Here is a 133,165-nt window from a genome sequence, read left to right as displayed (position 1 = left end):
GACACATTGCACACAGCAATGCGTCTTATTGTATCAAGTTAGCCCTAATGCGCAAAAAGCAGATTTACAGACAGACAAACCATTTCGACAGTTCTCCACCAGTTCTCATCTATGAAGATACAGTTTAATAGCTAGTGCCGAAGTGTAGCTTAGACCCCACTAGAGTCATCGTTAGATTAGGAGGCCTCTGGGGCCTGCACAGTTGGTCACGGGCCGCTACTTGAAGCCTCTGATAAGTAGTCGTAGTTTGAAGCATTGGCAAAAGGAAAGAAGAGAAACGACTCGCGCGATAGGGCGTTCCGAGCAAGCGTGCCAACCTTTGGGGTATGATTCCTCAGCGTGGGGGGTAGGCTATACTTATCCACGGGTAGAGTGAGAGGCATGCCAAATACATTGTCACTGGAGCAGCATTTTGAGGGCGTTATGATTTGAAAAACCCTTGGAGTTCCTTAGAGGACTACACTCTAGGGGGCTGCATGCAGTAGCGGCTGAGGCACAAACAACCTTCAGACACGTTGCCGCAACACCAGGAGGGAGACATCTGCAAACCCCGTATTTTCTAGTCTTTCGGATATCCTGCACACCTTTGTGGGTGGAACTGGTCGTCCTGTTCCGCAGGCCCGTCGTAATCCGTAGAGCCCCCCAGAGTTGTTCAAGAACGCTTGTTATTCTGCCAAATATATGCTGGTTTTGCATTCTTTTTGTTGATACCTGTGCTGTGAGGATGGCATCTGTGGGAATAGGCTCGGCTGCTGCAGTACAGCAAGTTGCAGCGGCGACAGTGAAGGAAGCAGCACGGAGTTTTCGGTGGCAGAAGGCGCTTTCAGCGGCAGTAGCAAGGGGTGGCGCTAGCCCCACACAGCCTCAGGGTCAGGCTACGCTAATTCCCACGGTACCATCAGAAGACAACGCGAGTCATACGAAGGTGGTGTTCAAGGGCAGATACACAAACTTTCCTCTGGGACACATATGGGAAAAGTACGACTTCGTGCAGACACACCTGCTGCTTCAGGAGGCTCTCATCCTACAGCAGGGGCAGCAGCCGGAGTTGCTGGGGCCAGAGCAGGAGTTGCAGCAAAGATTCATCGTGAACCTTCGTCTGGAGCAGGCCCACTCTAAGCCCCTGGACCAGCCCAAGGAGTAGGTGCAGAAACGGCGTCAACAGCATCACCGTGTATCTGCCGCTGACGCGCAGCGCACTGGGTATATGAAATTCTGCTTTCTCTTGCTGGTTAAGCAGCAGCAGCAGTTGGTACTGCATTAGGTCGGCGGATGTCTACCGGTTCTTTCGGCCCTCACGGTGGGCATCATCTACACCAGCGACTATGTAGACGAAGCAGTACCAGATGTTGCTGTAATAGTTTTGCGTAAGATTAAAAGCTATCTCAAGGCGTCTGTTATTTTTCAGGGCCCATAAGAGCCGCTGTATGAACTTCGTTTAACAAAAAAACTTGAATACCATAGGGGTTTATAAAAGTATTACGAGACGATGGACAATGCAACACGGTACACTGACAGTAACAATAGATATGGACAGATGGAAGGAGGTATCAGAAAGAAACACAGAGCACTCGGGACTGCTGTGGTGCAAGTATACTGGGTCATCATGCCAAAAAAAACTAAGTACACACCTGCGCAGATAGCTGAAATCTGTAGAGCTTCTGCGCCATGAAATGCAAGGGAAGAATGTTCTTTCATGCAGTAGCAGAGGCAGCGGCAACAGTCTAGGGGTGCTTAGCACTGCCCCAGCAAAGCCTGCCAAGTTTCAGCGTCGACAGAAGTCTCGTTTCGCCGTACTAGCATGTAAAAAAAAGGATCACATGACCTATACCCAGGACTGCGTAGCCAAAACAGTCTCCCTCCGGTGGTGTAGTATTGGTACCGGCAATGATGCGCCTGCCGTTGCACCACTTGCTAACAATGCAATAGGCATCATGCACACCTGGGGAGTGCAGTCAGCAACGTATCCCCTACCTGCTCTTCTCCCTAAAGGCTGAGCTGCCTTTGCGCGGCTCGCAGCTACTTCCCTTGACCTAGTATAGAAGACGTCCCTGGCTGCGCTCCAGCAGAGATAGAGTGCGGTGTCGGCGTCACTGCTGGTGACGGCGAAGAAGCTGCCCCATGCGTCTTGTTGTTGTAGTGTTCGTACAGCTGGAGCAGCGACTGTGGGGTGCGGGGCTTCACGCGCTGCAACGCCGCCTGTATATGTCGTAGTTGGAGTGTCAGTAGTTCTTCCTCCAGTTGCTGCTGCTGCTGCGATGTCTCTTTACAGCGAGTAATGTGTTCTCTAATGGAATCTAATGCTCCTTCTTTACAAATCATAGTAATCTCTGCCCCGCTATATCCCTCCGTACGTGCGCTGAGCCAGCACGCAAGCGCCAGGGTTGCTGTAACAGGGACACCTTGCTGCTCTTCCTGCGGCTTTTCTGGCTCCTGTGTCAGCCCGTCCCCTCGCTTATGGGTTGCACCAGCGCATTCATCTGATCTGTATCGGTCTTGCGCCAGTGCTGCTATGCGTGCGGCTACCTCCGGATCCTCCATAGCAGCAGCAAGACAAGTAGGGTGTACAGGCACATGCCGAAGTACGTTCAGTGCTATCTGCAGTCTCGCGTCTTCATCAGGCAGCTGGACATATACCAGCCTGTCCAGCCTTCCGGGGCGCATCAGTGCGGCGTCCAGCAGGTCGGGTCGGTTTGTTGCTGCTAATACCACTATTGAAGCGTGAGGGCCGATTCCATCCATTTCAGTTAAAAGCTGCGACAATACACGAGTCTCTACCTGGAGTAGCAACAGACGCACCACAGCCACTAGGAGCACCGAGCGCGATGCCAACCAAAATCACACCAGCTACACAGGAAGCGAGCAAGCAAAAATCACTGCTCTGCCCAGGTCCCACAGAAGCGAAAGCAGGCGTCTACAGAGCAGCGCAGAGAGCAGCACCAGATGGACCAGCAAGGTGCACGTACACCGGAGGCATCGCCCTTCTCCCTATCCACCCCCAATGCATCGATCTCGTCGAAAAAAATTATGCACGGAGCATTTTGTCGTGCCCTCCTGCAATCGTACAAAGCCCAAGTACCTAAGCAAGATGCTGGCAACAGGGCGAATGCCTCCCCGCGGAAGAAGACGGAGAGGGGCAACTTCTGCATCAAAACACAATCCCCTAGCAGAAGCAGCATCACCGCGCATGATACATGCTGCCCCCGCCACCACGAAGAAGAGAGGCACTACAGCCTCCAACAAGTCTCACCTAAACAAATCACGAACAGCCTTCTCGGACTCCCCAACCCACTTTGAAAATAGCTCAGGACCCTGCAGGAAGGGCGCAGCATGCGGAAAAAAAGTCTGTCCCCTAGGCCGGAGGTGCAGCCACCAACTCCAAGCCTTCGCCAACTAATACATTTCTGACACTACAATCAGCCCCAAAACAACCACATTCGACTAATTTTGAATCCTTAAGTGCCATCACGCAGAAAAGCCGTACGCAAGGCATTCGGCCCTTACTTTAACTGAGACGAAATTCATCTTGCTTTCAGTCGCTACTGCTTTGGCCAGCATAGTTTTGCTGCAGCCTGGCGGTCCGTACAGCAGGATGCCCTTCGGAGGCTGCAGTCTGAGTCTGGAGAACATCTCCCCATAAGCTAGCGGCCACTCCACGCACTCAGAGAGCTGCCGCTTCGCCGCCTCGTATCCCCCGATATCCCCCCAGCGGACGCGAGGCACCTCACAAGCCACCCCTTTCAGACCAGAGGGACGTACTAGTCGCAACGCCGCCTTGAAATGTGCCGGGGAAAGCAGCAAGATTTTCTGCCTCTGCTCCTGTTGCTCTTGCTCCTGCCCCGTTTGTTGCAGCTGCTGCATATGGATGAGGCTCTGCCTCAAAGCAGAGGTGGTAGCCGTTCGCATCAGCAAGGCCATGTCTGCAGCCACGAAGGCTTGGCAATTGTCGGCGACCTACGGCAGCCGCCACACCAACACTCAGCAATGGCTGGATCAAGCGAAAGCCTGTTGGATTACTAGAGCCGTACAGCATGCCAATCAGGAATATTCGAGAGGTAGGACCGCATTTTGAGACAGCGTGCTAAGACTGCGGGAAAGCCCTTGTAGGGGGGCAGCGCCGACCTCCTTTATGTCGGGCTCCGAGAGGCAATGAGGCCTTTGGCTCAGCATCTTGCGCAGCATTGAGAGCCTCTCCCCTGCCGAAGGAACGCTTAGCTGCGGTAACAAACACAGAATTCAGCGAGAAGCGAAAAAAATGTCTTTCGAGTGACCGAAGCCGTCCGCCTCTGCCACGGCACAGCATGCACCGTCCCAAACCAAGCACAAGCGCAACACTTATACGTTGAAGAGAAGAAGTACATGCAGCACCGTAGACATCAGAAGTAGTGTCGCACCTCTATCTCAAGCTCCAGCCTGCCCGCCCTTCGCACGGCCTCGTCAATTGCCTCTCGGTGATTTGTGGCTCCAACTACAAAAATGGAGGGGTCACTGTTCAAGCCGTCCATGCAAGACAGAAGAGCTGCTACCTGGCGGCGTCCTGCCTACAGCAACAACAGTGACAACTGAAACTCAGAAACTGGTACTGAGCCCAGTTGACAGAATGGGCATGATGTGCTAAGCACAGTTTGTGTGGGGAAGGCACACATCTAGCCGAATACCAGGCAGAACAGAGATATGATGGAAGGAGAGAAGCACTGAGGGAATGCCACAGAGGCTGAAATATCACAGAAAAAACAGGAAGGGGTAGATTAGGGGCCATACGAGACACATCTACGCGTTGTCAAGACATTCGGGGGAGCTTTACCTCGCTGGCTGAGACACGGTGTGGACAAATAGAGTCGATTTCATCAATGAACAAAAGCGTCCTACCCCCCACAAGGCGAAAATCGTCTGCCTTTTGCTGCTCCCCAGCAGTGGCAGCAGCTAATGCTGCTCGTTGCATGCGTTCAGCCCGCCTTCTGGAGCACTCTTCAAAAAGGCGGTGAATATTTTCCTCTGTATCCCCCAAAGCGGACCCAACAAGCTCTGTTGCATGCGTCAAATGGACTTCTGAAGGCACAAAAATCACCCTTTTATGGGGCTGTTGCTGGTGCGTGCGATTCGCTGTCTCGGAATCACTTCCGAAGCCGCTGGCATTCGACAGCCAGCTACCAGAAACGACAGAAAACAGCAGCTCAGAGTATGCTCCTGCTGCATCACCATCTGAAGTGGTGCTTTCCAGTCCTGCAGCTGCGGCAGAGGCGGCAGCTGTCGCTGCCGTCTTGCCGCAGTCCGGATCAGCCGCAGCTGCCTGCAAGCGCCCCTGTAGGAGCTCCATTTCCTCTGCAATAGCCTTCATCAAGAATGTTTTCCCCGTGCCAGGAGGTCCCCACAGTAGCAGTCCATTCGGCTGTTGCAGGCCATACAATGCGAAGGCGTCTGGACGAACCAGCGGTAGCAGCAGCCTCCAGAAAACTTGCTGCAGAAGGGCAGCGCTCCCCGCAAGCCTGCAATACGAATGGTGAAACCGACAGAAATCAAGCACAGAAGGAAAATGCCGAACACGCAGACACTCGAGCTGCCCTGAAAGAGCTATCATTTCCAGCCTTGACGCGGCAGCTCACTACCCCTGGAACCAAAGACTCATATTATCAGCACTGAAGGCTTGTCGAATGGGCTCTCTACTGCACCGGACTAACCGTCGAAGGCCAGTAGGATTTTCTTCATGCTGATGCAAGTCTTCCTGATGGCTGTACTGTTGCCTCTGCTGCGCATACAGTTCGGCTTCCGGGTGCAGAGACAGCCTGATCTTCGTTTCTGGGGTCACTCTGTACAGCTGCTGTTGCTGGCGAGACAGGAGCTCCTGGTGATGGCTAGCTTCCAGTTCTTTTTGGAGCAGTAGCAGCTGCGGATCTTGCGGGTGCTGCAGTTGCTGAGGTTGCGGAGCTGGTGTGGAGCACGTCAGGTATGGCGGGGGGCCTTCCCTGGTACGAACTCTCGCTGTCCATATACAGCAGAAGCCTCCAAGGGAAAACTGCAGGGGCTGATGATCGTAGAAGAAGCGGCAAAGGAGAGACAGCCGAGCGACACGCCTGAGGCTTTCGCGTAGCACGCACGCCTTGCTGCGTTTGTTACCACGGTCTATGCTGCTAGTGCCGCTGGGGGTCCTGTTACAGGGGATACTGCTGTCAAGAAGTTCAGCCCACCAAGCAGCGGGAGGCTGCTGCCCGTCCCTAGAACTCGGAAGCGCTGTCAGTGCTGCTTCTGCTGCTTTTTCCTTCTTCGTTTGCGGCTGCTGTGGAGGCTGCGCCTTCGGGGAAGCAGGTCCAGCACAGACATGCAGCAATAGCAGCTCCAAGTCTGTGCAGGTGATGGGAGCATGCAGCAACGGTAACAAAGAGGCTAGCACTTCCAGCTTCACTGGCTGACCTTGCTGCTGCTGTTGCAGCGGGGTCAAACCGAGCGCCCACCAAACGTCTCCACTGGTTACGAAATGCATAAGTGGCAAAGCCTTGGATGTGCCTAACGCTGCTGCATTCCTAATTGTTACAAGCGCTTCTCTCCGCTTGCTGCAGCTGCCGCCAGCGTCCTGCTGTTGCTTCTGCTGCTGCAAGTCACCCTCTGGGATTTCGAGGCGGAGAAGTCGCTGCGCCCCCTCTGTGATGCGCAGCTGCTGCAACGTCTTGGTTGACGCATAGAGCATGCCCCCTGCTGCAGCTGCTGTTGGATGCTGCAGCGACAGCGTCATAACCAAGGATTCTGCAAGAGGAGATCCCGCCTGCGCTTTCTGGCGGGCAGCTTGAAGGTCTGTGCTGTGCATTTTTGTAGCCGCGGTACAACTCGCGCTGCAGGGTTGCTGTTGCTACTGCACTACCTTGACAGCAAATGCAGACCCTGCTGCTGCAGCTGCTGCAGCTGAGTGGCTGGCTCTCCGATATTACTGCGGTGCTGTAGTCCTGCCGCTGTTACGCAACTGCTGGTGGAGCCGCAGTGCTGCAGTAAACGCCTTCCCTGCGCATAATACGGGAAACGATGCGGGATAGAAGTAGCACTAGGCAACATCAGCTCTCTACGGTGTACCTGCAGCACAAAGGGAAGTTCGCTTGTGAAAACTACGAAAAAATCAAAGTCTTGAGGCCTAGCTGTGCAGCTAGTGTGCGCCGAGTGATATCAGCGCCATGATACTTTGAAGCCTCAGTGGATAAGGATCTGTGTTATTTTCACCAGTGTACGAAGGTATCAGCTTTTCAATGATGAAACCCATATATTCCGTGGATCGTTGAAATACAGCATGGGGGTTAAGGATGGGCCACAACGGCTACTGCTCGTACGACTGTCTGTTGCTTCTGGGGCCAGCTCCAACATGCGCATGCGCTACGCTCCACCCGGGAAGATCTACGATATTTTCGCTCACAGATGTGGTACCTGTTTTTTTCTGTTTCTTAAATGCCCGCTATTTTGGGGGCGTTTGACCCCCGCTTGTGTCAATAGCTGGGATAGTTCTGCGCTCAGTTGGAACGGTCCCTCCTGCCCCCACAGTCAAGATGTCACAAGGGCAAAAGTCTTCAGATGCTATTGGTGAGGAAGGCTTCTCTTCCGCCGCGCTTCCTCTCCATTCAGGGGCGAATGAGAGTGCGAGAACGGCCACAAGCCACGATGTTTCGGAGGACCCTCAGACAGTCTATGGGAAAACGTACACTACGCCATCGAGCTTTCCCGCAGCAGCAACTGCGGCTGTTCTGCAGCCTTCAGTCCCTCTACCGGTGGACACGCTGCATGTAAAGGGGGTAACGTGGTCTGCCACTCCGTCCCTAGAGGGGCTGGCGACTAGTTTGTTAACTACAGGTTTCCAGGCGACGCATTTAGGACGTGCAATTGAAGTGGTAAATGCTATGCTGGACTGGCAGCCGCCTACAAAAGAGGAGCGAAGGAGGCAGAAGGAATCGAGAAAAGCAGAGAAGGACAGGAGGAAGCAAGTGAGGGAAATCTTGAGGGAACACGGGCTCCCTACTGAGATCGATGGCAGCGGAGGCAGTGAAGACTCCTGCAGCAGTGAAGACTCCTACAGCAGTGAAGAGGAAGAGGATATGCCATCAGAGCAGCATGGCAATCAACAGCAGAGCGAGCAGCAGCTGGTGCTTCGGCCGAAGAAGCAGGACCGGTGTTCCATATGGCTTAGTTTCACATCCAACATGATTAGCTCTGGGCTGCGTGAGGCGTTCGTATTCCTTGCGAAGCACAAGATGATTGTGGCGGCCGTTACATCTGCCGGTGGAGTAGAAGAGGATATCATCAAGTGTCTAGGCCCCACAGTAGTCGGAGACTTCGCCCTAAAGGGTAGCGTGCTCAGGAGGAAGGGCTGGAATCGCATTGGCAATTTGATAGTTCCAAATGAGAATTATTGCAAATTCGAGGATTGGTTACAGCCACACCTGGACAGGCTGCTGCAGCGACAGCAGGAGCGGCTCGCGCGAGCCATGGAGAGGGCACAGCTGCAGAAGGAGCCTGTGAATCTGAGTGAAGTGGTTTTAACTCCCTCTGATATTACTAGATACTTAGGGGAAGCTATAGAGACGCATCCGAGACATGAAGAGAGCTTCTTGTACTGGTGCTGGAAAAATGACATCCCTGTCTTTTGCCCAGGGCTCACCGACGGGAGTCTCGGAGACAATATTTTCTTCCACACGTACCGCAACCCCGGTTTAGTGGTTGATGTTGCAAAAGATGTGCGAAGGGCTAACGACTTAGCTGCTGGGAGCCGGTGCAGTGGCCTTCTCATCCTTGGCGGGGGGTTGCCCAAGCATCACACATGTAACGCACATTTAATGAAGAACGGCGCAGAGTTCGCTGTCTATCTAAATTCAGCATCCGACTTTGACGGCAGTGATTCTGGGGCCAGACCTGATGAGGCTGTTAGCTGGGGCAAGATTAAAGTCAATGGAAATCATGTGAAGGTCACTGCAGACGCAACACTGACCTTCCCATTGCTTGTTGCTGCCACCTTTGCCAGGAGACACTTCCAGAAGCAACAGCAGCAAGCGCAGCTGCAGGAACAGCAGTGACACCTAGGAAGCGAATTTTTGCAGGGTCAGGCGAGAGTTCCAAGAGAACACTTATTTCCTGCGGCTGACGAAAGCCACCATACTAAGCAAAGAAGTGTCAGGGGTGGGAGCACTGCTCCCCAGAAACCATAAATGTAATCTGTTGCAGGTGACAGCAAACCCGTACATTCGGGTGTTTTAGCTGTTTGTGCATCAGCTAAATTTTTATCCTGCAGCTATTTGTCTTGCTGTAGCAGCTACTGTTTACTACGTAATCAGAATTATCTATGTTGCTGTTCTCCGTCGTGGCGGGGGGGCCATAGAAAAGCCAGGAGACAACAAAGTGTACAAATTCCAAGGCGCGAGCAATCGTCCTCGCTTTGTTCGCACACGAATCTCCTGAAGACGCGTTTTCGCTTTAGTGCATAAGTAATTCTGAAAACAATCGTATATGGTTTGGGGTTTACATTCAATTGCGGGGAGGTAGGGTTTCAACAGATGTTGCACTAGGGGCGGCAGACACATCACATACTCGCTTACTTCACTGTATCCTGTTCCCAGACCATCAATTAACACATTCAGTACTATTAATCTCTTCGCAGTGCTTACTCGATATCGCATACGATTTTTGCCTGATTTTGTGCTCAAGCGAAGCAGCAAGGCGGTGTTGTCTATTGTGAACAAAGAAGTTGCCAGTGCAGGATTACGGGATGCGCAAGCGACCCTGTGTGGAGTTGGTTGACTAAAGCGCTACAAGGTCAAGCATGAACGGTAGCACTTTTTCGGTATTCTCTGCGAAACCCATGAGCTCGAGTGTCTCAGCAATTGCAGGCTTACGCATTTTTCATCTACATATCACTTAGAATGCACAACCACACTTGGATTTGTGGTGAATATCCATGCAGGACACTGATGTCGCCAAAGCCCATAGGCGAAAATCCGTGCTTCACGTAGAACAACGTGACCACCACATAATAAACCAACATCTCTTGCCTAGCTTTAGCGTACCTCATCGCCCATATCAGTGGTCGATTTGCAGAACAAAACGTTTACGCAGGCAGCTCCAGAATTCTTGAGGACACCCGAAATGCCGACATGGAGTGCGTTCTCTGCCAGTCACCAATGCCCTTTTAAAATTTTGGCGAATGTGCTTACTTTTCTATTTGCCCGACAAAAATTCATCATCCTCAGTCTGCCGCCCTGCCCTGATGCCATGATACTCAAAAAGACAGGTTGCACTTGCTACGCCAAGAACACTGACATATTCGGCTTCCAGTGAGTGGTTAATGGCACTTCTGACCGATGCACGACACAACCGTCCTACAGCTAATGTGCCCGCCGAATTAACATAAGGGGTAATTTATGGAATATCTATCTCAAGGAACCTTTAGAAAATATATCACCGCACAAAATTGCCGCTTGTTTACCCACTTAGCGGATCTTCAGGCACCAGTGCCCTTTTAGAGCTTTACTACCATTTTGCCTACATGTAATTTAAGCCATATTTGGTTGTGAGCAGTAGATGCAAGAAATCTTTCTTAGTGTCTTCTACGCCCTTTGCCTTTCTGGGCTTTCCTAGAGGGCCAGCATGAGCATCTACCACAAATCAACCCAAAACTGTGTCAATAGCTTGACCCTGTTTCAGCAGCAGCACCTCGAAATGCAGATGTAGATGATCATCCAATTTGCCTCATCAACTAGCAGCTTCCGAGTGGTGCTAGTGCTCATGTACCTTGAATTTTGTGCCGCAACAAGACCGCATAGAAAGGTGCAAGATACCAAATCAGCTTTTATGGTAAATACACTACACCGATTGCCAGGTTGACGCTCTGCAGCATTAATGATGGATCTTTGCAGGAGTAGTAAAGCATGTGGTCTACAGCACATACCGAGAGGCAGGAGGATGCTAAGGATCAATTGGGGTGTGACTAAATATGCTTGGTGTAAAGCGAACAATTAATACTGTAGCTTCGTTTGCCTAGTGTGCACTTGCCTCACTTAACACTATGAAAGCGCAAGCGTCCTCAGTGTATTTGCCATCAAGCTTTTAGTTCAGAAGCAAGGGCACAGTTTCAAGTCGTTAGATGTTTCAAACTAATAGTCGTTGTGGCTAGTTCGTGAGGTATTCTCTGCAGGTGCACAGATTACGACCTGCCTTTATCTCAGTCTTCTGCCGCGAGACGCATCCCATGCAACAGGAGGACTGAGGACTGCTCCATTGTGATGTAACTATTTTCACGATCCGAAAAGCCTCGCTCATGAGCTTGTGCACAAACCAGCACTTCGGAGTGCTTGAATCACAACAGGTCCTACCCAAGGTGGCAATGCTTCACTCTTCTGATAGTCATTGTGGATTTTGGCAATGGTAGCGAACAAGTGGATGTAAACGTTATGACAAGCAAACAATTTTCATGGATAGCAGCAAAACATCGGAGACAACAGCTGCTCAAGTTCACGATAGCGAACCACTGGAGCGCTGCTAGAGAGCGTTGGCGACCACGTTGGTAATGCCGTAATATACTTTACAGCCAAAGCAAAAGGCGCCCAAGCTAGCAAACAAATACAGTATTATCAATGCCCGGTGATGATTCCAAAGGCTCCTTAGAGACTGAAGGTCTGTTTGGAGAATAATCAGTTTTTTTGCATGTCACACAACACCCCACCGATTCTCTTCTCCCGCGTTGGATAGCGCTGCTCATACTGGTTGAACGATGAGAACGAAAAGCAATGCTTAATGCTTTGAAGAGCTCACAGCCCGTAGAAAGAAGAGAGCGTCCGAAACAACGTCACTTGGATTTGTTGTGAAGAAGAAATGCCAGCTATACTCGAGCAGAACGAGGAACCGAGAAGTTGTAAGCCTCAATGCGTCCTTACTGCGGCATCAGCCCTTTGTGTCGAGGTTCCAGACTGCGTTCTCTTAAGTAGATATATCAAAAAAGCAAATATCCTCAAATATCCCACAATGAAAATTTGGTAGAGCCCATAGAACTTTTCAGCATCCCTGTGGGTGGGCAAAACTAAGGCACTCCTTGATTGTTTTATTTGTTGGCGATCTGCTTCGATTCCTGCAGCCAGCACGTGATCTCCCAAATATGTAAGAGTTGTGATAATACCAACACGCTGCATGCCTCCAGATTTCATAGTTCACCCCTCTACCTCTGAGGTGCACGCCTTGGATGCGGTATACGCTCGTGAACGTTTTGGATCTGCAATTTATGACATTGCTCATTCAGACAAGCATCCACTCTACCACGCCTGCACCATCGTCGATTTCTCGCAAATTCGATTACAATAGCTGTTGTGGTACAGCTGGAGAATAGAAATGAGCGGTAGACAGGTTTACTCGGGTTCGCAAATGTGAGCATGATGCGGGGTTGTGTGCTTATCACCAGGGTGAACGGGAATCTGTATAAGAAGTATTTCAGGACAGATGCCAATTAGACTAATTCCCCGTCTAGTTTGTTGAATACTTCATTTCAAGGCATCAGGTCAGGACCCTCTACTTCACAAGGATCTTATTTAGGGGCTTACATTGTATGCTACACTCATTCCTTCTTCTGCACCAATACCAGTGCACAAAGGCGGTGGTCGATTGCTGCACCTTAAATTAAAAGAACCTCACTCGCCTTCTACTTAATCTCTTCTTTATGGTGTGGGTAGTTCCATACCCTGAAACATTTGGGGCTAAGCCGTAAATTAGCTTAATACGGTGCGCTGGACGACCAGCGTTTGGCCAGCCAGCTGTGTATTACTTAGAACGTTGGCGTACTGCTATTGTATGTTCGCTGATTCCTGCTGGCACCCGACTGCAATTTGAGTGAACATCTCGAATAAATGAGGACCTTCAGGCCACTATGACGGAAGGTCTGCTCAGAACTGTCACCTCTAGCTGCACTCCTGAGCAACCTGCATGAAGACCTTGCCTCACCCTATTGAGGCACCGCCTCTACCTCGCTGGCCATCTATGATACGACCATTGGCGAAAAAATCGAGCGCTGCTTCTTCCTAGAGCTTCCCGCTACACTAACCTCCATAGCGCGCAGCTGTGGCCGCATGTGCTCCCTGGATCGGATCATCAATCACATGCTTAGGATTAAATGGTGCAACACCGGTTCAACATGAAAAGTCACGGATCATTCTGATATAATCTGATTTCGATATAGAGTAGCAATGAATAGCGCTAGCCTTGCTAGTGATTGCGTTCTGCCGTCTGTCAGCTAGCTTGAGTTTCAAGGACTGCGCTCGCGAGTAAGCTGGCAGATTGCACTTCTATGCTATTTCCTCGAATAGCAGGCTCACATCGCAAATTTTGTTTAGTAAGGTTAGCAATTCTCGACCGGTGCCGTGAAGTTGTGTAGATGGGGAATTGATCCATGCTGTGTCTCCAACTCCGGTCTAATTCTGTGCACCCCGCTTCATGATGCCATTGTCTATGTGTGAGCTCTTCCGTTTCCCTGATGTGCTCTCCTTGCTCATCAAAGAGCCTACTTTCGCTGCGTCAAATTCCTTTTTGCTATATGCTTTAGCTTTCAGCGTGGGGTCGAATTTCCGGATAAGTTGACTCAATCTCCCAAAGTGCAAGCAGGTGCGGTGACAAGGGGCTGTCTGGAGCTGCTGAGAGGCTCACCTTTTCCCTGGCCTTCTTTTCCACTTACCTCAGACTTTATACTAGCACCGGGTGGCATCGCCTCGATCTCCATACGTTTTCTTTCCCGACGTGGCCCTTCTAATTCAGCCAGAGGCAGGCAGTGCGTTTTTTTGCCCCTGAGATTTCATGAAATCCATTCTTTGCAGAAGCTTAAAGGGTTCCTTGCTCAATCGCTGAGACGCTGCTCATCCTGAGACCATTTAAACATGCCAATCCGGATGAACCCTTCGCAGACCACTAAGATGGCAAGCGTTAGTCTGCGTCCTAGAGTCTGCGAACCAGAGTATCACGTCTCTTGATATGCCGTGATATTGATAGAATACCTTGGTTCTGCTTCCTCAGCCTTTCCAAGGCTTGCGGTTGCAGCGATCTCGCCGTAATACCGATGAGGAGAGCCGCGTAGATAGGCTTGCACTATAAATACCCATCACGCAGAGGAGTTCCTCTGCATGCATAGAGCCATCTTTAAAGTGCTTCTTCCTGCAGTAGACATGGCCCAAGGATCACTTGCTTCTGTACATTTGTGAGGTACAACGCATGCTACATCTCCAGCCGGTTGATGAAACCGTTGGGTGCCTGCTCATACATACTGATGTTGTATACTTTTTGCCGGTATAACTTCATCGGTGCATCCATTTTTTTTTCTGGCTGACGTAATGTGCCCTTCTATCAGCTGCGCTTCATGCCGCCCCAAACGGTGTTGTACTACCCTCAACGTCCATCGATATGTGTCTTCTTAACAGAGTGCTGCCACACGTTCAAATTGTTGCATTATCGAATACCTTGTGGAATTAAGACAGCTATTACATAAAAAAATTCGACATTCCACTGCATCCACAGCCAGTGGATGAGTGCGAGACAGCTGCATCGACTCGCCCGGCACTGCCAACTGCAGCGCCTCGTATTAGGTCTTTGTCGGGAGGCACTCAGCTGTTTGACCAGAATTAGCTCAAACGAGTGATTGAGTGCTGTCGAAAAGGCTACCATCCTTGCCCTGTTCCCGCCCCTCATAGTTCCTGACAAAAAGGAGCCATGACCGCTAAGTTGCACATTGATGCACACTCTGAGTACCCGAGCATTCACGGCTAGTACCAGATTACATCTAGCGCACATGCACATAGCACTGCGTCTTCTTGCATCGAGCTAATAAATCTGTGCAATAAATATGACACACCAGCAGAACAGTAATCATCTGATTGCCTGCTAATCCTTATAACAATCTAACTAGGGACTCCTAGACCGTTTAAGTGCAGCCTAGCCTGCTGAAGAATCCGATGTTATGCCTCTAAACGAAGGCCTTGATAGAGCGCTCAAATGATGCTGCCCTGGAATGTAGAAAGTATACGGTGTGGTAGAAAGTGCCTAATTTTAGCTTAGCGTGCTATCAATTGCAGCTGGCGAAGACACACAGCATTGATTCTTGTTTTACGCTGGCTCTACTGCGAGACAAACCAGGTACATGAACAGCCCAACCATGTAGACAGTTTTGGAGAAAGTCTCACTTGATAACAACGAATGTTGCGAAGAGGGCACAACTGCAGCATAGCCTGCAAAGGAGAGGCCACCGCTAAACCAGCCTCAAAAGTGAAATTGACGCGGTGCAAGGCCAAATGAGGAGAGTAAAACGATTCAGCGGACGTAAATAGAACAACCAGCCGATGCTGTTTGCTGCAATTACAAGCAGAGTTAGGCGACCCCCCAGAGGGTGTTACTGTTGGGGCTACTGTTCGTGCTACTGTAATGGGTGCAGACAGGCTCTAGGAGCACTGCAATGCATGCATGCGGGGCTTGCAGCGACGCTTCTTATTGACAATTCTCCGCTGTACCAGTGAATGTATACATCAATCCTGTCTTTATGCATGCTGCATAGCCTTGCTGCGGCACTGCCAGCAGCGACGGCTTCGGCAGCCACCCAAGCAACGGCCTAGGCGGCAACACCGACAGGTCATGCAGCCTTACCTGTGCCACTTCAGGTGGTATTTTAACATAGATTAGTAAGGATTTTGGCAGACTGCACTATTTCCACTGCGACTGCTGCTCGTACTGCCGCTGCTGGCAGCAGCAGCAGCAGCAGCAGTCTCTTCGGCGCCAGTACCAACGAGTCACCTTCCTCACTGGGGTTGCAGCATACACTCGCCATACGTCATGGCCGCTTTGGCCGTGCCGCATCCCCAGCCAGGAGCTGGAGGGGGTCTCTTTGGAGCAACTCCAGGCGGCACTAGTGGCGATATTGCTGCCGCGGGGCCTACCCAGGGGGCACCTCCCACAGTAGCGAATACAGCGCAGGGGAGCAGTGCCACGCCCAAACGCGAATCTGGTGTCTCCGTGTCTTCCGCTGAGGCTACAACGAGGGATGCAGGGGCCAATGGCAGCCGAAGTAGCAGGCTGGGGCGTTGCTGGGGAGGAAGGCGTTATGAGCGTTTGTACGAAGATGTTGTGGTGCCTCTTGCTTCGACTCTCGAGGCTTCTCGGAGCTTGCAGCTGCACCAGCCGGACGAAAGAACCCTAGATGTGAGTGTGGGGTGTTGTTCGGGTACAAAGCCGCCGGCCTGGCGTGCCGCTGCCGTCGCACTTCTCTGGCTTTCGTTCTGCCCGCTTGGCTCCGCCATCCTAGTCTTGCTGCGGGTGCCGGTGTATATGCAAGTTGCCTCCTTGCGCGACTCTTTTCTTGCTGTTGCGGCTGCAGGGTGGCTCCCCACTTGGTGATGGTGGCTGCGACGAGGAGCAGCACGACGAATCAGCTCGCCTTGCAGAGACACACAGTACACGTGCGCAGGAGGCTTCAGCCCTTGCTGCTCTGCTCGAGCAGGTGGAAGCTTTCGCAGCTCCTCTTCAGGTGGCAGAGAGGCTGGGTCCGGCAACTCCTGAAACGCAGCAGCAACTTTTGTTGTTGCTCCGGGAGGAGCTTCCCGGATGGCAGGCTCTAGCTGCTGCCCTCGACGAGGTGTCTGTACACCTCAACATTGACGCGTCAGAGTGCGCTGCTTTGGCGTATGACGCCGTTGCAGCAGCAGAAGCCACTACGTCTGGCGAAGTCCGATGGCATCCGCTGCTCCCCCTGCATGCGCTACAGCAGGAGCAGCGATATCAGCTGCAGTGCCTTCGCACGTTGGCAAGCCTTCTGCATCCCTTAGGATGTGCTACGCTGCAAGCCTCTGGGGTAGAGTCGGCGACTTCGGAGAGCTTTCCCAACGTTGTGCTTGCCTTCTTCTGCGAGCTGCTGCAAAGGGGACTGTTGGATGCCCTCTTGGAGAAGCTGGAAGCTCTGATGCGCTCCGCAGCATGCGCTACCACGGACACGTTGCCTCTCCAGCAGCAACACCTGCAGCAGCAGCAGCAGAGGCAGCAGCACAAGAAGGAGATCTTGCAGAGCGCTGGTGCTGCAGCGGATGGGAACGCTGCTGCTGTGGCTTCGGCAGCGGCTGCAGCTGCCGTAGCAGCCGCTGGTGTGGAGGCAGAAGCAGCGGCTCTGCTTGCGCAACACAATAGAGACTGCATTTTCGCAGTAACAGATTTGCTCATGCTGCTGCTGAGTCGCTTTCACGCTTCTCACAATCAGCTGCAGCGGCTGCTCCTGTTGTTGCCGCACGTGGTCTCCCCTGCTGCACTTCCTTCAGGACGCCGTGCAGCGTCTGCGCAAGACTTTGACTCGCGTTTGCATCAGCTGCAGCAAGAGCAGCATCGGCAACAGAATGTCTCGTCTTCAGAGCTGCAGCAGGAGCACGACTCTTCGCAGCAGCCACAGCAGCAGCCTGCTCTGCTGCATCGGCACTTGTCCACACGCGTCTGCGAGCTTATTCTGCTTGTGCTGCAGCCAAAGCTGCTGCGTTGGGTAGTGCCCCCCAGCTCCGTTTGCTTCACTCGGCAGCAGCAGGTGAGGATGCTGGAGCAACTAGAAGACTTCAAAGCTCCCCTCCTCACAGACTTTGGCCTTATGTCGCCTCCAGAGGAGCTGGAGGGGCTCACGTCTGCAGAGAAACAGCAACTGCAGTATCTTGAAGGCGAAGCCCAACAAACTCGAGAGCTTATTCGAGATCTACACCAACAGGCAAGTGACGTGTTCTCGCTTTCTTCCTCCCCCCACGTTGCACCTTGATTAGCTACAGCGGCTCTTCCTTTCACGTGTCTGTGGCAGCGCACTGTTGGCCTCTATGAGCTCCTCTGTTTGCTGCCTTTTTCACTTGCTCGCTTATTTACGACATCGCCGCGTGCACTGTGTTCGGCTGTACCAGGGGAGGAGCCTATGGCGGACTGGCGACGGTCTGGAGTGTATTATGGATTTCGCCATATGCGGCGTCTTCTACGGCGATACGAGGCGTGCTGCTGCTGCTCTTCTGCAGCGTCCTGTGCTGTATTTGTTGCGTTGCTGCTTCTTGCAGCCACTGGCCGCTGCTGCGGATGATGAGGTTTCTCGGGTGTCTCTACAGCTGCAGCACGAATTGCTGAGCCTCGCATTTGGAGGCCCTCAGGGGCCATCCGATTTGTGGTCTTTATTGATTCAGCATCAGTTGGGAGCTCGCAGCAGTAGCGGCAGCAGCCGAAACAGCACTGGCAACGGGGCAGCTGAAGCAGTGACAGATCCTGGCACAACAACTGGCGGAGATGCGCCCCTTGTGAGAGAAGCTCTCGGGATCATTTCCTTGCTCTGCCGCCTGCACCCCGCTGCTGCGGGGGTGTATGTGGATCCCCTGGTGCTGCTGATGGAGGTGTACGGTGTGCAGCAGCAGCAGCAGCAGCAGCAGCAGCAGCAACAGCATGGTTTGCTGCAGGCAGCGGCGAACGCAGTCGGGGTGCTTCTAGACACCCATCCCCCTCTAGAAGTGGCAATTTTGCTGTGCTGTGGCACGCTCTGCTGTTGGGGAGGAGCCCTTGTTGCCCAGCGTCTCAGCAGCAGTCTGCAGTCCCTTCCTGCCCTCCAACTGAGCCGTCTCCTGCTGCTGCTGCTGCATCAGCTGGAAGCAGCCGTGCGGGGGCAGTACAACGCCTTGCCGCAACAGCAGCAGGCGCTGTATGATGAGAGTGTCTTTCTGACGGGAGCGCGATCTGCAGGATCGCTGCAGCCGAGTGGCAGCCTGCTGCATGGCGGGGGGGGGGTCGTGTTGACTGCAGCAGGGGGTTCGCCATCAGTGCTGGAAGCCGGTGGGGCTTACCCTCGAGGCCTTCTTGTGGCGTTTGATGCTGCCCTCTCAGCCCTTGCTGGGTGCTGCAGCTCGTGGCTTTTTGTCTCTCTGCCTCTCTCGCCTCCCCTTCTGTCGGAAACGCTGTCGTGGAGTTTCAGCAACAGAACAAGCAGCAGTCCGCCGCATCGCTGCCGCCACGTTCTGGACCTGGTGTATGCGGTGCTGCATGCGGGTTCGTCTACTAACCGCATCCAGCTGGCTGGAGTAAAAGCCGCCTGCTTCGAGCTGCTGTCGCAGGGCCTTGTGAGAAATGCCGCCAATGCCATGGCGGTGCTGCTGCAACTCGGGGGATTAATTGATCCCTTGCGTGTCGACTTCGCTGCTGCTGCGGCTGCAAAGGACGGTGCTCGGCTGCTCATGGCCTTTTTCTCCTGCGTAGCTCTGCTACTCCAGCGTGTCGGAATTCGCCGCCGTTTTGATGCCTCGCTGCTGCGCTTTTGCCTCGCTCTAGACGCTCAGCAGCAGCGGCAGCAGCAGCAGCAGCAAGTGCTCCAGCGCCTGGGGGAGGCCGCCGCTGCTGCTGCTGCTGCACCTGGAGGTTCCGGAGCGGCGGAGGCAGAGGCTGCAATGACAGAGATGAATGCAGCAGCAGCACCCGTGGGAGCAGCTCACGCTGCAATGCTGAAGCTGTGCGAGTTTACCTTCGAGGTGTACATCCAGGTCTTCTCCCCGGCAGCCACGGCGATGGAGAAAAAACAAAAAAGCCCGCAACAAAAGCAACAACAGCAACAGTTCATCGAGCGCGATCTGCCGCGATCACGGTACTGGCGCTTCGGGCTGTTGCTTACTCGCATTTTGAGAACGTTTCTCCGGGGGCCTCTACCTGCAGTTTCCGGTTGGAATGCAGCCTTAGGAGCTGGCGCAGCGGCAGCAGCACCACCGATGGAGGACGGCAATTCATCAGAGTCTCTGGAAACAGTGGAAGTTGCCGCAGCAGACGTTGCAGCAGCAGCTGCAGAGCCATTCGCAGATCCCTGTACACTGGATTGGCGGCCATGCGCCTATGCTTTCCTCCAATTTCTCCGCCTTGATTCTCAGGCGTTCGCCGCGCTGTTGCGGCTCACCTGCTCGAACGTAGTTGAGGCTGTGTCTGCAGCACCGAGATCCCCAATAAGCTGCAGCAGTCCCAGCGAGGAGGATGTGCCTGAGGAAACGCCTGCTGCATGCCACTTCCGCGGACGTTGCTGCATTATGGGTGTCAGCCTGTTGCGCCTTCTGCTGCAGCGCGATTTGTTATTTCTTGAGACATACAGATGGCGGACAGGTGCTACAGTGGCAGCAGGTGCAAGCACTGCGGGATCTGTGGCAGGCGGCAAAAAGGATCTCCTCGCACTTGCTGGCTCTCTGCCCGGCCTTGCGAACCGCTGCAGCAGCAGCGGCATAGTGGATGCATTCGAGCTGCAACCGCTGCATGCACAGCTGTGCCTCCCTGCTGTCGCTCTCGCTGCTCCTCGCAGCGATCCGACGAGAGCAGCGCCTGCTGCAGCCGCAGATCGAGGGGTCTTGCCCCCTTATTGTTGGTATCTTTGCTTGCTGCTGCACCCTAGCCAGTGTCTCGCGGTCCAGAAGGCCGTGGTGTATGTTCTGCTGCAGCTGCAGCAGCGCATTCCTGACGATCTCTCTGCAGCGCTGGCAGCGAATCCTCTTCCACTAGCGCACATGCGAGCCGCTATTAGGGCTGCATTGCAGGACGAGGCGGCAGCAGAACCTCGTTGCGCACTCGTCCCTCCGGCAGATTGGAGGCAGCAGGCAGCGGCGGCAGCAGCAGCGGGAGGAGACGAGGCCCTTGCGGATCCCCTCTTCGCCAAGAGCCTCAGTTCCTTCTTCGTTTCTGAGCCTTCGGATCAGCTGCGATCCAAGGGAGCGCACCTCGTAGAGACACTCCGCGAGCAGCAGCAGGAGCAGCAGCAGCAGTGGGTGTTGCTGCAGCAGCAGCACATGCGGCAGCAGCCCCAAAGGGCACTGCCTTCTCCCAGAAGGGGTCTTGTGTCTGGTCCGGCCTCTGTTTGTGCTGGCAGCGGCGGCTGCACCAACTACAGGGACGTACAGGACCACATTGCCGCAGAAGCAGAAACAGCAGCTGCTGCAGGCGATGCACAAGAAGAGACACGCAGCAGCTGGGAGGAGGGAGCCGCACAGGCACGGGCTTTCTTCGAGTCGGAGCAGCGCCTTCTTTTTTATCAAGAAGTTCGGGAGATCGACGATGGCAGCTGCAGCCAAATCGGCTGTTGCAGCAGTTCGTGTTGCAATTGCGCAGAGTGCAGCAGCAGCAGAGACAGTAAGCGGAGCCAGCTGCCCGCTTGCTCCTCTGCTACAGCGCTGCCCCTCTCGGCTGCTCTCGATGAGAGGTGGCAGTACGTAGAAGACACCATCATCGAAGCTGCAGACGCGGCAACGTGGACGGCCTTCGCTCGCTTTGTTGCACTGCAGCACCGGCAGAAGCATGCCCTCCACTACTGCTACCAGCAGCAGCAGCATCCAGGAGATCCGCGACAGCGTGTGAGAGGACAGACGGAGTTGCCGCTTTCTGGATATTATGGCTCCCAGGAGTCAAGACAGCAGCGGGGGGCCTGCAGTGCGCAGCTGCAGTACGGCATGGCAGCAGCAGCCGCTGAAGCGACGGCAGCAGCGGCTCCCCTCTTGTCCGCTGCCTCCATCGAGATGGCGCTGCTCCTTCCTCTGCAGCCACAAGCCGCGTGGCTGCTGCCTCCCTGGGACCCCCCAAAGGACTTGTTTGTGGGGGTGTCTCGCCGTCTCTCTGCCTCAGCGGCGAGTTCTCGGTACCACAGCGCCGCTTTGCGCGAGCTCGTGTTGCTGTTGCTCTTGCAAGGGGCCCAGCAAGCCTGCGGGAAGGGCATGCCGCTCACGTCCCTCCCCCTGCCCCTCCTGTTGCTCGGCATGGCTTTTAGAAGCAGCAGCAGCAGCATTGGCGACGGCGGCGCGAAGCAGGAGGCTGCATCGGCAGGCTTGCAGCCCTTTGGAGTCATTCCGTGGTGCAGTGAGGGGCTGTTGCTCCCTTCAGTGGCTGCAGCAGCCGCCTCCCAACTGGAGCCGCTCCAGCAGCTGCACTGGATGTCGCTGCTTGCCTTGGAGAGGGATACGAGTCTTGCAGCAGCGCTCGTAGCTGTAGCTCAGCAGCCGCAGCAGATCCCGCTGCTGCCACAGGACGTTCCCGACATGCCCCCGCATGCAGTTGCTGCAGACGGCACATTTCTGGGCGATGCGGAGAGGCTGCCGGCTCTCGCTGGGGTGTATGCGCAGGTGTGCTGCAGCGTCATGTCCTTGCAGCTGCTGCAGGTGCTCGCTGCTCACCCCCAGACAGCGCGGGCGACTCTGCATGCGATAGGCGTCCTATGGCCGGAGCGCTACCGCTTCCTAGAGCAGCAGCTCCTGCTGCGATTTGCAGCAGTTCCGCTGCTGCTCCGCCCCCCGCTGCTCCTGCTGCTGTCCGCTTGCACGCATCTGTGCCGCTTGGACGTTCAGCATGCAGCAGCCCGCGCAGCCGCAGCGAACAGCGACTCCAGCAGCAGTGATGGCGCTACTGCCCTGTGGCAACAACAGCAGAAGCTGAACGAGCGGCAGCGGGCTCAACAACTGTCTCGCGTTTGCTGCTTGCTGATTAGCTCCACCCGTCAAGGTCAAAGAGACATCCTTTCCGGCCTGCAGCGGCTGCTCTTCTTCTTCGTCGAGGCTGTTGACGCGAACGTCGAAGATCCGCAGCTCGCACTCCTGTTGCAACAGCAGCGCCAGCGTCAGCTGCACGCTTATGCTGAACAGTGCTGGGAAGGTCTTGAGGGCTTGGCAGAACTGCCGTCTGCACAACTGGCCAGGAGGGAGATGCGCAGGCAAGCCGTTTTTACGGAACGTTCTGCTGCTGCATGATATCTTTAAGATCCCGCCTTGCCGGAGGGGGAAACCCGACAAACTCCCCGTAACAGGGCCGATTCCGAGCGTGCTAACTCCTGCGTTCTCCTGGTGCTGTGTGTGTGTGTGTGTGTGCAGACTTTGCGGGTTGCTCCAGCGAGCTCCCAGAGGCCGAGGAGGCAGCAACGTGTGGCTGCTGTTGAGCCCGCAACTTTTTTTGTCGCACATTCAGCGCATTCTGCGAGCAGCAGGTGTTTTCCCAGGAGGAGCGTCGCAGCGTCAGCAAGAGCAGCAACAGCAAGTGTTCGCTGCAGCAGCAACTCTGCTCTGGGTCGAGCTTTTCCGCTCAAGTTATCAGTCGTCCTTGAGGGCTGCGTTGCACTGTGCAGTGGGCGCGTTGCCTGAGCTCGCTGCTGCCTGCTTTGAACTACAGCAGCAGCAAGGGAGCCTCTCCTCTTTGCCTCAGCAAATGCCTCCACGGGCAGCAGCTGCAGTGGCAGGGGCTATCGGCAGCACCAATAGCAGCGCATTGGCTCAGCGCGCAGCGGAGTCTCTTGAAGGCTGCTTCACCAGTGAGCAGGCTCACACGTATAGCTCCCGCCAAATCTACGGCCTGGCTGTGATGCAGCACCTGCTGCTGCTGGCCTGGGGTGTACAGGCAGCAGAAATGAGCCACTTGCATGCACGGGCTTTCCCGCTGCAGCAGACGCAGCGACTCGTCCTCCTACTCACGGAGGCCCCTTACCTGATGCCTCCTGCAGCACGCGCGCTGCTCTACGGCAGCCTGCACCTGCTGCTGACGCTTCCTGCTGCCACTCACCAGCAACAGCAGCCAGAGAGGGGAGAAGCAGCCACCGCTGCCGCTTCAAGTGCTGCAGCCAGCTCCATATGCACCGCCCTCGTGCAGGAGCTTCAGGACGACGAAGAACGCTACATGACTTTGCTACTTTTGCTCTTGTTCGACGCCACCCAACACCAGCAGCAGCACGGCAACGACAGGAAGAGCAGCACCTGCAGCCACACGCCGCAGTGGTGGGCTAGGCAGCAGCAACAGCGGCCTCACCTCTGCGGCATACAGACTTTTGATGATCCTGCATGCGTTGAGCTTTTCGGCCTGCGGTGCTGCCTGCCTCTTGCTGCGCTGCGGCTGCTGCTGTTGCTCCTGCAGTCTGTGCTGCAGCAGCAGCAGAGCTGCAGCGGCGCTGGGCGGGTGCAGCCTCTGCTTCCCAGGGAGCTGCTCGTACAGCCCCTCAGCAGCACCAACAGCAGTGGCAGGGACGAGGCAGCGGCCTCCCCTGCCGTTGCAGCAGTCGCACAGCTCTTTCAGGTTCACCTTTCAGGAGCTCAAACGAAAGAGGGGCAGCTGCAAGAGTGGGCCCTTGAGGCGAGCAGCCTCGCTCGTGCGTCGTGTCAACTCGCGTCTCTTCTTTCTTTGGTACGTCTGAACTTGCTGGTGCACTTGCTGGTTCACTTGCTGCAACAGCCCCCACTGGGATCGCCTCCGCTGCAGCAGCCACTGTTTCGACTCGGGTGGCCAGTGCTCTCCCCGTTCAGGGGGCACGCGTGAAACGCAGTAGGCATACATAGGCACAGTCCCTTCATGCGTTTTTTTTCTGGCGGTGCTGCTGCAGGACGCTCACTTCGCTTGGGGACTGCAAACGCAGCGACTGGGGCAGCAGAAAACAGCCCTAGAATTGCTGCTGAGTTCTCCGCTGCTGCAGCAACAGGCGCGTGTTCAGCCCATCGTACCGCTGCTGCAGCGGCGAACCTGGGCAGCAGCAATTCCCCGTAGTCTAGGACGCTTGGCAGTGCAGCTTCCACCGTTGGGACTGCTCGCCGACATCTTGCGAGTTATAGAGGTATGAAGGTGTGCTGCTGTTGGCTGTCTGCTCCTCGAGATGTAAGTGTCTTCTGGACTTTTCGTAGGTCTGCTTGCATGGGAACGGCAATGTGCCCCTGTGTGCCGATGCGGCTGCAGAGGCTGCTGATTTGCTTCGCGGAGGGCCCTTCGAAGGCACTCTTGCAGCAGCTGTTCTCATGGGTGGAACGGCAGGGAGATTTACTGCACGCCCCTCTGCAGGTATGCATGCATCTGGCGTCCATGTGGGAGCAGCGGCATGTACTGCTGCAGAGTGGCATGGCCGCAGATGCGGAGGGAGGAGGTTCCGCAGCGCCAGCGCTGGTAGGACTGCACCAGAAGGATTCGCAGCAGCAGGGAGCAGACGGCCAGCTGCTGGCAGCAGCAGCAGCCCCCCTGGAGGGACAGCCTCTCTTGGTCGGACCGTTGAATCCTTTGGCAGACACCGCCGAGGCGTGCGGAGCAGCGAACGATCTGCTGTACAGGGTGCTCCTGAAGGTGCTCCGGGTGTACAGACACCTGCTGCATGCAGTCATAGAGCAGGCTGGCACGCGGGCCCAGGCCGACCCGCTGCTGCAGCAACAGCAACAGCAGCCACTGCTCTGCTTCCACAGCACCAGGCACATGCTGCTGAAGGCACTGCTGCTGCTCACAGCCTCGCCTACGGAGTCAGGAATGGGGCCTGACACTGCACTGGTGCGGCGAATCCAGCGTTGGCAGCAGTTTCAGGGACAAAGCGCAGCGCAAGGCGGCCTTAGTCCGTACATGCATCACCAACAACAGCAGCAGCGGCAGCAGCAAAGGCAAGGGGCAGCTGCAGGTGCTGCCGCGGCTCGAGACAGCGCAGCCCTCGTGCTGCTGGAGCTCCTGCCGAGACCTTCTGTAAAGTGGCCGTTGCTGCTAATGGCTACCCACGTTGTCGGTAAGGCTGCAACACGCGATGGTGGTGCATGCACGGAGCAGAGAGTGGGCATGGATGGAGCAGTTTGCAGCCATCGTACACTTTTCCGAGCTAGGCAAGGGTCCATGCTGCTTCCTGGCGGCGCAGAGCGATGTATCTAGCCGCTACAACTGCTGCGGTCTGTTCCTAGCGTGTGTACATGCGGGTTTTTTTCTGTGCGGTACCGTAGAAATGCCGCTAAAGCCATTTCTAGGCACCCCTTTTCTGGCGATGTGTTGTCTGCCGGTCTGCAGGTAGCAGTATTGAAGCCTTTGCGCAGTGCTGCTCCGGCGAAGAGCGATGCAGCAAAGAAGCGGTAAGGTGGCTGTCTTCAGGCTTCTTCATTGTGTTGCCTCCAGAAGCTCCACGAAGGCGTTCTGTAGGGGTGGGTGCCACAACAGCGTTGCTAGCCTCCGGGATGGACGTGTCTTCGAGGGGTTCAGCACTGCCCTCCCTCAACCGACCTGTTGCGACTGCTGCTGCCTCTTTCCTCAGCTCGTGGCTGCTGCGACTGAGGCCATACATCCAGTCGTATCCACCGTGCTGCACAGTGCTGCAACACTGCGGCTTCTGCTTGAAAGTCCCCCCGTTGTAGCAGCAGCTGCAGTAGCAGCAGAGCCACAGGTACGCCTGCATGCAGGGGGCCCTCTTTGCAAGCACACTCACCCAGGCAGGGGATGCGCTTCTGTTGCGGCCACTTTTGCATGCTACTGCCGTCTTGCGGCTGCTGCTTTTTCTGCGGTGCTGCAGGTGGGAGCTCTGGTCGTGGCGGTGCTTCAATGCAGTCTGCACCTGCTACGCGAGCTGCTTCTGCGGGCTTTGGGACTGTATCCCAGAGAACACGAGCAGCAACACGAGCAGCAGCAGTTGCAGCTCCTGCTGCAACGCAATCATTGCCTTGAGGGAAGACCGCGTTTGCCGCATGCAAACGGGGCCGAGGGATTTGCTGCTGCAGCCGCGGGATGCAACGTTCACGCCGAGTTGGTGCCCTCGTGTGGGTGGCCTACAGTAACAAGCAGCAAACTAATGGCCCTTTCTCCGCTGCTCCCACTGCTGCTGCAGCAACTTCCTGGCTTGCGGCTCCTCTGCCTCCTCGCAAGCCGCAGTAGGGTTTGCGACGCTCCTCAGGAGCAGCGCAGAGACGGCGATCCCCCACATCTGAGCAGCTGTAGCAGCAGTGGGTTGTACATACAGCAGCACGAACTTAGCAGCATTGCTTTCTTTGCTGCCCGCCTGGAGGCAGTGACGGGTGGCGGGGGGTCTTAGTTGCTTGCATGCAGCAACAGCTATGAAGCAGAGCAGAACTCTTATCGCCGCTGCTGCACGCACCATGCGCAGCTGCAAGCCGTGCTTCTCCCAACTCGCAGATCCAAATCAGTTGTCACTTTGCAATCATCCCCTGGACTAGCTTTAGCGACCCTACCCCGCAATCTTACATCTCGGATCTAAAACCGCTTCTGCGTAGGCAAGTTTGCAGAAACTAAACAAACAACCGTTACGTCTCCCCCACTCCCAGAGGAGTGTTGTACATGGAAAAGCCTGCCATTACATAGCAAGTGACTGGTTAATAACTGGTATTTCCCCTCGCTGCTGCCGAGTCGCTGGAGGGCGTGGCTTCGCCTGCTGCAGCTGCTGGAGCGGAGCAGCAACGCTACCTAGAAGCCGACTCAACAAATGCAGTGTCAAGCAGCTGCGGGCCCCACAGAACACTGCGCAGAAGGCCGAGAAGCGTCTCGATGCCTGTTAGCAGCCCCTCATTTGCCCTCATAACACAACAACTGGCATTTTTTCGAGGTTTCCAAGCTGCCGTAGCCGCTGGATACACTGCAGTCGGCGGCGCTGCAGCAGGCGGCTGTTCTGCACTGGTCGTTGCTGCCACTGCACCACACCTGCAGCAACTCCTGCAACACGGCTCTGAGCCCCCTTCTTTTCCCGAAGGGGAGGGAAGTGCATACTTGAAATCAAGCCAACGGCAGTCCGCGCGGCTCTCTTGGGTAGTCCCGTTGGTGGTGGTGGTACTGCTGCTGCTGCTGGCTGACCACAGAAAAAGCAGAGATGTTCGGTAAAAGCGGAAGCTACGCTGTCGCTGAAGCCATTCTCTGAGGGCCAGCAGTCGAGTCATGGAAAGATTGGCTAAAACAGAGTTCCCCCTGAATGCCCTGCAGCGAGCCACAACCAGCAGTGCCAAGTCAAATTACCGCCTCTAGTACTTTTGAGCTCCTCTCTCTACTAGCTGGTGTAGCTCTCTGTGGCTAGCTAGATGCTGCTGGCCAGGAATTACCACTAAAGTGGTCTTTTGAAGCACAAACATCTCACCCCTCCACCAGTTTCGTAGCCTCGTCACTGCTGATGCCGTGCAGAGCCCGCCTCGAGAAGGTAAGCCGCTGAGAAGCACAGCAGTTTCATAGTCCCTTCAGTAGCTCTTTAGAGGCGGGTGGCGCATAAGAAGCAGTTGCGCACGTGGCTGCAGAGAGTTGAGAACGCGGGGAACTCGCTAGATAGCGTCAAGTATGTGGGATATACGCGCACCTGTCCATCATAATCAAAGCTCGCAAACACCGGGTAGTATCCCAGAGGCTTTAAAGGTGCACCGGCGCCTTTCTGAAAACATTCACGCAGGATGCAGCGAAGACACTGCCTAAGCAGGAGACTGCCAGCAGTTACACCGTCCTGGATAGCTGGAGACCGGCTAGCTGGCTAGAAGACCGCTGGCACGCCCAGCTTGGCTCCCGGTGCAGACAGATCGTAACTGCCTTCCTTTGAAAAATGTGTGTCAAATGGGTAAGAGACCAGCGCTCTCTGCCGCTGAATCTCAGCTGGCAAGGATGCTAGGTAGGCGTCCAGCGACGTGAGGCTATGAGAAGCTAGCCAGCTACAATGCAGTCCAGGCACCCCTTTGGCGAAGGCGCTCACCTCGCGTTGACTCCAAGCCCTGAGTACGGCTGCAAGCTCATCCGGGCCCAGAACTCCCTTGAGAGAAGGCAGTCCGACATCTGCAGCAGCAATGTTCTGAAGAATGGCACGCATTGCAAATGGCGGACCAGAACGTGCAAGAGGCTCAGCAAAAGGGGCCAGCAGGCTAATGAGCTCGCTGGTGCTGTCGTTGCTGCTCCGTGGCTGTATAAATGCCGTAGGACGTTCCAGACGGCGCACCTGCACGACCTTCTTAGCCGCAACAGAAGAGCAGTGAGCAGTCGCATGCATTTTGCAACTCCACCACGCAGCAACAGCCTGGCGCTGCTGCTGAAGAGGCACCTCCCGTTCCGCCATGGCCAACATTGGGAACAAGGCATCCTTCTCACACTGGCCATAGAACCCATTTCCCAGTCGCAGCAGCAGCAGGGAGCACCGAGTGGCTTTGCTGGAGAGAGAGCGAAGCAGAGGGGGCCCGCGCAGCTGCAGCACCAGAAACAGCGCAACACACTGCACACATGGACAGCTGGAGATTTCGGCAGAAATTTCACCGCCGGCAAATCATCGATAAAGACCGACGCGCAAAAACTGTTGCGGTGCCATCGAGCTCGCAGTATTTCTCAAGGTTACACACATGCAGTAAAAGGAAAGGAACCCAGCAATATACAGTACAAACCGACGTTGACGGATCAAGCGATCTAGGGGAAGACACGGGTGTGCGGGCAGAGTACGCAGAAAGAGGGCCGAAGCCCCACCTTCAAGAAAAGCTCGCTGTCTCTGGCAAAGTGCATGCCCTCCTTTAACGGCTCCTCGCATTGCCACACGACCCTCCCGGAGATTTTCCCTTCATCAAGCAACGCGTCTGTAAACAGCAATGCATTAGACGCTCTTCAGCATACGCCCATTGCTCGTCTTCTTAGCACCAAACGCCCTAAAATGCCTTTGGCTGACACACGTTGTGCTCACCATAGTGAGCAGACAAAAGCTGCTCTGCGTAGCCGTCAGTACAAAGTGTTCTCGGTGCCAAAGCGCCTTGCTTTCTTATTGCTAGGCCTTTAGCTCGCTCGTGAATCAGCTGAAGCTGCTGCTGTTGTGCTCTTGGAGAAGCAGGGTAGGCGATCGTCACGCATTCCAACTGCAGGAGCAGCTGCTGCTGTTGCAGGTACCCTAGCGACGACATTGTGCCTTCCTCGAGCATTTCCTCCTGTTGATAGTGCTGCTGCCGTGATTGCGGACAAAAAGAGACTCCCGTTGTCGTTTGTTGAGGGGCAGTAGTATCAGCAGCAACAGAGACAGCAGAATCGAGCCGTGGGTCCTTTTGCATGTCGCCCCCAGACATAGAGCTGTGTGCTCGGCTGTCACTGCTGCTGCTACAGCTGGTGCGGTGACTCGCATCTCCAATATTTTCGTTACAGGAACTGCCTGCTCTGTTGATTTTGCTCTCGCCTATCGCAGTGACAGGCTTGCTGTCCTTTAAGACGTGCGACTGGGGGCCTTCTCCAAGCGGTAAGCTCAAACTCCGCGCTTGCGCAACCGACGCCACATCTGCATCGTCTGCTGCAGCATCTGACACATGCTGTCGGCCATGCCGCAGGACCTTGTCGATTGAGTCTTCCGTGTGCTTCGAATACTCCTCCTGATGCTTGCTCACTACATGGCACTGCTGAACGCCGGCGCTGCTGCTTCTCCTTGGTCCGGAAGCGTGCGCTGGATGCATCGGTGGCTTCACAAGGTGGTGTCCAGTAGCCTGATACAGTACAATACGCAGTCCAAAGGCAGTTCGCGTCTTCAGAAATTAGTGTCCACGCCCTATCAAGATGTGCAAACAAAAACCCCTTTGATCTAGTGGGGATGTCTTTGGCTTCTCCATCTGTTGCTCTGCAGTAAAACTGCAGCAATCAGGTGCACGGCTTAGGTGATTGTGCGAGGCCCTAAAGCATCAACGGTCAGTGTAGTGTTTAGCTCTGAGCGTTAGACTGGCGTTATGTGTAAGCTCCGCTGGAAACGCCCCTGCAGCGCAGGGGAGCGGTAGTCTATCTACTGCCTACGGGCGTTATTGGTTGCCGTTGCAGTGACACTGCGCGGCCGCTATGCGCCGTAGTTTCTCTCTCCCGAAAGCCCCTGCAGCTGACCGTCTGGCCGCCACGGCGGCAATCGCACGTTGCCACAGCTCCTGCTGCGCCCTCTGCTGACTGTGCATGTTCAATGAGATGATGCGGCTTTGGCTGCGGACGGTCCTGAGGTCCCTGGGATCCTATGCTGATAGCAGCAGCGCCAGCAGCACTAGCGGCAGCCACTCGCCGATAAAACTCTGCTTCTTTACAAAAGTGCCACCGCAACGGTCTGTAGAGACAGCCGGCCTCGTCAACGAGGAATCTGCAGCCTGACAGAGCACCGGGGCCGGAGCTAAAGACGTTAGGGTCCAAGACAGCGCCCAAGGGAAGCAGGAAGGATGATCGCTGCTGCACCAAAGGAGGAAGAAAAAGAGAGTAGAGCAAATTTTCGGACAAATTATAGCAGCTAGCAAGTCATCGCAGCGAGCACAACGGAGCACCAGCAAGCATCCGGAGTCGTCAGCACACACTCACGTACGTCTGCACGCAACTAAAGTCCAAAATACAGCAACAGGCAACAGAACGGTACCTGGTGTGAAAAGACGCGCCGGAACTGCTGCAAGGGCGGACAACCCAGGAAAGCAAGGGTCCTTCCTACTTCCCCCGGCAGCGACGCCACTGAGACTGCTGCTGCCGAAGCCAGTACTGCTGCAGCCTTTGCTGTCGCCGCAGCGGCTGCTGCGGCAGCTGACACTGTGGCTGCTGCTGCTGATGCTGCTGATGCGTGTACAGCATCCCTGGAGCGATGCTGGTACTGCTCCCGCGTAAAGCATGGCAGAAAATATGCAGTCACTGCGGATGCGAACCCATCAGACCTGCACCCATTGCTGGTATCGCGAGAGCCCGCGCTGCTTGTGCTGTTGCTGCTGCTGCTGCTGACACTACTGCTCCTAATACTGCCAAAGGTTCGATCCACCTCAGACCACACTGTTACCGCTCCGTCCTGGGTCTCGCCAGAGCGATAACTCAGGCTGCTGTTTTTCTTCAGCATGCCGATATCATCGCTGCTGCTTCTTCGGCGCCTGCAACTGCCGCCACTTTGGCTTCCGTTGCTGCTGCTCGCATCTCTTTCTCCACTGGAGCAGGCTGCCACAAGTGACCCTTCTTCTTCGGGCATTACTGCAGGCGTGTTTTCTGCATGCAGTCGTACTGCAGCGACTCTTCCGCCAGTGGAACCGGAATTGGCAGAGGGAGTGCTACGGTCTGAGGTGTGACCCCTGTTGACCACCGTGCCTTGGATTGGTCTCTGTTGTGCTGAAGCTGCTGCACTCCGGGGAGCACGCGCGCGATGCTGAGAGTCTGAACCAGGACTAGACTCTGGAGAGCTTTGGGGGGCCCCACGATTTCGCAGGTGAGTTTCGGAAACCGTCCTGTAAATGGGTAGAGGAAGAGAGCCTGCTGCACAATAGGCATTGGTCTTGCGAGGGTGCGTCTTCGGGCTGCCAGCTGTGAAAGCCGTCATCGCTGCTGCTGCGGTGCCTGCTGTTGGCGCTGATGAATAGCTTCTGAAGCCCACACGTGTTCCCACTGGTGAAAATTTGCAGCTAGGACATGAAGGGGGCCCCGAAGAGGTAGGGCCTTTCATGCCACTGCTGCTGCTGCTGATGCTCCTTGGGCTACTGCCGGAAATGCTCAGTGTACGGTGAATCTGCAATTGGTGGCTAACGGGTCTAGCAGAACCAGAAATTGGGCTCCCTTTGCTGCTTTTGCGATTGCTGCCATTATATTGGTTGCAGTGGTTGCTAATCTTACTGTGCGTCCTGCTGATCTTCGTGATGTTGCTACTCCCGTGAGTGCTCCTGATGTGGCCGCAAATGTGGCTCAGGGGATGGATGATGAGTGCATCGTCAGTTGCATCGCCTTCGTGCACGCACTCCCCCGATTGCCTCCATGGAGGGATGCTGCTGCCGCCGCTCCTGCGACTGCAGTGAGTGCCGCCAAAATTTTGGTCCTTTTCTTTGATGCCGGCAACGCAGCTGTTGCCAAAGCGACTGCTTCTATCGCTTCCCCAGTTACCTCGGTTGTTAGCCCTGTCCCTGAAGTTGTATTTTCGATTGTCGCTACTGTGCTTGCTGCTGCTATTAGTGTCTGTCTGCCGCAGGGGAGCACCGGCGGCGGAGGTGACAGTTGCTTCCCCGATAGTTCTACTGCTGGTGCTTTCATTGTCTGCCGCTTCGTTGTGGCTTGAGCTTCCGTTCGGGCCCTGTCGCCCTGATGCCTTGGGAGCTCCCCCCGTCTCCGAGCCGATCATGCTGGCCCTGTAGCCACTTCACGAAAAAGCCGAGGCAGGAGCATCAAGAGCTGCTGTTTTCCCTGCTGCGGAGGGGTTCAAGCGGTGCGTCTAGGATTGCGGTGCTCGAGGCGCTGCTGCCGGTGCACCGTAGCAACTAGCAGCTCCACCCTCCAGTGCCCTACAGTTAATTAGAGCTTCTCCAGCGGGGACGACAAAAGCCAAGATGTGTTAGCGAAGACGGCGCACCGGCTGTTGCACACGTTGCAAGCCATCGCTGCACCAGTGGCCAGGTCACCGGAAGGCCAGGGCCTCCTCTGCACAGGCGGAAACAAAAAGCAGGAGCCTGCCCCCTTCCTGGCGGAATAATCTGTTTATTAAACAATGCGGCACTGATCTAGCAAAAACAGCATAATAGGGAACCCTGCGGTCATCGCAGGCTGTGCTCGTTACGTCCTAAAAACCAGCGGCTGCTGGTGTAGCTGTCTGTGTGGTGTATCATGCTCTAGAGGAATTCGCCGCTTGACTACATTATGGCCTAGGTATTTTCGGTGTGTGATCGAAGTGGTCTAAGGATCTTTCGAAGAGGCGGCGGCCGGCTGCTCGACGGGCTGTTCGAGGCGGCCTGGGGCAGCGCCTTTCAAAAGCCTAGGCAAGCGCTCTGTATTTGATCGTCTCAGCAGTACAAACTGCAGTTTTTGAGTAGCAACGGCGACCCCATCATAATGGTAGCTCCCGACAATGGTCTAGGCTACAGCCGCCTCCCGTAGTTCACTGTACGTCGCCACAGGCTGCCTGAAGCCATAGGGCCTTCAAAGGGGCTCGGGAAACCGACAAACAGCCCGCTCAACGGTGCATCGGCAGGAAAGCCTTGCAGCAGCGCACAGACGTCGTGTCACCCGCCTAGGCTCCTTTTTAACGGGGAGCGTCGTCTACTCCCACAATAAGGCCGGCTGCTACAATCCGCGTGCCGTCTCTTAGAATGATGCGGCTCAGAATGGAGGGCGGTGCCTCACTCCCCATGCCATTTCCCCTTTGCCCCTGTGCAGCAACCGGGAGCGCTGTAAGGCTCTGTGCTGTTTCTATAAGGACGCAGCCACGAGACCCTCGGGGGATTAACCGTGGAGCTGCTGCGTTAGACAAACCAGTGGCACCTGTCGTGCCAGCAGGGACAGGCATCTTGCTGCTGCCGCTGCTGTTAATGCTTGTAGCATCAGCGGGAGGAAGCATGCGCAGCAGAACTCCAGGGGAGCGCGCTGTGTGTACAAACACTTCAACCTTGCGTCCAGGAATCAGCGGCACTTCGGTGTCTAGACACAGCAGGGAAGTACGCAGCAGCTGTGTCGTTGGTAGCAGTTCCTTGCTGCTGCAGAGGACGCAGCCTGCCGCGGCTACTGCGGCTGCCTCTTCTGTGGAACCGCACGAAAAAAGTGCTTGAGACACGAACTGCCCGCTGCAGCAACTGCCCCCCGAGTCGCTGCTGCTGTTGTTGGCGCCGCTTTCGCACTGCAGCTGCTGACATCGCAACTGCTGGCGATGCGGCAGCAAGACCACAGAGTCACCTGTTTTGAGGGCCCCCCGAACCACCCGGAACGACAATACTAAAGAGTCTCCGTTGCGCCATGCGTCGGAGATAAGCCCGACAAAGCCATTCCCTGCGCAGCAGCCGCTGCGGAAGGCTTCTGCCTGCAGTAGCAACAACAGCAGCACAGTCCGAGGACATAAGAATTGCGACTTACGTGTATTTCCAACACGCTGCAGCACCTACACCACCAGCGACCTTTAGTGGCAGAAGGGGCCTACCGGGAGACGCTCGATAACTTCAATCAGAGAGCCCCCTTTCCACCACTGCTGCAACAACTCCTGCTGCTCCCGCTGCTGCTGCCCCATCTGCTGCAGCCGCTCAACGCTGTCTTGTGTGTGTTTGCTGCATCGGGCAGTAGCTAGCTTCAGGAGTAGCTCTTGCTGTTGCTGCTGCTGCAGCGGCGGCACAAGGTTAACACCCGGTAAAGCTGCAACGGGAACGACGATAATATTTGCCCTTGAGAAGCCAGCTACTTGCACACAGAGCTGAACAAGCAGCTTCTCCGCTGTGGCAAAGTGGCTGCTGCTCCAGCCTGTTTCATCCTGCTTCGTCACTGCCACCACAATATGGCTTATTCCAAAGGCCCGCAGAAGCAGCAAATGCTCTGCTGATGCTGCTGCTGCCGCTGCTGCTGCTATTTCTGCAGGGGCAGTCTCGCTGCTCCGTTGTGGCACTGGCAGCCTGTGGCCGTCCACAACCCACAAACCAACAGATGCGACTGCCACCGCTGCAGCAACAACCAAACAAACTTCCAGCCCCCAATTAAAGAAGAAGCCTTAATTCCTCACATAGCCCTTTTTCAGTTGAAAATATGCAGCACAGAGCCTCTACCTTGGGAAGGAGGCCAAAGATCACGCATGACACCTGAGTTCTTGATTTGCGACGACGACGGGATCTAGGGTTTGAAATTCGCGACTATCAGCTGTGGCACTGCAACTCTCTACGGCAGAAAGTGCGCATAGTCCATTAAAAAAAGGGGTTTAGGGAAAAGGCGGTCAAGAGGTGCAGCGAGTTCTCTCTCTCTATCTCTCTGTCTCTCTATCTCTATCTCTCTCTATCTCTCTGTCTCTCTCTAGGCAAAGAGCTACAAGGCAGCAGCGCTTTCCTTACTGCGCAAAAATGCCATACCTCCTATAAGGCTGGGGACGAAATCTCCGTGCCCTGGAGCGTCGAAGAAGACGACATCTGCAGATTTAGTGCGGAGGCACTTGACTGTCACATCCACGGTGACACCCCGGTCTCTTTCCTCTTCGCCCTCGTCCAGAAGCCACGCAAATGCTGGGTAGCGACTGTTTCTGCTGCTGCTTGTGCCGCTGCGGCAGCGCTGGTGCTCGCTTTGCTGCTGCATCAGACGCCATAGCGCTGCGGCATCAACGGCGGCCCCCTGCCACAAGAGCTGCCCGATCAGGGTACTTTTCCCTGCATCCACGTGGCCAACCGTGACGACAGTGATTTGGTGCCTACCCACAGAGCAAGGAGCCGCAGGTGAGGCGGCTGTTGCCTCAGGAAGGTGGGTGTTGCCTGCAGTGGCGGATGCCTTCCTCATCGCCAGCGGTGCTGCTGCTTCTAGAGCTTTCGGCTTCGACGTCTGCGTGGAGGACCCCTTTGCTGGCTGCTGCTTAGCGCTTGGAAACCTTTGCTGCCCTTGGAGCCGCTCGGAGGGCTTGCCATTCGCTGGATGGTGTTGCCGTTGCTGCTGTCTGGCTGCGGCCTTCCGCGCTGCTGGTGCTGCGTCTTCCTCGTATTCACTCTCCTCGTCATCGTACTCATACGCGTCATAGAGGTCGTCTTCGTCATATGCAACGGTCTTGACGCGGCGACGAGAGCTCATTTTCTAGGGTCTGGGAAAAGAGGACTAGCGAGTCAACGCCTCCGCACGGTTCCTCAAGTGTCTTCCGCGCGGCAGCCGTAGCAGCAGCCAGTAGCTGGAAGGAGCCTCTGAGCAGCCTCGCATGGCGCTTAAATCCAATAAAACTGAAGGCTAAACCAAAAAATCAAGCAGTCAGGGAGCAGGGCCTGGGAATGCGGCTGCGGCGGCTCGGTGTGCCTCGGCATGCAGGGTTCCCATGGGGGGACAGTGGTATTCGCTGTGTTCTGTCTGCGGGAGAAAAGCAGTTCTCCAGTCCGTAAAAGGTGGGCATCCAACGCGAAAACTCGGATTACCGTGTTCTGTAGACGAAGCCGAGGGCGGGTGGGAGAGGAAGGGCAGCAGCATCTTTAGAAGGAACTAAGAAAAACGCCTTCTGGTCCAAACACAGACGCACAGAAGTCTGTGCGGGCGGATATCGACGCTGCCTGCCTCCATTTATGAAAGCTGGGTAGAGTGGGCATAAAGCGTAATCGGTGAGTGCCTGCCTTCGAGGTTCCGGTTGCATATACTTGTCTGCGAGACCTGCAAAGGTTCCGAGAAAAAGCATCGAAGATTATTCCAAGGCGATTACGCTGCTGCATCATGAAGCAAGGCATGACAGCTAGTTTGGGATTCTAGTAAATAAATGCATAGGAGTGGATAGAAGAAGATAAAAGTGTCGAATGCGATTTCCCTGCACGCCAGTTGTGCAAAGGTGGCCCACAATTGGTTTCTTCCTTAGTATCATTGCTCAAGACCGTAGCTTATCACTCAGTGCTTCAGCCTTGTCTTCCTGGTCTTACTGCCTCGCTTGGAATGTTCAGCCATTTGCAGCTAGTCCCCTAGGGGTGCAGCTTGCAGAAGGTCTGTTACACATCTGATGAGTTTCCAATGCTCTGCCAAGTGCCGTTGTTAGTGGGAGGCCTATTGCTGGGAAAGTTTCCTTAAGTAGGCAATTTAGCCTCTAACGCGCTCATAGAGGGTTGAACTGGGTTGTCCTCACCTCCAGAGGCTTGTTCGTTCTCTAGCATGTGCTTCTGCAGAAGCAATTTCAAATGCTTTGCGAGGCATTACACCCAGCAAGCATTAAAGCACCGCTGATCCACAATGTGCGCTGCATGTTCGTCTAGCGAATACAAATAAGCACACGACGCAGGCGGGACAGGGGGACTTCGAAAATGGACAGCATGGGCGCTGTGCCTATATGGAACACTGCAATCCAACCTCCAGACCCAGTCTAACTGCGAAGGGAAATATTCGTGCCGCTCTCTTTGTTCTCCTGGGTACGAGAGACACCATTCGCTCACCGATACTTGATCCACCGGTGTAGCCGGCTGAGCTATGCGTGTGTACTGTTGACTTCACTGGGTATACTCATTTAAGAATTAGTAAAAGTTAACCATATGACTTGGCTGCTCGTATGTCATATTCATTGCAGATGAGTGCTAGTTCAATTCAAGATGTGTGTATATGTGTGTGTGTGTGTGTAGATTAAATGCTGTGTGCAAGTAGGTGTGAATGCTCGGCGCGCTTTGATGGTGCAGCTGCGCGCTTCCGAGCTGCCCCTCTCTATGTGGGAAGCCTTAGGGGTGCATACATGGAAGCAAGAAACATTTTTGAACAAACACCCTATAACTCTTTACTTGGTTTGTATCAAGTCTGAAGTCAAGTGTTTCACTACGGGGGGCCTTGGAGGGAGCATTGAAATGTCTGGCACACCCGCAGTACCCAGTTGTCGCCAGGGTGGAAGGAAGAGTGACGCGTATATCCCCTTTCACCATGCAAGCGCTGTAGACGGCTGCAGCCAACACTGATTGTAGGCTCCATCCAGGCATTGCTGCACAACCCTTTCCTCTTAGGGCACTACCCCTTGCCCCCTTCCACCCTCTAAGACCAGACCCCAAACCCCCATTGCCGTAGCTCTTTGTAGCTCCATGCGTCACCTCGTGCTTATATTTTTGTCTCTTTTGCCGTTAAATGCTTGTATGCGCTTCTACATGCACACGCCTCTTGCTGTTCCCCTTCCCTCACCCCTCATTACTCATCTCCTGTGGTCCCCGCCTTAGCTTCCCATCTGCGTTGCACGCCCACTTTTCCACAATTGTACTCCTATATCTCTCCCTCTCTACATGACATTCCCGTCCTGCCTGTGCCTCTGCGTGTCTCTCTCTGCGTTGGCCTCTATCCAGCTGCCTTGTGCTCTTGTATGCCTCTGAGCCCTATGTCCACGGCCTCGCTACTTACCGGAGGCTTCAACACGCCTCCTCTCTGGATTCAAGTCGTTAGAGGGGAAAAGCTATTGTGCATATAGGAATCACACTGCACGGAGCTATCAACTAAGTCTTTTCAAGGCGCAGTGGATGGCACCAGCAAACCAGAAGTCTGTTCCTTTGCGGCTTTAAGCCGCCTTACCCTTCCGTTCGCCCGCACAAGCCAGGCCTGTTCGTCCTACGGCAACCCTCCCTCAAGCAGCCAACAGTAAAGTGATCCACTTACTTGGCAGAGGCCTGCATTTCTTCCTGTTGAGTTGGCAAACGTCCAAGAAGCTGCTCCCGCAGAGCCAGAGAGGCAGCTTCTCGTCGTCTCCGCCTCTCCCGCAAGATTGCATGAGGCCTGTGCCGCCGCCTCGGTCCCCATGGCCTTGATGCCTCAGGCCCGGAGGGCAGCGCCTTCCACCCCTCTTCTTGGCTCACTGCATATGCAGCTCCTGCAGCAACAGCAGCCCGAGACACTTCACAACGTACCTGTCTGTGCGTCGACAAAGGAAAAGTCTGCGACTTTATACTTACGCATGGAAGGAAGAACGCTAGGAAGGGTCTGCTATGGGCCTTCCCTACCCTCCCCCACCCCCTCTTCCCACGGGCTGCTTCACGTGCACGTGAGAACCAAACGCGCTGCTACTTTCTTCCTTTGCCACTTACCCTTGTAGCGGAAGAAACCACCCCGCACGCCCCATGGGCTACGCCACCACGGCCTTTCTCTCGGAGGGTCGTCTGATTCTGCTTTTGCTGCGGCTGCTGTGTCAGAAGTAACCAGAGAGGTTCTCTGCTGCCGCGGAGCAACAACCGGCACTCGCTGCATCGCGAACGGATCTGTCTCCACTATCCCTTCGGTTTCCCACTCACCCCCTTCCGCGTCCTCCAGCTGCACATCCTGCAGGAGTTGCTGCTCGTGCTGCTCCTGTTGCGTAGAGCCGCTGCTATGGCCCTTCTCAAGCAGCTCCGTGTAGTCGACACCCATGTGCTCGGCTGCGAGAATAAGGTCGTAAACGGGGGGACGGGGGACCTCCTCTTCCCGCCTTCTGCCTCTCCTGGCGCTCTGGACTGTTCTGTTGTTGTCATCAATGATGCCGCTGCTGCTCCGCTGCTGTGAGATCATCTTCTCGGCAGCTGTAAATTCAGACGGCAGCAGACCCGCGCTCTCGGCCGGCTCGGGGGACAGTACCAACTGCGGCTCTTGTTGCAGCTGCTTGACGTGTAGTTCTTGCTGCTGCAGTAGCTGCTGCGGCGGCAACACTCCGTGTCTCTTGAGGTGTGTGTAGAGATACTTCTTAACAGAACACTCCCCTAACAGCTGCACGTAAGAGGAAAGGCGATACGGATGCCGCACAATAGCCGGCAGGGGCCGCAACCCTGAGATATACACACACGCACACACAAAAGTGCACAGACATACACGTACACACACATATACATGTACACATACACATTCACATACATACACATACATACACACACACATTCACCTACATACACATGTATACACATACATACACACACACACATTCACCTACATACACATGTATACACATACACATTCACATGCATACATACACACATACATACACACACACATACATACACATACACATACACACATCCCCCGAACAGGTGTCGTCCCCAACACCCGTGTCGAAGCCGTCGCTGCTCGTTAACGCTCCCCGCCACAGTCCGCCTTGCCAACGCAGCCATGTAGCAGCGCAGTTGTAGGAATAAGCTTCCCTCCCTCCCCCACATGATAGCAGCCTGCTCCTAATCAGGCGACTTTTAGGTGGCCCCACTGCATCCACCATCAGCTTTCCGGAGACACCCCAGATGTGTCGGCAGGAGCCACAGCCACAGCAACAGGAGCAGTGGAAGCGCAAGCCTTTTTCTAGAAAACAGGGACCCAGCGCCTTACCGCCGTGTTGCTGATATCGGACGAAGTCAAAGAACCTAGGATTGGTGACTCTCTCAATGTGCCGCGCGAGGAAGGCCTTCGAGAAAGCCCCAAAGCGCCGCACGTAATCGACCGCCCACGGAAGGGGCAGTGTCTGTATACTTCGTGTGAGCAGCGCTGCTGCCGTTGCTGCAGCTGCTGCTGCACCTGCTGCAGGGGTTCGCTGCTGCTCCAGGCAACGAGATACCACCTGTGAAAAATCGCGAGAGAGCGCCTCGTATGCTTTCTGGCAGGGGCGGTCCCTGTACAGTCCGATCCTTGTCAGGAGCTGCAGGACCACCTCAGCAGGCAGTTGCTGCACCAATAAAAGCATGAAGCCTCGGTTCAAGTCAGCGGCCCTTAGACTGTCTATGTCGCATATCTTCGTGACAGCCATGCCGTGAAGGGGCCCCCTACGCTGCGACGGCACAAAAAGAGAACATGCAAGAAGAGCAGCCCCCATAGCCCGCGCATCAGAGAGAGCTGCACAGGCAACAGCAGTCTCGTCAAGGTACACGTCTGCATCACGTTCAGCAGCAGTCTGCCCGTGCATTGACAGTCGGCGCAGCAGGCAGAACATATTGACAACGCCTGGCGATCGTCCAAGGCGAAGCAGAGAAGAGAACCTCCGCAACAAAACGGCCAGGGCAGCAAAGACGAACAAGTGCGCTACGTACCAAGGGCCTCCTGCCCCTTTGCTGCCGTCCCGCCTCTCGAGCGACTAATTGCAAGCGCTTGTCTCTAGGCAACAAGGCCTCTCCACGCCCGTAGCCGCTGCGGGGTGCCTCCGCTGCAATCTTTTCAGCGAGTGCAAGGCGCTGTAGCAAAGAAGCGTGTCTCTGCTGCTTTTGAAAAAGGCCTTCGGGAGCTCTGTAGGCTGCCAGTGGGGTGGCTTTGAGGCCCCGTCTCTGCAGAGGGACTGGCAAGGAGCTGTCTCCCTCCAGTTCCCTCTCCAGGAGCTCGGAGACGACAGAATTTTCTGAGGCTTCCTCAGCAAGGGAGGCAGCTGCCGCCCTCTTTAGACCACCTCCAAGCCAGAGGGCTGCATGTTCGGGCCTTGGAGCTTCAGACAAAGTCACAAGAGCATCTTGCAGACGCTCCTCCTCAACGGCATCTCGCGAGGCGCCGGTCCAATCCTCGCTTGCGGCATCCCAGTCGTGCGCCTCTTTAGGCTCTGCTGTTGTTGCTGCTGCGGTTGCTGCGCAGCAGCAGAACCCCCTGACGGCTGAGCGAACTGGCGGGCCTCTCCCAAATGGCTCAAGTGCACCAGGACTGAGTCGCCTCAGGGGGTTCGGGAGCTCAAAGAAGCAGCAGCAGGAACGATTGCTGGCGGTCTGAATGCTTCTGCGCAGAATGCTGCCGCTAGCGCTACTCGATCTGCTGCTGCCCCATCGCGGCGGCATCCGGGAGAGGCCCCTATGCAGCATTGAACTGAGCAGCAGACGAGGGGTAAGAGGAGGCGAAGGGAAGTGCAGGATCTCGAGGGGTTTCGTGCGCAGGGGCCCCACAGCTGCCTTGGAAGCAGTACAGGCCCTCAGCACACGAAGGGGGATGAGGGCCCCTCAGAAGGAAGTTCAGGACGCTTATTGAGACGGCGTCTCGATATTTCGTCCGTCTGCTAGTTCCGCACGAGCTGCTCCCTTCGAAGCGTTCCAAAGTGGACACCACATACCGCCTTCCCAGCCGACACTTCTGCAGGCTCTATCAAATTAAGACGGAGTTCGGTTGGCGCAAGGGGGGCAGAAAGCGCTACAGGGCTGCCTTCGAGGGCCTTTCATGCCGGCTGGAGCGAAGGGCCCCTTGCAAGCTGGCCCTAAGGAGGCGTCCCATGCACAATTTCGTGCAGAATATATTGCCATTTAGAGGCATTTGGTGTTGAAAAAAGAGCAGGGAGGTGGATAGCGCACCCAAACTAAGGGCCCGCCTCTAAGTGACCCACGGCAGAGGGGCCCCCCACTCGACTATCGGCGGCCCCTTTGGCGGGGGTCCCTCAAGGGCTCCAATTGCGCGCAGGGGTCCCACTCTACTGTCTCCATACCATCTTGAGGATTTTGCGTAGAAAATTGCTACGAATATCCATGAGATACTGTCCAGGGCAAGCAAGCTTCATGATCACAGAACTACTTTGCTGCTTCTAAAGACCACCCTCCTAACAAGCGTCTCTTCGCCAGCTTCTCCGTTTTGCTTGCCGATTTTCCCAGGATGCTTTCCCCTAGGAGTCTGCTTTGACGTGCTCCTCGTTTTTAGGCTCTCTTCAGGTCCTGGTCAAGAACCTATAAGGGCCCAAACTACTCGCACACTTCCTACTACATTGCGTAATTAAGCATGCCCAAATTGAATGATGCGTCTAGTTATTCGCACATTCTCTTGATTGCACAAGGAGCGATGAGTACCCTCGCTATGTCGTCGTGTGCCCCCGGTTGCGAACTCTCAGCCTGCTTAGCGCAAGGCATCTATTTGACACCCCAAACAGTCCTGTCTTCCCTCATGCCGTAACCCTCTCGAGGGGTGATGATAGGGAGGGGAGGAGGCTTTTATGAGAGGACACTTGTTAGATTTCTTGAAAGCAGTCGAATCGAGTTTGGGTAAAGTGCCTCCTATAAAAGCAGCCACAGCACACGGCACGGCATTGCTCCACAATCTGTACTCTAGTATCATTGATTCCTAGCAAGTAACTGGACTCCCAGCAAACTATGCTAAGAAGAGGGCCAATGTGGGTTGTGCGTCCTGTGCACTTTGAGAAACTTGCACAGAAACTCGAATTTTGCTACACGGCAAACGCATTCCACATTGCTGGTGAACAACATCTTTTTAACCTGGGGTTTTGCCAATAGCGAAAACCCGACCGTCCAACACACCTTTTGCCTAGGTAATCTGCTACCTCCCCAAAAAACTCCTTTTCAAATTGGTCCCCTTATTCGACATAAGCCAAAGGCATTTTCTGGTGTGCTCATCCAATATGGATCAGCAAGCACGGGAAAAAAGAAGTCAGAAGCTCCTCGAAATACGAGAAAGCTCACTGCGCAGAACACACCGCTTCTTTGGAATTATGGAACACTCAATAGTATTGGATCTTACACCTCGTCTGTGAAGCATTGCTCATCCATCTATTGAGTCGCGATAACAGTGAGCCCTTCCGTCTCTTCCAATCACTGTGCATCATCCCCTGACTGCTGCTGAGTGTGTTGATCGGGATTTTTTTGTGACAAGCCAGAAAGTATGCCTCCAATAGCGTCGAATCCCCTCTTGAAGCCCTCGGTGACCTTGTCAAGAAAACCACGAGGCTTCACCTCCGGCTCTTTCTCCTGTTGCTCCTCCTGCTCTCTCCACACATCCTCGCTGCTCCCGCTTTCATGCTCATTCACAACTTCCTTAGGGTCTTCCGTTGGAAACTGTTTTATATCTGTGGGAGGGCTAACCATGTGCCCCACTGGATCACGCCCGCTCACATGCTCTGCTCCATGGGAGCTCTCCTCCATGTTGTCCTCTAGATCCTCCTTTGTCAACTGCAGGTCCTCATAATTCATTTCATAGCCGTCAAAATTTGAAGAAAGCGGATCGTATGGTTCCTGTTCGATGCAAGCCGCACGAAGTGAGGGAGCTGCGACGCAGGATATCGCCACGATCAGCGAAACTGTCTTGGGGTTCACCATTTTCGGAAGAAGAAAGAGGAGATCCGAGAACGAAAAGGGGCGAAAATAGCACACAAATAGTACAGAAGGCTGAATTTGAGAGATAATTAGTTGGATATGCGTGGTAAAGCAGATTCAGCCGCACTAAGCAGCAGTGACTTCTCTAGACTGCGCGACGAGCCGGTCGTGTGGTGCCAGCACCCACGGGCATGATCTTAGTGCTGTCGCATTGCGTGGCTCGTATTAGGTGTGCAGTCACTCAAAGTGTTCATAATCATCTTGGAGTAGTTTTATTTAGCCTTCCTGCATGGGAATAATTTTTTCCTGAGGAACTTGTCGTGCTGGGAATGTTTCAAGACGGGCAGACACTGCCTACTCTACTGCCAGATTACCACAATATCTGCGCGTATATGGAGAAATTGTTTAGCTTATTTTTTTGCTTTGCTGACTTCGTCCGGATTATTGAGAATTTAATCGTCATGGAGCTTATCAAATCCAGGAGTTTTACCGGTCTCTACCAGACAGCATTCTTGTGGAATGTTGTGTTGGGAGTTTAGAAATACGAACAGCTGCATTATTCTTGATACAAGTCCATACCGCTAAGGGCGAAGGCTTTACTTGCAACTTGTGTTCGGTAGCGCCTGTCGCGAATTTGTTTCCCAAGTTCGCAGGCCAACATCCTGCACCAAGTGACTTCAATTGTTGGGGCCTATGCTAGATTTGAACACTCTCTGCTAAACCAGCAATGGCAAGAGTACGCCATGTTGTTTGATTGTTCATATATCTGAATTACTGCAAATAACTGTGAAATCTGAACAAAAAGATGTAATTTTACGGGCGCGTGTGGTAGATTCGGTATCGAGCTAGCTGTGAATGCTTGACGAGGTACGGGGGGCAGCAAACGTCGTTTCAGCTGCTCCCCACCCCTCATGCCGAAATCTGATGGATAAGGACAGAAACATGAAGAGAGAGCACTTTGATATGGCATCGATAACTCCCTATTAAGTTTGTCGTGTGTTTGGGGGTGTAGATATCTCCCTGGAAAGAACCCATGTAGAGCTCCAAAGCTCTGAACAGTTGAGATGGGTTTTTAGACTAACACTTTTAGATTTAATCGACGCAGAGTCATCTAAATGCTAAAGTCTTATTTATTGCTGGCTGTTCTGCGCACTAGTTTGTTTGGTCAATTGGGTGGCTGCAGTGCCTTAACGGCAAAAGCCTTTCGTGCACAGCTGCGAAGTACATGCTGGTGTATTCGCATTGAATGAGGCTACGTTGAAGAAAAACCATCTCCCAAAATGCGGGCAAACTGAATTGCGAGGCTAAGCAGTTGTTTATATTGCTGCTTATTGCTTTAAATTGTTGGTGCTGTACTTGTAAGTCGATGGTTGACACATATGCAGGCCCTCTGTTGCACACTTCTTGCTTTCGCCTTCTTCAAGTACCTTGAAACAGTTTCTCCGCCAGTTGGAGTCCTCGCACCCTGTGCTCTTACATACACCTTCCCTTGCAAGTGCAAGTTCTCATGGTACACCCTAGTTTTGCGTTCATTGAAGTTGAATGGCCGTGCAAATACTTCTGTAGCACAAGCCAAAATACGTTTGAGAGCAAACAGTCAAATGAGTCTTGAAAAGATTCACTGTGCTTGACGCTAGATTTGGAAGCGAATATTTTTGGCAAGTATGGAGCTCTTTACTCCATTTATCCGGGGTGTGTGTCTTTATCTTGATTTGATGGTATGGATGTGATTACGTGGATTGTTAAAAGATAGCTGCTGCCTGTATCTTGGCTTGCCTTTCTACCCGTTTGGCCAATGTCATGTCGCCGTAAGGAAAATGGGGTTAGGATCACGCGGAACAGATCATTCAAAGTGTATGTCCCTCGCCAGGCAAAACGAGATGCGTTCACCCCTCCCTCCCCCACCTATTATACTTCCTCACTCTTATCGTTCTCATTCATTACCACATTGCAAACGTTGCTACTGAAGACTGCATGCCTGAATTTCACTCGAAGGCAACTCTCTGTGTTCAATTTATTGGAGTATCGTTTTCCTCCGTTGCCAGTCTCTGACCTCGGCTCCATCTGAAGGGCACAGTGCAAAGCACTCATGTGTGAGCGAGATATTACCGTTTTGGGGATGGCCTGTACCTTTAGACGGAGCGTGGATTGTATCAACTGTACGTTCACAATTCACTTTGCAGGAAATTTCTGCGTTAAGTTCCTGGCCATGCCCTTCGAGAGCCTGGTCCCACCCACGTCGAGCTGGGAAGAATCTTACACCTAGGCTGCTTGGACTTACAATCACTTGCTCGGCTTGAAAGAGAGGCCTCTGTGCTGTGTCCACAAAGCTTTAAATGGTTCGCTTTCGTATGTCTGTGGCTGTATGCTGATGCTTCTTTACAGTGGCATTTAGTTCTCAAGTACCATCGCCGGAGCATCAATGGCTTCCTAAAATTCTACGAGAGTGACAGCACATATGAACTGCGCCTTGGACCTCTTTGGTATCGGTCATCCTTAAGGTCCAGATAGAGCCGTGACCGTTCCTCTCACGGGTTCTGGGGCGCATTTCTTCTTCACCAGATACATTTCTCTTTAAGGGCGTCTCACCTTGCTGCTTAGGCCATCCTTTTTATGCTGTACGTACGGTGCTTCCGGGGCTTGCCTCAAACATATGCGGGAGATGGTCCCTTCTCAGAAGATATGGGGTTTGTTGCTGCTACAGCACTCACATCACTTTGCCGTATCGAAAGCTAATCATCGAGAAAGATACCGCAAGACACTACTTCTGCATTGAAGAGAAAAGCGCTGCCATTGTAGACCCCATGGGCTGGGCCTCCTCCTATCATTAAGCGCAGCAAGAAGCTCCAACACGTGACAGGCGACTCGAGCATAGACTTCCATCCTCTGGTGTCTGTCACACATATAGCCTGCCCTTTCGCTCCTCTTCCTCTCAGGAAGAATTTTAGAAGATACTGAGAGCTCTTGTTCGCGGTCCCCCCTTTTGAAGCAGATAGGTTATACGTTTCATTCGCTGTTTGACTCGGAGCCTGCTCGCGTTCATACAAGGGCTTGCGACTTCGAGTGTACAAGAGTGCTCTGATTCCCGCCGCAAAAGTCTTGTCAAATATGGACTGTTTGTACGCAGTCAGATGGTTCGACTGAATGCATACCAGTTTCCTGTTTGGACGGTGTGCGAATGTGGAGTATGAACGCATCATAGCAAGCAGGATTTTCGCCCCCCGCAAGGTACTTGCCTCCATATGGAAGGCTGCAGAGGAATGTTGCAAAGAACACGCGTTCGCAACAAGCCCAGCCTCCCCTCGGACTTCTGCTCGGTCTGCAGGTTGGAAGCTTGGCATATGCGCTGTTTACTCCGTAAAACGACTTTCCGACCCCATTTTATTACCAGCGAGCTAATAATTGGCCCATAAGAGCATCATGTGTCAACATGGGAGGGAACAAAAAGGAGCACCAACGAAGGATATCGGCAGACGCAGCGAAATAGGCCGAGGCATAGCGGGGCAGGGGGAGTCCTGACAATTTATAGACTCCTTGAGAAGAACACGACAGAAAATTGCGTGGCAGGATAACGCAGACAGAGGAATGCTAAGAGCAGCACACGATGAAACTAGAGGGCGACATCTAGAGGCAGTAATAAAACACGTTAAGTGCGTGGGACATAGAGGGCGGTTGACAAAGGCTCGTCCTGCGATAGCTAGCAGTGCCTATTTCTCCGCAAAATACGAAGGGCTGGTAACCACCAAGTAGATTCAAATTGAAAAGCCTTAAATCCCCCTTGGCGCGTCCCTTTTACTAAGAAGGCTGTCTCTTTCCGTTCGCCGTTCGAGACATATATTTTAGCAGCAGCAGACGCGACAGGGCGCAACCGCTTCGCCGTGGCGCATGGAAAAGCACTGCGGCGTGAGCATCTTCTTTGCCATCTGTGAGGCCTCTCGCACGATAGATAGTAGGAGTTACCACGACGTGGCCTCTGAGAGGTCCCACCAGCCATGCAGCGTGCAAGCGCAACAGCCAGGCAGCCAGCAAGCGCTCAACAGCTCTTGCTGTTTATAGCCTCCAGAAGACACAAACTGCGGCACCGAACGCGTCTGCCCCAGCTGCAATACGACAACTAGACGGAGTAAAATTCAAAGTCTCTCTCGTGTTTGCGAACATGTACCTTCCAACCCTTTTCAAAATCCTTGGTCAGCACCACGTATCTGAAGAGCAGCAACCACCCCCACATTCAAGTGCGTAAGTCTCCCACTCCTGACTGCCATGGCGACAGGAACAGCAGCCAAAGCCTCACTGCCCCAGCAACAGCATGGTCACGCATGACAACAACCCGGGGAATAAACGCAGTCGCCGCAGCAGCATCCAGGGCAGACTCAGCTGAAGCACCTATTCTTTCGAACAGCCTGCATGCCCGCTTCCTGGCAGATCGCCGCGATGTCTGCGGCAGAGACCTTTTCAGGACGCGAAACAACTGCACGAAAAGCCGTACAAGACATCCACCATCCACCTCGTGGATCCACAGCCAAAGGCAAACTCAGGCGCCTTCACAACCCCCCAAAGCAGCTTCCAAACAGCACTCGAATATAGCCACACAGCACCCCCACGATTGCGAGCAGCCGTGGGGAAAACGTGAAGGTAAAAGCTTACAATCTTCGAGGTCCACTTCTTCCGAGATGTTCATTTTGGCAGTGATTGTCTGCAAGATGAGGCGGCGCTGCCTCCTATCTGGCAGAGGAAACTCAATCTTCCTGTCCAAGCGACCCGGCCGCAGCAGTGCCGGATCCAAGGTGTCTGCGCGATTTGTTGCCATGATCACCTGCAGCAAAAGGGGAAGCGAAATCCGAGAGGCGCAGCCTCTTAAGTTGCATACACCCCCCAATACCCCGTCTCGCCTCCGTCTTCCACCCACTCCGTCTTCCACGAGCCCCCCTTGGTGCAGCGGCGACATTTGCGGCAAATTTTGTCGCAAATATCTTAAGCTGGACTCTCTCTACGCTACACACGAGGAGAAGGGCTACACACAGATGCCTGCCTTCCCCCCCGCTCCCCTCCCAACCGGCGCGCAAGCCGCTCGAAGCCTAGCGCTCGGGAGGAGACCACCATCCCCCGCGGAAATGCAGCAGGTCAGCAAAGATTCGATTTGACGCTCCTAGGGTGAATGCGCGCAATCTACGTTTCAGCTCGCCTTCACAGTGGAAGTTTGGTCAAAGCCGTCCATTTGATTGAGCAGCTCCAGCAAGATACGCTGTACCTCGCGATCTGCACCCGTCTGCGCATCAAACCGCCTGAACAAGACGCAGCACACACGCATTCAGCAGAGTCCACCCCCTACCCCTGACGCTACCACAGCCATCAAGTGCTGCCACGACCACTCAAGCCTGCATCCCGTAAGGCATGGCCTTCCCGTGTGGCAGAGACGAGAAGGGTCTATACGGAGCTTCCTTCTTGTGCGCCTCGCACTTTGTGGCAATGGCATCGACTTCGTCGATAAACACGATCGCGGGAGAGTGCTCCCGAGCCTGGGGGCACGACATGCAAGCACAAAGTTTGGCGGAGGAGGACGCTTTTTTTCTCCCTGCGGACTGCTGCTTCTGTCGACGGGGTAAGAGCAGCCGCGAGACATGCGCGCACCTCAAAATAGGGTCGAAATCGCGCTACTACCCAACTTACCAGTCGGAATACATCCCTGACCATCCGAGGACCCTCTCCTAAGTACTTTTGCACAAACTCGCTTCCAACGACCCTAATGAAGGTTGCCTGCGTGTTGTTCGCCACTGCCTTGGCGAGCATAGTCTTCCCTGAGCAGGAAACATTTGTCGCACACCACGGAGGCACAACTGCTGGCTCGCAAGGGCAGCCCCGCTCTGCTGCTTCGCAGTTGTTCTGCGCAGCAGAGCCTCTAGAGACCTGATGCTCCGTCCTGCATGCAGAGCAGTTTGCGAGGCTTTGAGCCGCAAGCTGTTACGCAGCAGTGCACGTCTCGCGAGCCAACCAGCTCCCCTGCCTGCCGCCTCCTGCCTGCAGTACGGCTACCCCCTGCTGCTTCTTGGGAAAGCAAGAAAAAGCCTCACCGGTGCCTGGAGGGCCATAGAGAAGCACTCCCGTGGGAGGCTCAATACCAATTTGGTGGTAGTGCTCGGGGCATGTGAGGGGCAGCTCTACCGCTTCCCGTATTTCCTGCTTCTGAATATCGAGGCCACCCACATCCTGTGGCGTGGTGACGCAAAGAGCAACCGAGACACGCATGCAGCATGAGAAGTAAAAAGGCCCCCCGCTGCAGCGCTGTCAGCACGAGGCAAAACATCGAGGCTACGAAGGCAGAGCGAATCGCGTTTGGCGGGGACGCTCGCGAAAAAAGAAGAACTGCCGATGCAGCTGCACCGTCCGCAGGGAAACACTGGCGCTGCAGCAGCGCACGCAATGCAAGCTAACCGCATATGTGACATCGGGCTTCTCCTGCATCTTGAGCGTTTGAATCGTGGAGTCTGCCTCTGGCGGTAGGACGTCAACGACGGAGTGCGAGTGGCGATGGAGAGCAACACTGCTGCCCGTCTTGAGCAGCTCCCTGATATGCAACATACAGCGCAGCGCCGAGAAGCATGCAGAAGCGGAGGGTGGACAGCCCACAAAGAGCAGCCGCTGGAGGTGCGATGTGCCATGTACTCTCCACAACACTTTTAACGCGCACAGAGCACACGGAAGAAGCTGCGTTCGCAGCAAGGCGGCAGTGCAAAGAAACCCCCAGTCCGCTGGCAGCAGCTAGTAGCTAGCCACTCCATGTGCGGGAAACAGCCGCCAAGCTACAGGCGGACCTCCCAAACAGCCAGAGGGCTGCAGCCGGCAAAATCCCTCGAGCTCACTTGTTGATTGTCGACAAAACCCTAACAACATAGCTGCTCCCCGCAGTGCTCGAGACAATGGCCTCTTTGGCAGACAAGAGCTCAAGAAACTGTCCAATAACTAGAGGCACAGACTGAATCCGCCGCAGCTCATCCCGTGCCCTATAGTACTCCCTCTTTAGGTTTTTTTGTTCGTCGCAGATGAAATCCTCCTAAAAAGCCAGCGACACGCAGCCACAAAGACCCCAACATAAAGCTCTTCTTCCCGTAGACGCTAGCAGCCGCTCGTTCCTAGGGGATGCGCGTGAACGCGGAAGGTGGAGGGGGCTAAAGAGTTCCCACGCAGCAGCACAGTATGCATAAAAAAGCTGCAGATCGTGTGAATAGAGCGCCGCAGGGCAGCTCTGGCTCAGTGCAGCAACGCGTGGGCGCATGCACCCCCCAACACAGTAAGGCTGCGAGAGAGAGAGAGAGAGAGAGACAATGCCTGTGGTTGTCTGTTTCAGTCGCATCTGCTGCTGCTGTCTGCATCAAAAGATTCAGGGGCAGAGGCACCGGAAGACGTAATGACACGGTGAATCGATCATGTAAAAGGGCCCCCTCGATGTACCTGCACATTGAGGAATTCGAGCTGTCTCTGCAGTGCCTTCAGGCGTGAGAAAAGGCCTAGGCCGTCTTCCCCGCCGACTCCAGAAATAGATCCTAGAGCTCCTGCTTCCCCTCCGAGGGCAGAAGCTGCCTCTTGTGGCATCGTCTCCGTCATTGCACTGCTGCTCTCGAGTGGCTGCTGTTGGTGCTGCTGTTGTGCTTTCTCTTGCTGCAGCCGATCGCCGCGAATGCAGACTGCGTGTGCTGCTGCACTGAAGGGAGGAGCTGGCGAAATTGAGAAGCCCCTGAACGGGTCAGGTGGCAGACTGACGCACAGCCGAAGAAACTCCCCTTGCGTCCAGCTGGTTTCGCTGCCGCTGCTGCTGTCTCTCCCGCAGAGTCGCTACTGTGACTAGGAATAAAATGCGCGTTCGAATGGGCAGGCACCTTCGCCACTATCGGCTCTCCGGCGCCCTACCCGCTTCCTTCGCGCTGTTTCACGGTGTACTGCTGAAAGACACGAAACAGCAACGAGGGGACGCGCGAGAGAGATATATGTGTGTACATACGCTGTGGCCGCCGTAGCTGCTGCTGCTGCTGCTGCTGCTGCTGCTGCGGCGCAAGGCGTGTTGTGAACAGAGGTCAGTCTGTTTTAGGCTGCTGCGTCATGATTCTCTGAAATGCGACCTTTATTGAGCTGTCGGGTGGTCTCTGCCGCCGCCATTGTGCCGGGGTTGTAGGCGCAGCAGCGGGAACAGCAGCAGTAGCAGCAGCAGCTGCTGCTGCGCGAGCAGCAGCCAGACAAGCGGACAGCGCGGCAATTTAGATGCCGCCGCCGAAGGAAAAATTGCACACAACAGGCATTAACAAACTCATTAAAGTCTAAAGTCTGTTTCCGGTCTGGATGCTGCTGCTGGAGGAATCTCTAGCGCCCCCCTGCAGCACCCACCCCGTTCCATTGCATTGTCTTTTCTCATGGCTGCTCGCCGCGGAGCCCAGTGGCAGTACACCCCCGAAACGCCCCTCTCCTTACTGCCCAGCCTGCTTTGCTGGCGCATGCGTCGCTTTCTGCATGCCCGCCGTAGCTTCTGCGCGTGCAGCTGCTGGAATCCGTAGGGGTACTCCCGCCCCCGCCTCCCCCCTCGCAGCGCTTCTACCTGCGAAAAACGCTCACCGCCACTGCCTCTGCACACGAGCCTCAACTCCTCATAGAAACCGCAACAGCAGCAGCTTCCTCCTGCCGCTGGCTTGGGGCTTGCAGGTGCACGAGTCGTTCGAAAAGACGCTGCTGCTGCTGCTGCTGCTGCCTGCGCGCGGAGCGGGATAAGCTGCTCGTGTTTCTCGTGCAGCGACACTGGCAGCGGCGTTTTCGCCACTGACTGTACGAGACTCCGCGAGGATGGATTCTCTCTTTCTCCTCAACGATGCCGGGTAGGCCTGTGGAGCTTGCTAGGGGATCTCCTTGACACATTTTTACGCGCTTTTCTGCGAGCAACGAAATCACCAGCAGCCGTCGCAGAAGCAGGATTTGCTGCGATAGGCTGTCTGTCTCCTCTGGCAATGCTGCCGTGTCTTCTGTCCGTCCTCCCGCTACACGAACGCAGCGGCAGGCGGTTGATACTCTGCTGCACGACCCTCCTCCTCCGCCTTGCGATTGCAGATCCTTCCTGCTCGAAAAACACTATCGTGGTCGTGTCGGCCGAATTGCCTGCGAGCCGTTGCTGCAGCAGCTGCAGCAGCATGGTCCTAAGGCACTCCTGACAGCTCCCCGCATCATGAAGACGAGCGACAATTGCGTTCTGCTGCACATACACCGCGAAAAGCTGCTGTTGGCGGCTGCCTGCACCTCGGAGGTTCGCCGTGTTCCCTGAACTGCATTGCAATGCCATGCAATGCGATGCGATGCAATGCAGGGTTGTTTGCTGGAAAGCGTAGAAGTGTGCTGGCGCGGCTGCCTGCTGCTTTTGCCTCGGATATATTGCAGCCGCTGCCGTGCAGCGTGGAGCGTTGAAGGAGGCCCTTAGTTGCTGTTTGTTTACGGCTGCACAGGCTGAACCGCTTTTGCTGCTGGAGACGCTGCAGCAACTGTACGATCGGATTTGTCGGTATTGCTGCGAGGGCAGCTCCCTGACCGAGGAAGCTGTGAGGAGGAATTTCAGTGCGGTGTATGTGTTGGTGGACGTGGCTGTCGACTGGGGGTATCCGTTTATTTTGGAGGAGAACCTTCTGCAGCTCCTGCTGCAGCCTTCTTCAGTCGTCGCTAAAGCCATGCAGCTCGTCAGTCTCTGTTTACACGCCTGTCTCCGAGCTGGTGTTCAGTGCTGTTTGCATGCTTGCTGCCCTCTCCACAGGCGTGTGGCTAGCCAGCGAGCAGACCGAGCGCTGCTGTCTACCCCTCTAGCACCCACTGCCCCTGCCGCTGCTCGCTGGCAAGCTGTCAGGAGACAGTCAGTGCCGCTGCTGCTGTCGAATATGCTGCTCTCGACCACGCGCAGGTGCAAGGCTCATCGCGGATGCTGACCTCGTTGGCTGCCTCGGTTGGTTTGGGAAATCAGCAACCAGCAGCTATCCAGAATGCTCCCGAGATGGTTGCAGGTAATACGCTGTGTCGCTTCCTGTGCCGCCGTTCTCTTTCTTTCGCCGCACCGTTTGCCTCGCTGGAAGCCATCAATGCAGCTGCAACTGCTGCAGTGCCTCACGATTTGTTTCAGGCCGTGTTTCTCGCATATCTGTCTGCCCGCCTGTGTGTGTGCGAGCTGCTGCGCAGGAGCTGGCTTGGGAACGGGGAGCGGCCATGGGGAAGGCAGCGGTCTTAGTGGAAGCGGCTCAGACTGCTGGTGGCGCAGGGGGGCTGTCAACTACGCCTCAAATGAGGTGTACGTGGACCTCATCGAAAAAATCTCGGGAGTTGTTGACAGGTTCGTGAGCAGCGTGAACGCCTGCCGGCGTTTTCTCTCACCGCGTTGCCGGCCTTCTGCATGGAGAGCACCCCAATGGCTGTTGCTGCTTTTGCTACTTTTGCTGCTTTTGCTACTTTTGCTACTTTTGCTGCTTTTGCTGCTTTTGCTGCTGCTGGCCTTGCAACTTCGCTGGTAGGGGGATGAGGGGGTGAGAGTCATCGCCTCCAGTGCCTCGCAGATACACCAACTCCTGGCAGCGTGCTTTGCTGCTGGAGTGCTCGCTCGTCTCCTGCCGTTCTATGTCTGCTCTGTCGCTTCTGGGGATGCTTGACGCTGCAGCACTGGCCAGATGCTGAACTCCTCGATCACAGGACGGATCATGATGAATTGCAGAGTTCGTTTGTCGCTCCTCTTTTGCCGCCGCTGCCCCCTATATCCCCCTTCCTGCTACTGCCGTCCACAGTGCTGCTTACCTTCTCTTGCAGCTGCTGCCGCCTTGGTGTTCAGTCAGTCTACAGTGCACGCATGCCGTGCATCTCCTGCAGCGGTAGAGACCCTCGTGCCGACTAATTGATGGTCTCTCTTTGCTTTATTAGAGTGTGTGTGCATGTATGTGTGTGTGCATGTATGTGTGTGTGTCTGGGTGTTTGTGCATCTGGTGAGATTGCGCCTCGGTGGCTTTTGCTTCTGCGGTTGTTGCAGCTGAGCGGCATTCCTGAACTCTGTCTGTCGATTCGGCAGCCCGAGGCTCTGCAGCACGCAGCCTTCCATCCCTCCATCAGGTAGCTAGCCGCCCCTCTGACACGCTGCTGCTTCTTGCTGGATGCCTCGGCTTTCTGCATGCAGACATAGGGTCGTTCAAAGCTCTATTGTGCGTCATGGTGCACATAAAAACTTTCCTGGTGCTTCTTTTCTGCTTCCCTTGCCCTTCCATCATCCTTGGACGTCGTTTTCTTTCTCGCCCTCGCCGTCTCTATCTATCTATCTACCAATCTCTCTCCAATTCTTTCTTTCACTCTCTCTCCCTCACTCTGTTCTGCATGCGCCTCTAGATCCGTGTTCCTCTCATCATTCAAGATCTCCTGTTTCCTGGCAGCATACCTCTTGGCATCCAATGCGCATATGTGTGTGTCTGGCGTATGCCTCCCCAGGTTGCAGCGCTTCCAACGTGACGGCGTCTTGTCTCTTTGCCCTCCCGATCGAGAATTTTGTTTGGCGAGTTACTGGTGCGCTGCCTTTGCTGCTGCTGTTGCTTTTGCTGCTGCTGTTGCTTTTGCTACTGCTGTTGCTGTTGCTTTTGCTACTGCTGTTGCTTTTGCTACTGCTGTTGCTGTTGCTTTTGCTACTGCTGTTGCTTTTGCTGCTGCTTTCGCTGTTGCTGTTGCTGCTGCCTCGACGCGCGCGCTCAACTCGTACTTCCCCTCCTGTCTTCTCCTCCTCCTGTCTTCTTCTCCCCCTCTTCTTCCTGCAGGTGCAGGTGTCGCTGTTGGAAGATCTCTGCTCGCATCTTTTTTGAATTCGCCGTGTTTCGTGCAGGCTACGAAACAAGAACTTCCTACTGCCTATCTCTGTCACTGGCTGCTTGAGCTTCCCACGCAGCACCGCCGGAGCAACTGGGGGCCCAGCAGCGGCAGCAGCTGCAGCAGCAGCAGGAGGAGACTCTACATCTGCTGCATGCTTTCCCGCTAAGGCGCTCAGTGGCTGTCTCCGCCTTAAACTGACCGCTCACAACCCGCGTGGCATCGCGTCAGCGGCTACAGCTGCAAGCGGTGCCGTGGAAAATGTTGTTGTCCAAATACCCCTCCCAGCGTTTGTAGGGGCAGCCAGCCTTACAGCCGCTTCAGGCTCCATTCGCTTGGTGCCTGCCAAACAGGTAGGCACGATCAACAAGCCAACAACCTTTGCCCCCTTCTCGTGCCTGCCTCCCTTCGGTCCCCTCACCATGAATGCATTTGCCTCACACGCACTCAACGCCCTCTACCCGGTGGGGTCGTTGCACACTACACCCGATGAGCGACGCCTGACAAAAAGGCATGCGCCTCTTTGCCGCCCGGTCTCCAGCTGTACATACATGGATTGGCATCCACTTTCATGTAGCCATGGCTCTAAATCTCTACCCACGAATTCGGAATACGGCCTGCGCTGCATTTGCTTCGGCTTGCGCGCCCTCCATTCGTGAGACTGTTTTTTCTGCATTTGCACTCGTCCGAAGAGCGTTGGTTTGGGTATACATATGTATATACATATGCATATATATATTTATGTCTTTCTATGCTGGTGCCGCAGCTGATCGTGTGGGAGCTGCCAGCCGTGCCGTTCGACTCCCCGCCCCAAACGGCAGAGGGCACGGTAAGTTTTTCTCAGAGGACTTGCATGCAAGAAGTGCTCCTGCTTTGGTTCAAAGGAGTTCACGGCTGGCGCGTTTGAAGGTATCTTTTTTCAGCCGGTGTGCATGCGTGGAGAACTTGTGGGCGCGCCTGTGGTCGCAGGTTAGCCTAGTCACTGATGAGGGGCAACGTGAGGACGTTACGGCTCCACACGAGACGCGGTATGCATGGAAAAGGATATTTTGTGTTTTCATGATTCTGCTAGCGTGCTCTGCGCATTCGCCGTGCCTGTCTCTGGCCCCCTTTATGCATGCATTCTTGCGTCGCCTTTGACGCTTCCACAATGAGTGCGCCTTGAAACCCCAGGCTGTCTCGCTTTTTGTTGGGGTGTACGTGCAGCTTGGTGGCGCAGGTGAACTTTCTTGTTAAGAATTGGGTGCCCTCGGGTCTCAAGGTCAGCCTTCCTCTTCCCTTCTTCTCGCCATATGCGTGTTTCTTATACAGCTACGTTAGCGTCAATCGCCACAACAATCCAGCTTTGAGGGCACATTCGCGCTATCTGCGTGTTGGTACGTCTATGTGGCATAAGCTCCTCTGTTTGTGTGTGATCCGCGGCTTAAAAACGATGCTGCAGCTCGAGTCCTTGGACGTCTCGGGTGTTACCGCGCAGCCATATAAGGGCTGCCGATGCGGCACTGTTGCAGGTGCGTTTTCTGCGTGTCGCTATCGCTGCTTCTGTTCTGCTCGCGTTGTCGTGTAAGCTAAGGTGTTGGCAAAGGCTTAGGTCCCCGTATGTCACTGCTCATACGCTATGTGCCTCCTTCCCTGCCCCCCCTTCACACACCCAGCGCTGTCTTCTACGCACGGCTGTGCGGCGTTGCTCTTAGGGGAGCTGGAGTTTCGTCTCGGCAACTAAACTCAGCACTAGTAACATTCAAATCGATGCGGGTTGAGGTGGGGCACTGGCCACGCCCCCCCCCCCACCCATGAGCCCGTTTAAGGAGCATCGACATGTAGCTGGCTTCAATGCGGCGCAGCGTGTGTAGAGGTTTCTGCCTTTCACTGGCTGCCTCTGCTGCAGCTCGGTGTGGTCCTCCTCAGGGATCTTTAGGGGTCGGGCTTGTGTCGTAGGCCTCCCGCATTTTATTTCGTGCCTTCAGTTGTCCGTGTCTTCGTCGTCAGCTTCCTCATCCTGCGGGATATCACCCCCATAAAAGCACTTGCAGTTGCACCTCTCAAACTATAGCTGCAGCTTTTTCCAGTTTTCGGGCTTGCATCACATCACACAGCACCTGGTGCCAGGGCGACTTCCCCTTCCCCCCTCTCAAGCCTGCCGTCCCCCTTTCCCCTCTGGCGTCCTCCCCCGTATTTTTGTGTATTTGCGCAAAAAAAGGTTTGCCGCTTCTCGGCATTTGGCAACGGGCAGTCTGGATATTCCCGTTTGTGGCAACGGCCCCTTCTTTTTCTATAAGGCTATGGCCATAGGGTAGTGTAGAAACAGATACTCCCTCGTTGCTTGCTATTGCTAGAAGCTCTAGGGACAACATGTGGCAGCTGACCTCCCCAACGTTGCCAGTCCACAGACTCAAATTATCCTGTAGGAGCTTGAGCATAGACTCGCTGGAGGCGAACAAAAACACAGACGACACGCCAAAGGGGGAAGTGAGGCAAACTTTTCCTGCACTTTCGAGGGCGACAGAGCGTCTCAAGTTAGAATCTACTACTAGATGCTGGAGGACGCTCTTGACAGAGTGCCCTTTCAGCCATGAGACACACCGAACAGGCTGCCCCTGTTCTCATTTGTGTACTCCAGGGTGTAGACTGGCACATAGACTGGGGAACCCCAGCTGCTTCAAGTTTCGGGGGTGCAGAGAGGGCGCGGTTTTTTCTCCCATGGCTCTACGCAACGTTAAGGTCCAAAATGGGGGGGAACGCAGTACCTGTCTCTCGCTTGTTCTTCAGGCAGTGCGCTAATGGCGCTCTCTGGTGTCTCAATAGCAGCACGCGCGAGCTCGCAGGCCTTGGCTGCACACACAACTAGACGGCTGTAGCCTCACAATTCCTGGGACCATCGGCTTGCCCTCGCGAGGGCTGCTGCTGAAGCGTTTTTCTAGGAGTCATGCCGCCGTAGCAGATAGCGAGCATCGAGAGGTCCTACAGTTGCGGTAGAGGGAGGACGCACGGAGGGGCACAAGTTAGGGCTTGTGTAGCTACTGCTTACCCGGGTCACTCAGAGCCTCAAAGTGGAAAACAGAGAAGTTCAGAGCAATACCGAGACGCACAGGATGTCCTTCTGGGAGGCCCTCCTCGGCGATCTTGGAAGCCTGAGACGCACAATAGCCATAAGACAAGAGTAGCTGGTCCTGATAGCGCATGCAGCAAGGCGAGCGGCGGCTTTCTCTTAAGCTCCGCTGGAGTCATTCCAAAGTTTTTGAGTCTCTCGGTGCGTCATACGCAGGTACTCTAGGCCAGGTTTTAGAAGCACCCGCCCTTTGAGAGAACTCTTGAGAGTCCCTCCTTTCCTGTTTGGCTAAGCCATTAAGCGTGACATGCCTACCTCGTCGTAGGCCTGCAGGGCTTCCTGCACCACGTGGTCAAAGTTCCCATCCTGCATTTGTCAGGCGCGACAAACGGTGATATGAGTTAGCAGTGGAAAGAACTCAAGAGGGAGCAGAGTTATCAGAGGAGCGAAGGAGGGGCCTTGCAGTTGGAGCGGCACTGAGGCATCTTATTTCAGCCACCTGCGCGAATTCCGTTAGATATCTGTAGTAGTCCGCTTTCATTTTGATGAAGAACGCCTTTGACTCTGCCCCGTCGACATAGGGAATGATATCTGCATGAGGCGCAGACAAGCAGATATACGGCAGAGCCAAACTTTTTGCATTCTTAGGCTGCGTTGCATTGCCTCCTGCTACGGCAGTTGCTGCTCCTTTTCTCGCGCAGCCTCAACATGCTTTACATGCAGTGCTGCCTGCCGACTGAGGATCTGAGCCTAATCAGCACCCACAGTGCACTATTTCAGAACCGCAATACTAAACAACTGATGCCTAGGGGTGATTCGCCCACCTTTGTCAATCATCTCGATGACTTCGTTGCAGATCTCTTCTGTCTCTTGCTCTATGTCCCTGCGGTACGTCATGAGGCGCTCCTGGGATTGAAGGCAGGCAGCAGACAGGCAAGGATTTGTTGTTGAAACGTGCAAGAAGCACGTCGCAGTGCTCCTTCACGTGCGTTGTTTCTAGCGTGCGCCATCTCCTCTGGTCCTTGCAACAGGAAAAAGAACTCAAATATACCTACAGGAACAGGGCTTCCTGTCTCGATGGCCTTTGACTCAATGACACTGATGTTGCGCCATGTGTGCCGGCAGCTTGTGATCTTTTGCTTGTATCCAACTGCGCCACGACACACACACACACACATACACACACACACACACACATACACACACACACATATGGAGGGACAGAGAATGGATATAGGCTTGTTGCCCTTTAGAACAAATAATCAAGGCTATCAGTTTTCACTTTCACAGCGGAAGACCCTGCTGTTATGATGCAAGGCGGAGGGTGCTAAGAGCTTGCAGATGACAGAGAAGTAGGCTGAGACAGGAGAGTGGCCCTTATCTCACGCGAAAAGAGGGTGGCTTCATCCCGATTGAGGCCTTTCTTCTCAGCCACAACTGCCTTCATTATTTTGATCTATATTCATCATGCACGGAACAGCGCAGCAGTGGGAGCCTTCCTCGTCCAGAGAGACCATCAAAAGGTAGCAAATCTCAGCGGGCAAGGCTACAGTACTGGCAGGAGGTCCAGCATGCACTTAGACAGAAACCACGAGCCGGTAGAGGGACGTTTGGGAAACTGACAATGTCATCGTAGCGTTCTGTCTCCTGCGCCACGCTGGCGACGTAAACAAGTTCTTCCCGTGACATCGTGTTGAGGTGTCTGTACACATGTAGACATTGCGTGATGCTGTCTAGGGGCAAACTGTCTACACACTTCTCCCACAGCCTGCCCCGAAAGCAACAGTTACCAACTAAATAGTGCACATCTAGTGAACTCGATATCTTAGCACAGTTCAATGCAGAGAGTAGAACAAACGGTGAAAGGGGAATCAGAAGAAGCTCCACGGGAGAGCTCCAATAAAGGAAAGAGATGTCCATTTCTGTTGTGGCACGCAATGTCTGAATGCCTGCAAAACTGGCGACGTCAGAGTACAGGGATGAAGGATGTCAAGTGAGAGGTTGGTTTAGGGGAGGCGCGGGGTGGGGGTCAAGTCGCGAATGTGTTTGCTCTTTTCCATTCTAGTTCCGCAGTCGGTGTGGTCTTCCTTTGCAGTGTTAGGGCAATACACCAGGCATCGTGCGGGGTGCGGTGCTCATGCTTTTTCTTGGGCAAATTTTAGACTGCTGGATGTTGATAAAGGGAGATTCTAATGTAATAATTTCTGGCTCATCCGAGCTTTAAACTTTGATTGTGTTCGACTCCCAGATAAGGGGAAGACGAGCGCTTTGCGCTGTTTACTCCTGCGAACTGAGCTGTGCACTGGACTATATGCAAGCAAGTAGCTCAGGCATTTGAGTGTAGAGATAAACCGAACGAGGTCTGTGGTGCACGTTGAGGCGTCGTGGCAGTTCGCGCTGCGCCCCTGCAGCCAGGTGGCAAGACGTGACGAAAATGGTTTACCTCAGAAATTAAGATTTGGCGATCGGGTTAGACTTCTCCCTCTATTGTAAATGCACTAGCTGAAAGATATGCAAAGATGCAGGAGTCAGAATCTGAAAGATGGGCCACGCACCCAAGGCACCTCTCCTCATGCAGCCTCGGGTGTTTGTGCACGGCTTTGAAACAGCCCACGCAGACACCTTCTTTTCTTTCCTTACAAAGCCTTACATAACATGGTATTTTTTTCAAGGGCCAAGGTCTTTAAACCCCACCAAACAAAGTTCCTCTGAGCCCTTTCTGCTTTGCCACCAAAACTAGCGCACGATACGGAGGTCACCCACCAAGAGACCATCTGTCTATACTAAGACAGCGAGGATAGCGGGAGTGAACACTACGCTTTTCGCATTCTGTAATCCCACTCAAAAATACAAAAAGTATACCTGAACAATACGACTTATTGGTCAGGATCGGCTACTCTACTTCAGGGCCACTTAGCACTGCTGAACTTCTCCACTACCTGTGACATTGCTCCATGCATAATGCAGCAGCCTGTCCTCATATAGGCTCTCGTGAAAATGCAACTTGGTAAGATCTTGCCAGATCGATGTCGTAGCGACACAATGGGAGCTGCTAAATTCTTGCCCGACGACGATCCAACTAGCACGCACACTTGCTGCAAACTCCCTCATCAAGGAATGTCAATGCCCCGTATGGTCTTCGCCTCAGAGGTGGCCCCTATCTGTACACTCTAGCCTGCAGTTGATACACATGTAGGCTAGCGCACACCAATAAGCGGACCCCGTAGACGCTACAAACATGAAGCCTCCATGTGAAATGAGGGCTGTCCTGGCTTTACCAGAGTCTGTTAAACCCAGTAGTTGGCAGGTCTAATAAATTATCATTAGCCCTAGTCAGCATGCGCTGCCTTCACGGGCAACATACGGGGGCACCAATTCCAAAAACCAGCCAAGGTGTCCCGTTGCACACTTGAATAGTGAGGAGAATTGAACGTCTGCCGCCTTGCTTTTACTTGAGACATCCGCTAGTTCCCTAGAAACATCCAGTGTTTGCGTAGGTTTTGGGGGGCTGCTATGTGTGCATTCCTGCACAATGTTCTCGCGATGATGACTAGGTGCGTTACGCTTTGATTCATGTACCTACTGAAAAACACCCCCTTCGTCGCCGAATCGCTGACACCTTAGGCTGCTTTCATAAGAGAGCAGCAAAGTTGGTCAGGAGAGTGGTCAGTCTGCTCTGAGGCTAGAGTTATTTCGGTTTTTGGCGCCCACCAGCAGCGCGCGAACACCAAAAGAAACTTAACAGGCTGCCTGGAACTGCGAGACAAAAACCACGAATTTGAGCTGCGCTCCCTTCGTCTTTCAAACTATATGGATGAGGCAAAGGAAAGAATGCACTGTTGATGGCACTCTCATGGGTTCAGGACACCGAATGCCGGGATCACAGAATTTCCCGCGGAGAGCGGCGTGTGCAGCCTCCCACGACTTCAATCACTATTGCAATTGGTTGCATCGGTTTGACGCAGTTTTCAAAAAGCACGATAAGGGCTAGGTCGTGCTAGTGTGGTGGCAGCTGCGTTTCTCGAGCTGCCCAAACGATAGCTGTCTGAGGAACTGAGCAGTCTTCGCTTGTCAGCTTTGGCCTAGGTTAGTTTTGTTGTGCGACACCAGCAAATGCCTGCGTAGTACCCCTCCCGTTAAATGCGTCTCGTGCTACTGGATAGCAGACGAGCGCACGCGAGCCTATTTGCTCGTTCCTCCAAGCGCTGCTCAGCCTAGAGGTCGGCGTCTCTCTCTCTCTGTGACTGCCGGTGTGTAGATTTCCCTGCTTCTGTGTTCTATCATGTGGGGTTGCGCAACTGGCTCTCTCCACGTCTGCTTCTCACGCACATGTCGTGCCTTGAGGGGTGCGCGCTCTGTGCCCACTGGACAGCACCCCTACACGTGCCCACTTGACTAGACACCTGATTGCCCCGCCAGTCTCTGAAGGTCGAATGAGAAGACCCTTTCCTTGGATCGAAATCCACCCTCAAGGACATACAAGTTACTCGTTCCCCCACCGCTACGCCAGAGACATGCAGACGATCGGGAAGGACAGCAGAACCCCAAGCATATCATCCGTGAAGAAGCGAAGCGTCCGTCTCGCTTCAAGGCGAGTCTGCGAGATAAGGGAGCAGTGTGACCTGTAAGGCACCGGGGGTCTTTCTAGGAAGGAGTTAAGGGCTGTAAGCGCTTCGAAGGGGCCTCCGGCGTCCCTCCAGCTGCTGCACTCGCAACGCGGGAGTCGCTCCAGGAGTGCTGCTCTGCGAAAGCTGCGTCTGATATATTGCAGGGAGCTGCAGAAGGAGGCTCCCACAGAATAGGAGATGTGAAAACAAGGGGACGCCCCTGGTTCCCCGCGACGAGTTCGGGCTGCGGTGCCTCCTCTCGCCACAGAGGTGTAACGCCCAGCGCCGTCACCGAGGGGCCTCCCCCTCCCGAAACCAAGCTCTGAAAAACACAACAAGGAGGTGGCAGCGCGCAGGCACGTGGACTATGTAGAAACTTGCAGACAGCGAAGGCGCCCCCACGAAAGACTAGGGACCCCAGCACAGGCAGAAGACTGGCCAGCACGAAACAAACGTGCACGCCTTTTTTCTAAAAAAGACACAACTCTCCGTGTCTTCCTTTTTGTTAAGCAAGCGTCGGAATTCGCGCCTTGCCTCGCCGTGCTGTCCATTCGCAGGGGTCAAAGGGCCGTCCCCTCGCGTGCCCCCCTGCGCCTCCTCATACTGCAAATCCTCATTTTTTTGAGGACTACGGCCCCGCCTGGTGGAGAGGGGGAAGCTGGACGCTCCAGACTCGTAGGCTGATCGTACCGACGCAACGGCGGTGCCGCCGTGCAGCTGGCTCCCTCTCTCGACTTCGGCAGAACCTGGAAACTTTTGCAGCTCCGCCGTAAACCGTTTGAGCTGGAAAGAAGTGACTGGCGTGGGCAGGAACCTGAGGCATCGCCCGCGTGTGCAAAGACAGACCAGCGCCTTAAAAAAGCCCCCAGCCTACGCCTTGCCCTCACGCAAGAGAGACACTGGAGAGAGAAACACGCAGCCGTGTGGACAGGCCCAGTGAGAGTGCGAGAAAAGGAGCAGCAAAAGAGCGACTCCACCAGCTCCCGGGGAAAACACACCAGTGCACGCCTAACGGCCCTCCAAAGACCTCTTGCAAAAGCTGTGACCCCGTCTTCTTTTCGTTCCGCAGTTTCTTCAAGGTTTCCACGGCTGCAGCACAAGCACCACGCATGCAGAAAGGTCCCCCTTTGCACGGTGCCAGCTGCACAGGCATTCGCAAGACCAGCGACAAACGCGCACTAAAAAAGGCACCCCATTTTCGCATCGCAGCAGCAAGAGACGCCTCGCCACAAGCGAAGCATGCAAAAACCACCCAGCTTCCAAAGGGCAGCGTTCCTTGCTGCCTTCCCTGCAGGAGGAATTAGGAACAATGCCCTTTTGCGGCCTTTTTCCCCCAGCCTGTAGCCTGAAATCCGCTCCCGCCACATGCCTCGACAAAATGAGCACCCCGCAGACAACTGCCCGGTGCAGGGCCTTATACTCCTTGCCTGTGGTGTTTGCGAGGATAGAACTCAGCTGGTCTACGAACATGACGATCGTGAAGAGGCCAAAAATGAAAGCGAGCATGCAGGTCATCTGCACGCGGCAAGACACCCAAATGCGACAGATGCCATATGCAGAACAGTCAGCTCCCCCGGCACGCACGGCGAATACGGACACACATCCACATATTTACATACACACAGTTATATAAATACAGATACATACACATAGATACATGTACATATGTAAATACATATCCACATATTTACATACACACATATACATGAATACACATACACATATACATAGATACATGTACACATATAAATACACATACACATATACATAGATACATATACACATATAAATACACATACACATACACGTCCCACCACATGCACCCTACGGCCTGAGCCGCATGCAATTCCAACAATAAGCCCGAGCTCCTAAGCGTCGACAAAGCGCAGCGCGAGACGTTCCTAGCGTTGAGCCACTCCAAGAGCTTACTGCTCCGAAAACGGCCGACTGGAGAGTCACGTCGCACTGCGGCATGTAACAAGACAGCAGAATCCATGCAAAGGGCTCTGTGTTGGACGGCAGGGAATCTGCTGTGTACCAACAAAAAGACTGCCCTCCTGCTGCTGCCACCCACCCCGCAGCGCTTCAAAAGAGGAGACCGGCGGAGTACAAGAAGGCGCACACAGAACTGCAGCGAGGCAGCCGAAAACTCCAAAACAGAGAGAAAACGCAACAGAGAGACAGAGGAGAGAGACAGAGAGAGAGGGAGAAAGACAGGCAAGGCGGCAGGCAGTCCAGCATGCGGCTCACCAAGAAGTGTCTTTTGCGGTAGTGGCTCCGCCTTGCTCCTTCGACTGACGTCTGGAAAGCCGCGTCCTCCTGATCTGAAGAGTTCGCTCCTCCCCCCTCCAAATAGCGGGGTCGCATCCATCTAGTCAGAGGATCTTGGGCGGCGTACAAAACGCCTTGAGCGATATCTTCGGCTGCATGCAGCCGTCGGGGCCCTCGGGGGGCCCCCAAGTTCTGCACTGCCTCCACTGCCTCTTCGGGGAGTTCCCGCGAAGCGTGGCTGCTCTGCGGGATTCTCCAGCGTCTGTTGGAAGCCTCAGCCGACAGCTGCTCCGCGTAGGGCTCTGCGCGATACTTGGCAGTCTCCTGGATAGCGTCTCCGTATTCTGCGACACTGGAAGGCATCCCCTCAGGCAAGATCGAAGACTGATCAGCAGTCCACGCTGTGCCTTCAAAGCCCTCTGCCGCAGCGGTATCCACGCAGGTGACGACGCGGCAGACTAAGACCACGAAAGCCGTGCAGCACATGAGGTTGACGTAGACGAGGAAGAGCAGGAAATACTTTTGGTTCAGAAAGCCCACGCAATTGTTGATCCACGGGCCTGAGAAGCGTCCACCACGCGGAGTGTAGCAGTTACACCAGGGCAGTGCAACAACAGCGACCGCAGCCACAGTCCCCCTTCCCCACCACGAGCCCCCTAGAAGTTTTCGACCACACAGGCGGTTTCTTCGAGACAAGTACTCCTGCGTGAGGGCAAAGACGTCTCGAGGCAAGACAAAAAGCTCCTGGTCAGCAACCCCCCTTCCCCCCATGACGAGCTGCGATGCGACGCACAATGGTGATCCATGCGGATGATGCACCGCCTGCAGCCAGAGCAGTGATGTGCCCTCAAAGGCTTCGGCGTTTCGCAGTGTCTGCAAATCGGAGGCACCCATCCCTCTTCAAGAGAATCCTCTTGCCTTGTAATCGCTGTCGCTGGAATCCGCTTCGAGCCTGAAGCGACAGGCCGCATGCGCAACAGATCCTGAGGAGTTGAAAGAACGTTCCCTTACCAGCAAGCGGAAGAGAAAGCGCGCAAACAAGGCCCCTCCTTCGCGGCATTCAATACAGAGCCGCCACATGATTCCCACACGAGGCACGTGAGAAAGAAAGCAGAGCACAGAAATATCCGAGCTGCTGGGAAAGGTTGCGGGACGAGCGGCAGTGGCGGCGCAGTCTATCTCACAAGACCGTCGTCCATGTTTAGAATTTGAAGATGAAATTACAAGTCAGAAGTGCAGGTGAGAAAGAAAGAAAGAAAAAGAGAGAGATAATGGCCTCGGCATGGGCTGCACAGCCTATTTTCTGTACCGCAAAAGGCACACTGCCCCTGCCGCGAGGTGTCTCTGCAGCGCTTGCCTATGAATCTCTTGACGACGCTCAGCGGACAGCACAGGAATTCAAAAAGCCGCAAAAGAGCACACTTCTTCCGGCTGGGAAGCTCGCCCCCCTGAAGGGCCGACGCATTGGTCTCAGGCTCTTGTACGGAGGCGTCTGCGTGGGAGGTGGGAGCTCCTGGGATCTGCAATTCTTTTGCGGGAGATTCCGAAGACAGCGCCAGAGGCACTGCCCCGGGGTCTCCCAGTGCGCACTTGAGGTGTGCAACTGCCGCAAGCCCTGCCAGTAGCTCGAAGAAGGCGATGATCAGGAACCGCCAGAAGCTCAAGGCTGACCTGATGAGACACGCGGCAGGGGGGGTGGGGTAGGAGCATCGGAAGCGTGGCAAGCGGCATTCTTTTTTGCGCGTTTTTGGAAGAAACCAAGGGATAGCGAGGCGGAGGCGACGGCCCCTCTGCTCCTCGAAATACGAGAACGAGCCACCATGTCTGAGAAGCTGTGCCCAAGGCTGGGGTAGGAGGCCAAGAGTTCGGGCTGACGGCGTGCGCGTTCACTTACCAGTTTAAGAGACATGTGGTAACAGTGTAGTTCGAAAAAAGCAAGAGGGCATGCGTCTGCATGCATGCACGACACGAAGGGCAGAGGCGTTCATGAGTCGAGGTTTAGAGGGTGGAGGGGAGAGGGACGGGGAGGGGGGTGTTTGGCGAGGCGCCTTCGAGTTTTTGGCGTACCAAAAGCATGCAGATGATGCCGCAGGGATCCTTCGTAAACCAGAGGTAGGTCTCTCCCATTATGTCCCACGAATCCGCACTGAAGGCCGGCAGAGAGTATCCGCCTTTAAGACCATAGGGCACTTCATAGAGGGGTCGCTCATGCGCCGAAAGAGGCGGCGGGGAGACTGGCAGCTGCCTAGGCTCACCAGCTAGCTGCTGGAGAAGCAGCGGCAGGTGCAGTGGGTGCAGAGTCTGGGAAAGCTGAGATAGAGCTCTGCAGGGCAGCGCAACCCTGAAAGTAGAGAGCTGCAGCGAGTGCTCCCTGTATCACCGCTGCAGCGAGCGAGGACCGCGCGAGGAAATGCAGCGCAGATAATTGCGTCCGGATCACACAAATAAGGGGAGGAAAGGCCACTCACTATATACTACCTAACTGCTGCCCGCCGTTGTAGGTCTCCTGTATGCAAGCCCATCCAGAATTGGACGCTACCGCGAGCGGAGGATGAACCTCACGACCGTCTGCTCCCATACATATATCTGGAAAAGAATTACTTGCAAATGGGGCAGCAGCGTTTTCTTACTGCAGCTGTTGATGACAATGGCGTTGCGGCTGCTGCCGTTGCAAATGCCTCAACGGGAAGCTGAAGCCGCTCACACAAGCCCCCCGAGTAGACGTGCTGCTTACTGGTGGCAAGTCTACCGAGGAAGCTGCTGCGAGCGGCTTCACCTTCCTCGAGAAAGCAGATATGAAAGCCTTCCTTATTATGTAGAAGGATGCGGGATCACGCACCGAGAGACATTGGGAAAGAAACGTCATTGCACTTCGCTGTCTGCTCGTCACGCGCTGTCTGTGGTCGGTCACTGGAGGCTGCAATGGAAGGCACCTGCGGCGTAGATGATGCTTTGCGAAGTTTCTGACATATTATTCGTAAGCATTCAATTTAATGGAACCAAAGCGCCTCTGCAAAGCCGCAGACTTATAAAAAAAGAGGCATCAACGACCTACCTGAGCAGCAAGGGCTTACCGGTCATGAATGGTTGCAGAAACGTCCTTTTTCGCATGGGAATCTCATTGAAAAGACGTAGCTATGTGCACTACCCGTAGAATGATACTTCAAGCCGTGTTTGGGTGTGTCATCCTCATACACCAGTTTTGGCTGTCAACGCATGTGTCGAGGTAGGGCAGCAGCAATTTCGAGGTAGTAGGTAACTCGCCAACCCTTTGTTCGTGTTTTTGCAGTGGCGGTCGGTCTCTCTTGTGCGGCTTCATTGCACCGGATCACTTTGCAAAAGCAGACTGCTTCTTAGGCTCCCAGTATTCTGGCAATGCGTTCCCCGGCGCCAGGTCAGGGCATCTGGGGTTCGTGTTCATCGCCCAAGATCTACGGTTTCGCTTCCTAGTTTACACACATAGCACCTTCCTGAGTACGACTATTGCCTATGCTTAGCCACTATGAGGGCAGTAGCACAGTGCTAACAGCTTCATCCAACGAACTCGAGAAGAAACGCACACCTTTGCGATCTGCTGGTGCTGATTCATACCACACCTTGAACGCAGACGCCCCTGCACGTTCCTAGCAAAAGTCCTCTGCCACTTGGCACCCGCACCCTGCCGTGTAGCCGCCAGAACGCCGCGTTTAATTAGGTGCGAAGCTCCATGTGGGGGTCTCTTCTCTCTCCTTGACACTCCAGCATGCTGTTGCTCTAACTTCGAGGGCCCCCTCACCGCAAAACGCAGCACAAAACGGCAGAAACTTACTTCAAGGCGCAGTCGAGGGTCATCATGCGCACTCTTGGCGAATTCGGCTGCCTCGCACCCCCGACGCCCTCTTCAAAGCACCAGGCAGCCGCCTAGTCGCTGCGCCGCCCTTGCGAGACTAGAGTAGTATCTACACTGTCCGACATCCAGGCAGTAGAGTCTACTGCTACGCCACATGCCCGATCCAAAACTGAGCAGCCGCTATGGGGAAACAAAGGGCAAAAATTCGTCAATCCAGCTGCTGCACATACAGGCTGTGCAGCGGCAGCCCACCATCAATAGTGACAACTTCTGGCATTGCTACCATGGGGTCTCTCCTACAATAAACCTACACCCCAATGTTCGTCTCGGCCAGACTTGCGTTGCACATATGCCGCTGCCTCAATGACCCCCCCCACTGCGCGCCAGAGCTAGCTGCGTTACTGCGCCCACACTGTTAACGACGCACGCGCCGGAGCTAGCTACACACAATAGCCCTCCCCCTTTCCCCCTCCTCCCCTCCCTCCCGTATTTTTTCCAGACAAAAACATGGAGAACATGAAACGTCGTGTTCATGTGTGCAATTGTGCGCCTTACAAGAACCGAAACAGGAGCCGATACCACGCCACAGGCACTCTGCAGCGCATCTTGCCTTGAACAAATGCAAGGGAAAAGACTCTCTCTAAAGCAAAGAGGGTTGCTGCCCATCAGCTGCACCTCTCTCTATTTGGCAACCACATGGTCATTAGAGAAAAGGGGAGGCAACACAGCGCTTCCACGACAGTGCAAAACACGCGAATGCACAGCCACAACCGGACGGCAACGAAGGAGGGAGGAGCTGCACCTCGCTCTGTGATACGCCTCCCTCCCCATCGCTGCCCCCGTGCAGAGACACAGTGCCTCCCTACACCATCACCTACCCAACCACCCATGAGCAGCCCCCGCTGCTGCTACAGCATGCCCCTGCTCTTCGCTAGCTGCCACTGCACACGTTCCCTTGCCGACATCCTCCGCTGCTGCTGATGCATCTTCAATTTGACTGCGCCGTGCGTCCCCTCGTGCAACCCTGCCGCGAGGACTGGACCCGCCTCGATCCCAGTCCCCCCTCGGGAGTAGCCACTGCTCTGTGTGCCCCTCAACGTTGGCTGCTGCGCATCCAAATCGCCGTAAGAAGGCACTGGACGCGCAACTCCTGGAGCCGCCGATATCGGTGCCTGCGGCTGCTGTCGGCCTTCCCAGAAAGCCGCAGCTTGCAAGCCCGTATAGCCGCCGGCACTTGACGGCTGCTGAAGATGCAGCTGCGCACTGGAGCTGCCGCCACTCGCCACAGGAAACACAGGCTGCGCAGCAGCAGCAGCAGTAGATGCAGCAGCAGCAGTAGACGCAACAGCGCCGTGGGAGCCACACGTGCTGCCCCCTGCCGCTGCGCTACCCTCGCCCCCTCCGACAGCCGGAGCCGTGCCAACTGCCATCCCCAATCCTCCTGAATGCGCGACTCCAGAAGACGCTGAATACGCCAAAGCGCGTGCGGCAAGCCCTCGACGCTTTGCAGAGGCTCTCTGGGATACTGTCAGAGGGGCGGGGGGTTTAAATCCGCCGTGCGCTGCTGCCGATGCACTCGCGAAAGCCTCCAAAGTCGAACTGTCATTTTCCGTCCTGAGGCGGCGTGCCGGCCTGAAGAGCTGTTGTGCAGACTCCCCAGCAGGAGCAGCCGTCGGCTGCAGTTGCAACTGCTGCAGTTGCACTTGCTGCTGCTGCAGCAGAGATCTCCCCATGCCCATGGAGGGATACACTCCTGCGGACTGCTGCGTCGATCCCGCTGCTGCAGACTCGCTACCAGCTGAGCATGGCAGCTGCTGAGATCGAAAAGACGAGGCAATGGCGTGAGACGCCACCAGCTGCGCACTGCTGGCCAGAGGCAGTCTCGATGCGGCCCTACTACTGCTGCTGAGGCTGTTGCTGCCGCCGCCTGCGGGAGCTGCAGCAGCAGCTGCTGCTGCTGCTCCTGCTGCAAGCGGCTCGAGGGAGCGAACATACACCACGCGGTCCGACTGTCTGCCCTGCTGTACAGGCCCACTGGCGCCGGTGTGTTCAGCAGCAGCTGCACTGGGAAGAAAGCGACGGCGTCTTTCAGCCCGCCTGCTATTCTCCTTCTGCACACCCGAGGAGAACAGTTGGAGTGGCGCTACGCCCCCCCCCTGTAGCTGCAGCAGCTGCTGCTGCTGCATGCCACTGGGCGGCACCGAGGCAGCCGCGGCAGACGAGGAGGAGGAGCGACAGCGCTTTCGCTCCTTGTGCCTTCGCTTCCTCTCTCTGTACAGCTGCAGCAGTTGCTGCTGCGGCGGCAACGGCTGCATGTGCTGCTGCTGCTGCTGCTGCTGTTGGAGCTGCGCGTGCTGCGGCAGCGGCGATGGCAGCAAGAACTGCTGCTGCCCCTGCTGCCCAACTGGGCCTGCTGGAGACGGCGCCTCGCTTCCCACGGGGAGGGGGAGCTGACTCGAGGATCTGTGCCCGCTGTGCCTCCTTGTTGCGTCTCTGTGACTCCTGACACGATGATGCCTCCTGTGGTGTCTGCTGCTCGGCTGCGTCTGGAGCTGCAGCTCGCCTTGCTGCGCAGACGCGAGGAACCCCCTGGGGGGGGCGGCGATCGCCGTGAAAGGTTGCTGCACCTGCTGCTGCTGCGGCAGCGCAGCGAGGAGAGCTGCTCCCGCTGCTGCCGCCGGTGGAGCAGCGCAGCCTGCAGAGCTCCCGCTCATCAGCGCTGCCGAATCCACCACCGCAGCCGGGGGGTGTCTGTACCGGTGCTGCCTGCGACTGTGATGTCGAGGACGCGAATGCACAATCACAGGCCGTCCATCTTGCATCTTGAGACCATACCACAAGTCTGATGGATTCTCGCAAAGGTTGATGCGCACATCGTCCTCTCTGCACTTGTGATTCACCGTGCCCTTCGTGGAAACCTCGCTGCTTCGCTGACTCTGACTGCTGCATTCATCTACCTCCACGGGAGCCGGCTCCCCCGCTGCTCCCGCGGCAGAATCTCTGCATGCAGCTTCTGCACGCTGGAAGGCTGCCTGACGGCGCGCGTCGCCTGCCGCCTCTCTGTTCTGCTCTGCACGGTGCTTCACCAACCAAAAGAAAGACAACGAGCGACTTCCTCTAGCGCTCCCTCCGGAAGGCGCAAGTGCTTCTTCCCCCGAAACGCCCAGGCCCGACTCCACAACTGCACACGCCAGCAAACAAACAACCAACCACACACACACCCCCTGCACAACACCGACATGAACACATTCATGCACCCCTACAGGTATACATGGATATGCATGTATGAACCCACAGACATACACATACAGCGGAACAGACCGCCACATATCGACAGAGGGGAGTCCCAGCAGAAAAAACACACAAAACGAAACGCGACTCATAAAACCACGTCAATACAATTTAAAAACGCTCCACTGCGCAAAAAAAACGGCGTCCAAACGCTTGTCTGAAGCATACAGTCCAATAAACACACACACCCCCTCCCCTCCCCCTTTCTCCCAAGAAGAGCCAGCAGCCTCTCTCCACCTTCCAAGAACAAAACATCCCACTGCCCCCAAAAGTACGCCTGTTTGTCGTACGGGATGATGTTCGAGCCTCCAGCTGCATGAGAACTTCTGATGTCAGCCGGAGAGGCTGCGGCTGCTGTTGTTGCAGCTGCTGCTGTCTCCTGGCATCTCTGCCTTTCTTATGCGCACGCCGCCTCGGCTTGCCGCCCCTCCTGAAAGAAGCGGAGGTCCTCCCATCAAACCGTCGGCGGCTGTCGCCAGCTGTCGAGACACCTGCCAGCACTGCGGAGGTCGCACCAACACGTACGTTGCGACCACTGCGCGCATTTCCGCCAGCCCTACCGCTGCGATGATGCCGCCGTCTTTCTGTGGGGATGTCGGAGGGAGCTGTCGCTCCTGCTGCAGTGCCTGCTGCTCCCTGCATAAGGCCTCCTCCCCATGTGCCCTCTGCTGCAGCGCTTGCCCCTTCAAGAGCAGGGGGCGCTGCTGCTACAGCCGCCGGAGCCTCCCCGGCAGCAAAGGGTGCGGCAGCAGCAGCTACAGCAACGGCGGCAGCTGCAACAGCTGCTGCCGTCGCATCGCCATCCGGCCACTCCACGTCTGGCGATGGCAGAGACTGCGATCCGCCTTCGTCCTCATGCGCAACGTACGTGCTGCCGTTCGCAGAGTCCATGCGGCAGTAAGGCGACTCCGGGGGGAGTTGACAGAGACTCAAACAGGATGCCTTCGGAACGGAGGCGACACCAGCACCTCCTGGCGAACGCAGTGGCAGCAACAGTTCCACGGGAGGGGGGGGGACCTCCTGTGTGAGCTGGAAGGCGGCATCGCCGCTCGTCCGCTGCTTCGATGGGGGTGACGCATCGTTCCCAGTGGGCGCTGAGAGGCATAGAGAGACGCCATAAAAAGACGCGTAGGGCTAGCCATCCCGACCTAGCACACAGACTTCCCAGCTAGCTAAAAAAGGCCAAGCAGGCTACATGAATGTATCTACATGAAAGCTGCCCCAAAAACGCGGATCGGAGCGCCTACAAACGTGCCGCCTCAAGAAGAGAGAGGCGACACACTACTGCCATGCGACTACGGCAGCAGAGGACGACAAACGGCCCCTACAATGTACCTGCAGCTGCCGCAGATAAGCCCGTGGAGATGGCAGGCATGCGCGTGGACTGGGGCACACAAGTTCCCGCTGCTGCCCGTACGGAAGCGCGTGTGGCATCGGTAGCAGGAGACGGCGAGCAAAGTGGCTGCTGCTGCTGGTCCTCTGTCGTGCAGCAGCCTGCCAACAGCAACCGAGTATGCCATCACGAATAAAAGCCCTCCCCAATACGCAAGCCCGATCAGGCAACCCTGGCACCCTTCCGTGCGCAGCAGCAGCAGCGGCAACGGCAGCAGGACAGACACGAAACACACACCTGTGGAGCTGGCTGTGTGCAGCCCCTGCTGCTGCTGCTGCCGCCCAGTGAGAACACAGACATCACACGAGACTTCCTCTCGAGTCTTCGGCTGAGCCGCGTCATGCCCCTCAGGCGCTGCAGCGTCATATGCAGAACAAGCACTTAGCTCTTGTCGTAGCAGTCTGGCTGCAAGAGGCCCCTACAGGGCCCCCCGCAGAAAAAGCGGCGAGGGGGTGGCGGAGGCAGTGAGAAGGGCAAGCTACGCGTCTACCCAGCAGGAGTAGTACCTCTCTCTTGCCCCCAGACGGAGCAAACAACTCCTCCCCCTGCCTTAACCAGGGTGCCACAACAGCCTCATGCACGGCGACATGCAAGCGGCAGGAGGCCTACCCGGAGGGGCTGTGACGTCTGTATCTTGAAACGAAAAACTGTCGGCAGCCTTACGCATCGCCTGGTTGTGGTTCCGGGGGAGGCATGGGGCCCTAGAGGCCTCCGAGGGCTCCAAGAAGCCCACGGCGTTCTCTAGCGGGGAGTCGCCCGCGCATGCCGAACCCTCTGTCTGACCCAAAAGGATACACGCATCGACTAGGCTTGTCCCTACCGATGCGTTTCGCACCCCCTGAAGAGGCAAAAGAGGAAGAGGCACTGCAGCAGCATGCGGGGCACCTCCCACCGGCGGCCGCTCCGATGGCGCGCTGTAAAGAGCGCGCCAGCAGTCCCCAGACCCCGAATACTCCGGGGGCAGATCAGCTACAAGGTCGCCGCTGTGCGGGACTGGAGGTGAGGTAAACACGGAAACGGGGATGTGCGCTGCCACTGGCTCGCGGTCACTCCCGTCCATCTTCTAGCGGTGGAGAGACACCGCCGACGCAGAGAAAGCAGCCTCTCGCCGCTGGCTCTCCGCAACAAATTGGCTAGAAACGGCGCGGCGTGGCGCTGTACGGGCTGTTCCTCGGTGTGATTGTCAGTGACCAGCACCTGTAGATCAGCTCCGCGCAGCCAAAGACTCTCCGGGGGGGACTCGATACCCGAAAAGGCCCCCGCAACACCGCTACGATAAATAGAAGCCCAACCAACAAGTGCAAATTGAGCCAGACGCAGCGAACGCAGCTGCCACCTGCAAAGCGGAACGGACAGCGCGCGTGCGCGCCTAAGGTGCTCCAGCGGGCTCTAGGAAAGGTAGGAAGCCCGCATTAACCCCCAATATGTTTTTCTAAAGTGTATGAAGCGTTTTTCACGAAAACAAGGGAAAGGAATGAGATGCAAGTGACTGGGTAATGGTGCGGCCAAGTGCGCAGCCCAGGGCCTGCGGGGGTGCCCACTACACAGCTTCTGAGGGCAGAAGCGTCGGAACAAAGAGTCCAACTGGTCCGGAAAGGGCACTTTGCTGGTAACTTTTGAAAAGAAGAGCGAAAGAAGAGCCCGAACCAGCCGACCGCCGCCTGCTGCCTGCGCCCGGCAGAAGGCAGCTGCAGGACAGACCACAGACGGAAAGCAGCGAGAGGCTCCAAAAGAGCGGACTTATTTGCTCAAGAGATGGGCGTGGAGGTCGTCTGTCCTTAACAATATTCGCAAAAGAAAAACCTCTCCATGGCGAATCAAACCCTGAAGAAACACATGCGCTCAGCATCCGCCGCTCCTTTTGGGTTGGTGTTGATTGGCTGGTATGGCAGCAGCACGAGCTGCGGGCCCGATGCACATCGGAACACATTGCGTTTTCTTGCTTTCGCCTCTCCAATACTATATTTGGTTACTAATGTTCTACCTTTGGACGCCTTTCATATGCTTAAAAGCAATACACTTGATGAATGTTGAATGAGCACGCAGGGCCTGAAGCTCTATTGCTTTTGTATTTCCTTTCAGATCACAACGTCCTGCCATTGTTTTGGTTCCGGTATACAGAAAAGCGAATACACTACATGACCGAAGTTAGTACTTTTCTCACTCAAAATTAAGGAGATTCTTCAGTATCTTCTCTCCACTGCTAAAGACGCGCAGTCAGCCGGTAGTAGAATGTGGTGGAAATCGACAAAATCACAGCGCGCAACTCGAAAGGAAAGTGCCCTCGAAATATAATTCAACTCATTCACATGGATACATCTGAATCTCCAGCTATGGAGATCAGATGAGACGTAGCCGTACCTATGCCACTGCATTACTTTACGACCACACACTACTACGCTACGAGCGTGCAGGCTGCACTTTCTTCTACTTGTCCTTGTGCACAGTCCTAGCGCCTACATTCTATGTGTGACCAGTAAGCGTTTCATGTATATTCATCCAAGTACTGTTGCATGGAATCCATATGTTTTCGTGGTCTAGAAAAATCCACTAGCCTCCTGTCCCGGCTAATCAGTGTGAATTCTGCGGCATGACATTCCGTTTTTCATAACCTAAAGCTTCTCCAGCTCCTTCCGCTCAAGTTTTCTGGCTTACACCTATGCCTTTGGTATCGCTCTTCTATTACACAACCCCACGAGCATGGCGACTCGTAAGCCACTCCATGCAGACGCGCTTGAAAACTGCTTGCATGCACAGTTTGTCGCTAAGGGCAAGAAAGAATTTCGCCTATCAAATTCGTTCAAGAGAGGCCGCTTCGGATTGAAATAGAGCTAGCAAAGTGCGATGCCTTGCCTTTGAGTTTCAGTATTGGTTGCTTGGTTGCTTCAACGGGTAACGCACCAGCTAGGGTCTCTGTAGGGAGCCATTTGACTCCAAATTCAGAACAAGCATATGCATAGAATTATTGAGCATCCTGTACCTTTCCCTGATCCCGCTCATCAGATTTTTTTCCAGGGGGAGCCAGTTGCACATTAGCGTCTGGCGCACCTGCAAACAAGAATGCGTTTGTTATTAAGCTAAAGGAACACTCTAATAATTATGCATACCACAGACAAACCACTTAACCCATTCATTGCCACTTACTGAAAATTCAGTGGTGTAGTACAGAGTGCCAAGATGTAGCATAGCCGGTTACAACAAGAGTCGCTTGATTCAGCGTATGAACAGCCAAGCTGCGCTTCCATCTAAAGTTCCCAACATGAGATGCGAGGAAATACTAAGATGAGTGCAGCTACACCCTCTAAGCAGTCCTATAATTCACAGCTAGTTGAGCGTAGCATCTAGCACCCAGCACACATTGTGTCTGCTTGGCGCTTCACAGAAGCTATTTGCTGCTCTCTAGCCACACCTTATCCTTATATATGTATATATATATGTATATGTTTATGCGCAACTGGGTGTGAACAAACACTCGGACTGCTTGAAGAGTGTAGCAGCTCCCCAGTACACGCTAGATGTCCCTCTACCGGGATGCTGGAGCGTCATAAGGGGCTCTATTGAAGCGACACCCAGTAACTTAGTATGTTTTTATATACATCGTGAGCCTGGGTGGTTTCCTATGGAGACCCACGTGAAGTGCTATATCCGTAGAGTGAAGCGATAAGCATCTCCTTCGAAGATATCAAGGTACGGGCATCCGCGTCATGTGGTCAATTAGCATGCATAGTAGTTCAGAACTAGCCAGTTCAAGGCAAATTTGTACAGTGCATAGCAGCCATAGTCTAATACTCACTTCGGATCACAGGCCCCAAAGAGCAGCCACCGCATTATTTGGCAACGACATGCAAGTTGGCCTAGTATTGCACTCAAAATAATGCCACCCTTCGTGAGTTGGCACTATGCAAGCTGTATCCCACGCAGAGCACGGGGTCGCTTCACGTCAAGAGCACACGAGGAGGAGGAAAAGACCAGGCATAAGAAGCACAAGGACATCCTAATGCCAAGGATGCAAATCCTTGTTGGCTGTTCGGCCTCCATCGCAGCCAGTGGCAGCCTTGGCAGCGTTGTAGATCCCCTCTACTCGTCTCCTTTCTGTGCTGCGAGACACGACGTGAGGAGCAGCAGACCACCCCCGGAGACAGCACTAGCGCCACGCACCTCTTGCCGCCGCAGCCGTTATGAAGTCTCCCCCTCCAACTGGAAATCCGGATTGGAGAAGAGGCGACTAAAGCGGGTGTCTTCCAGCAGCCCAGCCGCAATGGCAGCCTCCTTTTTGTCGCGCTTGCTTGAGGCCTCCTGTGGCAATAAGTCCAGGAAGACACGCCAGATGTCTAGCCTACACAACTGCGTCCCTACTAGCGCCCTTAGCAGCACGCGTCAAGGCAACACCAGCGGCCCGCCTACAAAGAAGCCAACTAACAACTATTCGACCCCCAATATGTGTTACCTTTGTTGCCTCCAGAGTCCTTTGCAGCTTCTCTGCAAACTCCGCATTCGTCTTTGGAAGCTTCCTCCTGACCTGAAGGGGTTTAGCGCAAGCGAGCTGAAGTCTCTATGAGCTTGGACGTCATCCAACGCACTACCACAGAAAAGCCCTCCAGCACGCGCGCCTTTCGCCCGAGTAATAACTCTGCTTGTTGCGTTGTCTGGCGGTATTTAGGGAATTATCCTGACCTGGATACGCATCGTCTTTTTCTTTTCGAGGCGCTCCTCGATCTTCCGTTGTCTGTACGTCTCGAAGGCGAACGGTTCTGCAGCTGCCTGCAGTCAAGAAGAGTGCGGAACACAACAAGGGACTTCTATGCATCACTTCCGCCAAATGCGCGTGCCTTCACCCTCCATACCCCCACATCGCCAGTTTCCCTCCCCAGGCAGCTGAGCTGGGGGGAGGGCCTTAAGTTGCTGGCCTTCCAACCCGTTTCACAGCCGTCGGGGAAGGCTGTGTCAAGACACCGGCGCCAGCCAGCGTGCGATCAGCAGCTGCGTTTGTTAGCCTCGCCACAAGCGCGAGCCACCGCGGTGAGCCCCCCACTCTGTGAGGAACTGCAGGGCTTACCTTGAGCTGGTCATAGAGTTCGCGAGCGATGAAGTAACCGTGGAGATAGCGCGTCACAAGGGGAGTGCCAATGAGCTGATGGGCATTGAGCTGCTGCATTTGCTGCTCCGTGAGGAACTGCAGAGACGCGAAGGAAGCCCCTGCAGCAGCGGCTGCGCCCTCACTCGCCTGCTGCCGCTCCTCTAGCTCCTCCGTAAGCCCATCCAGCATCGGGCACCACCTGCCAACGCAACAAGCCACAAGGACGCACTCGCTAGTTTCACACTGGCCGCATTTCAGATGCCAAATCCAAACCCCAATACTACTTTTGAGGCCCATCGCAGCATGCAACACACGCCGCTGCAGAAATGCCAAGCGCCTTGTGGGGGTGGGGAAGGAAGAAGGCCGTCCGCACGCTTTGGTGGCATTTCGCAGTCTCTGCTCTGCAGCGGCACAGCCGATCTTTTCGCCCATGCGATACACCCAGGAAGCCGTTCTAATATTTCTGAAGCCTCAATGAAAGCCGCTAGCTTAGCAGCCTCAAGGAAAAGGATTACACGCCTGACACAGTGCGCATGCAACGAACAAGAAAAACCTTACTTAGGGGCGAGACCCAAAGAGGGCAAGAAGAAGGCCCCCATTTGCTTGTGATCCGTTGCGGCCAGCAAAAGACCAGAGTCTCCATAGATGGCGAATGAGGAGAAACGCACGATCCGCTGCTGCAGCTGCTCCTTCTGCCGCTGCTTCTGCTGCTCTTCTTCCTTGTCGTTTCGGGGTGCCACGGGATTTTCCCACACGAGAGGGGCCTCGATGCTCGCCAGGAGTCTCGCGTTGGCGATGGTGCTGCTGCTGCTGCGTGGGAAGGTAGTGCTGCTGCAGCCTTCAGTGCTTGCAGACCACACTTTAATGGAGACGCCATCGCAGCTAGCAATGCTCCTTCCCCCACCGGCCGTTTCTGTGGCAACGTGCAAAGGCTGCGGGGCTGTCGGGCCGCAGTCTGCAGCTGCCGCAGTCGCAGTGGCGGCAGTGACTGCTGCTGCTGCTGCCGGCGGTTTGTGCCACTGCAGTGTATTGACAGCAGCGAAGTTGCGGTGCTCGAACTGCAGCAGGGGCCGAGAGGCCCGCAGGTCGAAGAGGAGACACTTCCCCTGGCTCGTTCCCACCGCCATCTCCAAAGACTCCGTTGAGAAGGCTCCGGCAGTAACAGATCTGTGGTCGCCCGTCATCACACGGCGAGACAAAAACACACACATGTATAAATATTTACATATGCGAAGGATCGCGCTCACCGCGCATGGAAGCCATACACCCCTGTGCAGCGACAGCCTATGCTGCGTCCTTCACATGCGCACGCGTAGGGGAATGCACGACATGGGCTGCCTGAATTTCTTCTAGCACTTTGCGCTACCCATACGAAACGCATGCATGGGAAGCCTTACGCAGAGCGATCTGTGGCCTGTAGCACCGTCACCGCCTTGCCGCTCCTTGCGTCAAAGCATTCAACCTGCCCCGAGGACCTGAGGGCAGCCAAGAGAGCAACAAGCGTTTGCATGCTGGGCAGGGCAGCAGACCTCGCTGCGAGGCTCTTCGCGCGTCGAGCCTCCCTCAAGCGGCATAAAGCAGCAGGCCTTGGGGATACTTTGGTGCTTCAGCAGAAACAACAAGAGCAACCCGCGTCTGCCCGACACAAACGACAGCGCGGCTTGCAAGAGACTCCACGCAGCAACGCACCCCCCGACGGCAACGATGGGGAGCAGTTCCGAGTGGAAACAACAGTGGCCAATGGGGAAAGAGCATTGCCACGGCTCTAGGAAAGATCCAGACTCCAAGTCCAGCAAATAGACGCTGCTGCTGTCACTGTTCGTAGCGCTGTTGCTGCTGCTGCAGCAGAGCGTTGCGGACCACGGCAAATACGTCATGGAGGTCCCTTCGGTGGGAACGCGAAGCTGCATGCACTCAGCCCGAAAGATATAAAGCTAGAAGTACCTGCAAAAGCTAAACGGGACCGCTCAATGAAGGCCTCACAAGGCGGAAGCAATACGGAAAGGTAGAAGTCACACGGATAGCCTGCCTACGAGAGCGAGGCGCTGCTGCAGCCGCGTTCACGACTGGAAGGAAAGGACAGGGCACGACACACAAGCAAGCAGCAAAAGGGGAAAAACGAGTCGCTAAGGAGCTACCCGCGAATCTCATGATGCCTTCTCCTCCCTTACCCGGTGATGCCGCCCCCCCTGCGCGTGCAGCTCAATCCAGCGACTCCTTTGCAAGATTGCCAGCTTGCAATAGTCCGAACTCAAGAAACGGAGATCGACGGCTTCGCTGTCCAGACCCCGCTGAAACTTAAGTCCCAAGCCATTGACATCAAACATCCGCAGCTGCACATCAAAAACGCATCACGCCGTGAGGGCCAGATAAGCGCAAGCAGCTTTGAAGACACAGGAAAACAGAGACGCTGCGCATGCATACGGCTCGCACGCAACTCGACGAGGCGGCGAGCTCCCAGCCGCTTAAAGGCCAGAACAGCAGCAAAAGAGGCCTTGCTGGACCCCAAAGAAGCAGCCCCCCACACAGCAAACAGCCGAGCCGCAGTGCCCCTTTTTATTTTTGCGACAAGACGGGATGCTCCTTTGAGACTCGAGGCCTTTCAGGAAGCAGCAGAAGCGAAAAAAAATCAGCCTCACGACAACGCGGGCGCTACGGTGTCTGCCCAAGCACGGGGCTAGGGATACTTGCCTGCGGAGGATATACTCCTGTAGCGCAAATAAAGTTCAGATCTGGGCTGACTCGAACACAGGAGGAAGCGACTGGAAATTCAAAATCCTGAAGCAGCACCACATCCTGTTGGGCCTCTTGGTGGTGGTTTTGCTGCTGCTGCTGCTTTGAGGGCTGTTTTTTCCTCCGTTTAGCATCTCTCTGCCGCTCAAAAACGCTTACACCGCCCCCAAAGGCGCTCAGATCGTACACTCGCGCACCAACCGCGGTCTGCGTCCTCAGCACCATTGTGCCTCCCACCCCTAGCGCTCGATCTTCCTGCTGCAGCTGGCCTCTGCTCAGCCCTGTCCAGCTCTTAATTCGAGATTGCGAGGGTGTGAGCTGGGAGTACAGTGTGGCGGCGGCTGCGGCCTCCGCCAGCGCGCGAAGCGCTAAGGAAACTTGAATCGACGCTAGGGCACCGAGAAGAGACACCAAACACCCTGACTGCTGCAGCAGACCTGCTGTTTCCCTCCAGAAGATCCTCTACGTTTGGAAGCCCGTTAGCAGGCCTCCAAAACGACCTTTTGAACGCCCTTCGCAGGCGATCAAGTGCCTAGTACACCTGCAGGAGCACGACAGATGCCGGGGGGAACATGCTGCATGAGGAGCCGCGCCACAGCGGCTGCACCAGAAAAAGGTCCTAATCACCGTAAATCAACCTTCGAACATTGAAAGAGGCCTGGATGAGTTCCTCTTTTGCGCGAAGGACGAGCGCCTTGCGGGGCCCATGCACTGCGCCCGAAGGGGGCCCCACTCGTGGGCCTCATGGGGGGTCGCCCTTCTGTGCATGCAAAAGGCGGCGAGTATCCCCATTAGCTGCAGCGAGGACAATTTTCACCTCTCCGTCGATCTGCCATGCCAGCAAAGAGGCTGACTGGGGGAAGAGAAGAATCTACTGAACAGGATGGGGTGCTGGGGTTTCCTGGCCCCAGGATCTCCTTCACACCACGGCCACGCGAAAAGAGCATTCGGTGTCTCCCAGGCCATCCTATGCATGCAACAGCCTTGCGGCACGCACCGACGTATGGACGGAGAGGCGTGTACCTGCGCACATAGTTCGGAAGATGGAGAATGCCGTGCCCTGCGTTCACGACGCATGAAACTCTTGACTCCACAGTGGCGCCGGCGCGCTGCAGTAGTCCCTGCGCCCACGTTGGGGCCTTTTTGTCTCCCACAGATTTTCTACTGCATAAGAAGCGAGGTCGCCGTGTGGCTTGCTGCATGTCAGGCGTTGTGGCCGAGAAGGTCACCTATATGCGTCAGGGTGCCACGCTGCCCTTCCTACTGCAAGTAAACTAGGTGCATGTAATTACAAATAGGCTACGAATGCCATCTGATTGGCTTAGATGCTGGCATGTTCTACGCGGCATGGAATAGGGTTGGTAGCACCCCACAGTGAGGCCAAGCATAGTTCTCTAGTTCGCCAAGGTGCCGCGTGCACCCGGGTACCGGTAAATGCTCGCATGCTTGGAACGTGCGGCAAGAGGCATATCCCAGCGACGTAATGCTTACTATGAGGTTAGGACGCTACAGTGATGAGGGTGAATAGTGGAGGGCGGGGGAGGGGGGAGGAAAGCTCTCCGGCTAAGACACTTTCTGATTCTCTTGCTAGTTTTTATGCTGAGTCTGGGGCTAGGAGTCTTTATGTGGAGTGCACGGGGTCCTCCCCGAGAGGGTAGCTGCTACAGCTGCTTACCCTATAAAAGGTTGAACCCTTTGCGCCCTTTTCGAATCCAAAAACTCCCCCCAAAACTAGCAAGACGAGCGCTCTGCTGCAGAGGGAGGCTTTGCGTCTCACGAAAAAACACACGTGTATGGGCGCTTTCACTAGGCATTTAGCTGTCCGTATCTCACCTGTAGGGCAGCTATATCACGGCAGAGTTTGGAGGCCTGCCTGAAGAGCAACCTTGTACATTAGAAACACGACCGAGCCTGAGCTGCCCCTGCAGCAGCCGTTGCTGCACAGGATGCAGCGTATATACTGGCTAAAAGCCCACAAAGCTCGTTGCAGATGGGCCTTATGGGATGCATTGCAAAGCGTGTTCGCTCATGTACGGGCAGTGGATCTGAGTCAGTCCGGCCCCGAGACACGGGCTGCTGAACACCCAGTATCCTACGGCCTCAGTACTGGCTTATGAGGCGGCGCCTGTGAGGAAGGGAAAATGAATAGCTAGCCTCTTTCTCCCTTTCTCTTTCTTGAAGAGTGACAATGCGTCCTGAATATGAGCTGCTACTGCACGCACAGGCTGCAACCCCTTTAGGAGCACCAGAGCATTTGCTGCTCCGCGTGTCTGTCTCCCCCAGGGGCGTCGCCGACACTGAAGGAGGAGGAAGCCGTAGCGAGCAGCGCACAATGGAGGTAAGTGGGCTCCGCCTCCAGCCGACAGCCAGTCAGCAATAAGATGAGCCAAATCGCAGCGCACCCACAAGAAATCCCCTCCTTCTGGCGGCGTCGTGCTTCGAACCCTAAGAGCCTTCCCTTGTCCGCCCGTGTCTGCAGACGGGGGAGTACAGGATTGATGGAGGAGAAGGCCTTTCAGCTGAGGTCAGTGGACTGAATGGAGGTGCAACAAAAACCAATCCACAAAGGAGGAGGTCGGGAGCCCCGGGAATGCAAGAGGATTCTCGTTTGCCGTCTAAGCATGGGTAATTAAGTGCATTCATTCGAATTAACAGTGGCAAAAGATCAACGCAGAGCAAAGATCTGGGCGCGAAGGAGGGCAGATCACAGCCTGTTTGCAGCCTGTACATCCAGCCGTCAGGTGGGAGGAACTGAAAAGCGACTTTTTCGTGCGCTCTCCTATCAATGCCCAGTGCACGTCTCTACGGCGTTTGCATGCACTGAGGGTGGGTGTATGGGGGACCATGGTCCCCTGAGATCGCCTACGGTAGCTATTTAGAGGCTATGGCAGTTATTTAGTTTTGCGGTCTTCCATGGCCCTTTCAGCCCAAATATGTCTTTAAGGAAAAACGGGCCAGAAGCTTGTACATAGGATTAGAAGCCTCTTTAGAATAGAAGCTTCGCTACTCTAGTTTTCGCACCAGTTGAAATGCCGCCGAGCGTCTATAAACGGCTTTTAGTTGCTCTGCGCTCCTCTGTGCTGCCGGCGCAGGAGCAGCCAGCCACTGTTGTCTTGCGCATTCGCACTGAAGGCGGGACTTCAAGGCAGAAATTTTGGCAAAGAAATCAGATGCATTAATTTTGGTGGCTCCGTCAGTGGCAAGCCTGCACAACTATCTCACTCTACACGGATGTGGCCTGCTGAGCAACGCGGATATCGCCACCGCTCATCGTAGGTTTCGCAAATCTGCTTCCCGCTCCTGCAGGGCAACAGCCCATCTCATGGTCTGGGAACACGAGTTTGAAATGTATTGAGAGGGTAGCGCAAGGTAATGGTGCGCGCTTGAGTGCGGCACGCTTGCCGTTCAGTTCAATTTTGTACCAGTGTTACGGTGTTGCGGTTTAAGTGGTTGTGAGTGTGAGTCGGGGGAGGCATGAAGGCATTTTAAAGGCACAGCAGCATCCCAACGAGTCACAAGACGACACTTGCCAAAAGCGAGCTCGAGCTGTCCTGTTATCGTACGATGCTCTTGGGTCGAACCTGCCTCAATCGGCTGGCTGTTGAGGTGTGCTCGAAGCGCTTTCCGCCTACTGTTGCCTATGCAGTACTGCAGCATACCTCTACAGGACTTCGTAGATAGGCTTGCAAGCTGATTGCGACTCCAAGAGCAAACATAGAATCTCGTCTTGTATTCAAAAAAGAGTTAATACCCAGGGCTTCCACGCAGCCAAAGGGGTTTAGTCATTTTCGAGCGACGGGCGCAGTCTTGATGCAGCCAGAAGGAGTCCCTATATCAGCTTATCCGGCCACCCACACATGTGCAGGCGGCTGTATCTTACCAAGGTAGGCTGTACGTCTAAGACGGATACTCGACGAACAGCGACTTGGTAGAAGCTTAGATCTATCCACATGTCTGCCCCGTTTTACAGGTGTGAAGAGCGTACAAACAGATAAGGCGGCCCTTAACTCCAAACTCAATTTCAAGGCTATCAGAAACAAAACTATTCCATGTCTCCCCAAGGTGCATCTTACGGAAAAGCAACACTACGAGTCGTTAACAAATGCTAAAAGCTTAAAGCAGTTAGAGTACTGGAAAGTGCCCAAGCACAACTTGGCCCGATACATACATTGAATTCTATGATCTCAAGTGTAGCGGGCTAACCTGCGCTTTAGCACTTTCTACTCCACTAGTTGTATGTAGCTAAGAATTGGTAGAGAATTGGCCTATGGGTCGATCTATTCGTACAATGAGTTCCTTGCAGAGCACTGCTAGATCGGTATAGCAATTCGCGACCTCTTGGGTGCATATGCGCTTGAGATGCTGTGTGCATTTAACTGACTGTGAATACTGGGAGTGCATAAAGGGTTCTCGCTGCACTCGTTGTATTCGACTCCTAGGAGGAAGGTTATATTGCGTCTGCAATGAAGTAATAACACCCTGCAAAGACCTCAAATGGGGCAGTACATCGCGTGTTGTATTCTATTGGGTGTCCGAAGGGTGGTGGCTGCAGCAGCTTTCGCGAAGCGCAAGAGCCGATATTTCTTGAGGCACCAAAACCTTTTCGGAGGGCTATCTCTTTCAGTGTGCGCCGTTGCTCAACTTGGCGTTTGGTAGGAAGAGGCAGCTGGAAGCTGAGCCAGCCAGAGTAAGGCAGCAAGTAGGCGCGCCAGGACGGACGAGACAAGGATCTAGTCATGCCCCTCCCTCCAACCGGTTTCCATTATTGTCTCCCACTTTACCGCAGACAAGGCCTTCTGGCTGCGCATGCCCTGCGTTTCTTTCTGGGGTAAAATAGTGTCGAGGCGTCAGTGTGTAGCGCATGTAGCCGTCAGCAAGGTCACTCTTTTACGGGCGCATGGCGGCGATAAGCAGAAGCAGCAGCAAGTGCACCAGAGAGTAGCAGTCTCAGCCCCATATGTAGTGCATGCCTCGGATCCATGAGGCACGGCTTCGCTGCTGTGTTGCGGTGTGGCGTACCTCCTTAAAGGGGGGCGGGTGATATAATTAGTCGTTGCTGATTTCTTTCCGTGGGCGTAAATGAGGTCAGGAGAGGAGGCAGGTGAAGGGGCGACACAAGGATTTGTAGACAGGCTGCAGAGGGCCCCCTCCGTGAACCCTCCCCATCACACGCCCGTGAGAACCCACCCCTGAGGTTTTTTAGTCCTCCCGAACTCCTTGAATGCCACGTTCGTGGTTTTCAAGGATTGTAGAAATTTGGAACCCCCGGATAAGACCTTGTGCAGCCTCCCGGAAGCAGTGAAGCGTTCCGATCGATTCTCGAACAGGAGCCTCGGGGTCAGCTGCAGGCCCCTGGCGCGTTGCGCACGGGCCCTGCATGCGGTGTTCTTGTATTGGAAATTTGTTGCCTTTCTGTGGATCCCTTTCGGGGCGCTTGTGGGGGCTGTACGTGCATGCACCGGGATACACTTGGTTGCGGGTTAGTTGACGTACCCGAGACACCTGCGCATTTTTTGCTGCTGCACTCACGGCCGTAGCACAGGGGGGGGGGCTGCCGATCAGAATGCCTGGCGACGTTGGTGACTGGAAAAGCCTCGAGGGGGCGGCAGCGGTAGGAGAGGCGTCTCTTTCGGTCGGCGGAATGGAGGAGGATCTCGGCACTCGCAAGCACGGGAGTGAGGGGAAGAAGAAACACCCGACCAGCAGCAGTAGGAACAGGGGGGAGGACGACAGTCGACTCAAGAGCGAAGGCCGCAGGCTCAAGGAAGCTGAGAGGAAGCGACGGTCTTCGAAGGAACGAAGCAAGGAACGCAGCAAAGAGGCGAAAAAGAGCAGCGGCGAGAGCCAGCGGGTGCACAAGAGCGCGCGAGACGAGCAGAAGGAGGATCGGCACGGCCAGAGCCACAGAAAAGATCGGGATTCAAGGAGCGACGGCGATCCTCGTCAGAAGCTCGATGAGCGGGACGGAGACAGGGAGCGAAGCCACCAGAAGGATGGGAAGAGCGAGGACGAGTCGCGGCTGGCGGAAAAGAAGCGACAGGAGAAAGGCAGCCACAGAGACCTCCAGAGGCACGGCAGCCGGAGGCACTCGGAGCAGGAGGAAAAGCGGAAGCATCGAAGACGCGAGCAGCAGGTATCAGAGCGACACCGAAAATGTTCGAAGAGGGCCTCTAGCGACCATCGCCACGGAGACGGTAAGGAAGAGTCCGAGCGGAGGCACGCGTCTCACAAGCGCAAGAGAAGCACAACTCCATCGTCTTCTTCGCGCGAGAGGGATCACGGAAACAAGGAGAGCAAAAAGTTGAAGTCGGGGGCGGAGGGGGCGGGGGAAAGGCTCCCAGAATCACCTGCCCCCCCACATGCATCGGAACTGACGGCTTCTGACGCCTCCGTTGTTGTGGAGCCTCCCGCGGTGACACTCCCCACGACTCCTCGCGGGGTTTCCCCCGCATGCCCGATTTCTCCCGAAACAGCATATTCAGTAGCGGCACCGACCGACGTCAAGCAAGCGAAAGAATCTCCTCCCGCCGTCCTTTCGACTCCCCAAGAGACCTCAAGGCATCCGCAGCAGCAGGAACCTCCCCTCGAGCAAGTCGCAGCGGCTTCTTCTCGTCGATCGCCTTCGCCTCCATGCGGTGGCATGCGATACAAGGTGCGCCAGTTGATGACTGTCAATGGGGATCTATGGCGATGACTGCTGCTGCCGCGCATGCGCGCGTAGGGGCGTGGGGAGGAGGTCTTGGTGAAGGCGGGGGGAAAGCGGGGGGGAAGGGGGAGAGCAGGCGATAGGAGACAGGGGGAACGCAGCAGGGGGGCCTTTTTGTTGCACACGGCATTTTTCACGCATGTGTTTTCAAAGAGGCTGCGCCGCCACGACACGAAACGGTGTGCGCCTTTCCCTCCTGGCTTCTTCCTACCCCCAACCCCCTCCTTCCCCCTTCCCTCCTCCCTTCCCTTCCCCCCACCCCCGTGGGGAGGAAGGAGCCTCAGCGAGCCTATCAAAGTGCAGGCTGGTGGTGGGGCTTGTTTGTGCGACTGTCTGTTTGCAGTCTCGCAGCAACTCGCGGGGAAGGGAGCGACGGTCTCCCTCTTACGGAGCTTACAGGGGCCGCAGCATTTCCGAGGAGAAGCCACCCGCAGATACCCCAGAAGTCGATCCAGAGGGGGAAGAAAGTGAAGACGAGGTTTTCGACCTCTCTCTCACAGGTGCCTCCCCACAGCACAGCGCCGCGAGCGTCTTTTCCTCGAGGCGCTTGCTGACGCGTTCGCAAGACAGCAAGCGACAACCTGTGGAAACGGTTATCCGCTAGCATGTGTTGGCGTTGCCCCCCACCCCGTCCTTCGAAGAGTTAGTGCATGTGTGTGTGTGTCTGTGTATGTGTGTGTGTGCCAGTGTATGTGTGTGTGTGTCTGTCTGTGCTTGTATCTATGTGTATGTGTCTACGTGTCTGTCTGTGTGTCTGTCTACGTGTCTGTGTGTGTGTGTGTCTGTCTATGTGTCTGTGTGTCTGTCTATGTGTCTGTGTGTCTACGTGTCTGTATGTATATATATGTATACATCTGTGTACATGTGTAAACCTTGAATCTGACAGAGAGGAGCTGGCCTGGCCTCCGCTTAAGCAGCTCTCCTCGTGCGGTGTGTAGTGGCGCTGTGAAGCAGTCTCCTGATTTTGCATGGGTGAGCCTGTGCAGGTGGCCGTTTCAGCGAGTTGCTGGAGCAGGAAGTGAGCTGCTCTGTGGTGGGAGGCGATCAGGCCTCAATCCCTGAGCCTGCTGACACTCTGGACAGCTGCAAGGATGGCCAGAGGGCCTTGCTCGATGCGCGAGTGGTCGAGAATCTCAAGAAAATGAAGTGCCGTTGGTTGCTCCCTATTCAACGCTACGCGATTCCCATTGTGGGTAAGGGCCACGACCTCCTTGGCTGTGCAGCCACCGGATGCGGCAAGACCCTTGCCTTCTTGGCGCCTCTCGTTTCTCGGGTATTGAGCTGCGAGGGCCTCTTTCGGCCTCACTTCCCTGGGAGCCACGCGCAGGTGAGTCGAGTGCCGCGGCTGCTCTCTGCACGAGTCAAACTGCGCCACAGGAGACTTTGACGCGGGAAGCGAGCCTCTTTTTTGGCGGGAGGAGGGGGCACAGGGGCTGCGGAGAGGGACTTCAAGAGGCCATTTGTAGATGGCGTTTGTTCGGCAGACAGCTGCATACGAGGCAGTGATGCACGCGGGCTACATATATCCCCTTGGCGGGCGGGGGTAGGGGGGAAGGGGTAGGGGGAAGGAGGAAATGCGCTGATCCAGCCAGAGTGACTCGAAGTTTGGGAAAGAATTTCGTTTCCTTGGCAAGCGCAGGCCGACCTTCAGAGGCTCGGTGGCAGCCACACTTGCGCGTGGTGTTCTTAGGAGGGTCTTGCTGTCTGTTTATTCCCGGTTGTGGCTGCAGCCATTGTGCACGTGGATATATGTACATATATATGTATATATGTGTATATGTGTTTGTGTGTGTAAATGTGTGTGTGTGAGTTGCAGGCGTCACCGCTCTCAGTTGTTTTATGTCCTACGAGGGAGTTGGCAATCCAGATCAATGAGCAGGTGAGGTGTGCGGGGCCTTAGGGCATTGCATGAAGTTCGTGCGCGCGAGCCATGCGCAGGTGGAGGGGCGGCAGGCTGAGGAGCAGACACGTCTGCTGTAGGTTCTGATGCCTCTGTGAGTAAGCCTAGGACTGCTGCTACCGGCGGGGCCTAGGAGGCGACTCTAAAGTTTGCGTGGAGGTCGGTGCGTTTTGTATGTTGCAGTTGGCGCGTCTGGTGGCCGGAACAAGCTTGTCTCACAGCATCTGGATTGGTGGGGTGTCTGCAACAGAACAGGCAAGCTGCTTTCCTGCCCTCTCAGTAGCGCACAGAGCCTTGAGCGGAGATGAGTGGACAAGCCATGGGGGGAGGGCAGAGTGGAGAGCCAGGGAATGTAAGGCGCCTTTCGAGGCGGAGGGGAAAGGGGGACAGGGGTGGGGTGGGTAGGCGGGGTTCACTATAACGGCAGGAGCCCTGCGTCAGTCTGCTGTAGGCAATTTTTTGTGGTGGGTTGGCGTAGGGAGTGCGCCGTCCGCAGCGTCTTTGAAGACGTATATGGGGATAGGGCTGCGGGTGGGTGTGCGGTGGGAACTTCAGGTGCACGAGATAAATCAGCGGCAGATTGATATTGCCATTTGCACGCCGGGCCGTGTCGACGAACTATGCCTGCGTGGAAAGGTCACGCTTGAGTTCGTGCAACTGCTTGTGTTGGATGAGGCGGACGCGATGCTGGACCTTGGATTTCAGAGAGTGGTAGGACATGCTTTGGGGGGTTGTTCGCATGCGTCTGTGTCGTGCTTGCTTATAGAGTTGCGGGCTCTAGGCAGCCGTTGTTTGCGCTGCGTCTTGCGTGGCTGACGAGGCTGCTGCAGGGGCTGGGGGTGGCGCACAGGTTGGGATGGTTTTGCTATCGTGCACTCCTAGCACAAGTGGTCTCTTCGTTTGTGGACATTTGTCGGCTTCGCTTGGAAAACTGCGGGGTATTTGTCTCAGATGACGGAACTCGCAACTAGCAGGGATATGCCGGAGAACCGGCAGACACTTCTCTTTTCTGCCACCTTCCCCCCGAATCTCATGGCGATGCTTCCTTCCATGCTAAGGACGCCCTACTTCCGCGTGGAGGTTGGCAAGGCGCTGACTCGCATGAGGGACGATACAGCAATTCGCCAGGTACGGGGGGCAGGCGCGTAAAATAATCGGCGATCTTTTACGTTGGTTTTGCTGGTGTGCGCACCCCCTGCCCGCTTTTACGGGTGCCTGAGTGTGCGTCTGGGGCAGACTGCCGCAGTCTTTGGCAGGGGTAGCTGTGTTTATGGGATTTTTGAGAGCCACAGGGAAATAAAAGCCCAGCGAGAGCAAGAAGATTCTCTTTTGGCCTGGGGTGGCTGTACAGGGGTGGGGTAGCGGAGGGGGGCGAAGGGGATGGGGTGGAGGCGGCTTCCTATATATATATATATACATATGCCGCACCCTTTCGCGATAGCGGATTTGGTGCTTAGGCTTAGTAGCGCTTCCACAGCAGTGGCATAAGTGTGCACAGGCTGTGGGGGGAGAGGTGTCTAGTGTCCTCGTTGTCATGCTTGCTGTTCCCTGGACCCACGGTGTATGCGACATTGCGCAGGGGCCGTGCGAATCCGTGTGTGAGTGTGTATGTTTGCGTGTGTATAATGCCGTTTTTCAGGAGGTGAAGTGGGTGCAGGGATGGGATGAAAAGCTGGCGGAGTTGGTGAAGGACATTGAGGCCTTTGTAGAATCACAGCCCGAGGGAGCTGATGGCGAGGTGCCCGGGGAGGGGGGTCAGGTGATAGTTTTTGTCTCGGGGAAAACAACAGTCAGGGGAGTAGCAGATCATCTGAGGGCCGCCAATATCGGGGTCGAGACGCTTTTTGGTACAATGCAGCAAGAGCACCGGAAGCAGGTGTATCTTACCTTCCGTAGTCGAAGGGTGCGGGCACTTGTGGCCACCTCCATCGCCTCTAGGGGTCTTGATTTCCCCGATGTCGGCCTTGTCATCAATTTTGAGATGCCTCCCACCATTGAGCCGTACGTTCATCGCATCGGCAGGACGGGCCGGGCTGGAAGGACTGGGCGTGCGATCTCATACTTTTCACAGAAAGACGCACACCTTGCTCCTGCCCTCATTGCGCACCTGACGAAGAGCAAGGTTCCCATTCCGCCGTGGTTGAACCGTCTTGTGTAGAGAGGGCCCGGCGGAGTAGTGGGAGGGGGATGCGGAATGACAAGGTATAATATGCGCCGGATAGAGACAGTCTCTACGGATACGTTCTCCGGGCTTGGCTATGTGGGCGTTCGCTAAAATATGCAGCCAAACGTCTCTGCTGAGAGGCGCACTTACGCCTCAGTAGGGCCTTCTAAACAAGGAAGTTGCATGTGCAACATGCTCTAGTTTCTGCCACAGTGCGTCTCTACTTTTAGACGGTTCTTTAGCAGTACGGGCGAGCTTGTTTGTGAGCGTCGGGCACCGCAGCGAGGAGACGGGCTGCTGCCTTTTGAGCCAGCCAGCAGCGCGTGTGTGCCGTCGTGCTAAAAAGAGGGGAGGGGGAGAGGGGCAAAAAATAGGCCAAAAGGGGGTACAGCGACTCGCTGCTTTTCGTAGGCATGTTCAGCGTCTTTCGCCGCAGAGCAATAGGTCACCAAACCATCGAAGCCCCTTTTAGAGCCTAGCCAGTAGGCCTGCGAGCTAGAGCCTGCCTGCCTGCCTGCTGCAAGCACTGCCAGACTCGAGGCGGCACTCCTTCCTCATGTCGCTGCTAGTAGGCGCATGCCGCCGGCATGTGCGTCCTGGGAAGTTGCGCGTGCGGGCCCCATAAACCGCCTCTCGCAGAGCATCAAAATAGAGACATCTCCTACGTGAAGACGTGCTCAAAGGGAGGCATATATATATAGATATTTAAAAAGGTGGAATGTCAGTTGGCTCCAGCTGGGGTGGCTGAAGTAGAAGGCGGCGCGACGTGGCACTTACAACGAGGCCTCAGAGCGCCCCAGCCAGGGGCCCATCAAACAATACGGCAAGCAGGAAGCGGCGACGACCTATTCAGGAGGAGGGTCGTGCGTCGTGTGTGTTTGGGGATCCTTCCCTTATTACCTAATGGTTTCTTTTCCCACCGTGGCGGCCGCTGCTGCCCCCCGCCCTCCCCTTGGACTTAGGAGCGCGCACGCCACCAGGGGTCCTTGGCTCCGAGAGGCCTTGAGCCTGCTGCTCGGCTGCTGCAGCCTCAAGCTGGAGCAGGAACCACTGCAGCAGTCGGCCGCATGCAAACAAAAGGGGCCCTGCGAGTAGGTGCGCGTCAGTGCGGTCGAGCCAGCCGCCGTGGCCTGGAAGAAGGGCCCCTGAGTCTTTGACTCCAGCATCACGCTTAAGGAGACTTGCGAGTAGGTCTCCCGCGACGGCAGCTCCCGACACTGCAAAGCCTAAGGCGGCCCCTACAGCGCTGAAGCTGAGCAAGCACGTCAGTTTCTCGCGAGACATCCCTTTCCCTGCCTCGGGCCGGAAGGCGGCGAGGCAGGCACGCGCGAAAGCTGCTGGCGCAGGAGCTCTGGTCCTTGCCGTTGCCAGAGGGGAGGAAGGCCTCTTTTGACGCGGTGCATGCCACGTCAGAGGCGCCGCTGCGGAGGCTCGCGTAGCGGCTGTTGCCCCCAAGGCCGCTACCAAAGCCCCGCCCACCGCAGCGCTGGTGGCTGCTCCGGCGACAAGACCAACAACAGTTTTCCTTGGCGAGACAAGCGCTGCGGGGGGCAGAGGAGTTCCCTTGATGAGCGGGAAGAGGGCTGCAATGCCCGTTCGGCCAAAGTAAGAGCCCATAAAGTACGCAATGCTGTCATTCAGCGCGATCAATAGAAAGCCGTAGAGAATGAGCCAGCGAGGCCCCCATGGCGCCCTTAGGGAGGCCTTCAACGCCTCTATCCCCTCACGGGCTGCAATCAGGCAACGATGGGGCAGACGCGAGAGAAAAGGCTGTGCCCAGTCCTTCGGCTTCCGTCCTCGTCGTGATGAGCCGGCCTTTCCTGCATTTGCTGCTGCATCTGTTGCTGGATCGTGCTCTACAAAGGGCTGGCTTTCCCGAGGAGGGTCGAGGAGGGGGCACCGGAGAGCCCGTAGGCGTACCCAAAAGGATGGCAGGAAGGCGCACCAGACGTGACCAAAAATGGAGGCCCCTACGTCTGCAATACCCCTGCGGCTCGGGGGAGACAACAGAGAAGCCGCGAGCTGCACGCCGAGCGCAGCACCCTCTGCCTGGAGTCACAAGCACAACAGCACACACACACACGCACACGCACACAAACCTGAGGAAGCACATGCACGACTTTTTACGCGCAAGACCGTTCAGGAAGCAGAGACATGTATTGAGGGCGCTGCGTTTCTCGCCATCCGTTGCGGCCCATCCATCGTACACCGGAACAAGAAGAAAACGCATGCAAGCAGCCCCCAGACACGCGTGATTTTATGTCCACACATATACACACGCACTCAGCAGACCGCCGTCAGCTTCCTAGTTCTCCCTCCTCCTCTAGAGCCACAACGGGAGGAGTGGCACATGAAAAGAGAGCAAACGGCAGCACTTCGTCAAGCAAAGGCCCCCCTAAAAGCGTTCCCACTGAAGAGCAGCCCCTCCGGAGGGCGGCAGGAAGGCCGTAAGGGTCCTCTCCCACCTTCAAGCGGGCAGGCACGGTCGGTGGGCAGGCTTAAGAGAGGAAGAGGATATTACGGTGAGAGCTTCTACGCAAGGAATTAGAGCTGCAGAAGCACTCTAGGAGGTAAAGCCGTCAAAAGACGCCAATCCAACGCCTCCTCGAGCCGTAAAAGAGAAGGTGACCCCGCAAGGGGCTTCGGGAGAGTGGGCCTCATTTTGATCAGGAAGTTGCACACCGCGAAGGCGATTTTTCAGCCTCGCACGCCGTTTTCGAATCAAAGCCATGCAGGAGGCACTGGAGGCCCTAAGCACTGGGTCCTGAGAAGAAGACACCTACCAGCAAATGCTTCTCCGCATCCCCCGTAGCAGCGGCTGCCATGAGCAGCGCGTTGACAGCAGCGTGCCCCGCGAGGGAAGGCACAGCAAAGCGCTTCCTCCTGCAGAGCGCTAAGAACTCTCGAGATCCCAGCAGAGACTGCGCCCACCCAAGGACGGCGAAGGCGGGAAGCGGAGACAGCAGGACGGCCCCTGCCGCAGCCACTGCCAGAGGCACCGCAGTGCAGACACGCACCCACAGAGCTGCCGATGTCACTCGCGAGTGGGCTATTGCCTGAAGCTCCCCTACGGCGTTCCCCAGCCCCTGGAGACACCTTGCAGCCGCAGTGGCAGCGGCAGGCACTGCAGCGGCTCCAGCTGCGAGTTCTGCTGCTACTGCTGCTGGCTCTGCTCTGCCCGTAGACGCCGCATTCGCTGAGAAGGGGGCCTTCAAAGCCCCAAAGAGGCGAAGACTCAGACGCCGCACCACTTTAGCGGCCAGTGCTGCTCGCACAGGCAGCCGTAGCAAGGCCTCGCTGCTGCCGTCCCCCGCGTTCTCCACGGGGTACCCGTTGCCACCGCGCTTCTCCAAAGAGGCTCTGGGGGGGCCCCCTCCCGGAGAATAGTCTGCCTGCAGCCTTTCGGCATCCTTGACGGCATAGCGCGCCGCAGCAGCGCCTCCCGAGGAGGGCCACCCACATAGCTGGCCTTCCTTGGGGGAGAGGCTGTGCGCCTTCACAGCCATGGGCGAGCCATGGAAAAAGCAGCTCGAAAGAGGACTCTGCCCCCGGTGGGCTACTGTAGCACGCCTCGCCTTGCTGCGCGTCAAGATGCCAAAGGCCTGGTGCACCTGCCGAAGCTGAGGCGAAGGGGGGCGGGCTGCTCTGGGAGGCCTGAGGCGGCTGCAGCACGGGAGACTCGCAAGGGCGCAACTGCTGCTCACGAGAAGGGAGGCGTAGGGGCCTTGACATGTTTCGGGCTGGAGAGGGGTGGCTGCACCCGAACGCGCTGCTAGCGAAAGAAACACGCACAAGAGCAGGAGAGAGGGCAGCGGCGCGGCGCTTCCCTGCTGTCTGGCCTGCTCGGCGGGGAGTTGGCTCCTGCCCACAGACGTCGGCGGGGTGCTGTGCGCCTCGTGACACACAGGGCCTCGTGGGGCCCCCGAGGAGGTCGGGGAGGGGATCGGGGGGGGGCCCCCTCCCCGCTGTAGCCGGGGGCCCCTGCCTGCGGTCATGCTCGCGCTGGAGGCGGGCGGAGGGAGGCCATTGCAGACTACAGGGGGCGAAATTCCACGCGTCTGTGCCAAGAGAACGCCCGCAGAGAACGGATTCGATCGCCGAGGCACGAAGAGGCGAGTGGTGCTAGAAGGGGCCACGCAGAGGAGCGCTCCGCTGCTAGAGAATGAGCGTTTGCGCGCGCAAGGTGCCCCAGACAAGGCGTGTCAACACACAGGAAAACCGCTGGCAAGGATCTTCCAGGGAAGAGAGGGGCACGGGAAGCTGCAGTGCGAACTGCTGAGAAGATCCACCGAGTCTGTTCGCTGTCTGTGAAGCAGAGAGAGACCGCGCGAGGCCTTCCCAGGGGACGCCCAGGATACGCACAGGCAGCTAATTGCCCACTCCGCACGGTTATTTCAAGTGGCTAGAAAAGCAGAGTCGGCGGCAAAAAGTGCCACTGCCGGCGTGCATGCAGCTGGGGGAGGCCAAGGGATGAAAACACTTAACTCCCCCCTCCCCCCTTCACCCCCAACGGCCCGCTGCCCTTCTCCTCTCACCCCCCGTCTCGACCCTCTGGCCTTCGATGCGGAAGTCGGCCCTCGACGGGCTCTTCTACACTAAATCGATGTGTAAATTCGTGCAATTTCCAAGGACGTTTACTTCCTAATGCGTGGAGGAACTCCTCAATCTAATGCCGCCGGATGTGTGGGAACTTTGCCACCGTTCGCGAACTCTACACAGCGCCTCGCCCAGCTCCGCAAGAGGAGAAGAAGCCCCTGCACGCACACTGCGCCTGCGATCCGAGAGCGACGAAGCGTTTAGAGCAGTGAAAAGAACTACGCAACTACAGTTCTGGGCTTGGTGAATAAAGGCTTCTTGCGCAATCTTTCGATGCGAAACGGGGAGTCACCATCGCAAACCACCCGAGGCACCCGGCAGGATGGCCGAGTGGTCTAAGGCGCTGCGTTAAGGCCGCAGTCCGAAAGGGCGTGGGTTCGAACCCCACTTCTGTCACGCTCGAATCTGAGTGTTTTTGTGGTAACACTGCCCGTTTAGATTCTTTTTGCACTGCCTTTTATCGTTTAGACTCTCGGAGAACGCCTGGACGCAAGGGGACCCTGCCAGCTGCAAGACTCCCCGACCCCACCCACCACCACCGCCACCCCAGGGGCCCAGCCGCAGCCGCCGCCCTACTGCAGGAAGGGGCCCCCTTCTCAGTACCCTTTACTCCAACTGCCCCTACAGCTCGCTCCCTACGACTGCAGCTCGCAGTCTCTCCTGCGAAGGCGTCGATCCCTTCTTTCACACTTCGTGGACGCGAGTCTGCAGCCTCTCTCTCCGCAGGATTTTTCTCGAAGAAAACGGCAAAGTCGGCCACGCCTGTGCACCTGGCGAGCTGATGCCAGCGACCTTCCGCGCTAGGGAGCGAAAGGGCGGGGTTTGCGCCGATTGGTGAAGCTGGTGTCTCTCCGGGGGAGTCGGAGCAGGGGACTGTACCCAGGCCGCTCCGGGATAGCGGCTGCCGGTGTAAGGGGAAGGGGTGTACCACGGGGGGAGGGAGGGGGAGTCTGTAATCACTGCTTCTCTGGCCTAAAGGCAACCCGACACTGCTCTTTCGCGACACTGCTCCTTCGCTCTCTCTCTCTCTCTCGAAGGCGTCGTTTGACCTCCGGCCATGGTGTAGCCCCTCTCCGTCGGGCTGTCAAGACTGCCGCACAGGCCTGACTGTTCTGTCCTCTGGCAGCAAAGACTTTGTTTTTTGCTTGCTGCCGCCGCTGGCGAGGCAGAGGCTCACCAGAGGGGCGCAGAGCAGGGCCCCTCTAACTGCCCGCTATGTCTGTAGCAGCGCATGCAGCCACAAGCGGCGTGCTCCTAGGCCGGGGAAAGGGTCTGCACGCCGAGACGTTGGGGCTTCCCCAGCAACAGCACTGCCTTCGAGCGCCTCATCAGCTCTCCGTGGGAGACGATGCGGCAGACAGGGATGCTCCTGATGCCCTGTGGGGTGACGGCGACATTGGCGCTCAAACGGCACGAAAGGCGGTAAAGCAAGACACCGGGAAAGCGCTTCTCCAGAAGCATCTCCAGTGGTTCGAGGAGCAGCTCGCTTTTGGCTCCCGCAAATCGGAGGCTTCCGAGGGATATCCAGCGTCAAACTCCGACCTGCTCTTCCCCCCTGCCGTTCTCTTGGAGGGCTTTTTAGGCTTAGATTCGAGACCAGTGCTAGATCCTGCTCAAGGCGCAGCCCCTCCACCCGTGTCTCTCGAGGTAACTGCTCGCTAAGAGGCGGCCTCGCGTCGCATTTTCCCACCTTTCCTTCCTCTTTTACCGCAAAAAAGTTACCCTCCTACACCCACGTCCGTCACGCTGTTCCAGCTAGCGGGTTCATTCAGCGGGGGCCCCCTTGAGGGGGCCCCCGCTGTATGGTCGCGGTTGAGGGAGAAAGCCTTTGCCTTTCCTCTGTAGCTACCTGCGCCGCGGGCGTCCCCCCTTCCAGGGTTTCTTCCTCGAGGGAGGCGCTTTTTGGCTGTCTTTACGAGAAAGAGAGGGAGAGAGAAGGCGTGTGTGCCTGCCTGCGTAGATCTCTTCTCGAGGCTGAGAGCTGCTCCCCTGCTGAGCTTTCACGTCTGTTTCTGAAAATGTGGCCTACAGGTTTTCACGGCTCTGCACACTCGTTGCAAGTTCACCAGATCCGTGGAAGCACCGGGTGAGGCCGTGCGAAGAGCTGCAGGCGTTCCCAGAGACGTTCTGGGAGCCTTCCTTCAACGCGCTCTGGAAAACCAACGCAAGGCCAAAGAGGCACGAAACCTGCAAGCCAAGAGGGAGGCGGAAGCAGCAGCAGCAGCTGCTGCAGCTGCTGCTGAAGGGCCTCCCCATGAAGCACAGGGGGCTTTAGGGCCTCCCCAGCATCCCCCTCCTCCAGGGCAGCACCCCTTGCACGCGCGTTCCCTTGTCGACGGAAGGCAAAGCGGCGTTTCTGGGCAGTGGCAGGCTGCTGCGGAAGCGCATATCGGCGAGAGTAGTCCTCGTGGAATGCAGCGGCAAGCAGCGGCTTGCGGCAACAGCGCGTCGACTTCATGGGGAGACGGCGCTGAGGGCTCTTCCAAGCTCCCTGCGGGAGGCTGCCCTCCCTCTTCCGCCTCCACCGTTCCTGCTTGGCTTAAGGACAGGAATTCCGAAGACACCCTCAACTGCGCCCAAGGAGGCTTTCGTGACACCGTTCCCCCCTATAACACCGCCAGCAACAGCAGTAGCAGCAATAGCAGCAGCAGGTATCACGTGGGCGCTGGAGACTACGACGCTTGGGCAGGGCCAGTTGTCTTGAATACCGAACAATGCGCAAACTGGGAAACTCGTGCTTTTCCATGGGATTCGGAGGTGCAACGCATCAATCGCAGCGTCTTCAAGAACTTCGCCTTCAGACCCATGCAGGTACACCCCGGCTTTCCGCTGTACATGGGCTTCCTCGAGGCTCCATTCGCAAGATTTTTCTTCGTAGACGCGTGTCCTCCTTGTTTCTCTTTCTCTCTCTCTCGCCAGCCGCAGCTCCAGCCGCTATCCACGGTTGTTCATAAGTAAACACCCGAACCCGAATGAATTGATCGTGTGCAGAAGGAAGGTTCGAGAAAGTCTTTGTAGAGGGTCGAGCGTGTGCTGCCGCGCTCCTTAGATAAATTTCTTTCGTACTGCTTAGTACATTTAGGCTCCTCGCTTAGGTGGGCCACATCTAGCCGCATCCGCCCTTGTGCATGCAAGCAAGCGTCTCCTTCTCCTCCTGCCCTTCTAAGGGGTCTTCGGACGATGCAGCGCCGCTTTTGTGAGGCGGGCGTGTTGCTGCGACGGTGGGCGAGTCTTTATGCGATCTTCGCAGAAATCAATCATCAATGCAGTGCTAAGTGCACGGGACGTCTTCGTCATGATGCCTACAGGTGGCGGGAAAAGCCTGTGTTTCCAGCTTCCAGCTGTCGTGCAGCGGGGGGTAACTGCTGTCGTCATGCCTCTGCTCTCCTTGATGCAAGTGCGGTCTGCTCCTCCCTCCTCCTTATTTGCGTCATCTTCTTGATGCAATGCTGAAGCCTTTGATGCTCTCTGCCGATGTAGTTAAGGGTCTCTGCATCAAGTGCACTTGGGAAGAGAGCTCCTTTCGGGAGCCGCTTCTGTGGATGGGGGGGTGTTGCTTTGCTTGCTTTGAGAAAGCGGGGAAAAGCAGTAGTTTTTGTCCAAGGGCTTTTTTGGCACATTCGCCCCCACAAAACTCTCGTGCAGAAAATGCTCTTCGTGTGGCTACCGATTCTCTCAGGATCAGATGGTGCAACTGCAAGCCCTTGGAATTGAATGTCGGGCATTTACATCAAACCAGAGCTGGGAAGAACAGCGTCAAGTGTATGAAGAGCTGTGCGTCATTCTTACATGGACTTGTCTCATTTGCTGTGCCTCTAAGCCGAGCAGCGGCACGCAACTTCCCCCTCCCTCCTTTCTTTCTTCATTCCTTTCCCCTCCCTCCTTTCTTTCTTTATTCCTTTCCCCTCCCTCTCATCTTTCTCCCTCTCTGCTTCCTCCCCCGCTTCTTCCTCCCTCCCTTCTTTCTCCCCCTCTTGTTCCCTGTACATGATGCCGCTGTAGCAGAAAGGAGATGTAGCTGGTAAAAGAGAGATGGCGTTCCTTTTTTTTCAATCAGCAGATGTAGAGCTCTGAAGGCATGCGCCTTGGACAGTGCAGCTCCTGCACGCCACTAATGCGGCATGTCATGTGCCCCTGATGGCATGCGTCTGTGCTGCACTTCTGCGGTATGCCTGGCGTGAAGGAGGGATGAAGACAGCCCAATTCACCTGGTCTTCATGACTCCCGAGAAGATAAGCGGCAGCCGCGCACTTCGATCTGCTCTCCACGAGCTGAATAAGCAAGGAAGGCTCTCTCGCTTTGCAGTGGATGAAGCCCATTGTGTTAGCCAGTGGGGGAATGACTTCAGACCGGATTATTGCCAGCTTCGCCGTTTGAGAGAAGGTGTTTAAATATGTTGCAAACGGCCTCAAGCTCTTTCTCTCTTTCTCCCTCTCTTTCTCTCTCTCTCTCTCTTTCTCTCTCTTTCTCTTTCTCTCTCTCGCTGTCGCTCTCTTTCTCTCCACACGCGCACTGAAGCTCTTTTCTTCTCCTCTCCTCTCCCCTCCTCCCCTCTCTCTCCCGTGAGGACCCTTTGACTCAATTGTCTCGCACTTGCGCTCCTCTCAAAGACGCTCCCAGCAAGGAAAATCGACCAACCGGACTCTCTACGGGGAGGGCAGTGCTTTCTCTCTCTCTCTCTGCGGAGATGCTGCTCCCCACCCAAAGTCGCTAGCGATCTGCGCACTTCTCCCCCCTTTTCTCACGGCACACCCCACACATCCTCACGAACCCGCTATTCGAAATACAAAGACAAAGAAAGGGGGCAAATCAAGGCCTACCTCCCGGCACGCTGGTCTCGCAATTGCGTCTCTATTGCGCTGCAGAATTTCCCAACGTGCCGATAGTCGCTTTGACAGCAACAGCAACGGTAGCCGTTCTTCAGGATGTTCAGCGGCAGCTCGGCATGAAGCAGCCTGTGATTTTTCAGCGCTCCTTCGACAGACCAAATCTCAGGTGGAGATTACGCTACAGTCCCTAACACAGCCGTCCTGTCTCTCGAAGAAGAGGCCTCCCTGCTTTTCTTTCTGATCCGCCCGCATGCCTCTCCCTTGCCGTGCACTGCCCCGCTTGTCTGTCTGTCGCTCCGAGGCGAGCCAGCAGCTAGGCAGGTAGAACTGCGCTTGCTGGTGCTGATGCTGTGTGCGTGATTTGCCTTGACACTCACGTCTCTGTTCCTCATTCAGATATGAAGTCTTGCCAAAGCAGCGACTGCGGTGGGTACAGCAGGTAGTAGAACTCGTAAGGGATAACTTCAAGGGAGTTTGTGGAATCGTCTATTGGTAAGTTGCTCTCAATAGTTCTCCCTCCTCTTTCTTCTCTTTTTTCTTCTTCTCCTCTCCCTCCTCTTTCTTCTTCTCCTCTCCCTCCCCTTTCTTCTTCTCTTTTTTCTTCTCTTTTTTCTTCTCCTCCTCTTTCTTCTTCTCTTTCTTCTTCTCCTCTTTCTCCTCTTTTTTCTCCTCTCCCTCCTCTTTTTTCTGTCGCTTCCGTTCCATCGCCTGCTGGTTCGCCCCCACTTTCTCTGCAGGTGCACCTAGCGAGGCTCCGTAGGGCATGTGTCTGTCTCTCGATAGGGGGTATATTCTGTGCCTTGCGGCGTAGAATACACCCCCCGCTCACCCCTTCCATCCCCCCTCTTGCAATCCTGCACCCCTCACCACGTGATCTGGCGGCTTCCGCAAAGAAGAGGCACCGTGGCCTTCCTCCTCAGTGTATGCAGGAGGCGCTCAGAGAAATATGTCGTTGCATAGCTCTCTTTCCCCGTTGCAATAGGCTGTACAGCACCCGAATAATAGACATCGCATATCCGCCAAACTGGCATGGCATGCAGTCCCATCTTAGCTTACCGTCCCTGTCTCATTTCCATGTAGCGCTGTAGCTGCCCCCTTTCCCTACGCGGCACCGGCGTGGAAATTGAGGCCCCTTTTCGCATATCTCTAGCTCCTAAGTATCCTTCCTTTGCACCTGATGCATGCCAGAAGCTCAACGCTGCCGTTCCCCTATATGGGCTTTGTGCCATATTGCAAAATTCTGGCGTATCACGAGCTTCCCGGCGGATGCATGCAAACAGCATGTTCTTTCTTTAGGATGTATGTGTGTGTGTGTGTTTGTGTGTGTGCGTGCGTTGAGTGGTATTATGCGTCTTTTGGGGTTTTTGTCTGCTGCTGCTGCAGCCTGAGCCAGAGAGACTGCGAGAAGGTGGCAGAAGGTTTGGAGGATGCAGGCATAGCCGCAGCGTTTTACCACGCGAAGCTCGATGCAGACCGCAGGGAGCAGGTGCAACGTAGCTGGATGGATAATCGAAACAAGGTGGGATATATCCGCATGGCTGTCAGAGCCACTTTGCAGGCTCTCGAGTAAGGCCTTTTCCTAAAGGCCTTTGCGATGCTGCGCTTCCTTCATGGCCTTTGGCAAAGACAACGCGCATGCGACTCTGCACAGAAGGGTCGTATAAGGGCAGCGTCTTTTAGAAAGCTTTCTAAAGTCGGTAGACAAAGGGGGCTGTCGGGGCAGAAGGAAGGAGAAGGGCACGTTGCGGGATAAGTGAGCGCGTGGCGTTCTGCTGCAAGGCTTTGGGAGGCCTAGAGAACGTCTGCTGCTACTGCTACTGCTCCCACTACAAAGAGATACCAACCTGTAGAATCATAGAGTTGATGATGCCTTGCTAGTGGGGGCTGGCTAGCTGGCTAGCTGGCTGGTTGCCTTGAGGTTCGACGCAGAAAGAGGACTTTTCGGGGGGCATGCAGGGGGGTGGTAGCCTTGCCATAGTACATATTTCCAGCGCTCTTGATACGCCTTCTTCTACGTGAAATATGGGTGGCTGTCAGCTGCTGCTCCTGCTGCTGCTGTTGTTGCTGCTGTTGCATGCGTGCGCGGGAGCCTTGGTGTGAAGGTGTTGTAGCTTCGGATCTTTGCAGGTGATTGTCGCAACCCTGGCCTTTGGCATGGGAGTTAACAAGAAGGATGTGCGCTTCGTGATTCATACTGCGATGCCAAAGTCTCTGGAGAACTTTTACCAGGCAGGTAGCTCACCGGAGGGAAGAATTTCGCATCATCCTGATGCTCGCAGTGTACTACGCTGCGCTGCCATACAGGCAGTGCTACACACCCGACTGCCCGCTGCTGCCATGTGCGAGGGCGGGAAGGGGGAAGAAAGGGATAGAGGTTAGAAGCTGCGCTGCAGCACAGGAGAGGGAAAGCAGCATAGGAAAGGAAAAACAGCATAGAAGAGAAATCGCAAAAAGCGCCTTTTCCTCTCCGGACTGCGCGCAGGAGTCGGGAAGAGCAGGACGTGATGGAGAGGAAGCACAGTGCATCTTGCTTTATGATTACCACGACAAGCAGCGTCAAACCTTCTTGATGCAAGCTGGCAGGTAGGTCTCCTGTGCGTCTCGCCTCTCCTTCAGCACCAGAGACATCGATCTCTCTTGACTTCATGGCGTTTTTTTACGCAGTGACACGCAGTCGTGTAGAGGGGAAGCGAGGGAGGCATGCGGCTATCATCTAGGGCGGCCGCACATATATCTATCTGTGTATGTATGTATCTGTCTGTCTGTGTACGGAAGTACATGTCTGTCTATGTGTGTATGTATCTGTCTCTCTGTGTATGGAAGCATATGTCTGTCTGTGAATGTATGCATGTATCTGTCTGTCAGTGTATGTATCTATGTATCTGTCTGTGTATGTATGTATCTGTCTGTGTATGGAAGTATATGTCAGTCTGTGTATGTATGTATCTATCTGTCTATGTATGTATGTATGTATCTGTCTGTGCATGCATGTCTTTCTTTCTTCTGTGCCTGTGTGTCTCTGTGAGTCGCGCCCTGCGTTCTCTATCTGTCAAGCGTTCCACGAGCCGTTTCTTCTACCTTGACGTGTAGTGTGCTACGTGTGCTTCAAGAGCAATTTAGCATTATTCCTTCTCCCTGTTTGGGCAGTTCGCTGTACGAAGTGCTCCCTCCCTTCCTGTGCCGCTAGCTAGACTTTTTTTAGCGCGTGTGGCTTTAGTAGACTTTCCGTGTGTGTTGGCTTGTTGAAAGGCAGAGGCAGCGGCTTTCACCAGGCCTCTTGGTATACGCAGCGCATGCACGTCCATAGGACCGCGTAGCCATGAAGGGGTGTTGATGACTGTTGCCAGCGGTGGAAGGAAAAGCTGGATGTCTTGTTTCGTATTGTTTCAAAAGCAGGTGTGTTGTCGGCTTTTTGCATGCAGCGAGGGACGCTGCAGAGGAGGCCAGAGCCAGCAGAATACTTCCAACCTGCTGCTGATGTTGCGATACTGCGAAGAGCTTTTTGAATGCCGACGCGTCTTCATTCTTCGGGTGAGCCCCCACGCCCTCTGCCGCATTCCCACACTGCCTCCTGCCTCTCTGCCTGTCTCTCTCTGCCTGCCGTATTTGCCCCTTCTCCGCCTTCGCCTCCTTCTCTCACTCCCCTGTGAAAGGGCTTTTGCATCAGCATCGCCGCGAGTTGGAACGGAGGGGAGGGAGACAGCAGCTGCGCAGCACTTGACGGCACGCAGCGCAGACAGCTGCGCGCGGATGCGCAAGTGTAGGCCTCTCGCCAAAAGACCACCCATTGCGTGCTGTTTCGCACAAAACACGCGAGCTCGCCTCCCCCCCATTTGCATTTTTCACGGGAGATGCAAATGGACTCCCGCAAGCGCTGAAGGTGCCCCTTTGCGGGCTGCTCGCCATCATCCTGCCCTCTCCCGTTGCGCTCGCTGTGTCAGTCAGCTTCAACGAGGGAGGCTTGGCAAGCATGCAAAGGCGGCAGCTGCACATCGCTGCTAGCAGGAACCTCCTACACGGAAATCCGTGCTCCGCAGCCTGGGGTAGCGCTAGCTCTGCTGGCTGTCCGCAACTGAGCCTTCTTAGGGGCCTGTTGCATTCGAAATTTCGAAAACGCTGTCTTCAGACTCCTTCTCGGCGTAGAGGCATGCTGGCGTGCTGGCGTGTGGGGCGGGGGGCTTGCTTGCTCGCTGTGCTTGCAGCACTTTGGCGAGAATTTTAGCGGCCTTTGCCAAACGGAATGCGACAACTGCAAGCGGAGGCGCTCCACGAAGCCGCACGTGGTCCCTTGCGGGCTGTTGGCTAAGGAGGTGAGCATCGTGAGGGAGGAAAAGCGTCATAGAGAGAGTCGCTTGGCTATCCGAGGTGGTGCACAGGGAGGAGGCCCTTGCAGGAGGGAGGATTGCACGGGCAGACAGGCAGCCACCCCTGGCATGTGTCTGCAGCAGCTGCTGCTGCTTTTCTGGCCAGAGCGCCCACTGAAAGCAGCGAAGGGGGGGCGGGAAAGGGAAAAGGGAGCGCTCCCCGTTTAAGGCTCTCTCTCTGTCGCACTAGGGATGAAGCTTGCACCTGTTGGTGGTGTAGGCAGGGGAAGGTGGGTGTGTGGATGTGTTTGCGTGCCGTCGGTGATGGCAAAAGGAGGGGACTGCGGTGTCTGCACTGCACGTTCTTTGCTTTTCTAAAAAGGCTCTCCGACGCACATTCGCCAGCGGCAGTAGTAGAGTGATACGGGGAGGCAGAGGAGCAGCAGCTGCAGCTGCAGCTGCAGCCACTGCGTCAGAAGATAGATGCGCTGCTGCCATGCAGGGGAGGGCTGCTGTGCGTCTTGGGGTGGCTCTTCAGGTTGTCGCGTTGGTGCGCTTCATTCGTACGAAAAGTTCATCCTTCCCTCTGACACTGGCCTCTCTGAGAGACGCCCTCCTTGGACGCAAGCCCAAGGGGCACCGGTGTCAGAGCATGCTGCAGCAGCAGCCGCAGTTTGGCTGTCTGCAGAAGGCGAAGTGGACTCAGGCAGCGACAGCACGGCTGTTGCACGCCCTTGTTGTACACGAGGTATGTAGTCGTGTGTGGATACGCTGCAGGGGGCATTCCTCGCGAGGAGGGGTGGCAAGGTGGTGGATGGGGGGTGAAGGAGGCCCTTTGGGGTGTGGGGGGAAAACTGCGCACTGGGGGCCTCTTACCTCCCTTGCTTCCTTCCTGCCTTCCTTCTCTTTTGGGGAGACTTCGAGAAAGAGCGACGTCCAGCTCAAGCAGACTGCCCCGAAGATTCCCTCCCTGCACCCTAAGGGCGGTGATAGCCAGGCTGCTGAAGAGAACGGCGGATGGCCGTTCACGAGGATGGCGCTTTTTAGCGCATATCACAGTTTGGAAAGCTGCATGTTTGATGCCGCGTGACATCCTGCTGCCTTCCTTGCCGCCTTCGAGACTCGTGAGCGCAGCTCGACCTTGTGTCGTCTGCTGTCTTGAGTTCTTCGGCTGCAGGTCCTGTGGGAGCGGTGCGTGGCGTCTTCCAACCAGCAAGGCACCTTTGCGACTTACGTTGAGCTGGGCAGACGCGCGGATGCCGCGGGGGAGTGTGTTGCTTCCCTGACACTTGAAGAGTCGCCAACAGGTCCAACGAAGCGGAGCGTCAAGGTCGACGAGGGGGCCCCCCAGGCGGGGCCTACTGACCCCGCCGTTTGTTCACGGGGGCCCCCCCCGAGCGGCGAGCCAGGAGGCGAACCCCCTGCGAAAAAATTCCGGCATGTTGCATCATCCTCTGCTGCTGCTGGGGCACAGCATTCCAAGCAGACCGCTCCCCCAGAAACAGCCACCGCCGTCCCCCCCTTGATGCATGCAATGCGCGGGAGGGCTTCTGACTCGACAGGGGCGAAAACGGAGGGTAGCCTCCTCACTTGCCAGCAAGGGGAAAATCTGCGGAAGCGACTGATGGCGGTACGCGAGGATTTGGCTCGGCGGGGCGGCCTAAGGACTACAAAGAGCATCGCCACAAATGCCGCGGTTGAGGGTATGGTTCGCTACCTCCCAACGTGCTTGTCTCAGCTGCAAGACCTTCCCTTCAAGGAGCTTCACGGGGAAAAGAAGGTAAGGCGGCAGACTTAGATGGGTATCTCGACCGCCAGACCAGACGTCTCCCCCACGATCCCCGCTCACAGCTACTAGGCGCACATCCCACCGGGGGGTTGTTGTTGCCTGCGATAAGGGCCCCACGCACGTTCAAAAAGAGAGGGCGCGAGTTCCCCCCTGGTGGTGATAGAAGCGTTTGAGGCGCAGATCCCTAGTCTTGCTCTCGAAAGCAGTCTCTCAATCAAAGCCTGCCATTGAGATGCATGCTTCTGTAGGGACAAAAATACGGCCAAGTGTTCGTAGACGAGGTTAGAACCTTCCTCTGCGAGAACCGTCTGACCCACCTTCTTAGGGGTAAGCCTTTCCCGTGCATCTGGCTTCCGAACTCCCCGTTTTCTCTGTGCTTTCCTCTATATGTCAGTCTTTTTCTCACCCTGCCTCTTGCTCTCTGGCCCTCAGTGCCGCCCCCCGCTACCTCAGTCACTCGGTGTTTTGCATGCTTCCATACGTTCCCTCGCAATCTATGCCTCCCGCACGCTGTCCCTTTTTCACGTTGTCTGCCCGAATGCCGGGTACACTGGGTAGCAGGAGAGGGGCGAGAGGGTTCAACACTATTGACCTTCTTGCTAAATGCCTTTTCGGTGCCCCATCTGCGGTGGATATACCTTCCTCCTTTTAGAATGTCGTGTTCTTGTATTTATCAAGACATGCGGTGGCCTTCACATAGCTGTATCTGTTACTTTTGCTATGTGTGAGCAGAACAAACCCGGGTGACGCCGCCTCCCCCCGGGGCGTCATGTAGCAGGCTTCCCCGAGTGGAAGACACCGATACTGAGGAGTTTATTTCCATCGGCGGCACCTTAAGCGCCCCCCAGGGGCCCCTTCGATCTGTAGAGGCTCAGGCTTGCAGCAATTATGACCCCTTCCAGCCTCCCTTAGCTACGCAAGCCTGTGTGTCGCAGAGCATGTACTTCAGACCTGCCCCCTCTACAGGTGCCCTAGCCGGCGCAAAAAACACCCACCCGAACTCAAACACACAGGGCCAAGTACAGTGGAATGCACAAGCCTTGTCCACTGTGTCCCAGTACCAGCAGCAGCACTATACAGCACACTATCCGCAGGATCAACAGCAAGAGCCCTCCACTGGGTGTGAGCAGCGCTCCACCTCAGGGCTCGACCCTGAATTATGGGACCCCGAGGACTTTGAGTGCCTCGACTTTCTTTAGTGCTATTTATCCCCCCTGCGCAGTGCTGTCCTTGTGTCTTACTCTGTTGCCTCGACGCACTGCTCGCTTCTTCGGGCACCACAAGTGTACTCAAAAGGAAAGCATTGGGAGTGTCTCTAGATAGCCAAGTGCGGTTTATTCAACTGAAGACTACCGATGAGCGCGGTAATGTGCCGGCCGAGGTGTGTACTCTATTCTGATGGAGGAAGCGTGTTTGTAAAGGGATGCTATAGTTAGAACAGATCAGCGTTCTAAAGGAAAGACGCCACGGCATCTTATTATGAGCATGAACGCAGAATGCGACAAGACTGTAATAAAACGCAGTGTTCGAGCCATTGAATAAGGAGGCATGAGGCAGAATGCAGCTAGGGCAAGCTTCACAGCACAGCCCCACACTGCGCCCGAGGGAAATGCGGGCCCTCGGGGCATTGAAATCCGTGCGAAAAGCCTGGTTTATCCTGATACTTAAAGTCCAGTTGGTTATATCGTCTGGCTGAACACAAAATTTCGCAAAAGGTGGTAAGCCAACTTTTGATTCCTCACGCTCCTAGTTGTAGAAAGAAGCGTGTGGCACTGGGGTGCCTTTTGCGACAAAACGCCATAGGCTACTGCTGCTTACACGTCTACAGGCAAACTGTGGATTCAAATTGAATATAAGAATCCACAAGCAGCGAACGCCTCAAAGGAGTTTCATGTGGGGAAACACTACCTAAGACCACAAGGAGCCCGCTTTCTGTCCCTTTCCGCAGGCTCGTTGTTTACTTGTATTTCAGGAAGCAAAGGCGGCTCTGATAACAAAACAACAAACAAGGTCCTTGGAAAGCCGTAACTTAAAAAGAAGTAGTGTGAGCTTTTCCCTCGCTTTGGCCGGCCTTTCCTCTTGTTAGACATGGGGTCTCACGGGGGCGTACATAGGAGGCCCTCTACTCTGCCTCAGCCTCTGGGAATGATGGGGAGCCGCCCCCGCATAGTCCCCTTTGCGGCGCTTGGCGCACTGGCAAAATCGGTGAGCAGGGCCGCACGAACTCTACCGATTTGGTCCTTTGCCTTCGCCCTCATCGGGCTGTTGCTCCTGGGGAAACTCCTTCTCTTCTCCTTGTAGAGAACAGGCTAAAGACAAAACAGTATCATGACACGAAACCCCACGCGAGAGTAGGGCTCGTAGGTAACTTACCATAGCGAGCGTGGGACGGTCCTGTAGAGAACTACGCCACACGCGGCTTTCCAAACAAGGCGAGCAAGAGTTGACCTTTTGAAAAAACAGAGTAACGCAGCGCAAGCACCACAAAATACATTTCTGCGTCCTGATGCATGCGCACCTTTCTACCCCTGCTTGGCATTCGATGGCCCTTTTTAGGAAAAACGCTACAACGTCGTTGTTTGGCAAGGCCTAGTTTCTGTCTTTGGTCGCAGTTGGCACAAACTGCCCCCCGCCGCTTTGATTAGCTTAGGCGTAAAACTTCCGAGGGAGGAGGTCTTGGTACAAATTAGGCCTTCTACTTCCTGTGTATGGCCTCAAAATATGAGCGCCGCGTTATGGGTACATCTCGTGCTGCGCGGATTTGGGGTTACATGCTACCTGATGCATGAAAGTGAGAAGCAGCATTCTGGCACCACCGCGGGAGCATGCATTCGTTTCACTGCTTCAGCTGTTGCCTCGGGTTGATTAATAAGGAAGGAACCTCCGAAATTAGCCAAGGGATTCAGGCACCCATCATTTCGCCTAAATGAAACTAGAAGCAGCTGTTGTCATGTCGTGATGCTTCCTGTGAGGTGTTTATTCCACGATAAAGGAATAAACACAATCGGTACGGTGCTATCTGATACCACGTTTTATAATACGGCTGTTGCTTACAACTGACCCCGGCGTGAAACTGTGCTTAGGATATTTTCATGCAGTATTCTTTGCATTACTGCTCCAATTTAGTACGGTTTTGCTACTGTCCTGCTTCGACTACTGAAACTTGTTTTTTGCTACTTTTGTGTATACTTGAGTCAGCTCTGATCAGTTCATTTGTAGTGCTCCGATAATTTCTTTGCCACCGCCATCCTTCTGGCTTACAGTTCCACATGTTTGATAGACAGACGCCCTGTCAAAGCGCGTCCTGTAAAATCATTGATTCATCCATTACCAGGCTCTATTTCTTGTTCCTGGTAAAAGCCTGACCCTTCGGCTTGAAAAGTGAGCAGGGCGACGCCGTATGCTGCTAGCGGCAGCACAGATTGTCAGCACATTCTCTTTTCGCTCCGACTGAGGAGGAGAAACATACTGCCTTCTCAACTTTACAGTGTGTGGCTGTTTGCTATATGTGTTGGCCAATTTAGATGACTCCTATGTTTTGTAAGTGCGGCTATCCGCTCTTCATGACCAGATATTCAAGTATGCACCTGCAAAAGTGTCACACTTTCTCATCTACAGTCCAGACTGCCATGTTTATGATAAATCTACATCACCCTGCCTCCTGGAAGGTCCGCACAAGTTAGTTCATCATGCCATAGGTTTTGGGAAATGAGAAGCCTTGGTTTTATTGGAGATTTTGGTGGCAGGAGGCGTCCTGTGGCCTAGGGGATAATTAAAGTAGACACCTCGAGGGGGAAAAGAGAAGTGCCTTTCATGCCTCGAGCCTTGTACTTGGGTAAATATGTGGGTCTACCTTCTTAAGTAGTTAAATGCATCCGAGTCGTTAGTCGATGGTACTATGAAGAGGGAGCTGTATGAGGCAGCTGTAAGTACACCCAGCCAGAGGGTTGTATACCAAGGGGTGGTAAACAGCAAGGGAAGAGAGCCCTTCTTGGCCTCCTAAGTCAGCGATGGGATATGCTTTGCTACTACGTCACTTGAGTTTAATTCCTTCTAGCCGATTGGCCAGGGCTTCTTCTAATTGGGGAAGAATTACCAAACAATTGTGAGACGAAGCTTTCTTCAATGTGCCGAAGTCCAACTGGTATGAGTCCTCGACTACTCTGATCGCTTCCTTCCTTGTCTCCCGCCGCTACTGCACCCTCCTGCGGTTTAATCTGCATCTCAATACACTTTACTACACTTTGTAGATTCGTTATCAAACCAGTAGAGAATCGATTAACTGATTTGTCTATTCGCAAATCTATTTTACTGCAGCGTAGTTAATGCGCAGTTTCAGGAGCCTGTGCACTAGATGCTATGTGCAAGTTGGTGTGAATGCTTTGATTGCTTTTTGGGTGCAGCAGAACGACTCCTAGATGTCCCGCTCCTCTACTCTCTTGAGTAATGAAGGAGGAGGCTAAGGGAAGGCGGTAGCTCTTCTGAGCACCACTCAGTAACTTTCTTGTAGGTGTGCACTGAGTCTGACGCTAGATGTCTCCTTTTAGAATTCCTAGATTGGGCATTCCGCATGGAATGTCGGTTCTTAGTGAGAAGGGTACAGAGCAGATGGGTTGTAGCATAGTGGTGCACTGCATAAAAAGACTGAGCATTCTTACGGCACATCGCAACTGAGCGCACTGGCACAGATCGTTCAGCTATGTACTATGGAGCTACGTAGCCCTACTCTACAAAATCTGAAGTCGCAAGAATAGTCAAACTAAGCATCCAGTTCTAAATCATTTCCTCAGTGAAAACCGCTAGTGTAGTAGAAAGTGCCGAAGTGCAGCGTGGCACTACACGAGCGCAAGCGGAGATGTAGAATGAAGGAAGAAATCAGATGCGCAATAAAACATATGAATATATGCGTACGTTATTATTCCACCAAAAACTACAGTTGTTACACGAAAAGCACATTAGGGTTCGACAAGGCTCCCCACATCTAAGCTTTGTGGCTGCGGCATCGACTAGTTAATGTCATCATCGTAAGGTCTCAACCCCTAAATGAGCTCAATGCCACAAAGCGAGTAAACCGATACAAACTGAGGCCAGATAATATTTGCTGTGCGAAGAGAAATGACCAGCCTTCACACTCGCTTCGCGCGCCGGTGCATATGTAGACATGGTAATTCATCTTGAAATCTTTCAGTTAGAGATAGCACACATATATTCCAGCCAGAACGCATTTACGGGGCATGAAAATAAGCAGAATAATAAAAGTAATCAAAATTTGAAGAAAATTGAGCGGTTGCAGCATTGTTTGCATGAGAAGAGAGAGCGCCTGCAACACTCTTGGTCTATTGGATCATTAGTCCTACTGCTTTGTACTCTAAACTGACTCATGTTTAAGGCTATAAAATGTGCTACTGTAGTGAAATTCTACGAAATCATGAACCTGGCTTAGGAAATTTCGCACGGCGAGAGGAGTGGCGAAGACTGCCTGCTAGTACATTGAATGCCAGCTGCGTTCCGGTGGGCCGGTGTTGGCTGCGGGGAGACCGAGTGCAGCAATTGAGGTCGCCACAGTTTATATCTTAAAATTAATTGTGATGCTATGGAGGTACACATATTTTGCAGACAATTGTATTGGGGCAAAGCGAAACAAAAACGACAAAATGAAGGAAACTTTCAGACAACGCGTCTTCTTGGCACTCTGCGGTGAGGGTCACCTCCAGCTGTTTTACAGGAAACGCAATGTTATGCATCCCCAAGCCTAAAATTTGAGTCATTCGAAAAGCAAGTGCCGAAATAAGGACAGGACACACGCTGCTATAAGCAGAAACGGAGTGAAGGAGGCTTTCTCTGTCCAATAGAAACAACAGGATTTTAACCTCAGACACTCCAGGGCCATACAAATTTCACTCTCTAAGCCCAAATCCCCATGTATTCTATCAACTTCGCGGCCTAACTTCCGTCCCCATGGGTGCATTCTCCGCTGATCTGGCAGCATTGATGTCCACGTTACCCTCTCTTACTCGTTCTTGTGCTGCATATATGCTGTTTGAATGCTAGGAGATGACCTGGAGGCAGAGAAGCTCCCCACTGCCTCTGAAGAATCCGCGGCGGGTCTTGGAACATTCCTGCCCCACCTATCTCTCTTTGGAGCCGTCCAGTCACGTCAACTGGGAGAGTTTCTCGACGGGAAAGGTAATAACAACGACCCCACCCTTCGATATTCCAGCAAGTTTCGGCCTCCTTCCGCCGCCTTCTCTGCGTCAGGCAGACTAGCTGCTCTCCAGCTATCGCAGGAAGCCAAGGGAACAGGCCAAATGGGGCAAGGATTTGTACCTGCTCCGCCGGTAGATCTGCAACCCTGCGTTGTATGTACAGCTGCTCATGCACAGCTGTATATACAACCCGAGAGGGCGCTTGCACCCGCCTCTCCGAGCTGCCCCCTTGCCTTAGTCTCTGCATTTATCTCTGGCCCTGTCTCTGCCTGCAGGCATATGCAAGCTGGTGAGCTCGGACAAACCCCAGGCGGTAGAGTCGGCGATACTTGCTCGCCAGCAGCTGATGGGTGCCAGCCGCATGGTTCGCCTTTCCCAGTTGCAAGCTGGGCAAGCCAAGCAGCATCATCGAGGCAAGTGCAAAGAAAGCACCGCGCAGAACGTGGCGAGCGCGACCCCCTCCTCCACCAAAGAAGATCCAGACATCCGCTTAAAGACGCCAGAGATCAAGGGCCTGGGCATAGAATCGAGAAGCAGATCAACAGGCACAGAAGATACCACTTCCACCCGTTCTCCTGTTACTTCCCAAGACACGAGAGAGCCTAGCATCCTCGAAGAGTATGAGACTGGGGGAAAGTCTATCAAAGGGCCTCAGGGAACCCTCAGGAAAGCCTTCAGGGCAGTCCAAAAATTCTATGACAACTACACGCTGCAAAATACTTGCGGGAAACCTCTCGCTAAATGCTTACGGGTGCTGCCAGGGAAGGGCCACCGGCTTGGGAGTTTCAATGCAGAGGTAAGCTCCACTTCTGCAGAAACAGCAGAGATGTTGGGAGGAGGGGGGGAGGCTCAGTTAGCCACCCCTACAGCCTCCCTCCACAAGGTCTGAAGGCTGCCATCCGATGCCGAATGCAGCCTCTAGACATTTTCGTCGGGACAGGCCTTCGCCTGACGCATGAGCCCTTGCGCTACACAAGGAAAAAGAGAGAGAGAAAGATATAGACAGACAATAAGAGATAGAGAGATAGATAGAGAGAGAGAGAGCAGAAAGACATCCTTGCCCCGTTGTGGTGGATGCCCATATAAGGCAAGGCCCTGCGTACAAAAGGAGTATATCAGGCTGCACTTTGGAGGCGATGGGTGCTAGCCGCGCGAATCGATAAGGCCGTCAGCCTTTCTTTCCTTTTGCTGCGGAACGGTGCAGGCAATGCGGCGAGTCTTACACTCAGAAGAAAGAGAGGATCTGGCCATTATCTGCGGGACGTGGGAGGAGCTGAGCAGCTGCCTGAAAGCGCTGGAGGATATGTGTTTATCAGAAGGGGGTTCAGGAGCTTCCTCCGAGCTTGCTGTTCAGCACGAAGCCTCAGGGAAGCGGTATCCCTTCTTTCCTAGGGGGGGCCTCCTGAAGGCCCTCCTGCATGCATGCGGCATCGCGCACTTGCCGACTGAGAATGCGTCAAGTGCAGCAACCCCCGTGCCCTTTCCCGGCAGCATCTGGGAGATACAGCTCCTCCGAGACGCGAAGACGTTGCAAATCGTGGAGGCCTCGGTAAAGGCTCAGGCTAAGACGGATTATCTGAGCAGGGCATGCACGCACATGTGAGGCAGAGCTCCCGTATTTTTATTCTTTCGTCGGGGGTTCAACTGCAGCAGCTCAGACTCCTCGCTTCCGTGTAGGCCTCATGCATTTGCCGTGTGCGCCGCCGTCCGACGCTCTGAAGCTCCTGAGACTTGGCCTTGGCTCTCTCGCGACCTTGACTTGATCCGACACTCTAAATACTTTGTGCATGCATATGCGAGAGCAAGCGGGAAGCCTTTTAAAGAAGGGGGCCTTTAGCAGAGCCTCGTTTGAGGATTGAAGGCCTGGCGGCACTCAGCACGGAAGGCCCTGCCAGTGGCTTCTTGGGGTGTTGAGGCGCGGCAGGAGAAGACGGAGACGGTAGTTTTTGTACTGCCGTTCGTGCAATTTGCCGCATTTGCAGGTGGGAAGATAACAAGAAGCATGCCAAGACGCCGGATGAACTCTCCATGTCGGTGGCTGCGGTGCGTGAGCGGCTCGCGTCCGACATGGCATCTCTTGCAGTACGTTTAGCCCGATCGCGCTTAGGCCTCTATTCTGCCTCCTCCGCTGCCTCTCTGAAGCTTTCTCAGGAAGCCGTTCGCTGCCGCAGCGCCGCACTCCAGTGTCTTGCGGGAGCCTTAGCATGTGCTGCATTGCAACCCTGCCGTCTCGTCTCAGCTCCCCGCTGGCGGCAATCTGGCCGGGAGTTGTGCGTAGGGACTGCTGGTGTGTGGCGAATGTTGCACAGGATGCCAAGGGCTTCGTGGCTTTAGACGAAGCTACCATGCTGGCGGCTGTGTATGGAGCGACGCCGACGTTGGCTGCCGTCCGCCAGTGGGAAGAGGACAGAGGCCCCAAGCTCGACTTCAACTGCATGCAACAGTTCATAGACACCTTCAAAAGTAGAGATAAGCTCCACGAGCTTGCGGCTCCTTTCGCAAGATTCGACAAAGAGGCAAGCAAGTGCTGCTGCGGCACGAGACGGCTGGGTGTCTGCGGAGACAGTCAGAAATAGTGCGCTGTCAAGGCGAGGAGGTGCTAGCTGGAGGCTGCAAGAAAGGCTTCCCCCCTTCCTCCCCTGCACTTCGCATAAGCGCATCACCAGAGGGTGGTCGCGCCTCGACGTCCAGGAACTACAGCTCACGAAACAACAAATCTTTGCATATAGCCTCTTTTTCGACATGGGGACGGTGTAGCAGCGCATCCTTTGGGAAAGTATGGGGGTCCTAGAAAAGGATAGCGGTACTAAGGGGAGATATTCAGGCTCAAAAAGAGGGTAAAACATCACTCTGAGGCAGCAGCGTCAAAATCGCTGCTGGGCACCGCTTTAGACGGCATGAGACGAGACTTTTATCTCACAGACTGCCTGCGTTTGCGTTGCCTCTGCTGCAGAAGACTGGCCATATCAGCCGTCCCTTGTTTCTTGCTCTGATGGGGATGGCGGGCGAAGAGGCAGCTACAGATGAGCAGCTGGCAACGCTGTTTCGGTAAGATAGGCCTCCTCCCTTGCACACTGCGAGCTGTGCTGTGGATGCTTAGAAATGCGAAGTTCCCTCAGCTGTCTGACAAGCCGCTCTGTCTTCGACACGCGCACTGCCTTTCTAAAACTATAAGGACAAACCCACGCGCTCATAAACGCATGCGTTTGATCTTTTCAATCACCTCTCTGTCAACTGCTGCTGCAGGCTCTACGGACTTGCCTTCGGGGAGACCGTCAACTACTTGGAATTTATATCGAGGTGAGTTTCCGCTCTCCTTTGGCATGTCTTTATACTCTTTGTCCCTGCGTCTCCTCTCCGCCTGTCGCGCAAGGCTCAACGCACTTTTCCCTTTGACGCAGGCTGAGGTTGTTGGGAACATGCTGCTCGCTCGAGTGAGTGCTTCTTGCCTCTTGTGCCTGTCTCCCTTCCTGCGGCTTGCTGCCATACACGACCACAGGGTAACAGACGGCTGCAACGTGCTAGACATGGGAGCCTTTGAGCCATCTGAAAGCGTGTCTCCCGCTGCCAAGGCGCCTCCCCCCGCTGAAGGCCTTCCCTCAAGTCATGAGGGCAGAGCCTTATCGAGGAGCTGGTCGTGCAGAGACAACATTCAGTCATTCCTGTCTAGCGCCTCCCTAAAGGCGTATTCACCCTCCACAGCCAGCGCAGCTGCAGTTCCCCGACCAGAGACCACACTCCTTGTCAAGCCAAATCCAGACACGGGAAAGGTGGAGGCTAAGGAGGTCTTGCAACTCCTGGCTGCTACCCAGGCATGCTGAATACATGCGACACACAGTCCTAAAAGAGGGGACAGGAAGCAGCGGGCTGCTCTGTTGCGGCCCCTATCTCTATGAGACCCTTCCTAGTCCTCGCTCTCACGCATCACACAAGCCTCCATGATATCTCGTGTTGATTCGCGGGTTCCCCTGCGTGCACACTGCGGAGGCGGAGGGGGGAACGGGGGGAGGCTGTAGCGCATGCGAGAGCAAGGGGGGAGGCTTGAAGAACACGGCGCGTCTTCTTCTTCTGCGGCTGCTGTTGCTGCTACTGCTGCACAGGGGATGCGCGACGCCCTCCCAGAGGACGTGGAAGCCTTCATCGAGGAGGTGCCTGCAGCGGCTGAAGGCATAGATCAGCCGCTGCTGGAGGGGCTGCATCAATTCATCAAATTTCGGCATAGCAGATTTGCAGAGGCCACGGTCCGTGTGAGAGAGCGAACTGCCGCAGTCTCTGAGTCCGCTGCCAGCGGAAGAGGCAGTGGCGGTAGCTGCATCACCAGGAGCTCCTGGCTAAGCTCCCTCAGGGGAGTGCTGGGAACTAGCAGCCATTGCTGCAGTAGCAGCTAGTTGGTTAAACCTGATAACGCTGAAGCACGCACAACACGTGGAAGGTCATCTTCTCCGAAGCACTGCGCTGCAGCAAAATCCCCAAAACACTCTGTTTGCTTCTGCGCGCGTGCTGCAGAACGGTCTCGGGTGGCTGCACATTGCCGACGCGGAGGGCCTTTTTGAGGACTTTGTAAGCTCCTCGCGATCTCGCATTAGTGGCCTTTTCCCCTTTTCTCCCCTCGAAAAATGCCTGTACACCCTACGACACACACTTGGTGCAGCATGCGGAGTGCCTGGTGCTGTTGTGGCTTTCGACTAACAGAGTTTTGACGCGTTGCCGCACAAACTGGAGGCTCGTCAATTCCAGCGTCTGTTGGGTAGTCCTCAGTTGCACTACAAAGACTTTTTGGCCTTCGGCGCGTTTGTAGCAAGGCGCAGGACGGAGTTTGCAGAGCATGCAGTGAGTTGCGCGCAAGGCAGGTGCCACGCCGGTGTCTCGAGGGCACACCTGCTCAAAAAGGGGCTTTATGGAGAGGCGGCTTTAATCCAGCGCAACATGAGCTGCATGAGCAGCATGAGCTGCATGAGCTGCATGAGCTGCATGAGCTGCATGAGTTGCATGAGCTGCATGAGCTGCATGAGCTGCATGAGCTGCATGAGCTGCATGAGCTGCATGAGCAGCATGAGCTGCATGAGCTGCATGAGCTGCATGAGCTGCATGAGCAGCATGAGCTGCATGAGCTGCATGAGCTGCATGAGCAGCATGAGCTGCGTCAGGGGGCTCCAGGATTGAGGACTGCCCGTCGCAGCTCTCTTGCCAATGAGCTCGCTCTGCTAGCCGTACAGTAGAATAAGCTCTGCACGCTCCACCAGTAACTGGTTGTCTCGAGACAAAGAAAACGGCGGCAATCTTTTGCACCCCGGGGAGTGCACTTTGTGATGGGGCCTTATGCTGCCTACTACCGGCGAACTGAGCGCATGCTGCGCTTCCAGAAGGCCATACAGAGCATCGGTAGATTTCTCTCCGTGTGTGTGTGTGCGATGCTCCTCCAGAAAATCCGAAGTGGTGGCTCTAGGACGATGACGCTCGAGCAGGGAATTTCTCTGGCTCGTCTTTGGGGGTTCTCGCCGTCTCAGGCGCAAGCCGCAGCGTTGCAGCGGCAGCTGAAAGATCAGCGGAAGGTGCTGCAGCCGGAGGACCTCCTTGTGAGCTACGAGGACTTGCTGCAAATGCTCTCCACGATTCCCTACACGGAAGACAACAAAGACGAATTGGCACTGCTTTTTAGACATTTCGATCCACAGGCAAGCAAGCGGCGCAAAGGCCGAGAAAGCCTCTCTCAGTTACTCCCTGCGTGTTTCTCTTGGCTTCCGTGCTGTTCGGCATAGCTCCCTTCCCTTGCTTAGACGGTCCTCCCGAGTTTTTTCGATCCATGAGGCCTTCGCTCCGAGAACTACAGCTGCGCTACGAGTATCGGTGCCTCCTCCATTATCCATCTGCCATAGGATGGCATAAGGGACTTGTGCTGCGGCTTCAGTCGCCTCCACCCTTCTATAGTGTGTGTTTGCGTTGTCACACTTCAATCAGTCAGCAGGCAATTAGGGGGCGAAATACATATGCCATGTCTCCGCAGGATAGCGGGCAGCTTCCCGCCAAGGTCATTCGCCACTTGCTGCTGACGTTTGGCGAGCCACTGGAGGGAAGCGAAGTCGATGCCTTCTTTAAGTGAGAGTTGAGCGCACGGGCAGCAGCACTGAATTTCGTATTCCTTTAGCAGCTGTGCACCATAAAGGCCACCTAGACGCGAGCGCCTGCGGCAGCCTTCACAGGGATGGTCTCCTTCCTGCGTGTAATTTATGCAAACGAGTCCATTCGAAGGTGACCCTGTAAAGGCAACGGAAGAGGCCCCACTTTCCTTCAAAGGTCCATGTTTGCTTGCGCCAATCCTCCAGGTATCACCAAATCGGACTGGGAGATCTTGTGGAGTATCCAAAACTCGTAGAGGCGGCCCTCGCTCAGTGAGGATTCTTCTAGGAGAAAGAATGTGCCGAGAAGAGGCACTACCCTTGCCACGACGCAAGGTCCTTAGAAGCTGCCCCGTGTGCAACTCTCTAGGCAGTTCATTCACGAAAAAATGCACCCCCCTGACAAGCTACAGGCACCTCTAATGTAACTGTAATCGCGACGGGATGCTTCGGTTCTAGTAGACTTCACATGCCCGCTATGTCTTGCGAGTTGAGAACCTAATAACACATCCCAAGAAAAGGGCCGACTGACTCTGGACCCCAGATGCCAAAATGAAAATTAGCACGGTCTTGTGCAGCGGACTTGCTGTAATGAGACATGTGGCGTCCTATGAGATGGCCCCTAGTGCATGTTGCAGACATAGCTCTTAAGTTCAGGCTACCAACAAGTGTGGCGCTGAATGAGACTCTCTAGAATGTTGATCGCCTGGGTCGCTGGAAGGGCATCGACATGCGTATATAAATAGGCTGGCGAAGACGCTGCGATTCCCTGACAGTATACTTAATGCGGCTAGCTTGGCTTGTTCATGCCAAAGAACCACCCCACACACTTCGTGGCCGGAGCACGGCAGCCATCTAATTTGCCAACGGGGTCGCTTGTGACTACAGACTTTCCTTTGAGCCTTCTGCGCATATTTATCAAGCAGCTCCTGTCACTTCCGGGTTGAGAGGAAAGGGAAGACTCCGATCAAGCTATCAGGCCGTAGTAACAGAAATATGCTATGTAATAGCAGCCCCTTCCAATATGGGAGACTCACAACCGCAGAATGCTTGCCTTTCAGGCACCCATGATTTCCACGCCGCTGGGGTCTCCTCTCTCGGCGCTTTGAGTGCACATCCCCATCAGAGGCTCCACAGACATTTTCTCGACAGGAGACAGACTATCAAGGGCGTGATGTGCATTGAAAGAGCCCTGAGGAAGGCGTGAAAGGGCACGGCAAGAGACTCTTGGTAGTTTACACTGCCTCTGGCATTTCTTCGTCTTCTGTGGCTGCGTCCACACACGTGTGTGTGCAATGCATGGTTCACCAGGAACTCTGCAGGAGACGCATGGCTGCTCCTCCATCTCTTCGACTCCTTTTCGTACAAGGCTCCCATCCCATCCCGACAACTGTGCTACCTGCTCCTCAGAAAAGGACCTCTGCGGGAGAAAATCTTCACTCACTTGGCGTAGGCGCTGCAGAGGAGGGAGCTGGCTTCACTTTCTCCTACGAGGTCGCAGCTAGTAGGGATAAGCATAGAAGTTGTTTGAAGCATGTACACGTAGAGTCTGCTCCGGTGCACTGTTCTTGCCACAATGAAGGGCCATTCTAAAAAGGCTAAGCCTTTTATCTGTTTCGCTTCAAGAACCTGTTTTCTGTAGCGGCCGGGAAGGCTAATCACGAAAGGATAGAGGATGGCATTGCGAGATGTTTTTTTTGAAGATCCCGGAAGACCTCAATCTCTCTCATTTCCTGCCTGACTAAGCAGAGAAGATCCATAAAAACGAGGCAAAGGTGCCCGTATCTTCCCCCTGGACAATATAAATTGTTATGATGAACCATAATGTATTTGTGTGCACCGCAGATGGCTAATGCTCACTGTGTATGTAAGACGTAGTCAGCATTGCAAGGAAGATCTATCACCGAAAGAAAAACATCAACATGGGCGACACTAATCGATTTCCCACAGCAGTGGACTGTCCAGTGTCCCACAGAAGAGCCATATAAGTATACAAATCTTAAACCGACAGACGCTACGTGCAAAGCCCTCAAAGAATACGGTAGCAGTCGGATTATGCCTTCGTATGTTATTTGCTCTGTTGTACCCCGAAAATCGTGCTCGCTGTACGCTTTACTTGCTAATTGTGTCGCTTTAATACGGTACCCCCGTGTCTGCCGCAAGAATGTACCCTTAATATCGATGTACGAAGCGCAAGACGTGGATTTTGAGAAACTTCATTCGCAAACAAGGAATAAATCGGATAAGTACAGCACATAGATTACGCCTCTCTCTGCTATGTAGCCACTCTTTACTATCGTTCTCTCCGATATTTGTGTCGTGCTATTCCATATAAGAGCAGCTACCATTTCGTGGGATAAATGCTCCTGGTTCTCTATATATCCTTCCCAGCCCTGCTCAAGGCGTCATCTGACAACTCGCACGTAGGACTTTGAAGGATACCTCACCAATACATAAAGAACTTTCCCCACCACTGCAATTCTGCATCGAATAAAATAATCCAGCGGAAGATTTTGCTAGATGCTGGAGAAGTGCCCGTTTTGCTGAAAGGGGGGATGGAAGCTGCATACTCCGTGACGCCTCCGAAGTGTCACATATTCGTGTCCCAGCTCATGCTGCTACCTCTTATGCTCCATTTGCACGCATGCTAGTACTTATGTTGTGCTACACTTCGACATCGATATAAGAGGAGCGTTGATCCATGCCGTAGGTTCATGGATATGCCCTCTGCAATCGAATTCGCGAAAAAAATTGCCACGTGCACATACACATACACAATTTGCTACCATCAAAGAGAGCTACACACATTTGCACAATCCCCATCCCATCCGTTAACTCCTTCTAAGCAAGCAGAATAGAGTCATGGCAGGAGGGCTTCACAGAAAAAGGAGCATCAACGTGCTATTGAGATGCACGGCGCCTTTCATATCTTCAGATTTTGTGTTGCATTAGAACCTCGGCTCAGGGGAATCAAGCAGTTTGAATTTAGACTCACCACTGGCCATTTCCAATTCTTTTAAAATGAAATAGCAAAGGCTCTTTTGCTGCTAGCGCCGTGAGAATGCCCTACAAACCTTACAGAGACCCACATGCCGGACACATGCAGCAGTTGGCCATACGCCTCCACGTGCAGAGCCCTATATTGAAACTCCAGGAGAATTCGAAAGGCAAAGTCAGCTATAGTAATGGACAGGAGGCTGCATCAAGCACACGGCAACTTCATGTTAGTTGGCTGTATGCCTGTGTCTGTACATCGAATACCCTGCGTGCGTGCTCCCTCTTGACTAATGCAGTCTCCTTCTCTGGCCTATTTGGGTTTCAAGGTATGCTTTCAAGCCTTCCGTCTGCCTGCATATTTCTCAGTCCCGAGTTCTATCCTCGCCCCTCCCTGCGCCCCACTGCGTACTCCCTCCATGTCATATCCGGGCATTTCTCGCTTCATATATCTTGATAATCTCTCTACAGCATTATGGCGATCCTCTTGTGGATTCCATGCAGAAACTCGTAGCCCCAATCTAATTTCATAACTTGAATGGAGTCTAACAGCTCTGTGCCCACAAGAGCTCCCTCCACCCACGCCTTGCTGTCAACTCGTACTGGTCCGGCCTGGGGAAGAGAATTTATAGCTAGGTTTTGCGCTACTGCAACCTTAATGCATTCTGCGCATTCGCATCCATTTGCACAACTCATTCTACGTGCAGCAGACTAAGCTACTTTTACACACTTTCTGCTGGACTAGTTGTACTTATTGAAAACTCGCAATGCATTGAATTACTCTCTTGACTGTTCGTATATCTCATTTACTTCAGGACACTTTTCGGTCGATGCAACATATTTAGGACGCCTTTTTGTCTGCCTGGGCGCTGGAGGTTATGTTTAGCTAGTTGTGAATGCTTGGAGCGCTAAGAGGGGTCAGCAGCATGCCTTTAAGCCGGCCCTCTTTCCTCATCGTGGGAACTCGCAGCGGTGCGGGCAGGGAAAGGCAAAACCTCTTTAGATAAATACTCAACGAGTTTTGATAAAGATTGCTTACAGTCTGGAATGAAGTGTCTCCACACAGCTTGGGTGTAGCTTAACAGTGGGCAGGATCACTCTCTTCCCCGCTCAAAACTGTCAGTAGGTGCAGTCGGAGGTCACGCTTCCCAACAAAAGTTGTAACGTTCTATTTAAGTTCGTCGACGGGCAGATTTTTAGCACACAGTAATTTGAGCTTAACGTATATTTTTGATGGCTTCTCAAAGAAGCTCTCACCTTCCCCTGCCTGCTTGCCTCAGAGTACCGACATGAGGGGAGAAGGCCAGCTAGAGTGGCGTAGCTGCATCCTCTAAGCCCTCGAGCAGCCACAGCCAGTTGCACACACCCTTGCGTCTTCGTGTACTGAGGTTCCAGCACTCTGCAATAGAGAAGGTATACGAACAAACAGACCATCCAATCAGTTTCTGCTCGTTCTCAACTAAATGGAACTAGTCTACTAGAAAGTGTCAAGGTGCAGCTTGGCCTACTAGAGTTACACACAGAGTGTTTATTCTTTTACGTGGAGTCCATCCTGTTCTGCAGCATCTAGATCATAGAAGCTGCCATGCAAGGCAGTCATCCGCTAACAACATGTTTGTTCAGTAGAACTACAATGTCGGAAATCATCGTGCCACTAGAGAGATTCTGTATGGGCATCAATTAGTTTGACTAGAAAGTGAATGACGCCAAAAAATGAAATATACCCGGGAAATGGCACCCTGACTTCCACTCCTGCATATTTCATGATGGCCCTTCCGGTTTCGCCCAGGCCCTCCAAGACATCGAATGCTTAGCAGCAGCTGCAGAAGAACCTCAGAAGAAGTGAGCAGCGAAGGCCTGCACATGCGTTTATGGCTTTCCTCGTTCTAGTAGAGCGTTGTCTTAAGGAGCATAAAGGAAAGAGAATACCGAATAAGGCATCGCATTTCCCCTTTTGGATGACTCCTTAGCGTTGGTGTGGGACGTGCTGACGGGCTACAAGAGGGCCCAAAGCTTCGCGCTCCAGGCCTGGCGGTGCGTGCATGCGATCCGTGTGAACTCTTGCACTGGTTTTGGATGATTGGCTGTCTGCCTCTTTCTTCATTATTTTGTTAAACATCTTCTTCGCAGGTCCTGTGACCTCGTTTGGAGCCTGACAGACGGATGGATTTCCTCTCCCCAGGTTCCCAGGCTGCTGCATTTTGAGACTGTATAGCCTTAACCGGGAAACGGGCGCACTCCGTCCCCTTATTGGTCCCCCTCCAAACGGTTTCTTCTCGCATTATTAGCCATTTCTGAGTGCTCCAATTGCCCTTTCCCAATCACGCATTTCTTTCCTCTCCCTCTCTCTACCTCGCGCAGCTCCTGGCTGCCCTTCAAACGCGCGCTGGGTTTCCTTTCTCCCCACAGAATGCCAGTAGACGATGAGCAGGATGACTTGGCAGCTCTCGAGGCCTCTCCCCCCGTATCTCCTCAAAACCAGGAGGGCGAGCCGGAGGGCCCTGGACGGGCGCAGTCCTCCGCAGGGGGAGGAGCAGAGGGTCCTGCGGCAGTGGCTGCAGCACAGGGGAGAGCGCGCATGCAGCAGCAACGAGGCGACTGGTACGCCGCGCAGCAGAGGGCTAGGGCAGTGCCTGCAGTGGCTGTCACGCCCCTATTCGTCTCCGGGGGTGCCCTGCACTCGACCAGCACAAAAAACAAGGAAGTCCTCTTGCCCCCTACGCTTACTGGTGCTTCTCCCGGAAACAAGACGGGCCTGTGGAATGAGGCTGTCAGCTCTGCTCAGACGAAGGGTAAGGGAGCCTCAGGTTCTCCGGCGATCCCTCCAACTGCTGCAGGCGCTCTGAGTACACCAGGGGCCTCGCAAGACACCGCTGGCCAAGGCGCTCCATCGAGCTCAGAGTCAGCTGACGATGCCGCCTTCTTCCCCCCCACAGCTCGTATATGCTCCCGTCCTGTCACGGAGTTTTCGCACTTGGCGGTGCAAAAGGATGGCGTCACTTTGTCGGTCCTGTGTTTGCCTTGGCTCTACCAGAAGCTGCACAAGGAGGTCCTCCTGCTGGGGAGGGGCGACAGTGCTGATATCCATACCGATCATCCCAGCTGCTCAAGGGCCCACTGCGAACTTCGGCGCGTCAGGCTCCCTGACGGGCAATGTTCGTACACCCTAGAGGATCTGAACAGCGCTCACGGGACGCTCGTGAATGGTGGCAAAGTGGCCCCAAGGAAGCCAACCGTCCTAGACGACGACGACGAGATACAAGTGGGGTTCTCGCAGAGGCTGTACACGTTCAAGAAGGGAGACGACCGACTGGGGTTGCAAAGAGACGAGGAGCGCGGAGCTTCCCTCGCTGCAGCCAGGCCGATTGGGGGAGGCGCAGGAACGCCGCATCAGCCCCCCTCCCCGTCCTTAGACGAAGACAACGGAGAGGCCCCCAAGTCATCCTTTCTCCAGAAGCACCTTGAGCGAAGAGCCAAGATGGGGAATGCCTTCAGAGGCAGAGGGGGAGGCCCCTACGGCGGAGACCGCCATCGCTGGCATAGGGAGACGCCAGAGGCAGGGGAAGACGGCAGTCCCGCGGGGCCTGGGGGCCCCCGTAACAGAGGGGGGGGGCCCCCACGCCAGGACTCTAACTGGCAGCCTGGCGGGGGGGCAGGCTCTCCGGAGTGTCTGTACTACGGCAACGCGGACAGAGACGGCGGTGGAGGCCCTTGGCGAGAGCGAGGCGGCTCGCAGCGCTATCACCACCACGCATCCGGAGATGATGGCTATTCGAGAGGCCCCTCCTGTGGAGCCCCCACGGGCGGTAATACCACGCCTCTCGGGGGCCCCTGGGGGCGCTCCCCGCAGGGTCGCTATGGGGGAGAGGCCCCTCGTGACAGTAGTCTCAGCGTCTATTCCCCCGAGTCTGCATCAAGTGGTGGTGCTCCGTACTCTCCTCAAGCTCCACCCTCCGTAAGCCCCTACCTGGTGAATCCCGAGTTTGGGGGGGGCGGGGGAGGGTCGCCTCACAACGCGGGAAGGACGGCCTATGGGGAGACTCCCTTTTATGGGGGCCCTTCCCCCATGGCGAGTGGAGCCGCCTCTAGGGACATGTCTCACGCTGCTGCGCCTGCTGTTCCTGCGGAGGAAACCGCGGCGGGCGCTGCATGCAATTTCGCCAAGGCGGACCGGGTGTACGTACACCACATCTTGTTGAAGTTTGCGGGGGCCCTGGGGTTCGCGGGGGCCGCGGAGGTGGCGACGTTGAGGGACGGCAAGACACCTATGCAGCGCACACGTGAGCAAGCACGCGAGTACTTGACACATACCCGGCAGCTGCTGGTGGAGGCCCCCCAGCAGTTCGGAGACTTCGCAGCAGAGCTTTCGGACTGCCCCTCCTTCGCGCGTAAGGGCGAAGTGGGTTGGCTCAGGTGTAACGGCCTTCTGGAAACAGGCGAGCTCCTCTTTCCTCCGCTGATGGCGGCGGGGGCCTTAGCTCTGGAAGTTGGTCAACTGTCTCCTGTCCTTGAGAGCCATATGGGCTTCCACCTCTTCTTTAGAACGGCATGATCTGCGTCCGTGATCAAGAGCATCTTTTATCAGGAAATGCCTGTACGGCGCCTCGTTGGGGGTGCTTTCTTCGCCCTTGCACCACCACCACGAGGATTCTTCAGGGGGCGGCAATAAAGTGCACAAGAATGAGCCAATGGGCAGCAGAATTTGCGTAAAGAGAGAGAGAGAAAAAAAAGACAAAGAAAGAAAGAAGAGCGAGAGCGAGAGAGAGATGGAAAGAGCGAGCGACTAAGCGCGCAACTAGGAGGGACCTCCGGGTTTTTGAAGGGTGTGGAATTGGCAGCTAAGGCTATACCACGCTGCCGTTAAGGGAGGAAGGCAGGCCGCGGCTCTTCTTTCGCTCCCCCATGTGCCGTTGTGAGGAGCCGCCCGACTCTACTCCCTTGTGCATTGAGATGTGTAGTTACTGTGGCTCCCCCGAGAGGATGAGCGTACTCACCAAAGCTGTGCTGTGAACGTTTGCGAGACTACTAACTTTGTTATAAGTCGTAGAGGGAATTTTACGGACCTTGTTCACCTATTTTTTAATCCGTATCAGAGGTGTATACTATACGAAGCGCGAGTTTCCTATGTGCATGCTACCGGGGCGCGTGCGCATTCGTACTGCATCCTGTCGGCACTCGCTCCAAGTGAGGTGGTAGATGTTGGAAATCAAGTCCCTATTAAGCCGCACAACCCTGCGCTTTTTCTGATAGCTTGGCCGAAACGGCCTTGTTTAGTGGCTGATGCAGGGGCCCTGTAATTCAAAAGCCCCGTAAAGCCACGCCGCCCCCTGAGGCCCCAGTGCCGGAGCCAACGAATGGGGGGAAAAGCGATGCTTCGAGGCTCAGTATCTGCCGAATCTGTGCACATGGCTTTGTCCTGAGACTCCCATAAAGGAGATTGTACCCGTCAGAAAGCCTCATTCCTCGGCGGACGTGGCGTGTAGCCGTGTGCACGAGCAACTACGTTTGGCCTCCCTCTGGGAATTCGCTGCTCAGCATGAGGGGCCTCTCGGCCTGTTGCTGTAGGGGCCCCATCTGCTGATGGATATGGGATATGATTGGCGTGGATTTGCTGTGATGGTGGTGGCAACTTCTTGCTATTAGAACGTGAAGTTTGGCCCTTTGCTGGCCCTGAGCTACACGCACCTGCAGGGCCCCCACGAGTGTCTCTACAGAGCGCGCTACTAAGGCTGCTTCCTCAGGGGGTGCAGCAACTGCCGCAGCTGCGCCCACCTCGAGGGCCCTATCCAGCAACTCCTGAACCCCAACTCGCGACAATTGTTTCTGCCCAGCCCAGCGGGGGCCCTTTCCCCTTGTCAAGAGACACCCGTCGCTTGCCGTGCGCCGCAAAAACTGAAAAAACTCAACTGAGGCACTGAACTCTGCGGCCGCTGCTGCCGCTGCTGCTGACTGGGCTGCTGCCTTTGCTGCTGCTTCAGCAGCGACGCCATTCAGCTCGCGAGCCACGGGGCCCCGAAGCCACCAACTGCCGCCTTCCCCGCTGCTCCCTCTATCCTTCTCTGCTGGAGCAACTTCTGCATCAGCAACAGAGACTGCGGAGGCAGCGCCAGCATTGCCCCACACCGTAAGACGTGGGGGGAGGCTCTGTCTCCGCCGTCTCCTGCCTGAGGCACCCAACCCCAAGCGAGAGCTTTGCCATCTATACGGCGTCTGCAAGGGTGCAGCAGACAAGGGGAAGGGGGCGCAACAGCGACGGGAGAGGGCATCCTGTTGCTGCTCCCGTTGAAGCATCTGCGAACGGGCAGCTATAAGGGCCCCCCGACGCCATTCCCCTGCCCGTATCTGCAGCTGCTGCAGCAAACTCTGCTGTTGCTGCAGCTGCTCCTGTTGTTGCTGCAGCTGCTCCTGCTGCCGTTTCAGCTCATGCTCCGCCTCAAAGATTCGCCCGCAGGAAGATGCAGCCCGCAGCAGAGGCGGCAAAGCGTGTTGCTCTGAGAGGGAAGAGCTGCGCAAAAAACGAGAGAGAACGTTGCTACTGCCGTTGTTGCTGCTCCGGTTGGAGCTCTCGCTTCGCCTCCAGGCTGCTAGGCTCTGCTGCGCCTCGACACGATTCTTTAGTTCCTTCATCTTTTGCTCTCTCTGCCGGTGATAAAACGCGTCCATGAAGCCCATTCCAGAGCCACCACTCCCCACGCCACCACCACTGCTGCGCCGCAGCTTGCTAATTGCTCCAAGGGCCTTCGCATCAGATGCTCCGCATGACGACGCACATCGAGAATACCCTAAGGCTTGCGCTTCGCTTTGCTGGGAAGAAGCTGGAGCCATGGGTGCCCCTTCGCGTTTATCCTCAGATAGACCACACGGAGCCGCACAGGGGGTCCTTGGGAACGCCTCTGCCGTTGTCTCTGCAGCAGAAGGGTGGAAGACGACAGGCACAAGGCTGTCCTCTGGGGACGAAGGCGGAGTAGTACAGGGGGCAGTTGCATTGGTGGAAGACTCGCTGCCCATCCTGCTGTTGCTCACCAAGGGGCCGTCCCCCAGGGCGGTGCATTGCCAGGACCTGGAATCCGAGAGGCTGCGATCGCCCATGCTTAGGAGGTTCGCGTAAAACGGACGGCTTACTAAAGCCCCTGAGGAGCCTACCAGGGGATCCCCCTCAGCTAGCCTCAAAAAAGTGATGTGCCTCTACTGGGGAACCCCTAGCGTAGGCAACAGGGGCATCTTGGCCCTCCAAACAGCACAGAAGCCCCTCTCTGCCTTCTATTCCAGTGCTTCTGTCTTTGGGATTAACCCTGGGCAGGGCCTGCTCCACTAGAATGAACCCCTTTTACGCTGCTTCCAGTCACTTGAGGTGCACTGAAACGCTCAGTTGACGCCGGAAAGTTTCTCCTAGAGGTAATTTTCGCGCCACAAGTCAAGCTCGGACGCGATAACTCGAGAGAAGTAGGCAAATGAATCCAGCTACGCGCCTGGACAATCCAACTTGGGTTGCTGCTGTGTTAGCAAAGGTCGCATCGCCACATTCATTCATAGACAGGGGGAACCGTCATTCCGCCCTGATGAAACTTTTCTGCAAATTGGAAAGTCTAAAATGGCTGTATAGAGTGCATATCGAAGGAAAAGGACGACAAATAGCCGATAACTCCTAGTAAGCCCCCGAGTACCTTTCGGGCCCCACGTTTTATGTGGCGGCGACCAATGGGCAGCTGTACCGCCCGGCGCATTTTCCCCAGCAAGGCGGTTATCACAGGTTGCTCTATTCAATATAGCTTCAATATTTTAGCTTTAATTTTGTTTACCACTTAGATAGGGGGTATGCGGGGGTGGCCAGGAGCAAAGACGAAGCAATCGAGCTCTTCGTCGCACGCAGGATTCCTCATGAAACATTCCATCCCAAGCAAGAGGATTTACGACCTCCTGTGCACAAAAAGGAGTTTACAGAGGTACATAAAAGTATCAGGTGCAATCTGGTCTTGATCAACGGATGCTAAGCCATCAAGGGCCCATCAGAGGCACAGCCTCCGAACTGTACGACCGCAGGATTCTACGCACGAGTACCTCTCTAAAACAAGCAATATAGCGCGAGACATATCCTGGGCTTGTATTTGATGCATTTGTAGATATTTCATTCTCCAGGCTGGCTCTCATATCTGCTGGATGGTCTTGCAAGCACACAAACGTCCGATCTGTACTCTTTCAGGTCTGCCTTCATGAATGCATCAATTAACTCCTCCTAAGTATCTTAGTATATAGCTGATACTCGTTTACGGACTTTTAAATGCCTATGATATGAAGGTAGTCAAGCGATAGAAAGCCTTACACAAAGGGGTCAAGCTACACCTCGACAGTCCCTGCTCAGCAAATTGCAACGTTCCTCCTCATACCTCCGCAAAGGGACGCATGCGCCAAAAGTACAGTCGTAACTTTAAAAGAAGCTACTGGGTGTCTCCTACGAAGGTCCGCCTTCTTTTCAGCTCTTGAACCGACACAAAACCGACATGTGGTAAGGACAGCTAACAATTACGCCCTTTGTAGTACCCTCTGAGTACTAGGGGCATTCGGACATGCACGGCGGGCCTATGTGCACTGTAGCGTAGCACAGATCGGTATTGTAGGGGATGGTCATGCTTGGTGCTGTTGTTGGCAATGCTAGTGTAGAGAGCAAAGATGCACCAAACACTTTCTACTACACTACTCTAATTTAAGAATTTGTGAAGAAATGACTTATTCGGTTCGCCTTCAGTATATATGTAACTATTCCAGAATAATATTGTTCTGATACAAGAAAATGCAATGATGTGTGCAAGTTGGTGAATATGTTCGGAGTGCTTAGAGGGTGCAGCTGTGCGCACCGTTGGAATCCCTCTCCCCTTTTGTCGGGAACTCTGCGGGGGACTGGCAAGGGAATGCAGGAGTTTCTAAAGCAACACTCAATGACTCTCCATTAAGTTTGTATTGAGACTGGACTCCAGGAATTCCAAACGGAGACGTTAGATGGAACGATTAGGTGCGATAGCACCGCATGGTTCGATCCAGCTGCCTCCCGCTCACCTCGTAGCTGTGGATGCGATGGGATGTCAGTTTTTCCTATAACAGATGCGTTGGTTTGATTACCTTATTAGGTAGCTAGTAAGTCTGAATTTTATTAGCTGCAGGATAGGAGGCAAAATCCCTGCGGAGGAAGTTGCTGGTGGCAAAAAGATTTCTGCAGTGACTGAAACCGGCGTGCCAGCAAGTGTGAACGCAGTGTGCTCCAAAGCTGGCGAAAGGCATGACTTGAAGCCCATAAGACGTCTATGGCTGTGCCGATGAGATTATGCCACCAGAGAAGTACGAGGGCCGTAAAAATGGCAAGTATTCGAAAACTTCAGCAGCCTGCTGGTCATCAACTCGCTTTGCAATCCCTAAATGAAGATTGA

At 55.1% G+C, this 133,165-nt stretch overlaps 17 protein-coding genes and 1 non-coding gene across 18 annotated transcripts in view; 10 read left to right on the top strand and 8 right to left on the bottom strand.

Moving 5' to 3' along the window:
- LOC34621765 overlaps positions 1-1,144 on the top strand; it is an 8,891-nt gene extending 7,747 nt beyond the window's left edge. Inside the window, exon 3 of the mRNA XM_026336095.1 lies at positions 764-1,144. Coding sequence (XP_026191880.1) covers positions 764-1,144 — 381 coding nt within the window. The remainder of the gene's footprint in view (positions 1-763) is intronic.
- An 875-nt stretch (positions 1,145-2,019) lies between these two features.
- LOC34621764 lies at positions 2,020-6,799 on the bottom strand. Its single transcript, XM_026336094.1, has 10 exons — positions 6,660-6,799; positions 6,270-6,501; positions 5,675-6,202; positions 4,805-5,290; positions 4,395-4,541; positions 4,123-4,215; positions 3,505-3,954; positions 3,251-3,312; positions 2,967-3,054; positions 2,020-2,778 (listed from the first exon to the last, which is right to left on the bottom strand). Exons 1-10 carry the CDS (start codon positions 6,797-6,799, stop codon positions 2,020-2,022), a joined length of 2,985 nt encoding a protein of 994 aa, XP_026191879.1.
- A 724-nt stretch (positions 6,800-7,523) lies between these two features.
- Positions 7,524-9,788, top strand: LOC34621763 (deoxyhypusine synthase). Its single transcript, XM_026336093.1, has 4 exons — positions 7,524-8,443; positions 8,498-9,017; positions 9,238-9,379; positions 9,670-9,788. Exons 1-4 carry the CDS (start codon positions 7,524-7,526, stop codon positions 9,786-9,788), a joined length of 1,701 nt encoding a protein of 566 aa, XP_026191878.1.
- A 6,025-nt stretch (positions 9,789-15,813) lies between these two features.
- Positions 15,814-26,776, top strand: LOC34621762. Its single transcript, XM_026336092.1, is given in 9 exon segments — positions 15,814-16,170; positions 16,337-17,716; positions 17,901-22,660; positions 22,851-24,147; positions 24,377-24,612; positions 24,693-25,492; positions 25,765-25,826; positions 26,006-26,134; positions 26,261-26,776. Coding segments are annotated over 9 exon segments (9,537 nt in total).
- A 3,056-nt stretch (positions 26,777-29,832) lies between these two features.
- Positions 29,833-42,257, bottom strand: LOC34621760. Its single transcript, XM_026336091.1, has 9 exons — positions 42,152-42,257; positions 41,076-41,623; positions 40,381-40,939; positions 39,685-39,833; positions 39,419-39,519; positions 38,715-38,985; positions 31,199-31,261; positions 30,556-30,732; positions 29,833-30,312 (listed from the first exon to the last, which is right to left on the bottom strand). Exons 1-9 carry the CDS (start codon positions 42,255-42,257, stop codon positions 29,833-29,835), a joined length of 2,454 nt encoding a protein of 817 aa, XP_026191876.1.
- Positions 42,258-48,162: 5,905 nt separating this feature from the next.
- Positions 48,163-51,647, bottom strand: LOC34621757 (26S proteasome regulatory subunit 6B homolog). The gene is made up of 10 exons (XM_022734951.2): positions 51,495-51,647; positions 50,906-51,096; positions 50,478-50,610; positions 50,117-50,252; positions 49,716-49,843; positions 49,506-49,564; positions 49,231-49,330; positions 48,693-48,861; positions 48,432-48,516; positions 48,163-48,250 (listed from the first exon to the last, which is right to left on the bottom strand). Exons 1-10 carry the CDS (start codon positions 51,645-51,647, stop codon positions 48,163-48,165), a joined length of 1,242 nt encoding a protein of 413 aa, XP_022591784.2.
- A 1,224-nt stretch (positions 51,648-52,871) lies between these two features.
- Positions 52,872-57,459, top strand: LOC34620568 (AP-3 complex subunit mu). The gene is made up of 13 exons (XM_026336089.1): positions 52,872-52,903; positions 53,133-53,325; positions 53,522-53,749; positions 53,968-54,067; positions 54,240-54,390; positions 54,712-54,766; positions 55,075-55,154; positions 55,524-55,598; positions 55,909-56,245; positions 56,659-56,721; positions 56,862-56,920; positions 57,099-57,153; positions 57,334-57,459. The coding sequence occupies exons 1-13, from the start codon at positions 52,872-52,874 to the stop codon at positions 57,457-57,459; spliced, it is 1,554 nt and encodes a 517-aa protein (XP_026191874.1).
- Positions 57,460-57,855: 396 nt separating this feature from the next.
- On the bottom strand, positions 57,856-59,494 carry LOC34620569 (14-3-3-like protein D). The gene is made up of 6 exons (XM_026336098.1): positions 59,441-59,494; positions 59,257-59,307; positions 58,921-59,023; positions 58,640-58,724; positions 58,259-58,319; positions 57,856-57,891 (listed from the first exon to the last, which is right to left on the bottom strand). The coding sequence occupies exons 1-6, from the start codon at positions 59,480-59,482 to the stop codon at positions 57,856-57,858; spliced, it is 378 nt and encodes a 125-aa protein (XP_026191883.1). The 5' UTR covers positions 59,483-59,494.
- A 5,878-nt stretch (positions 59,495-65,372) lies between these two features.
- LOC113147017 (glycine, alanine and asparagine-rich protein-like) lies at positions 65,373-74,044 on the bottom strand. The gene is made up of 7 exons (XM_026336088.1): positions 73,916-74,044; positions 73,230-73,845; positions 72,437-72,907; positions 71,926-72,074; positions 71,576-71,624; positions 66,016-66,379; positions 65,373-65,631 (listed from the first exon to the last, which is right to left on the bottom strand). The coding sequence occupies exons 1-7, from the start codon at positions 74,042-74,044 to the stop codon at positions 65,373-65,375; spliced, it is 2,037 nt and encodes a 678-aa protein (XP_026191873.1).
- A 4,464-nt stretch (positions 74,045-78,508) lies between these two features.
- Positions 78,509-82,367, bottom strand: LOC34620571 (nucleolar protein 10). The gene is made up of 9 exons (XM_026336087.1): positions 82,101-82,367; positions 81,581-81,742; positions 81,099-81,313; positions 80,807-80,884; positions 79,968-80,576; positions 79,389-79,608; positions 79,007-79,093; positions 78,780-78,851; positions 78,509-78,628 (listed from the first exon to the last, which is right to left on the bottom strand). Exons 1-9 carry the CDS (start codon positions 82,365-82,367, stop codon positions 78,509-78,511), a joined length of 1,830 nt encoding a protein of 609 aa, XP_026191872.1.
- Positions 82,368-87,705: 5,338 nt separating this feature from the next.
- Positions 87,706-92,906, top strand: LOC34620574 (DEAD-box ATP-dependent RNA helicase 11). The gene is made up of 10 exons (XM_026336086.1): positions 87,706-87,817; positions 87,855-88,336; positions 88,432-88,794; positions 89,192-89,348; positions 89,835-90,175; positions 90,665-90,727; positions 90,932-91,003; positions 91,304-91,459; positions 91,700-91,876; positions 92,388-92,906. The coding sequence occupies exons 1-10, from the start codon at positions 87,706-87,708 to the stop codon at positions 92,904-92,906; spliced, it is 2,442 nt and encodes an 813-aa protein (XP_026191871.1).
- A 906-nt stretch (positions 92,907-93,812) lies between these two features.
- LOC34622415 lies at positions 93,813-98,567 on the bottom strand. Its single transcript, XM_026336085.1, has 6 exons — positions 98,492-98,567; positions 98,085-98,357; positions 96,705-96,970; positions 96,071-96,376; positions 95,696-95,968; positions 93,813-94,961 (listed from the first exon to the last, which is right to left on the bottom strand). The coding sequence occupies exons 1-6, from the start codon at positions 98,565-98,567 to the stop codon at positions 93,813-93,815; spliced, it is 2,343 nt and encodes a 780-aa protein (XP_026191870.1).
- Trnal-aag lies at positions 97,825-97,904 on the top strand. Its single transcript has one exon. It is a non-coding gene; the product is annotated as a tRNA-Leu (tRNA).
- A 1,668-nt stretch (positions 98,568-100,235) lies between the features above and the next one.
- LOC113147020 (ATP-dependent DNA helicase Q-like 1) lies at positions 100,236-104,924 on the top strand. Its single transcript, XM_026336099.1, has 8 exons — positions 100,236-100,319; positions 101,188-101,282; positions 101,857-101,891; positions 102,374-102,503; positions 102,734-102,829; positions 103,721-103,856; positions 104,465-104,566; positions 104,820-104,924. The coding sequence occupies exons 1-8, from the start codon at positions 100,314-100,316 to the stop codon at positions 104,922-104,924; spliced, it is 705 nt and encodes a 234-aa protein (XP_026191884.1). The 5' UTR covers positions 100,236-100,313.
- Positions 104,925-108,250: 3,326 nt separating this feature from the next.
- Positions 108,251-109,629, top strand: LOC34622414. The gene is made up of 3 exons (XM_026336084.1): positions 108,251-108,421; positions 108,679-108,757; positions 109,163-109,629. Exons 1-3 carry the CDS (start codon positions 108,266-108,268, stop codon positions 109,627-109,629), a joined length of 702 nt encoding a protein of 233 aa, XP_026191869.1. The 5' UTR covers positions 108,251-108,265.
- Positions 109,630-114,084: 4,455 nt separating this feature from the next.
- LOC113147015 lies at positions 114,085-120,736 on the top strand. The gene is made up of 14 exons (XM_026336083.1): positions 114,085-114,127; positions 114,482-114,616; positions 114,912-115,519; positions 115,841-116,235; positions 116,876-117,160; positions 117,292-117,412; positions 117,559-117,641; positions 117,883-117,936; positions 118,136-118,448; positions 118,737-118,877; positions 119,143-119,196; positions 119,329-119,486; positions 120,071-120,311; positions 120,641-120,736. Exons 1-14 carry the CDS (start codon positions 114,085-114,087, stop codon positions 120,734-120,736), a joined length of 2,727 nt encoding a protein of 908 aa, XP_026191868.1.
- A 5,420-nt stretch (positions 120,737-126,156) lies between these two features.
- LOC34622412 lies at positions 126,157-128,298 on the top strand. The gene has a single exon (XM_026336082.1). The coding sequence runs from the start codon at positions 126,157-126,159 to the stop codon at positions 128,296-128,298; it is 2,142 nt and encodes a 713-aa protein (XP_026191867.1).
- A 947-nt stretch (positions 128,299-129,245) lies between these two features.
- On the bottom strand, positions 129,246-130,409 carry LOC34622411. The gene has a single exon (XM_026336081.1). It carries the CDS (start codon positions 130,407-130,409, stop codon positions 129,246-129,248), a length of 1,164 nt encoding a protein of 387 aa, XP_026191866.1.
- Between the last annotated feature and the right edge of the window lie 2,756 nt (positions 130,410-133,165).

The sequence above is a fragment of the Cyclospora cayetanensis genome, unplaced genomic scaffold (assembly GCF_002999335.1).
Source record: "Cyclospora cayetanensis isolate NF1_C8 unplaced genomic scaffold, CcayRef3 CcayRef3_contig_92, whole genome shotgun sequence".
Classification (NCBI taxonomy): Eukaryota; Apicomplexa; class Conoidasida; order Eucoccidiorida; family Eimeriidae; genus Cyclospora; species Cyclospora cayetanensis.
The sequence above is the reverse complement of the archived record's forward strand: the minus strand, read 5'-3'. Positions and strand labels throughout refer to the sequence as shown.

Coding starts and splice junctions, on each gene's coding strand:
- LOC34621764 (XM_026336094.1), bottom strand. CDS start 6,799: ATGCACAGCACAGACCTTCAAGCTGCCCGCCAGAAAGCGCAGGCGGGA. Junction 4,542..4,804: donor ACCGTGTCTCAGCCAGCGAG/GTAAAGCTCCCC, acceptor TTGTTGCTGTAG/GCAGGACGCCGCCAGGTAGC. Junction 3,313..3,504: donor TGAATTTCGTCTCAGTTAAA/GTAAGGGCCGAA, acceptor CCCTTCCTGCAG/GGTCCTGAGCTATTTTCAAA.
- LOC34621763 (XM_026336093.1), top strand. CDS start 7,524: ATGTCACAAGGGCAAAAGTCTTCAGATGCTATTGGTGAGGAAGGCTTC. Junction 8,444..8,497: donor CTGCAGCGACAGCAGGAGCG/GCTCGCGCGAGC, acceptor TGTGAATCTGAG/TGAAGTGGTTTTAACTCCCT. Junction 9,018..9,237: donor TCCAGAAGCAACAGCAGCAA/GCGCAGCTGCAG, acceptor TTTGTGCATCAG/CTAAATTTTTATCCTGCAGC.
- LOC34621760 (XM_026336091.1), bottom strand. CDS start 42,257: ATGGCAATATATTCTGCACGAAATTGTGCATGGGACGCCTCCTTAGGG. Junction 40,940..41,075: donor AAAGGGGCAGGAGGCCCTTG/GTACGTAGCGCA, acceptor ATGCACGGGCAG/ACTGCTGCTGAACGTGATGC. Junction 39,834..40,380: donor CCGATATCAGCAACACGGCG/GTAAGGCGCTGG, acceptor TGTATATCTCAG/GGTTGCGGCCCCTGCCGGCT.
- LOC34621757 (XM_022734951.2), bottom strand. CDS start 51,647: ATGACGGAGACGATGCCACAAGAGGCAGCTTCTGCCCTCGGAGGGGAA. Junction 50,611..50,905: donor GTTTTGTCGACAATCAACAA/GTGAGCTCGAGG, acceptor GTTGCATATCAG/GGAGCTGCTCAAGACGGGCA. Junction 49,844..50,116: donor CTATGGCCCTCCAGGCACCG/GTGAGGCTTTTT, acceptor TTTCCTGCTCAG/GGAAGACTATGCTCGCCAAG.
- LOC34620568 (XM_026336089.1), top strand. CDS start 52,872: ATGGATTCTCTCTTTCTCCTCAACGATGCCGG. Junction 54,767..55,074: donor GGATCATGATGAATTGCAGA/GTTCGTTTGTCG, acceptor CGGTTGTTGCAG/CTGAGCGGCATTCCTGAACT. Junction 55,155..55,523: donor GCCTTCCATCCCTCCATCAG/GTAGCTAGCCGC, acceptor ATGCCTCCCCAG/GTTGCAGCGCTTCCAACGTG.
- LOC34620569 (XM_026336098.1), bottom strand. CDS start 59,482: ATGAAAGCGGACTACTACAGATATCTAACGGAATTCGCGCAG. Junction 59,308..59,440: donor ATCTAACGGAATTCGCGCAG/GTGGCTGAAATA, acceptor TGACAAATGCAG/GATGGGAACTTTGACCACGT. Junction 57,892..58,258: donor GGACTGGCAACGTTGGGGAG/GTCAGCTGCCAC, acceptor GATATCCCGCAG/GATGAGGAAGCTGACGACGA.
- LOC113147017 (XM_026336088.1), bottom strand. CDS start 74,044: ATGCCTCTCAGCGCCCACTGGGAACGATGCGTCACCCCCATCGAAGCA. Junction 72,908..73,229: donor GGAGGCTCGAACATCATCCC/GTACGACAAACA, acceptor GTATACCTGTAG/GGGTGCATGAATGTGTTCAT. Junction 72,075..72,436: donor GCCTGTGATTGTGCATTCGC/GTCCTCGACATC, acceptor GTGGGAAGCGAG/GCGCCGTCTCCAGCAGGCCC.
- LOC34620571 (XM_026336087.1), bottom strand. CDS start 82,367: ATGGTGCTGAGGACGCAGACCGCGGTTGGTGCGCGAGTGTACGATCTG. Junction 81,743..82,100: donor CAGGAGTATATCCTCCGCAG/GCAAGTATCCCT, acceptor TTTGATGTGCAG/CTGCGGATGTTTGATGTCAA. Junction 79,609..79,967: donor TCTTTGGGTCTCGCCCCTAA/GTAAGGTTTTTC, acceptor TTGCGTTGGCAG/GTGGTGCCCGATGCTGGATG.
- LOC34620574 (XM_026336086.1), top strand. CDS start 87,706: ATGCCTGGCGACGTTGGTGACTGGAAAAGCCTCGAGGGGGCGGCAGCG. Junction 90,176..90,664: donor TCCCTGGGAGCCACGCGCAG/GTGAGTCGAGTG, acceptor TGTGAGTTGCAG/GCGTCACCGCTCTCAGTTGT. Junction 90,728..90,931: donor CAATCCAGATCAATGAGCAG/GTGAGGTGTGCG, acceptor TGTATGTTGCAG/TTGGCGCGTCTGGTGGCCGG.
- LOC34622415 (XM_026336085.1), bottom strand. CDS start 98,567: ATGGCCGGAGGTCAAACGACGCCTTCGAGAGAGAGAGAGAGAGCGAAG. Junction 98,358..98,491: donor TCGCGAAAGAGCAGTGTCGG/GTTGCCTTTAGG, acceptor ACTCCCCCGGAG/AGACACCAGCTTCACCAATC. Junction 94,962..95,695: donor ATGCGGAGAAGCATTTGCTG/GTAGGTGTCTTC, acceptor TTGTGACTCCAG/GCAGAGGGTGCTGCGCTCGG.
- LOC113147020 (XM_026336099.1), top strand. Junction 102,504..102,733: donor TTCGACAGACCAAATCTCAG/GTGGAGATTACG, acceptor TTCCTCATTCAG/ATATGAAGTCTTGCCAAAGC. Junction 103,857..104,464: donor GGATGGATAATCGAAACAAG/GTGGGATATATC, acceptor GGATCTTTGCAG/GTGATTGTCGCAACCCTGGC.
- LOC34622414 (XM_026336084.1), top strand. CDS start 108,266: ATGGCGGTACGCGAGGATTTGGCTCGGCGGGGCGGCCTAAGGACTACA. Junction 108,422..108,678: donor AGCTTCACGGGGAAAAGAAG/GTAAGGCGGCAG, acceptor ATGCTTCTGTAG/GGACAAAAATACGGCCAAGT. Junction 108,758..109,162: donor TCTGACCCACCTTCTTAGGG/GTAAGCCTTTCC, acceptor ATGTGTGAGCAG/AACAAACCCGGGTGACGCCG.
- LOC113147015 (XM_026336083.1), top strand. CDS start 114,085: ATGAAGGAAACTTTCAGACAACGCGTCTTCTTGGCACTCTGCG. Junction 119,197..119,328: donor AGGGCCTTTTTGAGGACTTT/GTAAGCTCCTCG, acceptor TTCGACTAACAG/AGTTTTGACGCGTTGCCGCA. Junction 120,312..120,640: donor TTAGACATTTCGATCCACAG/GCAAGCAAGCGG, acceptor ATGTCTCCGCAG/GATAGCGGGCAGCTTCCCGC.
- LOC34622412 (XM_026336082.1), top strand. CDS start 126,157: ATGCCAGTAGACGATGAGCAGGATGACTTGGCAGCTCTCGAGGCCTCT.
- LOC34622411 (XM_026336081.1), bottom strand. CDS start 130,409: ATGGACGCGTTTTATCACCGGCAGAGAGAGCAAAAGATGAAGGAACTA.